Source organism: Pelmatolapia mariae, linkage group LG14, assembly GCF_036321145.2.
Source record: "Pelmatolapia mariae isolate MD_Pm_ZW linkage group LG14, Pm_UMD_F_2, whole genome shotgun sequence".
Classification (NCBI taxonomy): domain Eukaryota; kingdom Metazoa; phylum Chordata; class Actinopteri; order Cichliformes; family Cichlidae; genus Pelmatolapia; species Pelmatolapia mariae.
The window spans coordinates 22,189,735-22,308,447 of record NC_086239.1 but is presented as its reverse complement, the minus strand read 5'-3'; the positions used below and the strand labels follow the sequence as shown (position 1 = coordinate 22,308,447).

The 118,713-nt window shown below is 41.7% G+C and overlaps 5 protein-coding genes across 8 annotated transcripts; 4 read left to right on the top strand and 1 right to left on the bottom strand.

Annotated features, from left to right (window-relative positions):
* Positions 1-3,481: 3,481 nt before the first annotated feature.
* On the top strand, positions 3,482-16,903 carry egln2 (egl-9 family hypoxia-inducible factor 2). The gene is made up of 6 exons (XM_063493677.1): positions 3,482-3,752; positions 4,459-5,921; positions 13,625-13,744; positions 13,945-14,081; positions 14,913-14,980; positions 15,111-16,903. The coding sequence occupies exons 2-6, from the start codon at positions 4,695-4,697 to the stop codon at positions 15,161-15,163; spliced, it is 1,605 nt and encodes a 534-aa protein (XP_063349747.1). The 5' UTR covers positions 3,482-3,752; positions 4,459-4,694; the 3' UTR covers positions 15,164-16,903.
* Positions 16,904-53,418: 36,515 nt separating this feature from the next.
* slc1a5 (solute carrier family 1 member 5) lies at positions 53,419-61,058 on the top strand. Of its 3 annotated transcripts, none has more exons than XM_063493343.1 (8): positions 53,419-54,239; positions 57,813-57,855; positions 58,008-58,076; positions 58,216-58,382; positions 58,854-59,087; positions 59,208-59,402; positions 59,587-59,721; positions 59,847-61,058. In XM_063493343.1, exons 1-8 carry the CDS (start codon positions 53,704-53,706, stop codon positions 60,049-60,051), a joined length of 1,584 nt encoding a protein of 527 aa, XP_063349413.1. In that variant the 5' UTR covers positions 53,419-53,703; the 3' UTR covers positions 60,052-61,058. The 3 variants fall into 3 exon arrangements, with proteins under 3 accessions (XP_063349413.1, XP_063349415.1, XP_063349414.1); XM_063493345.1 differs by lacking the exon at positions 53,419-54,239 and adding an exon at positions 57,155-57,235; XM_063493344.1 differs by lacking the exon at positions 53,419-54,239 and adding an exon at positions 57,239-57,335.
* A 1,455-nt stretch (positions 61,059-62,513) lies between these two features.
* fkrp (fukutin related protein) lies at positions 62,514-66,164 on the bottom strand. Its single transcript, XM_063493216.1, has 2 exons — positions 65,772-66,164; positions 62,514-65,512 (listed from the first exon to the last, which is right to left on the bottom strand). The coding sequence occupies exon 2, from the start codon at positions 65,397-65,399 to the stop codon at positions 63,810-63,812; it is 1,590 nt and encodes a 529-aa protein (XP_063349286.1). The 5' UTR covers positions 65,400-65,512; positions 65,772-66,164; the 3' UTR covers positions 62,514-63,809.
* Positions 66,165-66,875: 711 nt separating this feature from the next.
* On the top strand, positions 66,876-83,419 carry strn4 (striatin, calmodulin binding protein 4). The gene is made up of 18 exons (XM_063492761.1): positions 66,876-67,441; positions 73,806-73,909; positions 74,083-74,159; positions 74,332-74,410; positions 74,550-74,735; positions 76,192-76,369; positions 76,461-76,617; positions 77,151-77,246; positions 77,581-77,699; positions 77,806-77,981; positions 78,106-78,153; positions 78,361-78,482; positions 78,572-78,739; positions 78,874-79,014; positions 79,134-79,232; positions 79,317-79,403; positions 79,819-80,007; positions 80,273-83,419. Exons 1-17 carry the CDS (start codon positions 67,127-67,129, stop codon positions 79,986-79,988), a joined length of 2,322 nt encoding a protein of 773 aa, XP_063348831.1. The 5' UTR covers positions 66,876-67,126; the 3' UTR covers positions 79,989-80,007; positions 80,273-83,419.
* Positions 83,420-86,236: 2,817 nt separating this feature from the next.
* prkd2 (protein kinase D2) lies at positions 86,237-118,403 on the top strand. 2 transcript variants are annotated; one of them, XM_063493400.1, is made up of 19 exons: positions 86,237-87,227; positions 107,065-107,203; positions 107,513-107,644; positions 107,775-107,974; positions 109,405-109,588; positions 109,694-109,765; positions 109,938-109,955; positions 110,094-110,253; positions 110,365-110,476; positions 111,178-111,255; positions 111,346-111,664; positions 111,793-111,845; positions 111,936-112,008; positions 112,698-112,804; positions 114,299-114,460; positions 114,705-114,803; positions 115,348-115,615; positions 116,073-116,158; positions 116,817-118,403. In XM_063493400.1, exons 1-19 carry the CDS (start codon positions 86,895-86,897, stop codon positions 117,039-117,041), a joined length of 2,820 nt encoding a protein of 939 aa, XP_063349470.1. In that variant the 5' UTR covers positions 86,237-86,894; the 3' UTR covers positions 117,042-118,403. The 2 variants fall into 2 exon arrangements, with proteins under 2 accessions (XP_063349470.1, XP_063349471.1); XM_063493401.1 differs by lacking the exon at positions 109,938-109,955.
* Positions 118,404-118,713: the final 310 nt, after the last annotated feature.

Genomic DNA, 118,713 nt, shown 5'->3' with positions numbered 1-118,713 from the left:
CACGTCTTTGTATGTGCATTTACATAAAATGCATAGCTGCTGATATCATCACGAGCATTTCACATGGCTGCTCTCCAAATCCATAGGGTAATATAGGGCTGCACTTGAAACACAGGACGCATGCGGCATGCCAATGCTGTGTCAATATGCCCTGCCCCTAATCCCTCAGGGTGAGGCGTTAATCCAGTGCCCTTACCCTTGACCTGACCTCATAACAGAACATTACCTAATTTCCTTTTGCTCTGCGATTAAATGAACTATAAAAAGTCAAATTAAATGCAAATTAGATTTTTCAGGCAAAAAAAAGTGTCTAACGAAACCCATGATGACTACAGATTGAGAACACTTTGTTCAGACTTTGCACTTCTGACTTTTGCACATCAGCCTCTGTGTCGTGTGTACAAATGTGTGCCTGAACGTATGCAGACTTACAGTGCTGTGAAAAAGTATTTGCACCGTTCCTGATTTCTTCGTTTTTTGGGCATATTTGTCACACTTACATGTTTCACATCATCAAACCATGTTAATGATAGACCAAAATAACCTGAGTAAATACAAAATTTGTTTTTTGAATAATAACTTCATTATTTAAGGGAAAACCGCTATCCAAACCTACCTCTCCCTGTTTGAATAGGGATCCTAACAATTGGTTTTGAGTGTGTTTGACTGTGGAATTGATTGATTGATTGATTGATTGATTGATTGATTGATTATACTTCATTCATCCCGAGGGAAATTGGGTTAAGGCTGCCAGCCGTGCCAGCGCCGTCTTACCCATCCGACCATACATACATTACACAAACATCACATGGGGAAGACAGGTCAGAGGGGTATAACATGGAAAAGCACAATATGAGGAAAGATAAGGAGAAAAAAATAACTCCCCCCAGACTGAGCTCCAACAGGGAGATCAGTTTGAGAACAGAAAAAAACACCTCTGCACATAGCACATGAAAAAAACTCTTAATCCACCAAAGAAACACATGACAAGCAACAGGGGTGGGTAAAGGGTAAGAGACAGCCAATGTAGACAGTACATCCGGGCTCCATGATCCACCGTCAGCATCGGAAGGGAACAAGTGTCGAAGGCGTTTGGAGGGGGGAGGGGGGATGAGTGTATATCTGCATGTGTATATATGTCTGTGTGCGTGTGTGTGTATGTGTCCAGAGTTCAGCTGAGACAGTGTCCTTCGCCCTGCCAGGCTAAGTAAACAGTCTTCCAGCCAACCCAGGTGGCCTTGCATAGAATGGGAAGAACAGTCTAAACACAGTCGTTATCTGGGTGTTGTTGTTCGGCTCCAGCCTTGAGCCCGCAGCTGGCGCCGAAGGGGTCTCCGCATAAAATGATGATGATTTTTACTTTAGTGCGAACAACTCATAAGAATTTCAAAGCTGTTCTAACAGTCCAACACTGGTCTCTCAATCTCCCGTTGGAGAGCCGTGAGCTTTCTATGATGTTATCAAACTTACGTTCCGTGGTGTTGTCATTCTTGTGGTCAAAGAGCAGGTTCTGAGAACTCACGACCGCAGTGCACTTCCCAAGATGTGATCAATTTGTGCCCAGAGGTGTTATTCCGAGCGAGCCCCTCCAGATGTAATCAGTTTGCACTCAGAGGTCTTGTTCTGAGTATTCACGGCAGCCGTGCGGTTCTCTAAGATCTCATCCGTGCTGCGCTCAATGACCCATTTCGAGAAACTCACGCCTCGTCCCATCGTTTCAATCCCAGCGGGCAGCCTTGTGGGGGTTTGAACAGCCGGTTCCGCTTCCTTAATTCTTCGATAAGCCAGGGCCAAGCCAGCTCCGATCAGCAAGAACCCTGTTATCATGGTTCCGAATAGGTAGATGTCTTCAGCACTCAGGCTCACCCGAGCCCAGACTTCTCGTTGAGAAGGGGGTGTCAATTGCATTCAGAGACCAGTTGATCAAATCCATAATTCCTCTTTTAGGTTTTAGAGAACAGACTGTAAGAGAGTGTTCCAGGGAAAAGTAATACAAAAAACACGAGACTAGACAAGGACACAAGAGGCTAAGCAGGGAAGCTAAGGGAGAGGAGAGGAGGAGGAAAAAAAAGTGTGACCGCCTTCGCCAAGAGCAAGAGAGAAAGGAATGGTATGATGTTCGTGAAATATTGTGTTCATTTTATGCCACACAAGACAAGACTCAAACCTTCCAAAAAGTTCTACCTTTGTCTCATCAGCCCACAGAAGATTTTCCCCAAAGCCCTTGGGGATCGAGAAAGCATTGGCAAATGTAAGATGAGCCTTTTGTGTTCATTTTGGTCTGCAGTGGTTTTCTCCTTAGAACTTTCCCTTAACATCTTAAATTTCATAAATTATTATAAACTCTATAGCAGGGATGTCAAATCATTTGACTTCTATCTTAGGAGGGCTGAACCAATGAAACTTCTCTTTCTCTCAGTGTAAAGAAGTTTAACCACACGTTTAGCAATATGATATCTAAACATAAGCAAAAGAAGTGCAGTTTCAACATGCGGTCTCTGTTTTTGTACATGATAATGCTGCTGTAATAAATAAATGAAATCTGGCAGCATAACTCTTCAGTCTCTTCAATGATCTGGGCTTAGATTGTAAGAAATAAATGTTATTTATGTTATTGCCCAGACTTCCAGTTGTTATTTATTTATTTTACCAACTGTAAAACAATAATAATAATTATATTGTTATATTAATGTTTAACTATTAAGTGTGTTAGTGTACTATGAATAGCCACGGAGGAGGTCTTTATCTGTAGAATAAGTTTTGAAACTTTCCCAAAGCTGTCCAGAGGACTGGATTCAAATCTGTGCCGGCCTTGGCATTATGTTGACACCCCTGCTCTATAGATGCTGAGCTGCTGTGGCATCAGCTGAGCTTATATTGATGTTTTTATGATGTTTTATATCAGTATATAAGAAGTGGGCATTTGCAGAAAACTATAAAGCGAGCATCTCTGTAATATCATGCATATTATCTAGCTGAGTACTTGATTTACAAATTGCATGCATTTTGATTCTTCTGCTTCAAAAGCATGCAGGTTATGATTTTACTAATTATGTAAACTAGAAAAATCACGTATTGATATATGGATATTCATTTTTACAGATTAAATATTCCAGCGTTATTTTGTGAATATTTGCCCCCGACCAGTACAGTGTAAAGACAATAAGTCTGACATTTATCCTACGTTTTTATACTTTGGTGAACTTTTCTACATTCTGGTATTGTTTAAATAAATATTAAAATCTTTGAATAACATAAACGCATTATTTTCTATAGTATTTTTCTTTTCTTTTCTTTTCTCTCATGATATGGGCGGTTTGTGTTATTGCTGCTGTAGGTCGGCTATAGTAGCAAGTAGTCACATGGCCGGCCTGCATACACGTAAACGGCAGGCGGGAGTGGAGCGAGGCACAGAGAGAGAGAGAGAGAGAGAGCTGTGGGAGGAGGCGAAAGAGAGTAGGGGTGGGGGGAGGCAGACACAAACTGGGGGCGCTCACCGACACAACGGGGAGCGCTTTTTTTGGGTGTTTTGAGGGCGCCTGGCGGATCTCCGGGCTCCTCTTTTCGCCCCTCCGCCCGGTTTAATGTGTCAGGCCGCCGTTGGCTGCCCTCGCCACCTGGATATTATTTATAACCGGCAAGAAAATTGGATGGGACGGACGCACGAGCTAGACAATCCCGGAAATAACATGCGTACTCTCAGCCTGTCACGTACGCTCGCCGAGGATTTGCATTGCTGTAGGCTGCCGTAGGTAAGCAGTGGATTGTGCTTTCCCGGCGAGAAATTTCAACGCTTTTAGACCCCATAACCTGCATATTTAACTTATTTAATACTCTGTGGGACGTTTTTCTTTTTTAATGGCGTTCAATAAACCAGTTTAGTCTTTCACTCTTTTTTTCAAGGGGCACTTAACAATAGTGGTGCTGCTAAGTTGGTAATGAATGACAGACAAAGACGAAATATAAATAATTTAATTGGTGTTTCGTCAAAATTTAATACACTTAACGATGTCGAAGCTTATATTGAAAGCTCCTTTTATAGTGCTCATTTTATTCTATATTATTTTTTTTATTATTATTTTCGTGTCCATTGTCAAGGTGGTATAGCCCAACTGTGTGTAAAAGTGACTTGTTTTGACCTTCCTTCTTTGTAATGACTAAAATCTGGGTATAAAGCTGCAGTAAATATTAGCCTGCACATTTGTTTTTCATTTTCTTTACACTGATAGCATATGCTTAGGATTGTGATTATAAATGTATAGGCTGCTTCTCTGGCACTGTTTTCTTGCTCCCACTTAAAAATACTACGAGTAGGCCTATAGAAATACCGCATATAGCCCAAACTAGGAGTTTGTTGCGCCACATAAATATTAGGAATTATTTACCTCAGCTCGCTGTGACAGGTGGTCTGCACTGTGCTATTAATAGGTCTAAAGTGTATCGTTTTGCTCTTCACAGAAATGCCCAACACACTCCCAGAATGTATATAAGACACGGAGACAAACAAACACGCTGCTTCAGAGTATTTAAACCGGAGAAATGGGAGGAATCAAAGGCAGCAGAGGAGGACTTAGTCATGAAACTTCCATCGGTTGCGCCAGGGATCTTCTCCCCCAGAGAGAGCAGCAGCGGCTCAGCTAGAAAATGAGTCGAGGACGTGAAGTACGTGCGCATCCAGCAGATGACGAGATGAAATGGAGAGTTTGGAACAGACGGACCTTGTAAACCCAGCCCGCGGATCCGTCGCTGTTTCAGACTCGCAGGACAGAGGAGCGAACAGCAGGCAGTTTGTCAGCGGACCGACAGAGATTCATCACACGCACCGGACGGACATGGGGCTTAATGGCTTATGTGCGGCGCCGGTCGGCAGTCCAACCGCGGCGGAGTTGCTCGCGGATCTAGCCTCTCAGACTGACTCCCCGGGAATCACCACCCCGACGAAGCAATGCAAAACCGGCGTGCCGCTCTACAGCGGCGGGGTGGTGTCGCCTTCTGCAACTGTAGAGGGCAACCACTCAGGCGTTTTGGCTCAGACGCCAAATGGTTACCCTGCCCAAGTAACGGGGGTGGAGGGGCAAACGGAGGGCCCCGGGTACCCCCTCACCAGCAGAGCCTGCCTGATGGAGAACGGGGACTGGACTGCTCATGAGAAGCACCCGTCAGTAACGCGGAGACTCAATGGTGACTTAAAAACCAGACAGGCACAACAGCAGAAAAAGAGATGTGGGGAGAATCGGGAGATTGGGCCAGAGACTGTTAACAGCCAGAGCGTGGGGTCACCCGGACCAGGAGGTTCTGTGGACCCAGTATTCGCTTCAGGGGACTCGGACTGTAAGCGGAGAAGGTTGGTAGATGGAGGTGTTGCAAGCAAATCCACAGAAACCAGCAGAGTGGCTCGAGCAGTCGCCCCTCTCTCAGTTGCTGTCAACTGTGGCAACAGTTCCCATTCCAACCAGTTGGCTTCCTTAACCCACGCTGCCCCTAATAATCAGCACAGTGGGCACAGTAAGGTGGCTTCTTCAGGCCTTTCAGCTGCACCCGGGGTACATGCTGCCCGTAACCCACCACTTCCTGCAGGGACTGGCTGGTCAGCAGAGCGCATAGCCAAGCAGTACATCGTCCCTTGCATGAGGTATTATGGGATTTGTGTAAAGGACAACTTCCTGGGCTCCCAGCTGGGCGACAGAGTCCTAGAAGAGGTGGAGACTCTAAATCAGAGTGGGAAGTTTCGCGGTGGGCAGCTGGTGAGCCAGAAGACCATTCCCTCCCTTAACATCAGGGGCGACCAGATCGCCTGGGTGGAGGGGAAAGAGCCCGGGTGCGAGAACATTGGAGTGCTGATGGCTCACATAGATGAGGCCGTCATGTACAGCTCTGCCAATGGACAGCTGGGGAACTGTGTCATCAACGGACGCACTAAGGTGAGAGGAGTGGGGGAGGGGGGTGCGGGTGAGAGGTTTTAAAAGAAACGTGCCAGGGAAAACGGAGGACAATAAAGGATGTCAGAGTAGAGCGTCAGTCTGACCTCATTGAAGTTGTGCTAGGCTGTGTCTTGTCTGCCCTGCTTTACCTTCTATAATGCCGACATGTGGGTAGGCAAACACACACCATCGCACCACAGGGGGAGAGTGCGCAGGGCTCCTGCTGATAGGATGTCAAGATGAGCCCTGTGTTTGTGGCACATGCGAGAGGGAGGGGCTGCAGTCCTACTCGCACTAGGTTTAGGCCTGCTGAAGTTTATCTCCCCGTCCTAGTCTCTGCCTTCATACCTCTGGTACCCTAAAGAAGAAGAAAACAAACTCTCGGGGGCTGTATCTCCTCTGCCATCGCTTTATCTCTGCCAGAATTTTCTATCATCACTTTGACCCACACAAACATGGCACTGGCATGGCAGAGGAGTGTTTGTTTTCATTTCCCTTATCTTATATCTCATGCCACGTGAGCAGCATATTTTTTTCCCCTTATTTTACTTTAGCATCACTACGTGCCCCAGTTTTTCCATTGATATTTTTCAGACACAGTGCACAATTATCAGAGTGCGGCCCTTAGGAATGAGCCCCAAAATTACAAAATAGTTCTCCAATAGTTTGGAAAAACATTGTAGAAGAGCAAAGGAAAAAAAGAAAAGAAATGAACTTTGTTAGTCTTTTTCCATGTGTTTATCTCTGTGTATATCTGTTAGGGGCACTGTATGCTCTCCCCCCTGTCTGCGTTTTACACGCCAGTCTAGGCTGGGTTTTTTTTCCCTTTGGTTTTTTTTTTTTTTTTAACTCCTGTTGAAATGCGTAACCCGTTTTGTGGAAAAGACATCCAGGATGGCTCTTGATGTTGACCAAATGTGATCTGATCTGAAAAAATAGACACTTTAGTGCTCCGCATTGGAAAGCTGTTGCCTGCAAGCTGGCAACCACACGCCTCAGTCTTTGCAGCGGTGTAGCAAAGTAGCCAGCATTTATCTTTATGTCTATACAAAATATAACACACAGATGTAAAAAGTTGCTTGAAACCATATCAAACAACTGTTTTGTTGTTTGACATAATAAAACATGGATGGATGGATATTCTTTTTTCCCCTCTATTTCCATAGTGCTTCCTCCACAACCTTGCTAACTCTGTTCAACCGTACATAGCACCCTGCCCTAAATGCACGTCTTACCATTTACGTCAGTTTGAGACGGTGTTTAAACAAGGTCTGCTGTGCTTATCTCACTGCAGCCGCCTTTGCTCCCTTAGACTTGGGCCGACAGTGGTGCTTCAGTAAAGTGAAGCCACTTTAACATAATGCCTGAGCAGAGCTGTGTAAGGGTAACACATGCCCAGTTTTCCACAATTACCCCCATCCCTGCACTTCAGAGTGCAAAAACGGTAACAGTAAGTTCTTGTGCATTACTGTTGAATGGCATTCTGCCGTGTAGCCTGTCTCACATTAGAAAACACTCTTTATCTTTTGACACTTTAAGCTGCAGCTTACTTGCATGACAGAAGTGGATTTATCTTTGAAGTCAATAACACATCGAAGGTGTTACTTCGATCTTGAAAACAACAACAACAACAACAACAAAAGAACAAACACTTAACCCTGGAAACAGTATGCAAATCTTCAATACAGAACTTTAATGCTGTAAATGTAAAATGTGCTGATTCCAGTTTCCCGCGGCCATGAAATTAGGAGGACAGTGAGTCCATTTTGGTTGATCATTAGATCCCACTGTTTTATTGTGAAGGATGTATTGTTGTGTTAACTTTTACCTGCTTGGTCATTTATTCTCTCTTAGATGGGATAACCAACCGAGTGACCCCTTGGTGAAAATGTTCGAGACCTAAACGGCAGTTGTTCCCAGGCCAAAATCACATCGTGTGCTCTTGGTGCATAAAAATAAAAGGAAAAGGTCCGTGCCGCATAGTACAAAATGTCCTGACGGGGTGTTTGTGTGGATTAGTGCGAGAGACAGCATTGCAATAGGTGCAATTGTGGAGTGAGCATGGAAGAAAGAGGAAGTGATAAGGAAAGGAAAAGAGGCAGTACAGATACATGGAAGGGGCACTGTGTGGGCACTGTGTGGGTACTGTGGGGTACGTCCTCTCGTCTCATTGTCCAGAGTGCACTTGTATTTTTTTTTCTTCTTCTTGGTGTTCTGCTCTTCTTCTCGTCTTTTCATTTTCTCCACATTTTCATTTCCCATGTCCTTTACTTTACTCCCTTTCTCCTTTCCCGTCTTATCAAGCCCCTTATTTGCTACTTGGGCAAAATATTTCCCTGCCGTTACCTTGGTAACAGGCCCATACAGAGTAGAGCTGCGCATTGTGTATGAAAGAGATGAGGAGAGGAAAAAGAGGGCCTGGCAATGCCCAAAATAATGCCGCACCAGCAGTAAGTAGCACTTTTTTTTCCCCAAGCCTGTCTACTGTTAGTCAGCAGAAGGCCGGGTTCGCTGCCTGTGAGAACGTATGGGGGGGAGGGCAAGGATTATAGTGTTAATAAAAGGAATGGTAATGTAGTTTACATGACCCAAGGTGATACTGGGAAAGTCTCAAAGATAAGGGATGGGTTAGAGGAGATGTGAACGTGCAGTGGATCAGGGGGTAAAGGGAAGATTGTGATGAGTAAGTGAGAAAGGGCGATGCAGCAGAAGCTTGGCATATTAGGACTGTCTGTCTTCTGCAGTAAAGTGTCCTTAGATGCCCCTCCTAGAGCTCAGCAGTGCCACCGTGCAGGCAGCAGCCAGAAGTCATATCCTAACACGCAGGCTAGTCACTGAGTTCCTAGCATGGATGGATGAATGGTTGGATTTTCAGTTTTTAAATCAATTTAATTTCCTTTCAGACAATCTAGATGGTAAATAGAACCAGATTTTAGTTTTAACAGTTAACATTTGGTTTGTTTATAAGGACGCTCACCTATTATTTTGAATGCATCTTAATGTGATGTTATGCAAGGTCTACTACTCTAAAGGACCCAGGCTTGGTGCATAATATGTGGACACTGCAAGTGGAGCTGCCAGGCACCGCTGCGCTAATTTTATATTTAAAAAAGAGAAATAGTGTATCGTGTACATGCAAATGCTAACACCTACAGAAATAGTCATTTGACTGTGTTGCTTAGGCTAATATTCAGGGATGACTCATACATAATGAGTGCAACTGTGGCTATAGTGTGACTGACTCATAAGGGCACAGCCTATGATCTCACCATTTTTTTTTTTTTTTTTTTTTTTTTTTTGTTTCGTTTGTGTTATGTTCACACAACCCCCAGTAATATACTGTAAACACTAGAGGCTGTTTATTATATTTGAATTTGATTGTGTTTCTAACTATTTATATCTTGTCATGCGAGATAGAGTTATTGTTTGAACTCACCTAGTCCAGGTCACGCCGCTTCTCACACACTCTAAAACCATCCTTCAGCTTATATGAGCAGCAAACTAGAGGTGAATCTGGCTAAGCAGCGGGGCGTGACATCAAACTGGAAGGACGGCAGAGATATGAGCTGGGAGTGGCAGAGCAGTTCAGCCTTATTCAGTTTTATTCACCCAGGCTCTTATCTCATTCTCAATTTGGAAGAAATTAATAATCTCTTTTTCTGCCTTATATGAAATCTCCTGCTCTCCTGGCTGCTTGTGAGTAATCAGTTTTGAAAATGGAGCAAAAATACTCTGCTGCTTGACAGTTAGTGACTCAGCAGGTCTCAACTGTAGAATTGAAAAACATTTGTTTTACCGAAGAGTCCTTGAGCAGCTCCAAACATTCACCATCAAGGACTTGTTGACTTTGATTCATGATTCAAAGGGCTCAGGGCTGCCACACGGCAAAATGTGGTGGAGCTTGAGGACTTCTTTTGGCCTGCTAACACACTTCTCTTATGTTTTCATAGCATAGAGTTTGGGAGACATGCACAAGGCTTGTGGGATCCGCAAGGGACTTTAAAATAGTAATGTTTGCAATCATAACGAGTAACTGATCTGTGCAGTCTATATCTGTTGCAGCAGATGAGTAATATGACTCAAAGAGGATTTCAAAACAGTTTACTTGAAGGTTAACGAATCCTGAAATGTTTATAGAAACATGACTACCACCAAAACCCAGACTGAAAACTTTTTGTTCCTGAAATTCTCCTTAGCGTTTGGAGTCATCACAGACAACTTGCAACATTTTCGCTGCTGTGCGTCACACGCATTAAAAATGCCTTCCCTCTCTTTTACTCGATCACCTTGGCAAACGGCAATGCCTGTATTTGTTCAGCCATCCCCTCACCCAGCCCCACCCCCACCTCCACCATCATTCCCCTTATCTGAATATGCATGTGGCATTGGAGTTTATTTTTGTTCTCCTCCAGAACAGCTTGTTCTGCTTGCCTGCCCGTCACCTGGGTATCTACCCAGAGCTGCCATTACAGCATTAATGCTGGTCCTGGGCAGGCATGTGGTTGGTGCCAGTTAGACTTGAACTTACTGAGGGCAGAGATGAAGAGGTGAGGAGGGCCAGAAATGACAGATAGGATCGATTTGTGCTGTTTAGCTGACCGAGTATTGTGTGTCTGTGGGTGTCTATGCAACTGACAGGTGTAGACTGATGCAATGTGGATGTATATGAAACTTATTTGAATACTGTCGTTGTGTTAGAAAACTCATTTTTTTTTCACCTCAGGTGGGTTTAAAGTAAAAAAAAAATAAAATAAAACAATAACTCATCTTCTAAATTATATACCCTTCTTGTGTACGCTTTGATAGCCACAGTGTATCTGTGTGTGTTTAATGTGATTATGCTTCAGGGCTAGGGCTGAGATGCCTGGTGTGGCATATCACATGTTAATTGTGGTTAATTACAGCTGTTAAGACAGTTTGTGGGCATTTTGGGGGGTAAAGAGGGTTATTTGCTGGGAAACCATACTTCCTCGAATACATGCACACCCAAAATATTTACACTCATTGTTAAAAAAATCAAATTTGTCATTGAGTATCAAAATGTCTGGTATGCCATTTTCCCATTCTCAATAGCCGCGATTCAGATGATCACAAACTGCCTACCAGAATCCACTCTGCTTCAAAGATAGCTGCCATTAAAATAAAACTACTTATAAAAATTATACTCATAAGTATTCTAAACCTGAATAGTTTCCTTTTTGAATTAAGTCAAAACCAAACTATACCTTTATACAGTTTGCTGTCTGTTTAATGACAGAGTGGATATTTATCCTTTGCACAACAGAGCAGCTTCTTGTCTGCACAAAAGGGCACGTACCCCCACAAGACCGTATCAGCTGTTATCACTGTGGTACAAGGTCAGCAGCAGAAGGTAATATGTGAACTTGACAGTGACAGCAGGGTGCTAAAAGTAGACTCCTGTCTGGTATTTTCTTCTTCTTGTCACTGTTTGGCATGAAGATGTTGCCAAGTCAACAAGTAGAGGTCCTAAGGGTTAGCACATCAAAACAAACGATCAGTTGTTCAAAAAAAAAGCTGAAAATGACCAATTATAAGGCAAATTTTTTATTTATTTATTTATTTTTTTTAACTCCTCAGCCGTAAAAGGCTGACGGGCTATTGTCACTTCACTGGATGGGTGGCTTGGACAACTTAGTTTATGACTGCGATAGAATTTACAGAATTAGAGGCGTCATAGGAGCTTCAAATGATGCCATAAGTATATCTACTGCACGTCATGGATAAGTTTGAATTTCAGTGACCTCAACCTCAGAGTCAGAGTCAGAGGTCATATTTTTCTGAAAATCTTGTAAATGCAATAACTAAAAAAGGAAGTCACCTAGAATTTTCAAATAGATACTGTAGGTCTATCTACTAAAAATCTCGGACAAGTTTGAATCTCACTGATCTCGACCTCAAGGTCAGAGGTCAGGTTTTCTTAAAAAAAAAAAAAAAAAAATCTTGTGAATGCAATAACTCACGAACAAGGCGACGTATGGTTTTGAAAACAATGCCACTGGTACATCTAATAGAAATCTCAAGACGAGTTCTAATCCTGGTGACCTTGACATCAAAGTCAAAATAACCCAAGAGAGTGCCTGGTTCTCCTGGAAATTTGTTCCTGGTAAAAGGGTGTTGTTGTTGTTGTTGTTGTTGTTGTTGTTGTTGTTGTTGTTTTTTTTTCTCTCTTCCTACTGTCATCGAGTACTTGCTCATAGGGGGTCATCTGATTGTTGGGAGCTTTTTCTGTATTATTGTAGGGACTTTGTTGAAATAAATTCTATGTAAAGCGATACTTCTGATGATCATAAGCAACAGACACAAATATCAGCTTTTCATTTTGTACAATTAGTCTGCTCATTTTGACACGGACACCGTTTGGCAGTTGGAGTCGGGAAGAAGAGGTCTAGAGGTTAATGAGCGCTAACTCTGAGCACTGGTCAGTAATGAGAGCAGACAATTGTTGCCAAGCCGAGTCACACAATCAAGCTCACTTTTCTATGAAGCCCAGCAAGAGGAGCAGGAAAGCATGCATCAAAGCTCTCCTCCACAAAGTGTTACAGTCACTTTTATTTGAGTTTCACAAACAACACTAGGGCAGGTGTGTTTGTCTTAGAAATCTATGTGAGCAGGCTTTCATTTCCTAAGGGTACAAGTTGCACACTGTAGTACAAGAACTTAAACGATAGCGTCAGCTGAGTTAAATCGATACTGCGGCATTGCAGAAGCTGTTAGCAACGAATAATAGTATTGCTCAGCTGAGCTGAAGTGATGCGCTGACTCGTATTGTAAGCTTTGCTTCCCATGCAGAACAGTATAAGTCAAGACAATGACAGTATCTTCTTCTGTTGTCAACCTGGAGAGATAATAATGAAATCGTTACTTTACACGCTGCCAAATGCATCACCCACAATCTCCGCTAGCAAAAGCTGATGTCAGTGAGTAAGTGAATCAGCTATAGATTTTTCATATATTGAGGAGACTTGAAGCCAGAGGAGACAGTTTGAAAAGTTACTGAAGCACAAATATGCCCCTGTTAATCTGAAGGATATGTCACACAGCCTTATATGTATCATATTTTGGCACAGCTCTATTTTTTAGCTTACAGCCACGTGACCCTGTAGTGGCCCTTGTCTGGAATGTGCATTGAACGAAGGACTTTTTACGCAGGTCTCAGTTCCCTCTGTCTCCCCAGAGAAAGCAGTGCTCTCCTGCTTCACAGCCTCCAACTCTCAGACGTCAAGCAGGGGAAATACCAGCGTGAAACCATTGTTTGAAAATGGATACCGTTTCTGCAGATCGTTTCTTTGCTGAACTCTGACATATTTTTTGCTTTACTGCTCTGCCCACTTAATAACACTATGGAAAATATTAAATATTCAAATAGTATATATATATATATATATATATATATATATATATATATATATATATATATATATATATATATATATATATATATATATATATATATATATATATATATATATATATATATATATATATATATATATATATATATATATATATATATATATATATATATATGAGAGAGAGAGAGAGAGAGCTGGAATGGCCGAACATTCAAACAGTCCTGCCTGTCGCAAATATGGCTGAAGAATAAAAATCAAAAGTTAACTCTGTTTTTTGTTATAATGGTGTATCAAGTTATAACTAATGATCCCATTTTTTTCTGTTTTTAGGCCATGGTTGCCTGTTACCCAGGTAACGGGGCAGGGTACGTGCGCCACATTGACAACCCTAACGGTGATGGACGGTGCATCACCTGTATCTACTATCTTAACAAGAACTGGGATGCCAAGGTACATTTTTTCCACTATTTGTTTCACTCAGTTGAAATGAGAAAAAAAGTTAATCATCATTAGTTCATATGTGCATCTAATGTTATTGCATTATTATTGAAATTTTGTATTTGGTAACCCGGGTAAACCCTCAGGGATTCACATTATGTACTTTGGAAATAAGTACTTCTGTTTCTGTTATGCATTTGTCTTGTTTGTAGAAACAAGGCGGGTTGCTGCAGATCTATCCTGAAGGCAAAAATGTGGTAGCCAAAGTTGAACCTCTCTTCGACCGGCTGCTCATCTTCTGGTCTGACCGCAGGAACCCACATGAAGTTAGGCCAGCCTACTCAACTCGGTTAGTAACACGTGCATATTAATTCATGTAAAATCATGCAATGGGTTATTGGCAGCTAACTGTCTTCTGTTGCTCAGTTCTATAAGTACATCATAATTAACATACAGTTTAGGCTTTTTGTGCAGAAACCAATATATGTTTTTATCAAAACTGTTCCAGCAGGTTAAAAAAAGATTAAATTCATATTTTCCCTTCTCTCTCCCCTCTCTATTCTCGTTTTACTTGAGCGTGGTCATTGTCGCTGTCTTTCTACAGTTGATTACGTGTGTATAGAAAACTGGGTTTCACATGGGTTGAAGTTTCTTTGATGCTCACACGAGATAATTCGGACCCACTTTACAGACCGACGTAAGCGTTTGCATGTTTACAAGGTCACGTGACACGTAGCCTTTTACTCTCCCATCTCCTCTCCTCTGCGTCTTGACTGGTGGGGGGCGAGGTGGGGCCGGAGGCAGGAAATATGTGTTTCCTGAGGAGGTCTGTGGGAGGGAGTGGGGAGGAAGGTTCGATTGCAGGACTCGTGCTGGAAAGGCAAAGACATGAGAGACAGGAATAAACAATACAGCCCCACAGGAGAGATGAGAAACAGCAGGAATTAACCCTATGCTGCCTGTGACGTCTGCGGCCTGGTCGACTTTAGTTTTTATTTGTTTCTTTTGTTACATTGTGACAGTTACGACCATTGTGTTCCTGCTTTATCAATTTATAAAATTCACCGACATTGTCTCTTTTTTTTTCCTTTTTTTTCCCCCCTTTTTGAGTCATAGTTCTTTGTCCATAAAAAGATGAGCTTTTATTCTTATTTCAGCCTTTACCTCTTGACTCTTGCAGCTATGCCATCACAGTCTGGTACTTTGATGCCAAAGAGAGAGCAGAGGCTAAAGAGAAATACCGATTGGGTGAGTTTCTTTTTAGTTAAATGCCTGTTTTTACTCTTCTTGGTTGTAAGCAGCGTTACTTCTTGTTTCATTTGGTGTAATTTGTTGCTGCATAACGATTAATATGCCTTTTCTGTTCTTGCATCCATAGCAACAGGACAGAAAGGTGTTCAAGTGCCTGTCACTCAAAACAGCAGGACATAAATCTCATCTAGTGACTGGAGAGCACTCTCAGAGCATTACGTGCCTTCCTTAACTGTTAATGGACGTTGTGATCATTAAGGGAGATGCCGTTAAGCTATTCATCACCGCAGCTCTTCAAGTGTCGGCTGTCAGAGTCACATCACAGCCCGTGATGTAATATTTTTGCTGCCCTATGACCAGGCTGCTGAAATGTAGAGCGCAGTGAGCAGGATTGTATGGCAAAGGTCATACTTGCGCGTCGTGGCAGAAGAAGAAGGAAAATTACTCGAGCTTCTCACTGAATCGCCTATGAACACAGCAAGCTGAAAAACTTTATTGCAGTTTTTGCCTGCTCAGTTATCAGCGGTGTATTGAGATATCAACGTTTTTACTCGGCTCTCGTGTAATTTTTTCCCAAGCGAAACACAAAGAGCAAAAGTGGTAAATCAATGGAAGCACAGTAGAAATCAATGCCATGAGATTCTTTGCTCCCTCTCGACTGTAAGACAGTGCCCTTGTCTCATGATGTGGGCAAGACAAAAGAAATGGGCCATGACACGCAAAGAGTGGCTGTCAGCCACGATGCAGTGGACAGTCGCACCGTGGCACTCATTCGGTCCTGGCTGAAGGACTAGTTCTTGCATGAGGACAGCTCTACGCCGTAGTTTCTTTAGTAGATACAATGTGTGTGTAACAGATTTTCAAGAAGTAAAGCTGTTCTACATACTTGATGGAGAGTCCTCTGTAAATGACTGAAATTCACGGCTCACATATGAGACAAGAGGCAAGATGTTCACTGACAGTGGACAATACGGGGTTTGAAGAAACAGACTGTGGTGTGTGTGTGTGTGTGTGTGTGTGTGTGTGTGTGTGTGTGTGTGTGTGTGTGTGTGTGTGTGTGTGTGTGTGTGTGTGTGTGTGTGTGTGTGTGTGTGTGTGTGTGTGTGTGCAGATCCAGCTTGATTCTTAACAAAATGGAAACAACAAGTTACCGTCAGTGTGGATGCTGTTGAACAAATCTACCCACCTCCTCAAAAAAAAAAGAGGCACACAAAAACAAAAGATGGATAGCAAAAAGAATCAGATGACTAAGTTAAACTTAGCAGTAATTAACAGAACGATTAATCTCAGTCTGTGTGCTCGAGACCTTTTCATATACAAAGCACAGAGTAAACATACACTGTATAAATGAACAAACAGCCAGGTGAAAATATTGCCTACTCGTGTGTGGGATTGAGTATTTGTGTGTAAATGTGCACGTGTCCGTCAGATTCCACTGTCTTGAAGAGGGCCGCTGGTATTGTCTCAGTGTATCTTAGATTGATTGAAGAGAAGGTTGTTTTTTTTTATTTAAAAAAAAAGCACTTTATTGTTTAAAATTGCCATGTGTGAATGATAGAGGGGGAAAAACATGATTACAAATGTAGATTAATGAGTTTATGCTGTGTATAATAAGATTCATTCAAATGCAATAGAAACTAAAATGATGAGAAAGAATGGAAGCCGTCTTTTTTTTTTAAAAAATGTATTTAATTAAAATGTTTCTGTTTTGTACACGAAAATTGTAATTGATTTACTGGGCGGGGGCGAAAAAAATTCTAACCTGAATTGTAGTTTAACTTGCTTTCTCTTCATCTTAGATGAGAGAGCAACTTCCAGTACATTTTTAAATAAACATGTTTTCCAATGCAGTAATCTCATGTGAACTTTGTAAAGCATTGTGACTATAACAAGTGATTTGTTCTCCAAGTATCATATAAATGTGTGCTTATATTAAAATAAAATGTCAAGCTTTTTTTTTAATGTTACACACAATGTTCCAGGGCCAGTTCACCAAAGTGAGTATCTGTCTTTACACAGAGAGCACTTAATCAGGAAACCGATAACATGTCGGTCCTTATGATTCATAATAAAAAAATCCTAACTAGCAGGCTCAGTGTTGCAGATTTAAATGTTCATAGGCAAGTTGTTATGGGTACGCCTGATCCAACAAACGTCTCTAATTAAAGTTTATTATAAAGCGTCTTTTACAAAGTGCCTGACACCAAAAGAACCTTAAGTAAAAGAAAAATGGCTAAACTGATGCTTAAATGGTACAAGGCCAGAGATCTGATTACCCAAAGTGTCTTTAGCTAGAGTTTTTGTTTTTGTTTGTTTGTATTTAAAACCTTCTGAAGCAAAATTAAGGGAACAATTAGTCAAAAAGTTTCGGAGCCTCCACCCCAAAAACCCAACCTCCATGTGTTTTAAGTGACTATATGGGACCAGCAGTAAGCAACAAAGGCCTAAGGGACCAGATGGAAGAGTAGGTCGATAAAAGCTGTGCGATGTACTGGGGTGTGTTACAATTCAAAGCTTTAATAGTTGAAACAAGAATTTTGAAACTGACAGGAAGCCAGTGAATAGATTTTAGAATTTGGGAGATATGAGGCCTTCCCCTTGAATCAGTTAAAAGATGTGCAGCTGCATTTTGGGCAGTTGGCAGTATAAAGATGATTTGTTGAGACGGTTAAATTGGGAGTTTAAGTAATTCGAGTAAGAAAAGATAAAAGCATGAACAATTTGATCCAACTCTACCTTGGAAATAACACACATTAACTTATCAGTGTTCCTTGGATGAAAAAGTGACAGATGAATTATCTTCCTGGCATAACAGTTTGAAGACAGTCCAAGATAACCCCAAAGTTACGTGCAGCACTGTGCGCTCACTTATTACCTTATTTATAGTTTGGACTTGAGCAATACAGCTCTCCAGTATTTCTGAGGATCTTTCAGGTTTTTTTCTTCAAACCTAAGGACATTTTTTTCTAAAAGTCTGTCACAAAACATATTTGTTCCCAATTCCTCAGTTGAATCTAATGATAAAACAGTTTAAGTTAACAGAAAAGGAGTAATTCCTTGTATAATTCCAAACAACTTTTAGCCAAAACCTAGAGATATCTCGGTATGGTGTGCAGTATCTGGCACAGGACATGAGAGATGCATCTGGCACATCAGGTAATCCTCGTACTGCTCATTGAGGCAGTTATAAAGGGAATCAGAATAAAAAATCTGAGGTCTGCCAAATTACACAGGAAAATCAGTGGCAACAGGTCTAATGGAGAGATGAATCCAAATTTGAAGATTCTGGTTCAAATCCTTGTCAATATACGTATATATATGGAGGAGGTCAGTAGAAAACATGGTGCATTTTCCCCATGGTGTTAGGGATCTTATCACAACTGATGACATTGATTGGCATTTTAATGCCAAATACTGTACTGCCAATATAGTAAAAACGTACCATGATAGAAAAACACTATCAGCCATGGACTGACCTCCTCAGAGCCTGATCTCAACTTTACTGAAGGAGTTCAGCATCAAGAATTTTTTTTTTCCAAATCCTTGAAATTTGAGAACAAAGAAGTGTCTCTATGATGTAGTGGCTAAGACATTCACCGAAATCCCCAGTTTAAGGTTGGGAGGAAACAAATTTAACCTCAGGGGGGTCACAAGCTAAGGTACTCCTATTTCCAGTCCAAGCCTGGATAAATGGAAGGATGGATGAGGAACTGTGCTGTATGAAATGTGTGGATCCATTAGCTGTGGTGAACCCTTTGGGAAATAAGGGAGCAGCGATGAGGTTGGTATCACAATGTTGTTATAAATTAGAACTTTCATGTGCCATAATATGTTCAGACCAGATATCTAGCCCACATGGGGATATGACCTATGAAAACTTACCCCATCCACTTTTTAAAGTTTCTCAGAAAAACATCAGAAAACAGATGTAAGAAAATCCAAGCCTCCAGTGCTTGTTTTTGTTACTCGGATTCAAAGCCGTTAAATTGCTGCGTCATTTCTAATGAAACTATTGATATTGATGCTCAAAGTTGATTACAGGGGAAAAAATAATTATACAGCTTTAAATGTTCTTGAGCTATTGTGCATAATAATCTTTACATCTTATACCGACTATCTCTACATTCACACTAGTGAAACTGTGCATTCAGGGTCACAGTCATTTATACATTACTAGATAAATAAATGGTTTTTTTTTACAAGAATTAAGTAAATTCTTGTAAAAGCTTACGTGTAAAAACCAAAGAAGTGACATTTCCTAAAATATTTTGTTAAAAAAATACTCATATGAATGTTCAAGCTCATCTTGATCTCAAGCTGTTTTTTAAATCAGACAGAACCTTTGTCAGCCTGTACTTTCAAGTACAGTGATGACTGATAACTACCTTAACCTTTTTTATTTTCTCATAGTTATGAGATTCATTATTGTTGTTCAATGCAATAGCTTCTGTTAACGACCCGAGTACCCTTCACAGAGCTGGAACACACTGTTGCCTGAACATTAGGGGATGCTAATCCCTTTAGATTTTGATATCCTTTGATGTTTTAGTGAGTTTTCATGTAAAAAGCCCAAAAATGTGAGAATATCATTTTGAATTTAATACCCTTAGAATCTAAGCTGTGTCAAACAGACCAAACGACAGCAAGTTGTCAGATTCTGTTGCACGTATTGTGGTGTATGATTAAAAGAGTTGGATTTTATTTGGTGACATTTCAGCTCCATTAGCTCATCATAGTCACGTGTAAAACACATGACAGGTTTTAGGGCTTCACTATTGTCATTGTAGAAAAGCCTGTGTTAGGGTGAACTACATTACCCAGCAGCCTCTGGGCAGTGATGGGATTCATGGGATTTCGGAGCTGGATGGTGTTCGTTCGTTCCTGGGCTGGCGATTGAGGAGAGAGCTGCTGGGAAGGGAAGCAAATAGCCCATCCTGTATTTGTTGGGGATGGTGTGCGTCAATTAAAAGTGAGTTAATGTTCCATGCTCAAGAAGTTTACCCTGCTACTTGTGTGTATTGGGTTTAGTGGCCGTTAGCATATGTGCTAGTTAGCGATAGCTATGACAGCCCAGTTATTTGATTGTTTTGGGCTTGTTCCTGCTTTGTCTGGTCCACCTGCCAATTGATGTGAATTTGTACACTGTAACAGCGCTGCATTACGTAGTGGCTAAGTAGGGGGCTGACTGTTTACTAGGTGCATCATCATAAGTGGGTCGTCTCTTGTGTTGGAGTGCCCTCTTGTGGCGCCTTTTGGGTAGTGCCTCGGTAAATGTGAAACCGTAAGTGATATCAGACTGATTTGTGGTGGAGGGATTTGTTACCAGTTTTCTTAATCTTTGATCCGTATTCATGCCTGTTCTATTATTGTTCTGTTTCCTATGCCCTGTTCTTAATCATAGAAACCACACCATATCACCCCTCCACATCCTCCTACTGTATGCCATACCTCCCTGTACCATCCATCTGACCGCCAATAAACTCCACCTGTGGCAATCTAATCCCTGGATGTCAGCCTCTCCTTCTGACTGAGTATAGTTACTATTGCAGCACTCCCCAGCATTAAACTGACGTACACCATTCTGTACAAAGTGGTCCTTCGAGCCGGATCCGCTGCACTTGCATGACGTGGCTGCCTCCAGAGATCAGGATGATGCACGAAGTCCCCGTCCTAGCAGGATCCATCGAATCCCTGGACATCTGGAGGACTATGAGTTGTCCTACCATACCCGTGGGCCAAGGCTGTCACCCAATCCAACAGAGGAGGTTATGATGGCACCGTCAGACTCCCACTACACAAGGAGGCCGGATGTGGAGGAGATAAGATGGCGAAGAATGGAGGATTGTCTGATTAATATCCAGCATCAGATGCGATCTCTGCAAGTGACTGTAGCAGAGTCCCGCGACCAGTGTGTGAATGTGTGTGAATGGGTGGATGACTGGATGTGTAAAGCGCTTTGGGGTCCTTAGGGACTAGTAAAGCGCTATACAAATACAGGCCATTTACCATTTACCATTTAACAAACGGGTGCAGCGACTTGAGCAGCTCACCTCTCCGATACCAAAGGGGACATTAATGGAGGTGGAACCAATGGCTTCAGCTGTCCCCACACCAAATCCTACAGAGAGGGAGCCCAAATCTATTCAGGAAGGGGAGAGAATTACAGAGCCCGTCCGTGTGATGTCAGCTCCTTTAGGCCCAGTCCCTGGCACTTCCACCGCACACGTTGGGCCACCCACAGTGCTCTCGATGGATAGATCAGTGTCTGCCCCGAGATTGACTTCACCATACCCTGACTATCTTCTCAGACCGGTGCATCCAGCGACTCCTGCTTCACCTGCTGTAGCCAGCGCTGTAGCTACACAGGCAGTACAGATGTCTGGGCCTCCCAGGCCATCGCAGACACCTCAACCAGACCCTCCCTTATTGGCTCGGCCGGCCACTATGCAACCTTCTATTGCAAAGGAGGACTTCACTCTGGGGTTCCAGCCATGGATCCCACCACTTCGCCCTCAGCCTCAACAGCCTCGACATGCTTCATTCCAACCTGTGCCACCTGCACAGGAGCTTAGACCTCAGCCAGGTATGCCCCCAGCAGCAAACCACGCGGGTTCAGAACCCAGTATGTTGGAAATGGTGATTGCATCTTCCTATGGCCTCCCTAAGCCCAAGCTCACTGTTTTCAGTTCTGGGAAGGAGAGTGACTTTGCCTTACTGAAGAAAGGACTGGATAGTGTTCTTGGGCCTCACAAGCACTTGTCCGAGGATTACAAGTATCAGATCTTGCTAGATCACTTGAAGTTCCCAAGTGCATTCCAAGTGGCTAAACGCTACATCCATGACCCAACTCCATATACTAGTGCAATGAGGGCTCTTGAGCAGAAGTACGGCCAGCCAAGACAACTGGTACAGAGTGAACTCAGCGCCATCCTGTGCACACCACACATAAAACCAGGTGACTCACAAGCCTTTGAAGCTTTCTCCCTGTCAGTTGCCAGTCTAGTGGGGATGCTTACCACGATGGACGGGGTGGCAGAGAGTGAACTCCACTGTGGATCCCACGTAGACCGATTACTCACCAAACTCCCTCTGAGTTATCGGGATAACTTTGCAGAGTACTGCCTTAACCGAGGGATCTTGCGGCCTGGATCAAATCGCACTTATACCCTCTACGATCTAGCCGAGTGGTTGGAGCGCAAGACCCAAGCAATGCAGGTCTCCCGACGGGCCACGGAGCTGTATGCCTCAGAGAAGCCCTGGTTGGAGGGGAAAGTCAGTAGGCACTTGGAAACAAAACCCAAACCCAAGTTGGCCTCTGTGTATTATGGACCTGAAACCACGGCCACCAAACCACCTGCTGTGGCCCATCCAGGTCCCAAGAATGTGGCAATGCAGAAGAAAAGAGAACGTTTCAAACCTTACTGCCCTTTCTGTGAAGGGACAGAGCATTACTTGAGTGGATGTAATGAGTTCTCCCAGCTGGATGTGGCTGCGGTTGTGGACTGGATCAGAGACAAGAATAAATGTTGGAGGTGTGGCAGGAACCATTCTGCTGACAACTGCACGCTCAAGAAACCCTGCAGCACCTGTGGTGAGCAACACCTCCTTGTATTACATGGCCTCGCTAAGGCTAAAGAGCAGAACCCCAGTATCCTGACCATGTGCACAGCATCCAGTGTCATCTATGTTGACCATTCCAGTCACTCTGGGAGAGTGATGTTGAAGGTGGTAAAAGTTCAACTCCACAATGGGAAAAAAACCATGGACACCTATGCTGTGCTGGATGATGGTTCAGAGAGAACCATAATATTGCCTGCTGCTGTGAAGTTCCTCGGCCTAGCCCCAACAGACGAGGTTCTGGCCCTCCGAACCATCAGGCAGGATGTCCTGCAGCTGCATGGGGGAAGCATATCATTGGAGGTGTCCACTAAAGCTAAGCCGAAGGTGAGGCATCAAATACTAAATGCATTCACAGCAGAACAACTGGCTCTGGCAGAGCAATCTTGCCCGGTGGAAACACTCAAAAGGAAGTACAGTCACCTGCAACGACTTCCCCTCACAGGTTTCAGCAAGGTGAAACCTATGATCCTGATTGGATCAGATCACCCGCACCTTATCACTCCGGTATGCCCAGTGATTCGTGGACCACCTGGAGGGCCAGTAGCAGTCTGCACAGAGCTGGGGTGGGCGCTGCAGGGACCCGCCAAGAGTCTTCCACATCCAGCGGCTGGACAGGCATGCTTGCACTCATCATTCATCCCACAGACATCAGAGCTCTCCAAAGATGTTGAGAGGCTATGGCAGCTTGACGTCCTCCCTTTTAGGAATGAAAAGGAGGTTACCAGGTCCAAGGAGGACCAGCAGGCAATCGACATTCTTGAATCCAGGACAGTCCGAGTACAGGTAGAGGGAGTCCACCGATATGCTACTCCCTTGCTGCGCCGCACAGGGTTTCCTCAGGTGAAGGCACCTGAAGGGGCTGTCATGGCTCTTCTGAGAGCCAATGAGCGTCGGCTACGCAAGGACCCCAGCAGAGCACAGACATACAACGAAGAGATCAAAAAGCTGGAGAAGGCAGGCTATGTGGTAAAGCTGACTCCGGAGGAGGTGCATGGTTCCACTGAATCCTGGTACATTCCACACCATCTTGTGCATCACAACAACAAAGCCCGCCTAGTCTTCAACTGCTCCTTCCTGTACCAGCAAACTGCCCTTAATGACCTCCTGCTGCCAGGCCCCACGCTTAGCCCCTCACTCCTTGGTGTGTTAATCCGATTCCGCCAGCATGCTGTGGCCATAAGCGGTGACATAAAGGCCATGTTTCATCAGGTGCGCCTGCTTCCCGAAGATCAGCCTCTGCTTCGCTTTCTGTGGAGGGATGGACAGCCGGAGCGCCCACCTGATGTGTATGAATGGCGAGTGTTACCATTTGGTACAACCTGCAGCCCCTGCTGTGCCACTTACGCTTTACAGCGGCATGTGCGAGACCACCGTGAGGGGAATGAGGATGTGTATGAGTCCGTCCATACAGCTTTTTATGTCGACAATTGTCTGCAGTCTCTTCCGACTCCCTGCCAGGCTAAACAGCTACTGGACCAAATGAGACAGCTACTGGCCAGGGGAGGATTTGAGATACGGCAGTGGGCTAGTAATGTGCCAGAGGTGGTGTCCCACCTGCCTACTGCTGCCCGTTCTGACAGCTGTGAGCTCTGGCTGACCTTTAACCAAGCTGATCCACCAGAGTCGATGCTTGGGTTACGTTGGCACTGCCCCACCGATACCTTGGGGTACAAGCATCGCCCAGTCTCCTACGCAACACCAACTCTTCGCAATGTGTACAAGGTGCTTGCCAGCCAGTATGACCCTCTAGGGTTTATCATTCCCTATACCACTAGAGGGAAGATTCTTGTACAATCGATGTGGCAGAAGGAGATGGGCTGGGATGAACCTATCACCGGTGTCCTTCGTGCCACCTGGGCAGAATGGGAAAAGGAGCTGCCGTACCTGCAGAACATTACCTTACCGAGGTGTTATGTGCCACCTGCTACAGACTCTCCGAGTTGCACCTTTGAGCTGCACGTGTTCTGTGATGCCTCCGAGAAAGCGTATGGATCTGTAGCTTATCTGAGGACCACAGATTGCCACGGACATGCCAGCACTTCATTCCTGTTGGCCAGATCCCGAGTCGCTCCTCGGAAGAGATTGTCCATGCCTCGGCTCGAGCTCAGTGCTGCTCTCACTGGAGCGCAGCTTGCCAAGACTCTCCAAACTGAGCTTACCATACCCCTGCGGAATACCATCTTGTGGACTGACTCTACTACCGTGCTGAGTTGGTTGCAGTCAGATTCCTGCCGGTACAAGGTCTTTGTCGGGACTCGAATTGCTGAAATCCAGGAGCTCACCAGTTCTCATCAGTGGAGGTATGTCACGTCAGCAGAAAACCCGGCTGATGACATCACCAGGGGGAAGGAACTCTGTAGTCTTTCGGCAGACAGCCGTTGGGCGCAGGGCCCCGAGTTCTTGCAACAAAGTTCGGCACACTGGCCCTCCCAACCTACTGGTAGGGCTGAGACTACAGATGAGCTGCGCAAGGGGATGTTATGTGGGCTTGTCACAGTGGCCCAGACTCCTACTCCAGACCCTGGAAACTTCACATCTTGGGAGGAGCTTGTGGAAGCTACTTACTATGCGCGCCATGGGGCGGCTTCTCCTCCAATGACCGTCCCTGATCGTGTGGAGGCCGAGATAGCCATTTTGAAGTCAGCTCAGTATGACAGTTTTCCGGAGGAGGTGGTAGCTCTGATGAAGGGACGGACTCTGGCCCTGAATAGTCGACTTTGTTCGCTCTGCCCTGAGTACGATCAGGTTACTGGCCTGATAAGAGTTGGAGGACGCCTGAGACGTGCCGAAGGTCTGGACTCAGACACCATACACCCTATTGTGCTACCTCCCGAACACCCGGTAACTAAGCTCCTTGTCCAACACTTTGACACGATTCTGTTGCACCCTGGTCCAGAGCGCGTCTTTGCAGAGATACGGCGCGCTTATTGGATCATTAGAGGGCGACAAGTAATCCGGAGACATCAAAGACAATGTGCAGAGTGCCAGAAATGGCGGGGGAGGCCTGCTCCCACCAAAATGACTGATTTGCCGGCAGCGAGACTCCGGATGCACAAACCTGCTTTCTGGTCAACGGGAGTTGATTGCTTCGGTCCCTACACCATCAAGATAGGCCGGAGGCATGAGAAGCGCTGGGGCATAATCTTTAAGTGCTTAACCACCCGATGTGTACACCTGGATTTGCTGCCAAGCCTGGACTCAGACGCTTTCCTCATGGCTGTGCGAAGATTCGTCTCACGACGGGGTACCCCATTCGAGATATGGTCAGATCAGGGCACTAATTTCCGAGGGGGTGCTCGAGAGTTACAGGAAGCTTTCTCTAGGATGACGCCCATTCTTCAGGCACAGCTGGCAAAGCAGAGGATAACCTTTCATTGTAATCCACCGCATGCCCCCCATTTTGGGGGAGCATGGGAACGGGAGATAAGGTCGGTTAAGGGGGCACTCCAGGTCATCCTGAAGAATCAGATTGTGACGGAAGAAGTCCTCTGCACGGCTCTCCTTGAAGTAGAAGGGATCCTTAATGCGAAACCTCTTGGTTACGCATCCTCAGATATTGCTGATCCTGACCCCATTACGCCAAATCTCCTGCTTATGGGGCGGCGGGACGCTTCACTGCCGCAGGTGATTTACGGACCAGGGCATTTTATCACCAGTCGAAGATGGAAACAAAGCCAGGTAATTGCTGACCACTTCTGGAGCCAGTTCATTCGGAGGTACCTCCCAGGTCTTCAGCTCAGACAGAAATGGCGTGATCTGACACCCGACCTCGCTGTAGGTCAGGTTGTCATGATCGTGGACTCGCAACTGCCCCGGGCCATGTGGCCAGTTGGGAAGATTTCAAAGGTGTTTCCCGGAGCAGATGGTGTAGTGCGTTCGGCGGAGGTGCAAGTAAAGGATCATACTTACATACGACCAGTTGTTAAGTTGGTCACCCTGCCTCAGATGCCAGAGGAAGAGACCTCCGCATAGTACAACACAGACTTTTTGTAATGATGTGTATTTGTTGCACAAATACAGGGGCGGCTGTAGAAAAGCCTGTGTTAGGGTGAACTACATTACCCAGCAGCCTCTGGGCAGTGATGGGATTCATGGGATTTCGGAGCTGGATGGTGTTCGTTCGTTCCTGGGCTGGCGATTGAGGAGAGAGCTGCTGGGAAGGGAAGCAAATAGCCCATCCTGTATTTGTTAGGGATGGTGTGCGTCAATTAAAAGTGAGTTAATGTTCCATGCTCAAGAAGTTTACCCTGCTACTTGTGTGTATTGGGTTTAGTGGCCGTTAGCATATGTGCTAGTTAGCGATAGCTATGACAGCCCAGTTATTTGATTGTTTTGGGCTTGTTCCTGCTTTGTCTGGTCCACCTGCCAATTGATGTGAATTTGTACACTGTAACAGCGCTGCATTACGTAGTGGCTAAGTAGGGGGCTGACTGTTTACTAGGTGCATCATCATAAGTGGGTCGTCTCTTGTGTTGGAGTGCCCTCTTGTGGCGCCTTTTGGGTAGTGCCTCGGTAAATGTGAAACCGTAAGTGATATCAGACTGATTTGTGGTGGAGGGATTTGTTACCAGTTTTCTTAATCTTTGATCCGTATTCATGCCTGTTCTATTATTGTTCTGTTTCCTATGCCCTGTTCTTAATCATAGAAACCACACCATATCACCCCTCCACATCCTCCTACTGTATGCCATACCTCCCTGTACCATCCATCTGACCGCCAATAAACTCCACCTGTGGCAATCTAATCCCTGGATGTCAGCCTCTCCTTCTGACCGAGGATAGTTACTATTGCAGCACTCCCCAGCATTAAACTGACGTACACCATTCTGTACAGACATGATACCTGATAGGATCACGGATAACTCAATTTGTTTAATGTAGAAACACAATGAAGGTAAGGAAACAATAGCAACATTTTACACAGGTCATCTCGCCCTCACGACAGTGTAACCACATGATCTGAATAGACTGCCGGCATAACTACCTCCTGCTGTTGGCAGAGAAACCCTCCTCGGTGCTTATCAGTGTTTTTACATAAAAATATTTTATGAATGTAGTACAATCTCACAATCTCTGCTATTATGATCCTAGTTTCTTCCAAATTATCTTGAGCAAATGTCAAAAATGAATAGTAAAATTTAACCAAACACTTGCTCAGACAATGCACTTTTATAGCTCTTGTTTCTGTTTGGAAGCACTGTTACAGTTTCCTCTTTCCTCCTGCACAGTCCTGGAGGTTCACCTAAACTATGATTTGTACTTTTGTCGTTTTTAATTTTTAAATTCACTGTTGTACAGTGTCCCTTCTGAATGTGTGTGATACTGGATAAGGAAAGATTTAAACCCTACCCCTAATTTTCTGATTAATTGCAACAAAATTTGCTTTTATACTATATAACCACATGTCCACACTGTCCTTGCCAGCACCTTATTGTTGGATGTAGATGATTGGTTGCTTTTAATATTCTTACTCATTGCGCATTTAGAGAGTGGAGGTTGCAGAGATTTCAAGGATTTCAAGGGGTTTGTGCACCGGTCTTCAGCTCTGTGGGACTGGGGCTTAAGATTTTACATTTGATAATGTGTGTCAGAGGGAAAACTAACCAATAATGCACATATAAGTATATGAAAAAGTTTCTGCAGCACTGAACATTCCCAAAGTGGGGATGCTGCCAAATAAACTAAGTTGCTTTTATGGTAAACTGACCAGATGGACATTCAGTCACTTAATGACTCACTGACCATGAAATTGTAAAAGGTTTGAACTGTTTGTTTCACAACAAAGACTGTGGAGAAACCCAGGAACAGAGTGCCATCTCATTAATACCATCCATATATTTAAATTCAAATTTGTAACAGGCACTGGGACACAAGTGAAGATAGAGAGCAAGTAATGTAAAGATTTATAGCAGTCCTGAGTCAAAACCTTTCTTGTAGTGTCTAGAATCTCAGGTTACAAAGCATACCATTGAAAAAATCTCTGAAGTGACTGAACTCTGTTAAAATCCTGCAGCATATCCAAGTCCTGAAGCCAGATAAGCGCCTCCTCATGCAGCGATTGAGCTTAGATATCTATGTCAAGAAGAATAAGAAATAAGCAAATTTCAAGAGAAAATTTGACCAACTTTAAAAAGTCATTCCAAAGAACACTTGCTGGTGCTTTAATCAGATACCAGGTAAGAGGCTCAGGGTAAGGCTCATCTATATGCACCCAATTACTTCTGGGGGGGGAAAGAAAGCAACACCTATGAACTAAGATCTATGAACTAATGGAACATTTTGCTTGCTCACAGAATTTTGTATTTTCTGTTGTTTATTTGCTAAATCTTCAAATTAGCACAGACAGTTTTCCTTGCAGCACTGCCACAGTATTTGTATCTGCTGGTGGGGTTGCTCATGGGTTAAAACAAAACAAAAATAAACCAGAGTAACTTTTTAAGCGTATATTTTACAGTGTGACAGCATGTGTTTCAACAGCTTTGTGGCAAACACGTTTATTGCTGTCACATTGTGCCACCTTGTGGTTTATTTCCCTTCACAGACGAACCATCTACTTGGTTGTAATGTCATGTGTAACCACTAGGTGTCGGCACTTCAAAGTTTTCATGATGCCGACCTCTCCCTGGCAAACTGTGCAGTTTGGCCTGATGTAATCTTCACTCACAATTTCGCCTTTCCTCTGCCACCTTTATTTGGTGGAGTGTATTGGCTGTGATGAAACACACCCAGATATATGTAGTGCTGATTAAAACAAAACTGGGCCTTTGTGATGACACTGTACAAGTGTGTAAAAGTGAATTTATAGTAACGATCTGTGCCATGGGTGAGGGATAATTCATAGTAGTACCTTGTAACTGATCACTTTATAGTAAAAACATTGCACATGTGCTACATTATTTGACAGATTTGACAAATTTAAGCGTTTTCTGTCGGGTTTACCAACACTTCACATGTTCAGTCTAGTAACAGATGTACAATCTGCACAGGCAGGACAGCATATGATATTAAATATGCACATTTTTTGGGTTCTTGCACTTTATTTTTGTGCTTTGGTTGATGACGTGATTCTCCCAAGCTCTTCGTCCTCAACTGTTTGAAAGTTACTGCTGACTCAAAGTGGTCCCTCTCACTGCTTTTGTCAGCTGGGATCTCCAGTACAGGTTTTAGGTAATGACAGCAGTGTTTTGCACTTTGACCCGTTCAAAAGCATGTGTTTTTCTTTCACTTTTGCAAGCTTCAGAATCACTTCATTTGACCCATTACTGTTGTTGTTGTAATGTGATGTTCCACTACTCTGAGAAACTACTTTCCCTTTAATTATTTTGCTGTACTTTTGCTCGGTTTCACGGTGTCACATTGCACGTCCATGCAAATGTTTTATTAGTGTCCAGCTGTGTCTTAGCAACCATATCCCCTGATCTCACAAAAATGACTCTTACTTTGAAGTGAATACAGTTCCTGTCAGATATCTTGTATTTTGTTCTTTATCCTTTGAAATACTATAAGTATCAAGAAAACTTGCCACATGATTAGAGATCAGACTTCTTATAGTGAGTACACAGTTAACATTTCTGTAGTCTTATGTTCAGTAAAAGCACATGGCTGTGACAAAGCTGTTGGTGGTATCATAAACAGGAAGGTGGCAATTTCCACGCCATGTAAACTGTTCAAATCGTGCTATTTTAAGTGCATGGTGTATTGCCTGCTTTATCTTAATGCTAAGATGTTCCTTTGTGCCTCAGTTTCAAATTAATATATTGTGAATATTCCAATCTGATATTTAAAAAAGGGAATTCGCAAGACACAGCAAGGGGAAAATGGGGCGCGACAAAAGCTGGCACTTCACTTGATAAGAAGGGCGAGTACCATTATGGTGATGATTTACTATACAGTGAATCATTTTTTATGAGAAGGAGAAAGAAGGAAGTTCAGTTCTGAAATGGTTTGTGAGCAGGCATGCCAAACATAAAAATACTTTGCTCTAAATAGCTTTTCTACTGACGTGCTTCTTCTTCTTCTTCTTCTATGTATTTGTGTCTGTGTATGTGGTTGATTTTAAATGATCATTGAACACTATTGTCTTTATTGAGGAAGTCAGGACCATATTAAATTATCAAAGCAAAAGCACCAGGAATGCTGTTATCAAGTATATAACGACATGCTTTTTCACCCCTGCAGTCTCTTTCCCGCCTCTCATTTGACCTTGGAATGTAGGCGCAGGTGGAAAATAATAAATGGAAAATTTTATGGGATATTGCAGAGCGTCCAGTAGATCGAGCCAAGATGGCCTTTCTGTGATAAACAAACAAACAGCAAAGGTTTTCCCATAAGTTGTGTTAAAGAATGAGAAAAGTTGGAAGCCTGATTTTCTTTTTTAAATAACAAATATCAATCCATTAAAATAGAATATAGTTAGTAAAGGGAAGCAAGCTGGTCATGGTGGTCCACTTATGCCTCTTAAATTAACGTAGGAGTCCACTGAGATAGTTTTCACTATTAAGAGTTGGATCTGACTTTTAAACTTTAGCCTGATTTTTGATTTGTAATGTCACCCAGTGAAACTTTCTTGTACAGCGATTAAAGCTACTTGCAAAATTGCAAACGTGAAATTATGTGATTATGCACCAAAAAAAGAAAGCAAAGCTCAGTGGAGATTAAATGTTGAATTATTGCTGGCACATCGGTGTGGCTCAGGGATGGGGAGCACGAGGCCATACTGACAGATAAAGTGAGCAAAGAACTGCACTTTGAGCACTAATTTATGATGCACTAGCATTAATTATTCTAAACCACATACAGTTTAGTAATAACATGTAAGGACAGGGTCAGGTTCTTGTTTCAAAAGCTAAGAACTTTATTTGTTACACTATTTTATTGTGACTGCAGCAGATGACTGTAAAATCTTTCAAAGTGGATACAAAGTACCAAAATTCATGTGTTTGTCCCTGTGGAGTCTTTAATTTGAACAATCCCATTATAGCCACTTTCCTTTTCAAATTGGTCACCATTTTGACCAATTTCAGCCACAAGATTGATTTTAGACTTTTTACTCTTGATTTATATTTTTTGAAAATGGGGAAACCAAATTGAAAACTTAAAACTGTTACAACTTGAAACACATAAAAATGTAATTAGAAGAAAACTTTTATTACGACAATCTAGGAATACGTATCAAACTTTAAAACTGTTTCCATATTTTATAAATACACAGTTGATAAACACGTGGTTTATCATGTCATCCTTAGACTATGATGACCTGGATGACTGAGAACCTTCACAGACACATGCTTTATCTGTATTCATTTTGCCACATGCAAAAACAGCACTGGAAACTTGTCAAATTCAGTGAATCATATGTGACTCATATTACAATTATGAGAGAGCACTGAAGCAGTATTTCTTCAAATGCGCCCAGTCCGACATATTGCAGCTGCACAGTCATGTGCAGGTCAAACCAAAGATTTAGATTTGCATTCATACTTCAGTGACTGCTCACAGCTCCCTTTAGTAGGTAAAAGCATGGTTCTACACATATTCTTTGGTCCAGCACCACTTCACAGGACTCAGTATTCCAGGCTGATGCACTTTTGATTGACTCACAGTCGAAAGTCTTTGATACACTCCATATCAACTAAGATTTGTTATCAGCTTTATAGTATGTTCATCCATTGCTACGAGCTGCATCTATCATGAAAAGTTCCATTATTTCAGTTTAATTCAATTTTATTTATGTAACGTCAAATCGCGAGAACAGTTGCCTCAAGACGCTTTGTATGTTGTAAGCTGAAGACCCTACAATAATACAAAGAAAACAGAATCATATGACCCCCTGTGAGCAAGCACTTTGGCAACAGTGGGAAGGAAAAACTCCCTTTTAACAGGAAGAAACCTCTGGCAGACTCCCATTCTACTTTTAAATACTCTAGGAACCACAAATAAGCTCGCAGTCTAAGACCAAAGTTCTCAAATGGGAGCATCAGATGTTACCTTGTGCTTCAGCAGGCCTAACTGCTTAAGTTGAAAGCAATTTGACTTTTTTTTAGGTTTTAAAACACAGTTTCACCTCATCCAAAAGGCATTTTAAGTTATAACAACTGGTATGTAACCCCTAGAGCGCCTGTCACTTTGAGAGGTAGTTCTAAGGGTCACTGACCTATCTGACTTGTCATAATGTGACTTGTTAAAGTCTCTTCAAACGAAGTGTGAATTCTTGGTATGATGTTCCCCTTTCACATTTTCCTCTGTTCGAACATCCCCACCCAGTTTTGCATCTGGACCAATGTGTAAGTAATAAAGGGTGTGAAACATTGCAACATTGCAATCATGGTGTAGCCATCATTAGATAATGTCTGGGTAAAGGTTTGAATAAGTTTGCTAGAAAAAAGATATTCAGAAATGAATCAATGCTGAAAACTACTATAAGATTAGAATCATATTTTCAACAGTATCTATAATGAAAATGTCATCTTTGCCTCCTCCAACTGCCACACAAATTCACACAGCACTGCTGCAGATAGACTGGCACACAGGCCCTCCCCTCACTAGCAGCTAAACACATCAACAGTTCATGGCGCTCACAGCATTGAAAAACACTTTCTGAGGAATAATATGTGTTCAGCAAAGCTTCTGTTTCAACAACTTTGAAAGTAAATGTTAGTCTGGGCAGCACACAAGTCAACATCAACCAATTTACTGTTAACAATTATCTAGCGGAACATTAGCCATCTGTCATCATTAACATTAATGTGGGTGATAGGAAACAAATGTTATCAGTCCTGCCCATCTCTAACGTTAATAGATGCAGTAAATTTAAAATGATAAAAAAATTATTGGTCTAAAAAGTGTTACATTCTTCTGAAAGTCCCAAATGAAAGCTGAAAAAGTGCCAGGAACTACACAGAAACAGCGGCAGCATACCTTATCAACTCAATATGATAGGGGTTGCCACAGTGGATCATATCTCTAGGATCCTTTTCTGACACACCAATCCTCTGCATATGCTTCTTCATTTCATCCATGAACCTCGTCTCAGATCTGCCTCCTTTCTCCTGCCTCAAAACTCCATCTTTAACATCCTTTGTCCAATATTCACTATCTCTCCTCTGCACATGTCCAAACCATCTCCGTCTTGCCTGCCTAATTTTGTCTCCAAACCATTCAGCCTGAGTTGTCCCTTTGGTGTGCTCATGTCTAATCCAGGCCATCCTGATCACATCTTAACATCATCAACTCTTCACACTGGCTTGTGTTCCCCTGAACCCATAAGAAGAACACAAGTCAGTGTACCGTTGAGCCGGGCAAATAGGAAGGGTTGTATCAGGAAGTGCATCTGGTGTAAAATCTTGGCCAAATCAAACATGAGGATCATAGTAATCGAGACCTGTATTGTACTCTTGCCCTAGTTTAGCTTGTGAGCCAGTGTCCCAGGTGTGGCCACTGCTGTGGACAAGCAGCTTTAAAAGCCATAGGCAAGAGTTTATTAAGAATTGGAAACTAGAGCCAGACATCCCTGCAGTCATTGTGGCTGAAACACAAGCAGCACTGAAATTTCAAATGGCTAATGGCTAATAGGCTTTATCGAAAAGATTAGTTGTAAATGAGATTTTACTCCATATTGACATGACAACATCACACAGATTTGTTGACTGCACAGTTGTAATGCAAATCTTCCATTCTACCACATTCCAAAGTTTCTATTTCAGTAAGATCTGTGGACTCATTTTAAGGTTAAGAAACCAAGTTTAAGGCCCACAAAACGGTGCCCCACAGTGTGCCTCTAAGTCATAATATTTCAACTCACCTACCAAACTCATGAATATTTTGACAACTACTAGCTACTCTACACCTCCTTACCTCAACATGAATCAGGGAAAATAGTTGTTGACAGCTCGTTCACCATAAACCCTGAAACACAAGAGTGTTTGGAATGCATTATCTTATTTTAGTCTTATGGCCCTTGGTCAAACCCTAAACACTTTGTGTTATACTGAGTGATGAAGGACACACACAAACAGACACGCACACATGAAAGCAAGTCCTTGCTCAGGAAATTTGATGTCTGGCTCCTATTTTACTTTGATAATCTTGGTGTATGAGTGCGTGCCATTGCTGAGATCCCCACTCCGTCTGTATCTGGTCTGGCCTCACTCACCTCGTCACCATTCTGCTTTGTTTCTTTCAGTCATTTTCCTCTTTAACTTTATCATTGTCTGAAGGTTGCACGTTAAGGTTTATTAAGTGAGTTTTCACTTATATATTTAATAATTGAAACACATTTTATTGAAAGTAAAAATGGCAAGATAATTTAAGAAAATGGGATTGATTATATAACCATGAAAAACTACTGCAAGTGTTAAACACTGTCCTCATTTTTGTATCACGAGAAGAATATTATCAAATATTGTAAGGTAAAAATATTGTATGATAAAGACCCTACAATAACACGGGGAATGCATTTTCCACACTCACTGAAATGGGTGCTCAGGATACTTTATGGCCTTTTCTGCCTTTATAACTTTTGATTAATCCTTGTTTTTCTTTGCTGAGCCTTGGTGAACAAGCCAAAAAGAAACCTCTCCTTTTAACAAAACCTGCTCCTTAAGCTGACTTTTTTCTGATTCGCTGCCCCTCATATACATGGGTTTAAACAACCGGTGAGTGGGGCTTCTGTGTTTGTGTAGACTCAAGTTTTAACTCACAGGAATTACTTGCCACTGACCACATAATGTGAATATTTGGTTATGTTTAGTATGAGCAACCACCACTCTTAACAGTGTGTACATACTATCAGATCCTCCCCAACACTGGATACTTTTAAAAGTCGTCTAAAGACCCATTTTTATTCTCTGGCTTTTGATTCATCATGAGTTTGTTACTGTTATTCTTTTTTATGATTTTATTCCCTTTTTTATGTTTTTATTCTCTTCTAAAACACTATTGTGTTTTTTTATGTTTATTGCCTTGTCCATTTTATTGTACAGTACTTTGGTCCACACCTGTTGTTTTAAAAGTGCTATATAAATAAATTTGAACTTGAACTTGAACTACATACACCAGAAAATTTGGAAAAACATAGGCTGACTTTAAAATTATAGATTAATTTACTTGTACTTGCAAAACAAAGACTCCTTCTTAAAATACAAGAACTACATCAGACACAATGCTGAGTTTCAGTGCGAGGAGCTGCAGGATGTAATGTGACATGTAAGACAGAGACTCACCATTTCAGTGCACAATTTAAGCAGCCAAATCATGCATAGACCATCAATTCCAAGAGTCTTGCAGGGTTAGAGTAGGTGGCATAATGAGCTGCTATTGATGTGACTTTCTTATGTTCAGTCACCTTCTTTCGTAACAATGGCACAAGAATTCCCACAGTTACCAAAGTATTTTTACATAACTAACTGAGTATGTGTTCTCTACTCTGTCTAAAAACAACTTTCTTCCACTCATGGAGGTCATGTTTAATGTAAATTAAATATAAATTATACCATATTAACATATTATAAAGCATACTCTGACCAGTATGGCCAATATAACTCAATTTTGGATCATTAATAAATCATTGATAATTAAGCAAGCAGAACATCTGCATCATTGTTTTGAACCTAGTTCCAAGTTAAACTGCCATTAATCTGATTGGTCTTTGCCTTGTGCCTTGCCTTTATTTTTTTAATGCCACTTTTAGACTGGTTACCCAAGTATTTAGTATTTCCACTCTTCTTCTGTGAAATGTATTGAGCAGTTACTGACACACTGTTGACAGTAAATGTGAAACAGTTGTGGTTCCTTCCTTATATTTGCATGTGACCTAAGAGTCTGTCACTTTGTTCTTTAGGAAACAAAAAAGGTAAAGGCTCGTTCAAGGTTCTTCTTATCAAAACCTATTTGTTTTTAAGGCAGGAACACAGTCACATCCTCTGGTGAAGGACTGTATTAGAATTGGTAGATTAATATAATCCAGCACTAGCACTGTAGTATTGGATTATTATAGCATAGAGTACTATGCATTTCTTTATATCTTGCTTCCAATGAGCTAGAAATTTCCTTTTTCATTTTGTGTGTGTGTGTGTGTGTGTGTGTGTGTGTGTGTGTGTGTGTGTGTGTGTGTGTGTGTGTGTGTGCGCGCGTGTACGGGTTCGTACTATCCTGGTGGGGACCAAAATCTGACTTTTACTATCCTGGTGGGGACTTTCTGCACCGTGGGGACCAAAATCCAGGTCCCCTCGGGGTTGAAAGCAATTTTCACACTCAAAATGCGGTTTTACTGTCAGGGTTACAATTAGGTTATGGTTAGGTTTAGGGTTAGGGTTAGGCATTCATTTTTAATGGTTAGGGTTAGGGTAAGGGGCTAGGGAAAGCATTATGTCAATGGGATGTCCCCACGAGGATAGCAAACCAGACATGTGTGTGTGTGTGTGTGTGTGCATTTTATCAAAACACTGCACACCTTGGCAAGGTGTAGATTGTTGTGCAGTGTGTTTTTTTTGTTGTTGTTCTTTTTTTAAAAGAGGAAATTGGACAAATGTGAAGTGCAAAAGAAGCAGTGATCATAAAGCAGATGAATAGCATGTGAAATTCATGTCCTTAAGAAATAGTAAGAAATCCAGCAAAGACCTGACAAAGGACCTGAGAGCTGCATTTAGGCTTTTAGTTTACTGAAACCTCATCAGAAATGGTCTCGGTGTAAGGGTGATTCTACAATAGATACAACAGTGAATGCCTCTGGAGAATGGCTCTCAAGTAGTTTGGCTACAGACTTCAGCCAGTGGTTTTGAGGATCTCATGAACACTGATGGAATTATAAATACAGAAGAGTATCATTAAATTTTGATCCATTATGCCATACCATCTGAGCTACCACAGAGAGATATTCACTCTCTATGGCCAATTTTGAATCATTAGTTAACATTGGAGGGAGCAGGCTGGAGTGCCTTGACAGAAGAGAACAGAGGAGAGACTCCGTACAGAAAGGTCCCGGCCAACTGGTGGATATGAACCCAGGACCCTGTTTCTGTGAGGCAACAGAGCTAGACAGTGACAGGCAAACAAAACAACAATAAAATGCAATTATTCAGGTCAGTCTGTATGCTGATTTTCTTCTTATTTACTATAACCTAACTAATTTCAGCTCTCCATTATGTGCACATTAGAACTTTAATAATAATACAAGGTCAGAGTAAGTTTCACGATGCTGTGTTGTAAAGAGACCTAGCCCAAACCTTCCTAAAAAAGGAAATAGATCATATCTGTTAGTGGTGTAAACTCAGTGTTTCTAGGTGCAACTGAAGCAAATTCTTTCAAATCATTCCTGCATCAAAGAAAAATCTTGTTGGGATCACAATATTTGTCACAAAGGAAAAACTACAAATATAATCAGCATTCTCTCTTCACTTTCCAAAAATAATGTTGTTGTTTTTGCATTTTGGCTTCATTCTGAGACGTGACAGATTATTGACAGAAGCTTGTTTTTTGGGGGTTTTTTCTTTTGGACTTTTATGCCAAGGGAACACAGTGTCCCTCTGTTCACAGAGCAATAACATATCATTATGGCTTGGAGGAAAACCCATTACTGTGATCTACTGGGACACACAACCAGAGTTGACAAACAATGAAGGTTCAAAAGAAAAGAAAATATCCAGTGCGTGGCAGCAGTTTGCCCATAGAACGAGATAAAAGAAAGGGCCAAAACAGTCAAATAACCTCTTGTTAAAAGTTAATGTTAAATGTTAAAGCTTGAAGCAGATGGGCTACAGCAGTAGAAGAATGCACCTGGTGCCCCTCCTGTCAGCTAAGAACAGGAAACTGAGGTTATATCAACGGTTCAGGCTGCTGGTGGTGTAATGGTGTGGGGTATTTTCTCGGCACACTCTAGGCCCCTTAGTAACAGTTGAGGATTGCTTAAACACCACACCCTCCCGGAGTATTGTTGCTGACCATGCCCATCCCTTTGACCATAGTGTACCCATCTGCTAAGAAAAGGGAAACTGAGCCTTATAATTAGCATGGGCTCATGAAAAATGGACAATAGAAGATTGGAAAAATGTTGCCTGGCCGGAGAGTCTCATTTTCTGCCCTCGACATTTAGTTGGTAGTCATAAACAACATGAAAGCATAGATCCATCCTACCATATGTCAACGGTTTAGACTGCTGGTAGTGATGTAATGTGAGGGATAGTTTCTCAGCACACCATGGGCCTCATTGTACCAACTTAATAATATCATTTAAACGCCAGAGCCTTCTTGATTATCAATGCTGATCATGCCCATCCCTTTATGACCACAGTGTACCCATCTTCTGATGGCTGCTTCCAGAACGATAACACAACAACCTGAAATCATCTTAAATCAGTTTCTTGGACATTACAATGAGTTCATTGTACTCAAATGGCCTCCACAGTAATGATATTTTAATTTAATAGAGCACCTTTGGGATGTAGTGAAGCAGGAGATTCACAGGGATGTGCAACAACTGTGTGATGCAGTCATGTCAACTGGAGCAAAATCTCTGACGATTCAACATCTCGTTGAACTGACATAAACGAAACAAAGAATAACGGCTGTTCTGAAGGCAAAATCAGAACTGTCTGTAGTGTGGCTGTAGCTCAGGAGGTATGAAGTATGTGAATGTCAGATAGAAAGCAGTTACATAGAAAGTGGTTGCCTAAATGGGTGTGAATGAGGCAATTGTATAAAGCCCTTTTTGTGATCAGGTAAACTAGAAAAGTGCTATATAGGAACCAGTCCAATGTGGGATGAAACGCTAGAGTACTAGAAGGGTATACCTAATAAAGTTCCAGTAGCGATGGATATTACCATCCAACTAAAAATGAATAAGGGATTTCTTATGGTTGTTAGTATCGTTTCCAGGCTGTGTACCAAAAACGTCTTTAAGTTTGAAGAAAAATTGTTGTTGGTATTAAAGTAAGTTTATAACACTAAAAGACTGATTGTTCATTGGGCGTAACATTTTCTAATTATGTTTGCACAGCCGAAAACTGCTGTGTTGTTAGATTTGGCTAATTGAGTAACAGTGCATCAGCCATCTTGGTTGTCTGTAGTCTCAAAATAGTTGGAAAACAAGACCTTTTATCTGACATTTGTCAGTGTAATCATGTTCTTCGGAAGAAAGGCTAATCCATACAGGAAATTGGCAAAGAAACGCTAAAGATTTCATGCAGTTTGCAACAGTACAAACTGATCTAACAAGAATGGAAACACACGTGGGAGGATTGGTGGACAATTGAGCAAGAGGACAGATGTATCAGAATGTGGTTTGAGATGCCTGACAGTTTCCTCATCTGTCAGCTTCAGTATCTGGGATACACAGAAACAACTCTCAACAACAGTGAAGAGCCACGTTGTGAATAATGATCTTCTAACCAGATGAAAGAACAAGTAAATTAGCCTATTAAACACATGGTTTCTAAGACTTCTCTTTATTCTTGGATCTGTATGATGTCAGAGAGGGCAGATATCCTTAATTTGGTCGTGTTACCTTCTATTCAAACCTACTATTTCTAAAGTGCAGCCAGTCAAAAGAAAGCCATCTTAAAGGGAAAAATGGATTATGAGGGAGAGAAGCTGAAACAATTTGTTTCAGACAGCTCGATAAACTGTCGGGGCTGCACCAAAGCCCAGTATAAGATTAAAAAAAGGGGGGGAATAGTGTGTGCATACAAAAATGTATGTCTATAGAATGACAGATATAGTTAAGAATGGTTGGCTAACCAAGGCAATATACTCTGATGTGTTTGCATGTCCCAAGGGATCCATGCCGTGTGATTGTTCACACGGGATGGGGTGTGCCCAAGCACCTATCTCAGGGACATCTCCAACACTGAGGGAGATTTAGCCTGTCTGACCCCTCTGTCTGACCTCTGAATGGTCTTCCACCGGGCCCCACAAACCTCCTGTCTGCTGTCGTCTGAATATAAGCCCCTGAGCAAGATTCTTTCAGGTCTGGTTTATAAAAAAGCTGTGGGAGATAGTTATATCACATGTACACAAACCTCTGTAAGATTGCAATATTAGTCAAACAATACACTAAAGCTATCCGAATAGTCCAAGCTAAATCCAAATGGGTGTAGTCTAAGACAGATGTAAAACACGGCTCTGCACGTCATGACCTGTAAACTCACAATAACTCTGGGTGTGCCACATAACTGATGTTCTACCTATGAAACAAAAAGACAAACTAAACATGGTAAACATGTCTAGCTTGGCATCCTCATGTTAGGATTGCTAACATTAGCATGTAGCTCAAAGCTTGGTGGTGGATTACTAAAGTCTTGCTATCATGCCCTTAGACCTTTTCTTGTTTTTGAATGTTTCGACTACTCATTTACCAATTTTTTCTTTTTTGGGGTGGGGGGGGGGGGGGGGGGGGCAGCTTTTCAAATCAGGCAAAAATACATTTTGTGAGGCAAGACAAGCAAATCATGTTAGTGGGAGCAGGAGCAGTTTTATTAACCCTCATGGCAGTGATTTTCATCCAGTCTACTACTGCAGCTAATAGCTCAGGCCAAGAGGCATTATCGGCTACAGTGAGGGGATTAGGCCGCCATGTTGGTTCACACACACTGAGAGGGGAGAAGGGGTAAGGAAAAGCACGAAGGGGTGGGTGAATTGCGTGGGGGAGGAATGCTGGTGGATCTGGAGATTGGGATTGTAGAGATTAAGAGATTTTCTTTTTCATTCATGTTTTTACATTTTACGTGCTCACACCACACAGTGAACTGCCAGCGAAAACAAGCATGAAGTGACCTCCAGCTGTGTTTTAATTTAGAGCACAATCTTTTTAATAGTGCTGACTACTGAATTTATATTAAACTGTCTCAACACTTGCCATCACGAATTTACAGCCCCCCCTTTTCAATTTTGTAGGATTAAGATAGCGTTGCTCTTTATGAGAAATGTATCTCTGTGGATATACTGAAGGGTTATGAAAGAAACAGTCAAGGATAAGAAAATATTAAATTTATTAGCGTTCAGGAGGAGAGGAGCTGACGAGCCTTTACCATACCTTACCCATAGACTGTGCATAAAAGACGGCGCTAGCTTCTGGGTCTAAAAAATGAGGCCAGTGCTGAAGTCCCTTGAAACTTTTATAGTCAGCAGGGGGCGACTCATCTGGTTGCAAAAAGAGGTCCATTTGTATAGAAGTTTTATTAGAACATTAACATCTTGACCTGTAACCTTAGCCCTTCCCTGATGAAATTATGCCTTAATCGTCAGTTTCAGTTGTCAGTGATTAGAACATGATGTTCATTTTGTATATAATGGCCCCCATTAGCGTCAGAAATAATAATAAGGCAGGCCCATCCCACAGATAATGATTTGGGATGGGCCTACTTTGTGACTCACCTAATGTGTTAGTCTCTTTGTCTCCGTCAGATTAACCTCTCACTGGTCACATTAGGTTTCAGAACACGAGTTACAATGAGACTTCACTAATCAGTGAGAGATGTCACCATGGCTATGCCCATCTTTTATTGCCTATGTGTTTACCAGATGCAATCTAGTAAAAAAGTACAAAACAGATTTCCAGGCTAATGTAATCAACACACCTAGCAGCCTTAGTCTTTCTGGCTGTATTGAACATCTTCCTTGCCACTAGCATTTTCCCATGAGTAGATGGCATCATTATCACTGTGGAAGCACTGCTGCTATTGCCCTGGGGTTAGGCAGGTCTCCAAGCAAAGGTCTTCTTTTTACTTTGTTCGTGCATTGTTAATTACGTTGATTAAATCTACTGGGCTTGCACTGTCGTCAGTGTTTTTGTCTGCGAAATGTTTGAACAGTCTGTTTTTCAAGGCCGTGTGAAGGACACATACCTAGCCAAACAAGGCAGCAATCAAACCCTTGAGAAGGGAACAATAAACAAGGTGGTCACACCTCCAACTTCCTTTCATATCTAGTGTAAACTTACTTACAGGTCTGAGTGACCTCTGCTCTGGTGCAGAGCAGTTAGAGCCAGCATGTAAACAGGACTATTAATATACACATCTTGCTTACATAATGCACTTATATATAGATAGAGAGCTTTCATACAGCACACATACATACATGTATGTCCAACAGCTGTACATTTAGCATTGTGTTGTCTAGTTTTATGTTCCCATGTTTTCTGAGTAAACTATGTGGCAACAACCTCGACAAAACTGTGATTAGATAATCACTTATTATCTTCAGATTGATTTCAGTATTTGAACTGATAATCTGTATTACTACTAGTGAACAGTCATTGTCACTTAAAGACTTAAATGACTAAACTGCATTAAGGAAATCAGTTTAATATGCGACATGAATCTAAATTGCAGCCGGTTTGACCCCTTTGGTTTCTTTTTCCCAGACAGAGTGTTTTATATATATATATATATATAAAACACCCATCTCGCCCCTGCGGGCGGTTTATCCTTCAAGCTCGGGTCCTCTACCAGAGGCCTGGGAGCTTGAGGGTCCTGCGCAGTATCTTAGCTGTTCCCAGGACTGCGCTCTTCTGGACAGAGATCTCCGATGTTGTTCCCGGGATCTGCTGGAGCCACTCGCCTAGCTTGGGAGTCACTGCACCTAGTGCTCCGATTACCACGGGGACCACCGTTACCTTCACCCTCCACATCCTCTCGAGCTCTTCTCTGAGCCCTTGGTATTTCTCCAGCTTCTCGTGTTCCTTCTTCCTGATATTGCTGTCATTCGGAACCGCTACATCGATCACTACAGCCGTCTTCTTCTGTTTGTCTACCACCACTATGTCCGGTTGGTTAGCCACCACCATTTTGTCCGTCTGTATCTGGAAGTCCCACAGGATCTTAGCTCGGTCATTCTCCATCAGCCTTGGGGGCATCTCCCATTTTGACCTCGGGACTTCCAGGTTATACTCGGCACAGATGTTCCTGTACACTTTGCCGGCCACTTGGTTATGGCGTTCCATGTATGCCTTGCCTGCTAGCATCTTGCACCCTGCTGTTATGTGCTGGATTGTCTCTGGGGCATCTTTACACAGCCTGCACCTGGGGTCTTGCCTGGTGTGATAGACCCCAGCCTCTATGGATCTTGTACTCAGAGCTTGTTCTTGTGCTGCCATGATTAGTGCCTCTGTGCTGTCTTTCAGTCCAGCTTTGTCCAGCCACTGGTAGGATTTCTGGATATCAGCCACCTCCTCTATCTGCCGGTGGTACATACCGTGCAGGGGCCTGTCCTTCCATGATGGTTCCTCGCCTTCCTCCTCTTTCTTGGGTTTCTGCTGCCTGAGGTATTCACTGAGCACGCTGTCAGTTGGGGCCATCTTCGTGATGTATTCGTGGATGTTTCTTGTCTCATCCTGGACTGTGGTGCTGACACTCACCAGTCCCCGGCCTCCTTCCTTCCGCTTAGCGTACAGCCTCAGGGTGCTGGACTTGGGGTGAAACCCTCCATGCATGGTCAGGAGCTTTCTTGTCTTTATGTCAGTGGCTTCTATCTCCTCCTTTGGCCAGCCTATTACCCCAGCAGGGTACCTGATCACGGGCAAGGCGTAGGTGTTGATGGCCCGGATCTTGTTCTTACCGTTCAGCTGACTCCTCAGGACTTGCCTGACCCTCTGCAGGTACTTGGTGGTTGCAGCTGTTCTAGCGACCTCTTCATGGTTCCCATTTGCCTGCGGGATCCCCAGGTACTTGTAACTGTCCTCTATGTCTGCAATGTTGCCTTCTGGTAGTTCAATCCCCTCAGTTCTGACTACCTTCCCTCTCTTTGTTACCATCCGACTACACTTCTCCAGTCCGAACGACATTCCAATGTCATTGCTGTATAGCCTGGTAGTGTGGATCAGTGAATCGATGTCTCGTTCACTCTTGGCATACAGCATGATGTCATCCATGTACAGGAGGTGGCTGACAACCGCTCCGTTTCGTAGTCGGTATCCATAGCCAGTCTTGTTAATGATCTCACTGAGGGGGTTCAGGCCTATGCAGAACAGCAGTGGGGACAGAGCATCTCCTTGGTAGATCCCGCACTTGATGGTGACTTGTGCTATGGGCTTGGAGTTGGCCTCTAGTGTTGTACGCCACATTCCCATTGAGTTCCTGATGAAGGCTCTTAGGGTCCTGTATATATATATATATATATATGTATATATATATATATATATATATATATATATATATATATATATATATATATATATATATATATATATATATATATATATACACATATATATATATACTGTATATATACATACACATATATATATATATATATACATATATATATGACATCAGGAAATTACATTTGGTAAATACAGAACTGAATAGCTGAGTCCTTTGATTATGGGACAAGGTTAGCAAGTTTTTTAGGCATGTGTGAGATTTAGTGCCTTTCTATAAGCAGTTCTCTTTGTATTAGCGACATTTAAAATTAAAGTTCACCAATGATACTAAATAACAACCCAAATAAATGTGTAGTGGTGAGATTTTCTTCTGGAAGTGCAATGCATTTGCCATTCTTTATTCTTTTGTCAGATTATAAAAGTATTTTTACCATTATACCAATATAAAAACACTCCACTTAAAATACTCCACATGGTCAGTGGAGGTGGTCTCGGGTTTCCAGAGTGTATATGCTGCACATAGCGAGTGCAGAGAGCAGATATATGTGTAATAATGACTCAGCAATATGTAGTGACATTGCATGTTTCAAAAACATAAAATGCATCAGTGGTAAAGGCACAACCTACCCACAGCAATAAAACTTACTTTATGAGACCCTTTTGTCATTTCCTACTGAAAAGAAGATGGAGAAAGCGGGATTAGAAAACAGATCAGTCACACAGTTGTTTATTCTTTAGGCCCATGTCATTATTTACACAAAAGAGCTAGTGAACAAGCACGGAGTAGGAGGTAGAAAATGAGACATGGAGAGAGGGTGGGCTGGTGAAAGAGAAAATTCTGAATGCTGTGCCATACAGTATCGTATGACTTCTAAAGCAAGACTGTGCAAAGGAGCTGGGAAAGGGAGGCGTTACAAGAAGGGAGTGTTGATCTCAGCAAATCAGACCTCTCACTTGTTCAGTCTGGTTTGTACTGCCCAGACCTGGATGTTCCCTGCAGATGTCCTGTGGGAAGATTGGATTCTGCCTATGTTTTTAGTCTACAGGTTGGCTGCCCTTCTAGGACCTCGTATCTCATCTAGCTCTCTAACTTGAACCCCAGTGTGACATTCTGACCAATGGTTAGAGAGACTCTGTCCCCTAAATGGAGTGCTGCAGAGGAAAATCATCTATTTATACTTTTTCTTTTTCAAAATATAGGACACAACAGACCTATTAAAGCCCTGATTTTTTTTAAATGTACATAAGAAAGAAATTTGCTTATAATGGTTACATTTTAATAAGCTGTACGAGGTCAGAAATATTCTATGACATCAACCTCCAATCAGGACATTCTAACTGGCTGATCTAAATGACTTTGTATAACCTTATGTGTCTGTAAATGAATTAACTTGACTTATTCATTTACAGACATAGCCTTGTTTATGTATGAGAAGAATGTTCCTTCAGAGCTTTCCTGCTCATGATGTCTGGCACAGGAAAAATGATACGGGAGCTCGACTTGATCTGCTGTTTTCTGTGCCTTATTCTGATACGTGTGAGGTATGATCCCTGGGGGTGACCTTCAGTGCAGCCATCTGTAAGGGTAAGCATTGTGTAAATAGTCTTAATGTGTCTTCATTTCTCTTTTTTCCTGTTTGAAAACATCAGAATTGCCTGTAATGAGTTCTCAGAATGATTAAAGAATGAAAAGACTACAAGTTGCATTGCCTTTGTTGCAGTAGAGCAGTGGTTCTCAAACTTTTCACAGTGAGTACCACCTCATAAAATATATGGCTCTTGAAGTAACACCCTTATGAGTAGTACAGTAGTATAAGCCTATTTAACACCACATACAGTTTACACAGACAATTTTATTTCTTATTTGAATTTTATTTATTTTAACTGTCATAAACAGGATGTAACGAGTGATAATAATAACAACTGTACTGGCATCCAGGCAACAGTTCCCGACTCACCGACAGCATCTCCCACACCTCCACCGATTCTCCCGGGGGCCTTCGACTCATCGATGGTGGCTGGGATCATGGCACAGCGGCACCGCGGAAAAGGGCTATGTTTTTACCATCAGTGTGACAGTGCCGTGCCACCTTTGCAGTTTTAAGGCCCAAGGAAACGAGCCCGCCAGCGCTCTGTAGCGGCGATAAGGAAAGGCTGCTCTTCATAGAGGACTCACGGTCGGGGAGGCGTTTTCTGGTTGACTCCAGTTCCCAGAAGAGCCTCGGGAGCTTTCGTGTCATCTTTGCATACTTCCATGATAGTATATAGTATAGTAGTATATTATTTAATCTTAAAAAAATTGGAGATTTCCCGCGTACCACCAGAGAGAGCCCAAGTACTAGTAGTGGTATGCATACCACAGTTTGAGAACCACTGCAGTAGAGGAGCACTGCTGCAGTGGCAAAAACAGCTGCACTGTCCTCTGTGCAATATTGATTGATCTCAGCTCAATGTGGGTCATTTATTTAAATACTCATCGTGAAACAAACTTAAATGGGCACAATGTGGTTATACTATGTACGCACATGACCTATGTAGTATAATTTGTTCTTGAACATTGGCTAAAAGGAATGCTTGTGACTGTGGATGTGAACAAACAACTATGACCTTCCTCAGGTAACTCAGTGCACCTAAAACCAACTGACAGATGCAGGGAGAGAGACAGGGCATGCAGATAGATTAGATTACCAAGCTGTGAAGAGAGACAGTGCCAGAAAGCGTGCTACTGTATTCTTATCAGACGATAAAAAAGCATGCAAGTTTGAAGAAGCACAGGTTGTCCAAAGGTATTTATGTAAGCAATGGTTAACAAGAACTTGCACTAGCACAGTCTTGAAATCTCCTTGTTGGCTGCCACAGTCTACAGTTTAAAAAAATATTAACTCAGCAAAACCTGTCAGACTCAGCTAAAATACCTCACTTGCTAACAGCAATTCAAAGTACGCTTATTCTTTAAAACAAGTCTTAGTTTATCCTAAGACTAAGGCAGGCAAAAGGGAAAAAGAGCCAAGGGAAGAGGAGTACGTGGGTAAACACTTAAAGCTAAAACACATGGAGTAAGACAACAGCTTTCCAACACATGGTGCATTTAAGTACAGCCCATGTGTGGATGCACACACTGTGTGGGTAATTAACTCAGAATGTAGCTTTATCTTATATAGAGGAACAACAAAATACAAGCACGGCTATGTAATGAAATGCAGATGTGATGAAAGAGCACCTTGGCCATTCAGCTTTGTAAAAAAAAAAAGAAACGTTAAAAGGAAAATCTGGTGCAACGTATTTTTTTCACAGGTGACAGAAAGTCAAACATAGTTTACTCACTGAGGACAAACTTGACCTCTGAAACTACTAATGTTAAAACAAAGTGATTGGACTTCTAGTGTTAGAAATATTTGTTGTCCCTTTAACAGCAAAGATAAGCAACTTTTCATCAATGCATCTGTGAGGACCAAAGACCTTTTAAATCATAAAAATCCCTCAGAAATTCTCGTTGGACTGTTCTCACATTCATTTTGCAGCAGCGACAACAAATGTCTTCAGTGACCAGGTGTCCACAGAACCCCGATCACGGTGAAAGTAGAAAAGCAGCAGATTTTAATCAAACACCAAACTCCACACATGAACCTAAACCTAATTCTTTATTGGTAAACCAAGTAATGTTAAAAGGTTAAATTATTTAACAGCACAATATTTCCAAAATTACATCAAGATAATAATATTTTTATGAAAGATTATTTTTGTCCCTCAGGAAATGTCATAGACTAACTGTTGGTCTGGAGAGTGAAACCACAAAAGGCTTAAAAAAGGAAAAAGACGAGTTCTTTATCTGATGTTAAAGAGCTGACGAGCTCTTTGAGTTCTCTTTTCATTTGTAATGACTATGCTAACTGGCTCCCTTTGTCTATGTTTTGTCCTGCTACCTTTTCTTTTCTTTTTTCTTTCCCCTCACTCCCCTACTGTTCACAGCAGATGGCTGCCCCCCTCGAGCCTGGTTCTGCCGTAGGCTTCTTCCTGTAAAAGCAAGCACTTTCCCACTGTTGCAACGTGTTTGCTCACAGGGGTCGCTTGATTGCTGAGGTTTTCTCCAAAATACAATATGGTCTTTACCTTACAGTTTAAAGTTGAGGCACTTTAATGACTGTCATTGTGATTTGGCAATATCGAAATAAATCCTCTCTTATGCTGAATCCATTCAACCATTCATTCATTTTCTTCAACTTATCCAACCTATCCAACCATCCAAAGCCGAGAGGTAGGATACACCCTGAACCGTTCACCGATCTACCACAAGGCTTTTGTCCTGAATGCTTTTCAATTATAACATTTAGGATTAAATGTTAAGTAGTACACTCTTGTTGAATAATTGAAAGTATTTCACATTCAAATGGAAGTCCATTTGTCATACATGGAGGATGGCTCTAGGCACGGCATGTGAGTCTGACTGCACAGCGCAAATCTGTAAATAAGTTCCGGAGGCCCCTTCTGATCACAGAAGGCTTTAAGAGATCAGACAGGGTTTAGGGGGCCCTCTCATCACTTTTGGGCTGCAGGGACAGTAGTGACAGCGAATCTACACATGGCACATGCATAAGGAGATTTTTTGTAATGAAGTTTGCTTTGCAGTATTGTGAGGCTGGGCTTTGTCAAAGCAGTGCTTTGAGTCAAAATCGAATGTAGAACATGCACGCTAACACTTTTACTATGTTAAAAGTGTACAATCCTGAGGGTGACAGTCGAGATCATGTTTCACTAAAAACCACAACTTCAGTTTTCTTTGACGTTTGGTTCTCTAATGAACACTGGTGTATAAAATGCACACTTCACTTTTTGTTCTCACATAATACTGAACGTAGAGCTTTTCAGGAGTCAGGATCAAAGTGCCATTTCAAGAGTGTTTTGTATCACTGCGCACACACAGTGTATGATTGAATAGCACACCTCACTTATCGCAAAGCAAGAAGCGTAAATGTTTGCCTCATAAACATTATGTTCTAGCCAAATAGAGTTCAAGCCTAATGGCCTAATGGCATGGCTTTCCCCATCTCACTCTCTTTGTGGTTCCTTTTTTCAAGTTTACCATAGTTTGCATGTGTATCATTCCCTTTGAATATTCAGTCATGAAATTTCCCCTCAAGGGTCTTAGTGGGGAAAAAAAAGATATTATTTCCAGACTTTTCCTCTGTCCAACATTCCTTCTAGATAAACATCCTGGAATATATTTTCATCATGACTCTGCACCTTATCATAACTCAGTACCTTTCACCATGAGTCAGCACTTTGTCGATTATTTAGTTTGTGGACAACTACTCTTAATTTTGTATTTATTTATTTATCTTGCTTGAAAAACAGCGTGGAATGAGTGGAAGTGTTTTCATACTTCACCCTGATCCTGCTCGATGACCGCAGCAGACCAGGATAAAAGATAGGGCATTGCTGCACGGACACATTCAGGTGGTGGGGTATCAAGTTTCCTTTCAGCCTTTCTCATTTCTTTTCTCCCAGTCTCTCACTTGCTCTTCTCACGATACTTGAGACAGCAACGTTTTGTTGTTCACGTCCCCATTTCATAGGTCACATGAATTGCCCCTGTTTGTGCGCCGTGTCCTTATTCATGCTTGATTATCAAGCATCAAACTGTAGAAAAAGAGGGAACTAAACCTCGGGCCAGATGCCACATGATGATAAATGCTAATGTTTACAGCTGAAGTGGTGCTGAATTTGCCATGTTCACAGCCTTGGTTTAACCTGTCAGTGTTAAAGTCATTTAGATTCAGCTGAGGTTTTCTGGACATATCATAAAATATTTATTACAATTTCTTTAAAAAAATAAATAAAACCACATCTCCAAGTTAAGTCAGTTACAACTGCAAAAACGTAAGGGCAAAGTAAACACTCTTGGGCTCAATGAATATTAAAAAAAACACTTAGTGCAATTTTAAAATGCCAAAGGAAGCCTTATCCTTATCACAAGGCTGACTGAGATGTATAAAAAAAACCTCTCCAACAAATATTTACTAACTTAACTGCTGCCTAATAAAAGTCTTATATAAGACTTATAACAACGAGCCAAGGACATTGGTGTTATTGAACCTGTTCAAAGAACTCTCAAGTACAACTTTACTGACACACAGATGTACGACAAAATGCTGCATCCACCCACCAAATTTCGGTCTTCTTTGAAGACTTTCTCTACTTTCTTTATGTGGTCGGAGGGTAGTGAGTCAGTTAAAAACTCCAACCTTCACATTTAACTAAAGTTGAACTAATAACTCTCACCCATACATGTGTTATCATAGCATTGCTGTTGTTCTTGCTCTGAAATATGTGCATTTAGAAGTCAGCCACTTAAGTTTTAATATATTAAATAACAGCAGAAACTCATCTTCACAGCGTGTGCATTGTGTGTTATCATAGATGGGGCCTTCTCAGCTCTTGTGCGCTAGCTGGCTTAGCCATTGAAGTTGTTCTTTCTCACAGGGTAATGCACTTTTCACAGAATCAGGTGATTCCTTCAATCATTCACACAGTCAGGGGGAACAAAGCCTAAGCTTTAGATAACAAACTTGGCTTGTAGAGGACAGCTTCCTGCCAGTCTGAGATCTGGTCCTGTGGGCATTATTTGGTGTTAAAGGTGTTTTTCCCACAAGTTTCAGCCAGTGGGAGTCTTTAAAAAAAAAGCACTCGAATTGTTGTTTGACTGTAAGCTATCCTCAGTATGTCCTGAACACTGACACATAAATTATAAGCAATCAGACTGTAGGCCTCTGTGGCCCAGACAATGAGTCTGTCTCTTATTACATCTTGGTGCACACCTAGCCAATGATTGGACGCCAGGATACTAACATTTCATGGAGGTTTTAAGCCTTTATTTTCATCTCAAAGTTGCTTTCTTACTCAACACTTTCTTACTCACTTTCATTCTTAACTGCTGTCAACACATTTCCAAGAAAAACACACGGCCCGTTGCTTCACAGTCATTCTCTCATCACTACAACTGGGTGAGAAACAGTTATCAAAGAACATACTGCTCCTCAGTGGCCATTCTTTGCCACCCAGACACGCCAGATGTCAGATTAATGTTATTACTGCACTTGTCGTTCCACGTGCGTTACCCTTTCATGATCTAAGAGGTTTCTTCTTCGTTGATTTTTGACTTGGGGAGAAAGCAAATAAACCCGCAGAGGAGGGAGGTCACATCAAAGCCCCAGTGGCTTCCTCCACAGCTGTAGAGATGAACCCTGTACCTCTCCTCCGCTAATGTGCCCTAGTTTAACTGCTGCTCTACTGAAAAGAGGTAATCTGGGAAGGGATTAAAGCTGACAGATATTCCAGTGGATCTGCATCATTTTTAAATGTGTCACACCCTTATTTAAGAGCCCCAATACAAAGTAAATATAAACAGTTGTATTCACTCAAAGTTGGAGACTTGAAACTGTATCGTCACACATGGTTGTCACTTTCAGCCATGCCCTCAATGGAAGTGTTGTGATGTCACCACATGATGCAATATATGTTGCTTGTTTCAATCTAGTGAACACCACACATCATAAAAGCATCTCATTATATAATATGAAAGTGTTGTTAATATCTACAGACTTTCTCTGTGCTGTAACTGATGTTAAATTAACAAACTTTCCCTTTTTTAAAAGGTAAAAGGTCTAAAAGGTCTCCTTACAGAAGCACTGCTTTTTTGCAATTATCCAGCCAGAGGCCCTTAAATATGAAGGAAATTTGAGTAAAACAAAAAAGGTGTAGGTTGAAGGTTTATATACATATAGATGTCATGCACCATGACAACAATCAGCATTGCATGTTGACTTTGGGGTGGGGTGGGGGGCGCCCTAAGCATATTCTTTATTCTTTCTTTCTTTTATTAATGTCATGGAACATGTCCCTGTTAAAACATGCCAAAATCTACGTCAATATAAAAAAGCGAGAACATTTTCTTTGTTGATGTCTGACTTGATAAATGCAGTAGCAGGCTCCACACCCTGTACCTCTCGTCAGCTCATGTGATCTAGTTGTTTAACTGATGAAAGGTAGTAATCTAGAAAGGGATTAGAGCTGGCAAATATCCCTGTAGCACTGCATCATTTTGAGTGTACCACACCTTTAATTAAGAAACCCATTATAAAGTTAATTTAGACCTTTTTTATTTATTTGATAAAAGTTGGAGACTTTTCAAAGACTTTTCAAAGTCTTTTGCACGTGGTTGTAATTTTCAGTTCAGGTGGTTAGGGGAAATTTTTATGCTGTCTTGCTTTTAACAATGCGTGACGCAATGATCGCCTCTTGTTTCAGGGTAGTGAAGACATCAAGCATAAAAGGCATTGCTGCTAAATCAGTGACGGGTTTTGTTTTTTGTTTTTTTTAATTTTTTTTATTGTTTCCATCCAAAAACCGTTCTCAACCGTTCAACAAGAAGTCGTCACAGTGAAGAAAGATTTGCCCTTACATCTTTATAACTGTTGGCAAACACATGTTTCATTTTGGTCATTATTAACAGTATTTTAAAAATAACAATCAAAAATTTCCAATAATTACATGAAAGAAAGGTAAATTAAATTAAAGCTGTACAGTGAAGCTCTATATGGATATAGATTTGAGAAGTCTACACACTCCACGTGGTAGTAGAGGTCTTTGAGGCAGCAAATGTAGTATAAATTAATCTCATATAATATCTGCACTCTGTGACCTAAAGGCTTAAAAGAAAAGCATTTTGATGTGAATAAAATGCGAGAGAAAATACGAAAATTCGGTATTTCGTTTTTATAATGCTGTCGCCGAATGTTGCAGCCTTGGTTAGACACGCCCAGATCGCTAGAGGTGGGCGTGGAATACTTTCTCGGTAGATAAGAACCCACGCGGACTTCAAGCGACATTCACTAATCGCAGGAGGAAATTTGTATGTTGTTGCCTTAATTTTAGAAAGGTCTCCTGCCACGTTGCTGCTAGTTTTCAGACACATTTTCCTTCGTTAAGTTTAGGGGAAGTTTAAACGCGCGTCATGGCCTCGACGGTAGACATGATAGAGAGCAGGAAGGAATCCAACGGTGAGGCTCACCTCGACGAGCCCATGCCCAACGGGCTGGACATCCCCAAGAAGAGCACCCCGGAGACGTTGTCTCAGCGCGTGCTGAGGATCGTCAGGGCCAACCTGCTGGTGATTCTCACCGTGGCCGGGGTTATCGTTGGTGTTTTTATTGGACTTGGTGTGCGTAATGTAACACTAACGAGAACCCAGGTGATTTACATCGGCTTCCCAGGTGAGATTCTCATCCGCTTGCTGAAGATGATCATCATTCCTCTGGTGGTCTGCAGCCTGGTGTCCGGAGCGGCCAGCATCGACCCCAAAGCCCTGGGCAAACTCGGCGGCTTGGCTATGCTCTTTTTCCTGATCACCACCTTGATTGCGTCCTCGATTGGGGTCGTGATGGCTTTCATTATATCGCCGGGGTCTGTGTCCGTCAACAAGCCGGCCTACTTGGAAGAAGAAGTGCCTGCGCATAAAGAAGTTATAGACTCCTTCTTAGATTTGATAAGGTAAGCGAAACCCTAACTCTTGCTCACACACAGTCAGTGTACATACTCTCAAAAAAAGTCGTTAAACCTTCACATGCTATTAGGCCTGTATCTAATGACACGCGTAGGACGCTCCAAAGATCTAATAATAGTAGCCAAGTTACAGTGAGTGACCTGTTGTACGTGTAGCAGTACTTGTAAGAACCAGATCGGGCACATGTCTTAGTTTGTCACTACAGCCGGACAATGCAGTGCTGTAATGCCAACAAACGGTTGCATCAGCTGTGTCCTGGCTGAGGGTTAACTCCCCGGCACAGAGTGCCGGTTGTCCCTTTTCGGGCGCTTTATAAAAAAAATGAAAAGATTTTATTTTGTGTTAGTTTTTTATTCTTCAGGACAACTGAACCCATATTTGGTAATATTCCACATCTTGTCCAGTTTGACGTTTACACGTGGAATCAGAAGACGTGCGTGAAACTTGTTCGTAATCGCAACTGTGGTTCAAACACTTCCTGCTGGGGGCTCGGCGTTTGTACTGCTGCTACACGTGTTTTATCTTTAGTCTGACTCGCTTTACGCTTACGCTCACAGGTTTTCTGTTCGCAACTTTTGTCAAAGTTTACTTTGAAACACATAACGTGGCACAGCGCCACCGAACATGGCACAATGCCGTTTAAACTTGTTGAACTTGTTAAGTAAAAATTACTTCAGTCTGTAGGTGCCCATGCGCCCCCACCCGCCCGACATTTTTCTTTTTTCTTTTTTGAAATCAATGCGTCATGTTCACAGGGCAATCATGAAGCATGTATCACCTCTATGGTGTGGGTGAGGGGACACCCGGAAGCATCTGTCATCATTGTACACAAACAACTGCGTCAGAAGGAAATGTTCCACGTCATCTAAAGAACTATTACATGTTCCTATTAATGTAGGTCCACTGTGCACATGTTTCCCCTGTGCCTGCTATGTTTTTGTCTGACACAAATTGGGAGTGAGGGCTTTTCTTACATGTCAACAGCAATTCAGTAGAAGCTTAAGTTTTTTCTATTTTTGGATTATTTCTTTTTATTCTAAAGACATTACTACACAGCATGATGCAACATCATAATCTGAAACAGTGTCAGTGTTTCCCATCACAGAGGTTAAAAACATGTTTAGAGTGTAAACAAGAAGACTTTGGGTTTACTGTTTGGATCTGTAATCTGAACCACGAATCATGTTAAGCTTATTTGGTTTGCCTCAAGTAGACGAGATGGAACACAGACAGTATTAACACACCTGTAAGTCTGTTTACATCCGGTCTTAATAAGGCTTGCTACTATTGCATCATTATTCCCAGTTAGTTTGACTGGTCTGTTCATGGTTTGCTCAGTCTGGCGCTCGGTGAATCATGGAATTGTGCGCTATGAAAACCAGAATATTCCACTCGCCACCCACCCCTTGCATCCTGACTTAGCCTTGGCAACACATCCATAAAACAGTCCTTGTGCCCTGATGGAGATTAACATTTTTACCTGACGCTAATTAGGACGTTACATAACCACGATTTGATGGCTCGGATGGGGGTGGGAGGTAAAGACAAGAGATGATAAATATGAAACAAGGGTAATGTTTGTCTTGTTTTGGACACATGCCACCGTTCCACATGCACGCACATTATCCCAATAGAAGACCCGTGCCTCTCATTAGCGCGAGCCTGGTCAGCCGGTGTCCTGGTTACTTTTGACAACAAAGGCAGCGTGGAACTTACTGGGTGGAACTGACTGAAGAGCTGTTCATTAAAGCGCAATAATGGCCTGGTCATTGTTTGCAGACGCACACTCATACAAAACAGAGCAGGGGGAAAAAAAGACAACACACCAGCCTGAGGACAAATATGGTTGCAGCCACTCCTTCACATTCTTGTTGACATATCTTATCAGATGCATTTTTTTCCTCTTGACCTACAAAACCTGCAGGTGATGGCTATTATTCTGCGAAGCTAGAACATGTTTTTTTTTGTTTTGTTTTTTTTCTTAGAAGATCTTCATATGACTAAGTATGCTACAGTCCCTAGCTGTCCCGCATTCAACAGGCCTTTGAGATGCTGGGTTTCATTCCCATTCTTTAGAACCATAATCTATTTTTCAGCTTCTGTTGTCGGGTTTGATACTAAACGTGTACCATTTTCCCAAAGCAGCTGAGGGATGGTGTAACAGGATGGTGTCAAGACGTCAGAAGATCTGAGCACAAACAATTGTCAGTTTGACATAAAAGAGACCCACCCGCCTAATAGGCATGTGATGACCCATTGTTTTCATACCAGCATTGCAGTTAAACAATAAAATCAAGTTTATTTACATTCAAGTCGCAAGTTCACCTCAGAGTGAACAGTTTCGAATGAGCATGGCATCCACAAGTAGACTTGATTAGGATAAGGCGGAAAAAAGGAAACATTGTGTTCTTTTCGTTTTAAATTTCATTAGCACTGCGGTTTGTACCTGTGCCAAGAATAAGTAACCACAGCATTAGAACAAGGAAGTGGAAGTGTACTAGTGAGTCACGCTTGTACTCGGGATTGCCATCTCTGTCGGCAAATTTGGAGTACGTGTACATATAGTCAGGAGTCCTGCCTCCCATTGATACTATACAAGGAAGTGATGGCATGTGAATTATAACAATGCTTGAAGTCTAGATTCTCTTTAGATTCTACACACAGATTATTATGCTGATCACTTTTGTTCTAGGAATGCTGATGAAACATTAAATACTTAAGCCTCTTTCCTCTCGTCATCTTACTACACTCAGACTATGCCAATCCATTTGAATATCCAAATGGTGTGAAAGCTTAGCTGCCGTTTAGTCCCTTTTCACGGCTGTTTGTGATGCAGCCGGTTTTCTAGTTCTGCCACGTCATGCAGTCACATGATCCTTAAGCTTGAAGCACTGCAGCGCCAGTGGAAGGGACTGAATGACCGGAAAGCGGTTGAGGAGTTAATGCCTTATTACTCTAAATCTGCAGACAGCTGAGCACAGGGGTAACGGGAGCACTTTGGGTTTTTTGTGTGTTCTTGGGAGATTTAATATGCAGCTGTACCTACTCTGTGGAAGCCAATGTATGCATGCATTCGTTAGCAGGTGATGGATAAGGTCACAGTAACACGGGCTTAGAGGGGGAAAAAAACGAGATTAGCTGGTTAAATTCTCGGAGCTGTTTTCACATGGCGAGCCTCGGGCTTCTCTCTGTTTGAGCTGTCACTGATAATTTGAAGAGATAGCATTTGTGCTTTCTATGTCACAGGATCAGTAGCAGTATTGCTCTATAGTTAGCTGAAACTCAGTAATAGAGTAGAGTCAAAGCAGGTCAGCCTGTGGTTTGTAAATTAAATTTCCAAGCAGCACATGTGACATTACTCAGTGTTACTATTCTGTGCTTTTTTTTTTTTTTTTTTTTTTTTTTTTTAAATGTGATTTTGAGAACAAACCCAAACAACCAAACCTGTTTTCTGCACTTTAGTTCCCAAACCTGTCATTTCTCTGCTCTCGATTACAGCCAGTAATCCACTTCACACTGAGCACAAGGATTTGAATGTATTGTATTTTTTTTATCCACAGAAACATCTTTCCCTCCAACCTCGTGTCTGCTGCTTTTCAGTCTGTAAGTATTGGATTTGAATTTTTTGGGTTTTTTTTTTTTTTTTTTTTTTTTTTACATAGTCGTTCCACTGAATTGTGTAACAGAACTATGAAGATAAGCTGATTATGCGCTAATTAGTCTACTAAACTAGCAATTTCTTGCCTCCTGTACAGTATGCAACCTCCTATAAGCTGATGAAAAAGAATGGCACAGATGGAATCACCAATATCACGGTGGAGAAGGTGAGCAGAGTGACTGGCTGGAAAATGAACTATAAATACACTCCAAAACTATCTGACTGTATTCTTAAACTGAGGGCTGAATAAATGTGTTTTCTTACTCAGTTTTTTGTTTTGTTTTTTTTTAACGTGTGCTTTTCAGGTGCCTTTTGGAACAGACCAGGATGGCATGAATATTCTTGGTCTCGTAGTGTTTGCCATCGTGTTTGGGGTGGCTTTGCGGAAGCTGGGAGAGGAAGGAGAGATCCTGATCAAGTTCTTTAACGCCTTCAACGAGGCCACCATGGTGCTGGTGTCCTGGATCATGTGGTAAGGACACTTGGATGCTTTTTGGGTTGGGGAAGGAATAAAAAAACAGAAAATGTTCACATGTGAAGAGCAAAATATTCAACTACAGCAAAGTGCTTTTTAAAGAGGACAATGCTGCTGTTTTGAACCTGCTATTTGAATGAATAGAAGCGTCTGCATCCTGCAACTACTGTGCATGTGCAGTTGCATAACATTATGGCTTTATTAAAGGCTTGATTCCCAGTGTCGACAAGATCCCCGTCTCTCCTAACATTAGAGCACTCAACAATATCCTTGCTAATTCTTATTATGGATGCAGTACGAGACAAAATATTAAAAAACGTTGTGCTACATTTCTGGCTGGAGTTGTGTATTTAAAGGACAGATATGAGAGGAATATTGATCTTTTAATCTTTAAGTGTGCTTTTTTTCCCAGAAGTGCTCTGTATCAGAAACTTAAACTACATCACTGTCTCGTCTCTTCCCTTGCAGGTATGCCCCAATCGGTATCATGTTCCTTGTAGCTGGGAAGATTGTGGAAATGGAAGATGTTGCAAGCCTGTTTGCCAGTTTGGGGAAATATATAGCCTGCTGCCTCATTGGACATGCTATCCATGGAATACTTGTGTTGCCAGGCATCTACTTTATCATTACAAGGAAGAACCCTTACACCTTCCTCTGGGGGATATTCACGGCTCTAGCCACAGCCTTTGGAACAAGCTCCAGGTAATAAACGTGACTCTCAGGTTGTTAAATACTGAATGACTGAGATTTCTCTCTTCTAAAGCAACAGTGTATCTATATATCCTTTCTGCACACTCACGGCCATTGTTTCTTGCTTCTTAGCTCTGCCGCGCTGCCTCTCATGATGAAGTGTGTGGAGGAAAAGAACGGCATATCCAAGCACATCAGCCGCTTCATCCTGCCCATTGGAGCGACGGTCAACATGGACGGTGCAGCTCTCTTTCAGTGCGTGGCCGCAGTTTTCATTGCACAGCTGAACAACGTTTCCCTTAACTTCATCCAAGTCATTACCATCCTGTAAGTCCCAAAGCCACCAAAACACACCTTCAGTTAGACAGTGACATGTAATACTAAATCAATTGTACCACTGGCTTACTTATCAAACAGTTACCTAATAATAGAGGTGATATCACAGTGTCTTTTATAGTCATGACAATAGATTTGTGTCTAACTGCTACTGTCCATGCTTTTTGTACATTAGTGTTACAGCTACAGCATCCAGCGTTGGAGCAGCGGGAATTCCTGCAGGCGGTGTTCTGACTTTAGCTATTATCCTGGAGGCAATAGGACTCCCCACCAGCGACATCTCTCTTATCCTGGCTGTTGACTGGCTTGTGTGAGTATACAAACTTTGGACGATGTTTACCGTGATGCCCTAGATTCACAATAATGTAGGGCACACAGCTGGCTGTAAATACCCTGACATTAAAATGGCGTGCCATCTGTTTTGTTTTCCTTCAGTGATCGTACCTGCACGGTGCTCAATGTGGAGGGTGACGCTTTCGGCGCGGGGATCTTGCAGTTCTTTGTGGACAGAGATGCCAAACGAAAGGGAGCAGAGCTGAGCGAGGTCCGGCTGGAGGCCGCCCCCGAGAGCTCGCCGCTCATTAGTAAACGAAGCGATGCTCAGAAATCAGGGTCTGGTGAAAAAGAGTCAAGTATGTAATACGATTGCTGACATTTTCAAGAACTCCTGGCTCAGTTCTGATACTTGTTTGATATTGTGGGGGGAAAAAAAGAAAACTGAGCATCAAGCCCCTCATTTCCGTTGTCTGCTCTGAAGAAAAGAGTATAGAGAGAAACTGGACAATGCCAAGAAAAGCTCTCTGACTTCAACACTTTTCTAGAGGGGTAGCTGAAAATTCACATGGGGCGCATTTAGTGACCTTTTCAAGATTTTTTTTGTTTTGTTTTTTTTGTGGGTGAGACAGTATTGTACACTAGACTGGCTGCTTTCACTCCAGTTTGATGTTGCACTCAATTGGTCCTCATCAGCTGTCATGTCAGAAATTGTTATCATGTGACCATATTTTTGTGTGTGTGTGTGTGTGTGTGTGTGTGTGTGTGTGTGTGTGTGTGTGTGTGTGTTCAGATTCTTTACTAGCGAGTAAAAAATCTGATTGGTGAGTAAGTTTGTCATGTGACCAGTGCATCCACCCACAAAAGCTGGACCAATGAACTTCAAGACGTAATAGGCATGTTAAATATATAATATAATGGGGAAGCTTAAGTTACGTGAATGCACTGGTCTGTCACTAAAGTTTTGCCCCATTTCATTTCTATTATTGAACCTGCGTCTTAGCAAATTACCGGCAAACACTCCACGAGACATCAGAAAAAGCCTCTGACTGTATAAGTAGAGGACCTCCATACTGTTTGGCTACTTTCATGCACAATTCTTCCAGTGATGTTTTAAACTGCAAGTACTTTGTATTTGAGTTTAAGTGCATTCTTTATACTCTGCATGAAAGTAGCTGTGACAAAATGCAGGGGTTTTTTGTTTTGTTTTATTTATTTTTTTTTTTTTAAATTGTTTTGGTGGAAGCATCCGTTAGTCTTTTAGTGTGTTTACGGTTATTATGTGAAATGACCTTCTCACCGTGAGAGGATGAAACGGCAATAAATCTGTCCTAGAGCCTCAGTTCGTCTTCTGAAACACACCAAATGAAAACACGTCCTGAGTAATCACCCAAAGTTGAATGAAGGCCTCTTTGCTCATGGACCTGCAATATGTAATAAACCATGGACGCATGTGGAGAAAAATGCTGCGATCACCAACACATCCTCAGGTTTTGACTTTGGCTACAAGACTTTCCTCTGCGTGCGCCTTAAAATACTCCAGGACCAAAAGTTAAATAGACTCAGCAGCAGAGTTCTAGTCACACTCTTGCTTTGGTCTGCTTTGCTCTTGTGCAGGTACAAGTGGTTTAACACACACTATGCAACAGTGACTGTTTGATGTTATATGTTATATATGAGCAACTTAACTTCCTTACACTACAAGGATGTCTCTATTTTATGAGAATGAGAGGTGGACACACCTAAATAACTTGGGTAAAGGGAGAATCTCATAATCTGTCTTGGCTATCATGGGCGTAAATATGAAGTAATCATTGGGTGGCCTCCACCCAACCAAGAATTTCTGGCAGGCATTTGTAAATTTATTTCTTTAAGCTCCAAAGACATTTGTAGTATTTAAATTTGTAAATGCTAGTAATTCCAAACTTTCTTTTTCCAGATTCAACTCTTCTCTTAGTAACTTGTTGGATTTGGATATTTTTATTTATCACAGTCTCTTCTATTTAGTGTGAGCCAGTTTTAAATATATTTTTATGAGATGCTTCTTTAAAAAAAAAAATCTTTATATCAGTGGGGAAGACTTAAGGCTCTGGAGACAAGTTGTTAGATCATAGACGCTAAAGAGATACTGTCTGGAGTTGGGGTATGGCGATGTATCAGAGAACAATGCAAGTCCGGCTGGCCGGGAACTGACCCCCTTCCCTAATAAACGCTGGCTATTGAAGTACCCAGACAGTTTTTAAATGGATGAAAGTAATATAGCACAATATTATATATTTCAATCCATATCAATTGTTAATCAATATCTTATATAGATATGAGTAAGGCAAATACTGTTAAATCCAAAACCAGATATTTTTTAAGCCCGCTTTCTTAGCCTTCTCATTACATTAGCTTTACAGAATTTCACATGACAATCATTTAACTGCAAGCTTGAGGTCTTAGCATTTCTTATGTCATGAGAAAATTCTTTTTTTTTTTTTTTTTTTTTTTTCTGTTCCTTTTGTGGTGCAAGATTACTTCCTGAACTCTTCCATTATGTGGCTGTCTGGCTTGATCGTGGTTTTGTTTGTTTGTTTAAAGTGGGCTATGGTTGTAAAATAACTTATTGTCTGAATGTACTGTCAGCAACCTTTCAGCAATAAATGTTTTTTTTATATATAAATAAGAGGATGTGGCTTTTTGTTGACAATAAACCCTGTTTTTAACTCTTACGGCAGAGACTAATCAGAAGCACACAGTAATACAAATCAGGAAAGACAAAATACTTTGTCTTTATGTTTAGAGACTGTAAAATAATGCAGCCTCTCACTGATACATAAGTCTGCGCACATTAACCAGGCCATATGTGAATACTAGAAGCAAAAAAATAATATAAACACACCTCTAGGGATACAATATGAAGAGCAACAACATGGGAGAGGCTTGATTGTAATGGTAGTTTGCATCACACGTTGGGTTTGTGATGAACATGTGAGCCGTGTTCCTGTAGAGTTGCATTCCTGCCTCTTGTGAAACACTCCCTTTGGTCAACACAACAACAGCACTTGGCGTTAATTTGGTGTGTTGCGCCATCTAGTGGCAACTGCTATTTACAAAATACATGAAACCATTATTCTTTTATTGTAGAAGTACATGAAATGATTTGACACCCTAGTACATTCGATACAGGAAAAACTACAGAAATCATGTGGCAACTAGGGGAACTGAGTAGTATACTGAATTAAATTTCCTTTTCATAATATTTATAAATATGTAATTATTTATTTGAATTCTAAGGCCTGGTAGGGCAATTGTCCTTAACAGCATGAATAACACAGGTGTGCTTCTCATTTCATTAGATGGAAGTCTGCTCAGCTGCAGTTACCAGCTGGCTCTACCACAAACTAACATTCACTCATAAACTGAGACGTGCAAAACAAGGCAACAGAGTTCAAAAATCATAAAATACCTGTTAGGCTAAAGCCACTTATTTAACACACATAAGTCTGTATAATACCTTAAATCCTGCTTAAGATAAAATACATTTTAGTTTTAAAAAATCGTTTGTTTTTTTTTCAATTATCTACCTTTTTTTTTTTTTTAATTACAGCAGTAGTAGTTCAATGTTTCTGTACAACACATACACACCACAGCCTTATGTCAGTACACTAGTGTATGGATTTAAACTTTTCAAGTGTGTCTTTCAAACAAAACGCTACCGCTCAGGCAAATAAATAACGTGTGTTCAACATTAGACTTTACATCCGAACCACAGGAAGAACAATCTAAGCATGCAATACACAGTCTTCTGATACACATGTGGTGAAGGTAACAGTAAATGCAGTCATTTTGGCACCATATTAATCTTTTTTCACACATAAACTCCAGAAAATGTTGAGATGATTAGATGTGGATGTCACACAGACACGAGGTGCTCGACCATTTACGGTCAGATAAGACTGTGTCGGACATTTGTGCTCTCATGTGAATCTCGGTTTGGTAATGTCTCAAAGCATTCAGGGCTGCAGTGCATGTGTGAAAAAGGCTTTACTTTCCAGGTAAATTATCTTTCACAATTATTTGAGGCAAGATTTTCTTTGTATGTAGGTAAACCTAAATGGGTCTGTAGCCCTCCGGTATGACTCATAATTTGCTTCTGTCCAGTCTCTTTTTTGCAGGGTTGGGATACTGGGGGTTCTCAATCGCCCCCTCTCCAAATTTAAGTTCCAAAAAGGCTCTGTGGTTGTTAGGGCCATAGGCAGTGATGCCAGCAAAAGGCATGGGTACCAGTGGCTGCAGGAAGTGTTCTGGGAACTCTACATCTTGTTTATGTTCAGTCCACGTATCTTTGGTCATGACGCCATTACGTGGATAGAACGGCCACAGGTCAACGTGCAGGTGGTTAGCCTCACTGTACTGGACCCTGTAAAAGTCTCCTTCCACCGCACGCTCCCACACGTAGCCATTAGCATCCACCAGAGAGCCTGAGTCCAGGTTCTTTAAATGATCGCAGTTGGGTACATCCTCCAGATAGATACCAAGGTCTACATCATAGTCCCATGGGATGATATCTTGATGGCGAACGGCGCCCAACAGAGTACCTCCCTCTAGCCAGTAGCGCACACCTGAGCTCTCCAAGATATTGACGACATACTTGGTGGTTTCCCTGAGTGCTCGCAGACAGCAGGGAGGTGTCCAGCGGTCCAGATAAAGATAGTCTGGAGTGTCATCCTGCACAGTGCCAAAGCAGCGTGGTGTCTCTTTGCTGCAGCCGTACCACTGTTCCCTCCCATCAGGCAGCAGAAGACGCTTCAGACCAAAGCTCCTCATTAGCTTCCCCGTGGCCTCCTTCAGTCGAGTGTCAGCCTTCCACTGGTTGTGAGCAGAGCTGAAGAGAGGCCGATGGTTTGCAGAGAAACAGGGGCCTTCCAGGAGTTTGACCTTCCAGCCTCTCAAAGAAGTCTGGATGAAGAGTGAAGAGAAGAGAGGCCGTCCAAGAGGGACAGAGAGGTTAAAAAGATCCTCAGTCCGAATGAGTACGACTGCATCTCCCTGTAAAGCTGTACATACACTCCCACTGCTCCCTGATGCAGCTGTTGAATAGATAGCTGTCCACTCTCTGAGGTTCACCCGCAAGTGGAGACACTGCACAGCAGATCGAGCCAATATGGGTGCAGCTACTAACCTCACAGGCCCTCCACCCTCTCCTTCCAACTCTCTAATTAACCTCTCAATAGCCCTTGGTTGCTCCAGCTCCACTCCATCAGGCACTAGCAGCACAAACTCTGTTTGCACATGAAACTCAGGCCTGTGAGCTTGTGGTGGTTGGTCTGGGCTGGGGGAGAGGATAAGAAGCCGAGCACCCTCCGGAAGCACCAGTGGAGGGTACGGTGATGTGTCAGCTACAGCCAGGAAGGGAAGCTCTGGCCTCTGGTGAAGGAAGGAATTAGCCACATCCCCAACATAGTTTTCAAAATGTTCAAATTCCCGAAGAAGAACAGTTACACGTGGGCCTCGACTGTGTCCCTCCACGCCAACCACTCCAGGCTCACCTCCAGCTCCTGCAAGTAACCCTCCGAGACCAGAGGCTGGTAGGGCAGCCCTTCTTGTGCCCCTGCCAAGTTCTTTCCTCTTCTCCATCATTTGCTGCTGGGCTCGGGACACATAATAGAGAATGAGGAGGTTGAGGATGATGGCGATAGTTAACAAGCCCTGACAGAAACTGATCCGCATGGCAACTAATATTTCCTTTGCAGTTTATTTCAGGAGAATAACTTAAGTTTGAATTAAGAAATCCAGTGGCTGGTCTCGGACCCCCATCAGTGTAACAGAGAGTCGCATACAACCTGTAAATGACAGAAAAATGTTGTGTTTTGGTTCCAATACCACAGGCTTACGTATAAATATAATGTATTGATCTGCATATGTACATCACAATTTGCACACAGGATATTTAATTTAAACAAAGTAGTCAGTGAATGACCCAAGCCATAATCACATTCTTGTGGAACTAGGACATGATTGCTCCATGACAGGTTTTCTTTTATAAATAAAATGTTGCTAGTTGCATTAGAAATTAATGAAAATAGGATAGTAGCAACTCACCTTCATCTGAATGTATCTGTTTTATTTCATATAAGACAATCGTTTGCAGGGCCATCATATCATTCAGAAGTTAAAAGAGGCTTTACCAACGTTAAGCCAATTATGCCCGTTATGCTCGATATATGTGGATTTCGTGATGATCTTTTTGAGCTGGTAGCGTAGTAGCTACCGAGGTTGAATCGGCAGCAACAAACACAGATATTAACTTGAGTTTAGCTCATATTTGTACGGCTGTGGAAGAAATAGTCTCCAATATTTTTTGGAAGAAACTCACACTTAATGATCAAAAGAATATATCAAAAGCGCAAGGCTTAACACAATCCCAAACAAGAAACCCAGCTGCACGAATTTAGCATTAAGCTATCACGTTGTTGCCCGCAGCAACAGGACAACTTCCGGTTGAAATCCTTCAGAATAAAGCTATTGTAGGGGGTGTCCAAATCTGGACCAATCTATGAATCTATTTAATGAAAGGCACATATTGCGTCTATACCTAATCTCTTACGTTTTAAAAGAAGAAAAACATATTGCTATAATATAAAATATGAGATATAACTGCAAATGTTATTGCAGAAGTTATAAGGATATAAGCAATACAAAAAATATAAATATAAAGATGATATGGAGAAAAAATATAATTCACGTTAACATGTTATATATTACAAATGTGTCCTAAAGGCTTTTTTATTGCTGTTTTTGGCTATGGCTGTCTTCGTTTCACAATTTATTTTCCAAAAATAAAAAATAAAAATCAAAGATAAAATCTCGACCGGAAATAGCATTGTTGATCACTGCAGCTAACTTTATCGTTCCCGAAACCATTCCTGCTCACAAAATGGCAGGAAATTCATTCCCCTAGCGACATGTTCATTGTCTATTATAGAAAACATGGCCCTTTATTTGTCACCCGCACTGGGCATTTCACGAGGAGGAAACTGATCTGGGATCCGGGATATACAAAATAAGAGCAGCAAAAAAAACCCAAAAAGTTAACGTTTATTTTCAGGTGCATTACATTTAATAAACGCTGTCTGGTGTTACTTTATTTTGATGTTAGTTTTAAGACTGCACGTAAGACGTTTTGTGAAAAGGGATTTGTTACGAAATCAATGGGGCCACGATGTTACACTGCGGTTAGATTGTGTTTTGCGCTGAAGGCTTGGAAGCGGAAGTGTATTATTTTACCAACAGAATAGTAATTTTTCTCTGTGCGTGTGAGAAAGGAAGAAAGGAGGGTAGCTTATAGTGAAGTGGAGCTGGGTTTGGAAAAGGGCACGGGGTACTTTTTTATATTTATATTCGTCCATTCTGCCCGTTCCCATCTCATTATCCTGGCGAAAGGTTGAACAGTTAAAATGGAGGCGGACAGAACCGGCGGAGGATCTAACCCGAACTCCGGAGGCGGCGGCGGCAGCAGTGGAGCGGGGCGCAACCCAAACGGGCCTAAAGCAGGACCGGGCCAGGCGACATCAGCTGGTGGGACCGGGGCAATGGCAGCGGCCGCAGCAGCAGCCGCCGGGGCCGTCCCCGGACCGTTGCAGCAGTCACGGGAGCCGCAGGACGGGGAGTCGGGGATGACGCTTCCTGGGATCCTGCACTTCATCCAGTACGAGTGGGGACGCTTCCAGGCCGAGAAATACCGCTGGGAGGCTGAGAGAGACGAACTCAGGGTAAACGTATTCATCACTAACTTCGCGTTTATGTAGCTGTAACGCCAAGGAAAGGCCTGGAAAGATGTCACCGGAGCTCCTCCGGTGTTGCTTCGCGGATGTACACATGCCCTGCTATCGGTCAGTTAGAGGATGACAAAATGCTAATAGGCTAGCATTACAGTTGACCAGGATGCGTTATTACTAGACAGTAGATGACAATGTGGGAGCTGTTTGACCTCCAGTTGGAAGAAGAAACAGCCACCAGTACTCTTTTAAACATAAAATATTTTTTGTGTAAAAAACAAAACAAAACACACACACACACACACACACACACACACACACACACATACATACATACACATATATATATATATATATATATATATGCATATGCCTTTTGGGCTTCTAAAGCCGATACAGTCAATACAGATACACACCACAAGATTAGATAATAGACTTTTATGTCTGCCCGGAATAGCAAGCAGGCTGTGGTGCAAATAAAAAGGTAGGCAAACAGTTTAGGTGTGGCTACCTTGTCTTTCCATATTATTTCATGCAGGTACACATGGAACTCACGCTTGGGTCACACGTTATTTTAAGATTTCTGGCATTTTACTAGGATGTGCAAATACACGTTAGTTTGTAAGGAGACACTTATCTGATTTTTTGTACCCCACAGAGACAACTCAAGTGATCTGTGAGTCTGTTGTTGTGGTTAAAAAATGATAACAGTGTTAACCAGCTTTGATTTCCCTTTGCAGTTGCTGCATTCAAAATAATAAATGAGTAAGCATTCCTAAACTGCCCTTACTTACAAGTCTCCCTAAAAACAGTAATTTGATGGCTGTGATATGTATTCATAAAATAATTTGCACAATGAGACACAATGATCAGTTTGACCTTTGAACTTAGGCGCACAACACAGAGATGAAGTTCATGAAGGGATAATGCGTTGTGATCTGTAGTACCAATGCCTCCGTCCGTACCCATGGCACACACACAAATCAGCATTTTGAGCTAGGACCAGTTACACACACACCCACACACAGTCAGTCAGTTGTGTGGTGTATCTGTGTCTATGTATGGAGTAAAGTTGTATTTTCATTAGCAATGAGTAATACATGAGTATTGATGAATAACAAGTGTTAGGATGAAAATTTGTAGTAGTCTATCTGCAGCCAAACTTGTGTTTGTACTTGTGTTTGTATATATTATCTTTACTATGAATAGTGTGTGATTAGTGTAGATTGACCTTAAAAACAATGCATCTGCCTATAGGCTAGAGAAGTTGACTTTCATTCTTAAAGGTAAATGGTTTAAAGCTGTAAAATACCCGCCCTCCAAAAAAAAGGAATGTGAGCTTGTGACTCGGTGCCATAGGAAACCCCATGAGCAATACCTGAGTTCCCTGAAGGTCACAGTTATTCAGATGCCAATAGCAAAAGACAGACGTTGTACTATTCACCTCATCTGTATGCATAAAATTAAAAGGCAGAGAGCATTACTGGACAAGATTGTGCATACTCATCAGATTTTTCCAGGATTAAGAAAGGTTAGGAAAACATACAAACATATTTTACCTCTGCATTTGGACAGTTCATCTTTTGTGGTTATCCCTCAAGTAACTACAGTTTTTGTTTTTTTTTTGTAATAAGAATGAACTCTCCTCTGGAGTTCATGAGTTCGACAAAACCACAGAAACCCCCCCCCCCAAAAAAACCATATCATTTCCCTCTCCTCTGTCACTGCGCTTCTCACATTGCCCCTAACTCAAACATACATAGTTATAAATAGTGGCTTGATAAAATATGAATGAACAATAACAAACGGGCAGTGCTTGCTGCTTTTATAAAAATGAGGGAAGAGCAGGGAATGGTAAGCAGAAACAGCCGATTGCTGTGTCCGACATGCCATTAAGTGCTTGTTATGGAACTTTGTTTGTATGTGCACATTGGCTGCACATGGTCTGGCTTCACGGGTACAATTAGCACCACGCTTGTGCTGAGAGAAAGAGAAGATAACTGGAGTGCCACGCTGAAAAACTGACCTAGCTTACAGTTTAACACCCACGGGCCAAAGGCCTCTGGCTTTTGTTGCCAACATGCTTGCAGCTCTCCTCTCACTGAGCCAGTTAGTGTGCCCCCTGGTCATAACCTGCACAGTTAACATGCTGTAAATGTTTCCATAGTGTAGTTTGCTCACATGTTGTCTGCACATGGTATTTTGCACACTTTATTTTCAAAGGCTCTACTGAGTCACATGCAAAATTAACTCACAATCATTTGAGATCTGTGTGACTTTGTGTGCAACAGAGTAGATCTCTTCATGTAGCTTAGCATGTCTCTGCGAGATCACGACACGTGCGCCGCTAATGTGACCGTGTTGGTGTGTAAAGCCACCTGTGGCGCTGTGTCTTCACTGACAGGTGGCTGTGGCTTTTGCCTGTCTATAATTCAATTACTTAAGAAGCTGCTCTGTGAAAACACACACGGCAGCAGTCTTGTTTCTAACTAGGCATTGTTTTTGCATGAGAACAATCCTAATTTAATCTACAGGGTATTCCTCAGATAGTCATTTATTCTACAGGGAAAAGGGATGACCTCAACCTGTTCCTCTTTAAAGTGTTCTCATTTTCAGCCATTTCATTTTATTAAGGATGTTAGTAGACATGTAGAATAGATTACTGGTGACCCAAATTACATCACGTCCTGTTTGGTGTGAGTCTTGCAGTCCCTGGGTACGTATCTCTAATTAATAGCTCTGTGTACTCAGCCGTGACACACATATGATGTCCATGTGTATTGTGTTGTTTCACAGCACTGCTCTTGCAATTGCAGTCTTCAGCATGCAGCGTTCATCCTTTATTTTCCTTATTTAAAAATTTCCATTCCCTTTCTCTTTAAAAAAAAAATATATATATATTTATATACTGTTTGTCAGTCAAGCATGTTGTAACCTTAGTCATAAAATCCAACTAATTGGGATGTCATTATCTATCTAGCTACCACTCTTGGACTGCACACACAGTGTCACTAGCACACTCCAAGCACACTGTCCCAGAAAAGTTTATTGCTCTACTTGTTTGCTCATGGATTCTCTCACGGGGGGCGAAGGGATAAAAAGATGGAGAATAGCCAGTGGAGGAGGAAAGCTGCCCTTGACCCTATTCTGCAGCTAGTAGAGAAGGACTGACAGAATAGGCTAAATGTGGATGCGCTCCATGCAACAGCAAACTGTGGAAAGGTCAGCGGCAGTGGGCCTCATGAAGGAAAACCCACCCACAGGAAGGCTAGATCAGGTGGCGCGACAGGTTTGCTTGCCCCGTAGGCCCTTTGTACTTTAGCCTTTGTTAGTTTACCAACATATTATGAAGAAAGTAACCACAGTGTCATTGTTAGCTGGGCTATGATAAATGACACCCTAGTGGTTTTATTACTCTTTGACCTGTTTATCAGATGGAAGCAGATAGTTCTTTTGCTTTTGATATTAAAAGCAGTGATAGGTTTCTATCTGCTGCTCCACATCTGTTGTGATTGTCTCAGCAGCTTCTGTTCTGACGTTAAGTGACAGTCTTGCAATAAGAGCACCTTGACTAGTGGATGAATGGACGGCCTTGTCTTAAAGCTCCTGGCCTGGATCCCTCACATGAGTGAGTGAAAGTGAAAAACAGTGCAGTTATTACATCCCCTTGTGTAATTACACAGTCTGCTGTAGCAGTCCTATGGTACAGCTTTTTTTTTTTCTTGTCCGTGTAGAAGTTTTTAGTTTTAGGACCCTATTTTACTCACAAAGTCAGACATAGAAAGCAGCATTTGTTCTATTTTTAAAGTGAAACTGTAGAAAGGAAGAGCTGTTGGTAAGTCCTGCATAAACACTTCCATATAACAATAAACCCTTTGAACCTATGTTTTGGTTACCTTTATGTATCAGAGAACGGTTGCTCTTGCATTGTGTGTGTGCACAAATGCAGCCTTGTCTCCAACTTCGCCAACAAGACAGTGTCAAGGCTTTGAGGCATGAACCTGTCCTTCTAGGAGCACAGGGCGAGACTGGTACACAGGGGTGTGATGGTTATCTGTGTCCAAAGGCAAGCTGTAGCTTGTCTGTGTGTGAGTAAGAGTAGAAACGTGTGTCTTTGCCCCGCGAGGGTGAAGTAAACACATTGATTTGATGCCTTATTCTTTTACACAGCTGATCAAATTTACGCCATTAAAAGAGTTAAGTCATTATTCAAGAAGAGATTTACTGTTACTGTGTCTGTCTACAGGAGGCTGCTGCTGATTTAAGCACTTTTGTTCACTGAAGTACAAGTCTGGCTTATAATTAAGTTCACAAAAATCACCTTTCTGCATCTGGTGGTGTCTACATAACTTTAAGTCGCAGTCTATTAGTAAGCTTTTAAGCAGGACTTGTGTCAAGGCTGTCAGTACACAAAAAAATCTGTCTGAACAACTTGTTTGCATACACAAAACCTTCCTCAAAATTCCTCAAATACTGACCTCTACTTAAATCATAGTACACAGAACTGCTGATGTAAAACAATTATAGCATTTAGATTTGAAGTTGTTTTTTTTTCCAAGCTCGGACTGCATTCCATCTGTGTTCAGCCATTTATAGTACACAGTATACAGTGTACATGCTGTGCCCACACCATGACATCGCCCAGCTTTGCCTATCTGGTAGTTTAGTACATTTATGCACATTTACATCTGATTATGTCGCTCTAAAACAAGTGTTTTTGCTTGCATGTAATGTGCAAAATACATCTTCTGCATCTTCTATTACAGAACCCAACTGCACAATTACTGCATGCATGTGTGGGAATGCAAGCCACAGAAATAGAGCAAATGCGTGAGACTGTGTCTTATGGATGGCTAAGCTGAACTGGTTTTCATTTCATCTCAGTTAATGGCTTAGATGTTATTTCAGTTAATTCATTAGTTATTCTACTTGTGAAAAAAGACTTTAGATAATGTGCATGTACTGACCTGCTCCTCTTAGTTTAGGCCAAGAATAACCCCACAAAGTCTCTGTATTTCATGCCCCTATTAGCCCATGTCTACAGTGTTAATGTACTAGCTTTGAGAGTTATCTCCAAAACTCTCAGATAAGCATATAAATTCACATTGCATTAATCAGGATTACTCAGCAGCAGTAGCAGCAGTAGGAAGGTTTGCTTGGCAGATTATCCTGTGTTCCACTAGCCCTCCTAGCTGGTTACATGACTCTGTGTGTATGTGTGTCTGTGTGTGTGTGTCTGGATATATATGTGCGCTTTTTCTCAGAGATTGACTACCCTTCCAAGCAGACCAAGTGTCTGCCCCATGAGACGGCGTTTTTAGATTGTTCTAGTTTTATAGAATTGCGTATGTGTGTGGGAGCAGACTCGTGGACACAGACAGGAGCGTGCAGAGGAGAAATGGGCTGTAAAACAAGCTGCATTAATGCTTCAGCACCACTTGGCACAGAGAGAGAAAATGCCTGTTGTGCTTGCAGTCACCATCCTGGGAGTAGAGATGGTTAGGGCTTTTTAACCTACTTCTGACAGGGATCACTGTTTAGTTAGTTAGTTTGTTAGTTGTTTGTTTGTATTGTTTCTCCTCACTTGGGCATTTTTTTCTCCTTCTAAAAGCAGGCAGGATGTTTGTTGCCTGATGTTAAATGGGTTTTGCACAAAAGTTGCATACTGTGAGCAGGCACAGCCGGGTTGAAACTTGCATTAGCAATCTTTGTCATTAAGTCTGGCAAATATTTCACATTTTTGTCAATTCTTGCATTATGATGGCTTACTCAAGGGAAACCCTGTCTCGGTATAGTGCTTGGAAGCCGTGTCATCACTCTGTAGTCTCTTATTGCCTTTCTATCTCTCAGAACTCACTGGGGAAAAGTCAGAACAGGCAGAACATTTCTTTCCTCAAGGTAAGAATTTTATCAGCAGTGAGGAAGGAAATGGACAGGAAATGAGAGAGGAAACACAGCAAAGGATGGGTCTTGAAAGAGGGTGTTTGAATTTGGCTGCTCCATGTCTTGTTTTTCCTCCTTTGCAGATGCGCAGTGAGGCCTCGGTTAGGAAAGTTAAAATAAGAGCCCTATTCCACAACCCTCTACTTATTGCTCTTGGCTTTCAGAAGTCTTTTTTTCTTTTCTTTTTTTTGCACAGCTAGTCACATCAAACCTTTTTGTTCAGTCTCTCATTGCGATGTTTTGTTGATGTTGAATGATTTACTTTTCACCCCAAACCGAGACGGTGCATGCATTTTGTAACTAATTCTTTTCCAGGTCCCAATTTATCTTACTTTTGTTTATGCTTATGTGGACAGATGTGGTGTGCGTGTGTGTGTGTGTGTTCCTCACCATGCTGTGTATATGTGTGTTTCAGGCTCAGGTTGCGTTTCTTCAGGGTGAGAGGAAAGGGCAGGAGAATATGAAACAGGACCTGGTGAGGCGAATCAAAATGCTGGAGTACGCCCTCAAACAAGAGAGGTAAAACGAATGCCTGGAAAGCCCCCCCTTTCTGTCCTAGTCTCCTTATGTCTGTTACTCTTTCAGTCTGTCCTGGGAGTTTGCATGCTCCAGGCATAATGATTCTTTTAGTGAAAGATGTATTTGTGGAAGCTCAAAATGTTGCCCTCAAGTGTTCCTTTGTTGCGTTACAGGGCTAAGCACCAAAAGCTGAAGACAGGAAATGACCAGAGTCCTGGGGACAAGAAACCAGAGACAGAGGCAGATCAACGTATGTTTGACCAAGTCCTTATGTGCTCTGTAATTTGGACCCATTATGTTGTCTGCTTCTGTTACATTTAGATTCCTGTTGAGCGCAGTTCGAAGTTTCTGCTTCTCTCTTTTTCTTCTTTTCTTCTCATGCCTTGCTGTTGCATCACTATTGAACAATCTATTTTCTGTAGTTCCCAATGGGCCGGCTGAGTCAGATTCAGAGCCAGCCAATCAGATGTCCTGGAAGGAGGGACGTCAGCTACTACGCAAGTAAGGCTTCATCGTCATCTGTTCCTTTTTATCTCAGTGCCATATTAATGTGTTCCATCACAACTTCATCGTTAACATTAAAATTCTGATCTAGGCTTAAATGATTCATTTATATGACCATGTGTGTATGTGGATGTAGATATCTTGAGGAAGTGGGTTATTCAGACACCATTCTGGACATGCGTTCTAAGCGCGTGCGCTCCCTTCTTGGGCGGAGCAGCCCTGAAGCTAACGGGCCCCCACCCAGTGAAAGCTGTCCTGAGCCTGAGCCACGAGCAGGTGGAGAGTCCTTGTTGGTCAGACAAATAGAGGAACAGATAAAAAGGTGAGACAGTGGAAACATACGCCCCTCTTTGATCTTACACCACAGAAGAGCTCCAATGTGAACATTGATGACAGAGTAAACATTTGGTTTTTGCAGCACAAAAGCCTTTTTCTTTTCTTCTTCTTCTCCTTTTTTTAAATAGATGTACTTGATGTAAAGCTACTCCTTAAAAGCTGAACTTTTCACTGCTGCTTGTGAAAGGCTGCAACTTGTAAAAATTTGTGTCTTTCACAGAAAGCATTTACTTGCAGTCTCGTGACAAACTTTACAGACAAAGTGCGATTTTTACATCACTCCATAATCAAACTAGTTCACTAACGTGGCAGACTTACATATGAAGCCATCCCTTAACCTTCCGACAAACACTTCTTACATAAAGTGTATCTGCGTTTGACCTCATATATCAGGATTTGACCTGTCTGACTATTTTCCAGTATGGTAGTAGTTCATGGTATCCTTTTATAAACAGTGGACAATATCCAAATTATAAATCCATTTGCCTCTTAAAAATTAATTAAGCAATGGGTTGGTGTATGAGATAACTGTCACTGTATCATGAGACTGCTTAGTGAACAAGATTCATGTGGAATCTTTCTGCACAAGCAGAAATGGGAAGACGGTGAAACAAAAGCACAGCTTAAACTCCCAAACTGGCAAAATAACACATGACAGAAGAGGTCTAAAAGTGAGGGGATTCTTCATCATGCAAGTCAGGATTTTTAATGAGCACTGGAGGTAAAATTAAGATAGATGTCACTGAAGTGTGCAGAGAGGCTCAAAAGTAAATTTTATAGCTAAATGTGGCATGTTTCATTTTTAATTCATGATAAATAGGGAGTTAAAAGGTCTGGAGTTGATTCTAAGTATTAAATTTGCATTTGATAGCTATTCATGGCACTCTCAACCTCTACTTTGAGTTAAGGAGGCCACCAATCAGCTGAAAATAAACCATACCAAATAGCAGAGATTTTAGCACTAACCAAATCAACAAACTGGTACATTCTTAAGAAAGAATGCAGCATAAAATAGCCCACTGAAAACAACTAAAGTGGGTGATTGCAGAAATATTTCCAGCCAAGTCTGTGGAGAAGGTAGTTTTCAAATCTAGAAACACCACAAAAGGGTTTACCACAAGATGCAAACTAGTGGGAACACACAAGTACAAAAGAGCAGGCTTTGAACAGAGAAAACCAACATGAACTTACACCAGAAGGATTGGAAGAGAAGGAAACAAAAGATCAAACGGTCTTCCGTTGAAATACTCTGATGGTGTTGTCCAGAGGCTACTGTGCTACCCATAATTCACAGGTAGCTCACAGCTGTTGCAACTATGGGTTTTGAAATAATTTAAAAACAGTAAAACAATGTAAACATTAAATATATAAATAAGGAGTCCTTCTGTTGATCTTTGAGTGAAACATGTGGTCAAGATACTCAGCTGTGCATCTCTTTGTAGGAATGCGGGCAAAGAAAGCTCTAAGGAACGTGTGGGGGGTTCAGTGCTGGATAAGATCCCCTTCCTGCATGGCTGTGAGGACGATGACGAAGATGACAGTGACGAGGAAGATGAATTCCAAGGCATGGCCACCGATTGCATCGATGGCCCGCGCAAGAGCAAAAAGTCTCGCGTGAAGGTACGGCAGGCTAAATAAAGAATGACCAAGAAATGTTTTCACAAAAAAATGAATAAATAAACAACAACCTTGCTTTCTGCTGTGTTCTCAGATGGGTTCGGAACCTATGACCACAGATCTGGACCCTGAAGACGAAGAGGACGAGGACGACTCGGAAGACGCCCTCAATGAGTTTGACTTCCTGGGCTCAGGGGAGGATGGGGAGGGGGCGGGAGAGGCCCGGATCTCAGGGGATGGACGGGAGTTAGGTACGCTGTTGCCTTAGCAACATCATGAGCACAAGCACTGCCAGGATCACTGCCATAAATGTATCTGTCTTTATTGCCCCTATCCTTGCTCACCTTTTTTTTTCCTTTACTTCTCATTGTGTCTTGACATCTCTTCTTGTCAATAAAACCAACCTCTTTTCCCAACCACCTGTCTCTGTCCTGTTTCACAAGCTGTCGGTCTGTGACTCCTCAGAGCTGTGTAGCTGTCATCTTTGTCTCTAGATGTACTTTCTGTGGTCCAGGGCCATTTCAGAGGTTACCACGCATGCTGCCTTCTTCTTTTTTTTTTATGTGTTCACATTTCATACTTAGAATCATATTTGCACTGTTGATGTGCTTTTGTAAATAAAATTGTACAAGTGTATGTTGTCATTATACGTAAAGAATGAAGTTTGCCTTTTAGCTTCTTTCTGCCTTTGTTTGTCTCTTATCTGTCCAACTGCTGACCTCCCCGGCCTTCCTCGACCTCTCCGCATGACGGTATTGTGTCTCTCTCCTCTTGCTGGGTTCAGAAAACCGCAGGAACAAGTTACAAGGAATGATGTCAGATTTCCCCCCTAAACCTACCCCGCCCCCTTCTGTATCCGGACAGGCTCGCTCCGGGGAAGGTAAGACTTCCCTACAAAATATGCCAATAAAAACATAGATTATTCTCTGCTGAGCATTCCCTTTTTAGTCTTCCCCCGTGCAGTTGTAGCTTAGTTGCTGAATCTCAAATTTAGATGTTTGCGTAGGGGTATGCTTGCAAGGTTTCTCCTGCAACTATAAATATTTCCTGTGGTACACAGTGTGGGAGTAGGGAAGTGGAATAAATGACACTGTTCTACAACTATCTAGGACTTATCACGATATTTTAAAGTGATCTCACCATCCTTTTCTAGATCCCTGACATTTGTCAAGATGAAATCATATCTCTTGTGCTTTTCCATTTACAACCTCCAGGTGGTGCCCTGGGTTTCTCCTCTGATGTCTTCATCATGGATGCTGTTGGCGGAGGTGACATGAACCTGGGAGAGCTGGCTGATCTCACTGTTGCCAATGACAATGATCTTTCCATGGATGTAATTGCATATTTTGTTCTGATCAATACAAACTATGCAATACAAGCTACATACGTACAATGAAAACACTTGAATGTTCCCTCTTTTCAAACGTGTGTCCCATCAGTTGCAGGATAACAGAGAGGAGTTTAAAAAGACATGGAACCCCCGATTCACACTACGCAGCCACTTTGACGCCATCCGCGCTTTGACCTTTCACCCGAGCCAAGCAGTGCTGCTCACAGCCTCTGAGGATGGCACACTTAAACTCTGGAACCTCAACAAGGCAATGCACTCTAAAAAGTAAGAACCCTACTGGTGGCGAAGTTTTTAAATGAAGACGTGTTATTCTCTGCCACGCAAATAAAAACTGAAATGCAGCAGAGGAAAAAAATCCAGATCTCATTTTAAGGGTGTCTCTCCACAGGAATGCCGCTTTGGACGTTGAGCCCATCTATACATTTAGAGCACACTGGTGAGTTCAGCCTGAGAACAATAAAAATGCTGCAATTTTTTTCTAAAAATGAATGATTAATGCAATCATTTTCAAATTAAATGCTGTGTTTAAAAAAAAAAAAGAAAAAAAAAAAGGTATGAACACAAGGTTTTTTTTTGTTTTTTGTTTTCTTGGGGGGAAACGGTGATGTCATTTATGCCTGCTTCTCTCTTGGTCTTGCTCTAGTGGAGCTGTTCTTTCACTGACGATGGGTGAAGATGGAGAGTCCTGCTACAGTGGAGGTCTAGATGGATCCATCAGGTGTTGGAAGATGCCGGACCTGAATGTGGATCCCTATGATAACTATGGTGAGTCATTCTTAACTGCTAATTATATAGCAGAATCACAAAGTTTAGCTTTTCTTTTTTTTTTTTTAATAATGTGATTCTTTATCCAGATCCTGGTGTTGAAAGCAGTGTACTAGCAGGCCACGAGGACAGCGTGTGGGGTCTGACTTACTCCGCAGTTCACCATCGTCTTGCCTCATGCTCAGCAGATGGCACCATTCGTATCTGGGATCCTCAGGACTCATCCCCCTGCATGTCTGTCTTCAATAAGGAGAGAGGTAGACATTTGTCTTGATTTTGTGGGTTTGCTTTGGCGCTTTGTCTATTCAGAACCCACATCCTCATCACGTTCCATTGTTTGTTTGGTTTTTTTTGTGTGTGTGTGTTTTATTTATTTATTTATTTTTCTTAGAGCACGGAACACCCACCTCAGTGGCGTTTGTGGCCACTGATCCCAACCAGGTGGTGGTGTCATTTGATGGCGGTGAGACCCTCCTGTATGACCTCAACACAGAGCAGAGCGTCACTATGCTAGATACACAGACCAAAGATGGTATGTTCTGGACACAGTCTCCAACACAATGTGCAACACTTTTTTTTGCCACAAGTAATAATTTGGTGAGAAATCATTAAATTCTTCTGTTAGACTGAATGTGATGTCTTCCTTTGCAGGCAGTGAGCTGATCAACCGTGTCGTCAGTCACCCATCTGAGCCCATCTCCATCACTGCACACGAGAACCGCACCATCCGCTTCCTAGACAACAAGACAGGTATGTGCAGGAGGTGTACTGATGATCTGATGATTACTGAAATGTGTTTTCTCGCATGCATCTGAATAAACTTTGTTTGTGCAGGTAAAGTTGTCCACTCGATGGTTGCCCACTTGGATGCGGTCACCTGTCTTACTACAGACCCTAAAGGCACTTACCTCATCTCTGGCAGTGAGTACTCGGCTTTACTGTGTGCTTAATTAGCTAAGTATCCTAGGCTTCATTTTTAAAATGCTCCTCTGTACACTGAGAAACGTCTGTTTAATATCACCTGCAATCTGTATACAAGTAGCTTTTTAAATCACAAATTAATTGATAGTAATAGCTAATTTTAAACAGGGGAATTAAATGAGGTTTTTTTTTAGTTTTTTTGAAGAAGTAGGAGATTATTTATGACTTATGAGCAAAAAGTACCTTAAGAAATCCTGTAAATCTGTAGTAACTGCAAAAAATAACATATCACACTGTAGAAGAGGCGTGTGTTAAATCTAGGTTGTAAAAGGATTCCTTTACATTGTTCTCCACAATCATCTCTGCCCTTGTAACACTGCTGTCTTTGCTTCCTCCCACTCCTCACCTCCTACAGGCCACGACTGCTCGGTGCGCTTATGGATGCTGGACAACAGGACGTGCGTGCAGGAGATCACTGCCCACAGGAAGAAGCATGATGAGGCCATTCATGACGTGGCCTTCCACTCTTCCCAGCCCTTCATTGCCAGCGCCGGCGCAGATGCACTTGCCAAAATCTTTGTCTGACATCACTGTCGTCGTTCTGGTGAGATGGAGGGTGCCAGGAAAGAAGCAGTGTGGGGCGAACAGGGAGCGGGTTTTTTAGGAGTTTTTTGTGAGGAGCCATAAATAACGAAAAACAGATGGCAATGTCCTCTTGTTATTTACTAACAAGAAAACATCCCTTTATATATTGTTGGATTTTTAAAATCCCTTTAAATACCAAATTGTGCTTCTGTTGTCCCCTTTTTTTATTGGTGTTTCGAGTAGTTCTGAAAAGCTGCTTTCTTTCCCCCCCTTTCTACTTTTAGAGTCCTACATCAATAACTGGGCCAAAAGAGACTGAAGACTACAGTGGATACATTTCACCTGCTCTTACATACACACACACACACACACACAATTAGTCCTGCACCCCACTGGCTGGGTCATCGCCACAGGACGTCAACCAACAACTTCCTCCCCCTCCGCTCCGAAAACTCCTCACAGTTCTCTAATGCCTCAGTGACTTCTTGTAATACTAATCACATCTTGTAATGCTTTTTTATAACTTTCAAACTTTGGCTGCTCTGTTTTCAAGTAATCATATTTGGAGTAACACTTTTCTACACTACAATATTCTGTTCTTTTTTTTCCCTTTCCTTTTCACAAAGTACTATGTGTGTACGCTTGTGCGCTTCAAGTGCTCACACAATGCTTGCATTTCACTGAGAGCCGAGGGGGAAACACTTGATTTTAAATCTTTTTTTTTTTTTTTTAACAGTTGAAACATTGCTTGTGGCTAACACACATACGTAGGCTTGACTTAAAGGAATAACAGTTCTCGGCATTGACGGAAAACACCTGACCTAACCTCTGCATTGGGAATCAATGTGTTGCATTCCAAAGACTCGGTGAGGAGGATGTGTGTGTGGCGTTGGAGGATGTTTGACTTAGTCGTGTGTGCTGTGAGGAGGCACTAGAAAGCTGAATAGTGTTGATTGAACAACCTAGTTTCATTGTCTGTCTGATTGCTATAGTGTCCCAATGATTCTGCCTCTACGTGTGTGTGTGTGCGTGAGATTAGATGTCACTTAGATAACTCTCACAAACGTTTTTCTACAGATGTACAGTGCATATAGAGTCTCTCACACCGCATGAACCAGCTTAGGATGGATATCACTGAGCATAGTTAAAGTCTGTAGACTAGAGAGGTGCAAGGCTGGTCTGGTGCTTTTTACTGTACAGAGGAGTTTATGTGAGTGTGTGTGTGTGTATGTTTGAATATGCACTAGTTCAACCACGGTGCTATGAAAGACTTCATCAGTCTTGAGTCAGAATCAGGGACATGTTTTGTGAGTGTTTCTCTCTCACTGGTCCGCACGTGTACGTTCAGTAAAATCATCATTCGCGTGACATTTCACTGTTGGATCATTTCATTAACTGTGGTCAAATTTCAGAATTGACAGTCCATCCTAGTTATGTTTTTCATTAGAGGGATGTGCATATGGTCGGCTTTGATTGTCTCCGGCTCGAGCAGTGCATCGAGCTGGTAATTATTTTACAGTGGAGGAGCTCAGATGAGAGATTGTCTCTTTGAAGTCGGTGCCAGTTTTTTTGCAGGCTGCTCGCGTCTCGTGATTGTTTTATTTATTCGGGCTTTCACAAAAGCCTGACATCACCTTTACTCGAGTGATGAGGTGAGGATTTCTTCTTCTTGAATGATGAACACAGGTAGCACATTAGCCGCAGAACTAATATAGTGAAGCGTGTGTCCTCTTCCTGAAGAGGGATGCTGGACGGGTTTAAAAAAAAAAAATTAAAAATACTCCATTTTAAATTCAGCCATACAAAAAAAGCGTTGATTTAAGACGTGTGACTCAGTTTAGGAGGTAAACTGTCCTGCTAATATGTTATAGTTCTGCTATTTTGAACAACTTTTGGCTCAGCTGGAAGCATCGTTATTTTGAGACCCATGTTTGTTGATGTCCTGCATTTCTGCTGTTGACTACAGGACGGTTTGTTTGCTTTAAGTTGCCTCTTCACAGCTGACCTCGTCCCAGATTATTTTCTCATTACCTTTAGAAAACCTCTAAAATCTGCACTTGGTTAGGTGTCAGCTCTTCAAGATTACACACTGTGTGTCACACTGTTGGTCAGATGACAGCTTAACTCTTTGCCCCTTGAAAGCCTACTAGAGGTAACCCTTGAAGCGCTTTCTTGACTGAGCAGTCTGCTTATAGAACAGAATGACTGAGTTTGCATCAGAAGTTTATGAGGGTGGTCTCTGCCTATTCAGCTACCCTTGGAAAAACCCAGAACTATTCTAAAGATCGTCAAACCACACCTGCATCGATATGTACTGAGGCAGCAAAGCTTCTTATTAAGAATACTGGGGAGGTCGTCAGATGTTTTCTCTATGGGGGAAAGAGTTAAAGTTGGCTGGAGCTAAACACTTTTAATCACTGGTGACACTAGCATTCATAGTTCATTTATATATATATATATATATGTAGTGAGAGATTTATTTTCTCTCCAAACAGAGTGGTGGACTGTTGTGTGAAATTAGACAAGATGTCACACTGCTGTTCCTTTGACACAAGTCTGTCAAAGACAACAACACGGGGCAACTACATTATTATACTGCTGCTGGGCATGACGTCCTATTATCACGTATTAACTATTTGACCCCTTGTTGCACTATATCTAAAAGTGAATGCTTTACATTACAAGAGGATAGACAGGGTGCAGAAATGATGTATTCGATCTGAAGCGAATACTACAAACGTGGAACTTCACGGTTATATGACAGCGGGCGTTACTGACGCTTTCTTTTCGCTCTATGTCCCCTGTCTGAGAATGACGACAAATCAGTGTGACACATCAATAAGAGGAAAACAAGAAGAAGAAGAACTCGAAGCAGAGGTTGTAAATGATGGTTAGAGTTGCCATTATGTGCTGTAAATGTCCATCATTTCTTTGTTTTCTTTCATTTCTTTTCTCTCTCCTTTGGTTATGAATATGATTATTAAGATGTAAGAATACTGTAGTATCATAAGTGAATCATTCTTCCTTGCTAGGCATAGAACTTGCTTGTGATTGATAATGGCAATGTAAAACTTGTAAAAAAGCAAAACAATTAAAAAACACGAAAAACAGACGAAAAGAAGATTTAAAAAAAACAAAATCTGTTACCAGTCGGAGGCCAAGGTAAAGAACTCTCATTTCTTTGTGTTTTTATTTTTTTATTAGCAATTTATCACTGTGTGATATTTTGTACATCATATTAAGCTGTATTCAAACAATTTCCTCCAACTACAAGGGATCAGAGACCTGCTTTTTATTAATTTTGTTTTATTATATATTTTTGAACTGCATTTTAGCTTGTATCAAATGACTTTTCTCTTTTTGTTTACGGGTCCCCTGTTGTATGTCATTAAGGAAGAAAAGACAAAAAAATGAAAATTTTGTACAGTGAATTGAGAGTTGAGTTTTTTCTTGTCTGTCTGTCTGTCTTTCTTTCTACTAAAGGATGCCGTACTTGGAAAGATATGAAGATACATGAAGGTGTGATCACTTACACTGTAATACTTACTTATGATGATCCGGTATAGAAGTAGGGTGATGAATTACTACTTTAAGGCTATTCACTTAAAGCTTTCACACAGTAAAGTTAAAGATTGATCTGAAGATTTACATCAGAGACTTTCCTGACTTTCAGTCCTTATGTATACAAACTCCACATGTCCTATAACATGGCTTGATGTCGTCTTTCATGGACTCTCCGTGTCTGGTAAATTTCATGACAGTCTTTTGGTGTCAAACTCTGCATACATTGTTCATACAGTGTAACCTCATAATGAGTTAACTATTCTTGAAACTAGTGTATAAAAGAAGTTAGGGTTAGTTTTTAGTTGTCAAATCTTGCAGTTACAAATGCGCTAATTTTCACTGAGTGAGTGTGTTCATTATTACTTGTTCAACTGCATAGTAACACAAATATCTAAGCAGCCGATCACGTGGCAGCAATTTACAGCATTTAGGCATACAAACATGGTGAAGATGGCCTCGTGTCAGCAGAAGGGGGAATAAAAGGGGTTTAAGTGACTTTGAACATTTAGTATTTCACAGATCACTGATCTGCTGGGACTTTCCAACATAACCACATAACAGGATATACACACTCACCACTTCATTAGATGCACCTCGCTAGTGCTGGGTTGGACCCCAGAACGGCCTTAATTCATCATGGCACAGATTCAACAAGGTGCTCGTATTGACATGATAGCATAACACAGTTGCTGCACATCCATGATGTGGCTAGCAACAATACTCAGCTAGACTGTGGTATTTAAAAGAATAATCATTTGATACTAAGGGGCCCAAAGTGTGTCAAGAAAATGTCCTCCACACGAGGCAGGATGGACCCAAGCTTTCATATTGTTCTCACTAAATCCTGACCCTACCATTTGAATGTCATCGTAGAAATTGAGACTCCTCGGACCAAGAAACATGTTTCCGATTTTCTTTTGTCCAGTTTTGGTGAACCCCTGCACGTTGTAGGCTCAGTTGTCAGCTGACAGGAGCGATCCCCAATGTGCTGCTCTGCTGCTGTAGCCCATCTTCTTCAAGTTATGATCGTGTTTAGCATTCAGAGATGCTCTTCTGGTTGTAACAAGTGATTATTTGTGTTACTGCCTTCCTATCAGCTTGAAGCAGCCTGGCCATTGTCCTTTGACCTCTGGCAAAAGCTTTTTAACATAGGGAACTGCCACTCTCTGGATATTTCTCGTTTTCTCTTTGGACCATTATCTGTAAACCATAGAGATGGTTGTGTGGGAAGATCCCAGCAATGATGCCACTTCAAAGTTACTTAAATCACTTTTCTTCCCCAATCTGATACTTAGATTGAACTTGTCTTGATGGTAACCATAACCCAAAGTGTACTGAGTTGTTGTCTTGTGATTTTGCTGGTTATTTGCATAAACAAGTATTTGAACAGGTGTGCATGTATGTAATGAAGTGGATGGTGTGTATAAAAATAAATAGAAAGTATTTATTGTTTGGCTAACATGCAAACACACAAACATGCACATATGTATTTAATGCATACTCATTGTGGGCTATAGCATGTCCTGGTACATGGTGGTTTAGTTTCATGCCTTTATTCAGTGGTTCTAAAACTTGTTCTCGCAGTTCACACTTCCTGTCCCATATGTTTAAAATAATCCTTTTAAAGAGTGAAAAAAGAGGATTTAAACAACATCACAGTTCCCCCTCATCAGAGAGGAGGCGGCAACTCACTGGGGAGCAATTGCCTTTTAAGGAACATGCTTTAACATAATCACACACCTAATTATCAATTTCCCCTCATGTCCCCATGTCATTTGTAACCTAAGATGTAACCTGCAGCTTAACTAATGCTTGGGAATCAAACATTTTATATCCAAATCACACAGGGTCTGTAAGATCCGAATTTATCCAACACTGCCCCCTTGTGGTGGCAAATCGAATCAATTCAAGCGTTTTGTTTTCTATCTTGTTTCATCCAAGTCTAACTCGCCTTATTTAATTTGTATGAAATGAACATCGGGAGATGCCTACACAGATATAAGCGCGACAGTGGCGCTGAGATATTAAATAAACTGCACACACTTATTTTGCATAACCAATCAGAGCGGTTTATTATAACTTCAAGTGGGAAACCACAAATTTCACAAGCATTCTTACTGTGTTAAATGATTAGATTACCAGTGAGGAGTCACAGTCACGCTGATGACTTCATTAACCAAACTTTTTTTTTTCTTTTAATGTGCTGCATACAGAGTGTCATTGTCCAAACCCACCCAAGTCACCACTCTCAGGCCATGAAACCTCAATTTTCATGACACCTGGAGCATGGAAAGAACCTTTCATAGGTGCGGTCCTTTTTTCTGCAGTTTATGAGAGGCGTGTCTCACTCAAAAAAAAATGCAGAGGAAAAATAAGGCAATTTTAGGAGAGACAGAAGGTGGCTTGTGAACTTAAAGGAAGGACGAGGAAGAGGTGGGAGGGGTTTTATGCGTGAAGCAGCGCCTTGGGCCACGTATCTATGCTGTCTCCGGCTACAGGAGGGACCAAACAAGACAAATGTCCCTAAACTAAGGAAGGGAGCCAGAAGAGGAAAGGGAGGAGGGGGAAGTTTGGAGTCAGGACTTTCTGAATGCCTATTGGCTTCAAGATGTGTCCGTCATTTCACTTCCTCCTTGTTTAGCGTAAGATGCGAAGGCAGGAGGGAGGGTAGAGGGAGGTACCCTCAGACAGCGCTTTTCGCTCTCTCGCTGTCTTCTTTTTCACAAAAAAGACCGAACAGGGGTTGAAACTGAAACAGGGCAAGGTCTCGTAAAAAGGAGTGCGGTCTCTAGCTCCCCTTCATTCTCACTGTTTCCTGTTTAAAGGAGGCCATTTTGTAAGTGAGCCTGGAGAAGAGCACAACAAAGTTTGGGCATTGTTGTTGTTTTCTTTCTCTCTCTCTCTCTGCCCGCGGCGGAGAGTTTCAGTTTCACAACCAAGTTTGGACTTTCTTCTCTGCAGAGCAGCGCCTTTTGGATGCGAGAAGTGAAGGAGGGTGGAGGAGAGAAGGCTGGAGGTGTCGTGTTCTCAGTCTCTTTACTTTGTGAGTGTTTCTCTCTCTCTTACACACACACAGGCACACAGCGCTCACGCCTGCCATGCCTGAACAATAAGAGAAGCCTGAAGAAAAGAAGTGCTCCTTCCTGGATAAGGATTTTCTTCCTTGAGCCGCTGGAAGGAAGCGGGTTTGACGCGGGACTCGGAGGAAAGCGGAGCCGTCCACTCAGCGTGCGTGTGTGTGTATCCATGTTTCAGCGTGTGTAGCCCTCCGCTTGAATGAGTGTTGCTTTTCCGAAAACTTCAGACTGCACCTGTGTGTTTGTGAGAGCCAGCGGACTCTGAATGGCTAATGCTAGCCCTTGTATGCCCTCGGGGGCGGCGATGGCTCAGGTCTTCTTCCCCCCAGGTGGCACCTTACCACCAAGCTCAGCTTTGATCCAGCAGGGGACCCCCATCGCCATGCACTCTTTGCCCACACCGGGTGGCTTTCCTGTGATGGAGCTGACTCCAGGGCATGGTGGTGGTGCTGGGGCTGTGATGCCCGTGATGCCCCAAACTCCAGCAGGGGTGTCCTTCATCATCCAGATTGGTCTGACCAGAGAATCTGTCCTCATGCCCCAGGCTGCTGACCTGGCCTATGTGAAACAAATGGCCTGCTCCATTGTTGACACCAAGGTAAGAAGCGGGTGGGTGGGTGTATGTGGTTTGTGTTTTCTCCAGATGTTTTAGGTGCAAGCCCTTCGTGGCATGTGTAGTTTTCATACCTGTCAGGTGAACAGTTTTTGTTACACCTTTCACTTTCAGCCTGTGTGTGTGCTGGTCTTGCAACAAACTCTTTGCGCGCACTCCATTGTTGTCAAAGCGTAATGAAAGTGACAGAAGTTGCTAGAATAAACAGCTCCGAGGACAGCGATTAGCATTTTCCCCCCCACACTGGTTAGACTTTAATGCCACATCTAGCAGCACACGTATGAGGCTGCTGGAGTGTCTAAGACGAGGACACTCCAGAGGAAATTTACCTGTTAAGTCTTCCCTTATTCAGCGTGTATGCGAATACAAAGAGGTTGATATTTGTCACTTTTATCAATTAGTTTCTTTTCCATTGCGTAAAAAGGCTGATTTAGTGCAGGTTAGTGGCATCTACATTCATACACATATAATTAGACGAGCTTCGCCCATTTATTGTGACCTAGGGTTGTAATGGTCAACGTTGCTTTCACTTCTCCTCGGCGCAGCATCGCAAGTTTTGCATGTCATGGCATACGAACACATTTGGCCAATTTTAGTTCTGTGCCGTACGCTTCAGTGATCTTTTTTTCTCTTCTGCTGTCAGTGATCATTAACACTTGTTTTTGTCTTACTTTGCACGCACTGTTTTCACCTTAATGACCTTAATGTGATTTTTTTAAAGCACATCTTTTAAAGGACTTGTAGCCTTATCATGTTTTATATGTTCAGTGGGAAAAGTGTAGATTTCTTGCACAAAACCCCCAAAACACCCTTTTAACTGAAAGAGAAAACCTCAAGAAACACACGTGCAGAGAAATGACTTTTGGGGGGGCGGGCAGTGACATCCTCTTTATAACAGGAAGCAACAAGTGTTATGGGAGATATTACTTTTTAAAAAAAAAAAAAAAATTGAGAACTGTGCTGATTTATTCAACCGTATAGTGTAGTTCCAGAAAACTGTTTACATTTTAGTGTGCGTCCACACGCATACAAGAAATAACATTATCCATTCACTTAAGGTGGCAGTTTGAGCAGTTTATGTGTTTTTTATTTGCCAGCTAGGCTGTTGGGTGATTAGCAGATTTCCACAGCCTGCTCAGAGCCGTTCTGTAAAACTCTCCATTACTGAAAATGTTCCAGGAAGCAGTGGTAACTCTCTCCAGCCAGTTTACCCTCTTTGCTAATCTGTTCCTGTGCACAACAGTCTTTGTTCTCCCTGGTCATATGAGTGGCTCACCGCCATGCTCTTGGTATAATTTGGAGACACAGATAATTCAGCAGTGCATCTGCATCTGATGCTTTATTTGTATCAGACACAGTGTTAGTCCAACTGAAGAGCCATTTGATGGCAAAAGATGTGTTGAGTAATGTAAAGAGAGGCTGTTTCCTTTACTCTGATATTTGCTGTTTTCACACTCAGTTTAGCCCTCAGGTATTTCTTATTCTTTGTCATGCTTTTTCCAATTTCCAAACTGTTTCCAGGTTACGTGATTTTAAAAAAACCCTGCGGCTGTTTCACGGTACATCTTTCCTTGGAGTCATTAACAGTTTTCTGTTGTTAAACCTGTTTAGTTGTTCCTCTAGCTAAGTAGTCAGTTGCACAGGTTATCTTGGTGTAGGACAGTTAAAATGAGTTCGGTACAGAATACCAGTAAAAGAACGTACTGCAAGCTGAGAGTTTGTCATTTCAAGCGTGCTTGTAGCAAGGCTGAAACATCATTTATTTTTCTGTGTGAACTAGGTGGCACCTGTGTCCATTTCTATGGAATTCTTCATGCGTGTTTCCCCTCGCATGTACTTTTTCTTTAACTCCACAGTGACAAGCCGGGGAAGCAGCCAGATGTGAGACAGGAAGTAGTGAGGTGGGAGTCACGAGCATAATTTGCTTATATGGTATATTTGGTTGATTAGGTTAATTGCCCTTAACTGAGCCTGGTTCTGCTGGAGGTTTCTTCCTGTTTAAAAGGGAGTTTTTCCATCCCACTGTCACCCAGTTCTCGCTCCAAGGGGGTTTGATTGTTGGGCTTTTCTCTGTATTATTGTAGGGCCTTGAACTTACAATGTAAAGTGCTTTGAGGTGACTGCTGTTGTGATTTGCTGCTACATAAATAAAATTGAATTACTGAAGAGGCTAACAAGGCAGAGGAGCTGCAAATGAGGTGTTCTGCAGGGCCTGTGTGAAATAAATAAATTATGAAAATAATTTATCAGAGCTACATTTCCAGAGAGCTTTTCTAAAATGGCGACTGGCAACAAGGAATCGTGTCTGCTTTTTCTGACAGAGAGAGGAATGTTGTTTCCACAGCAGAATGATAAATACACATTTCGGGTACCACTTAGTGGTTCTTGCTCCACAGCATAAACTTTAGAAAAAAAAAGAAACAAGAAACAACTTGGCTTTATATTTTGCTTTGCTGTCGTCTTGTTGTTTTCAACATCTTTGGTCAGGCTGTCTTGGCTGAAAGATGCCAAATGTTGAGAAGATGCATAAGCTTCAAAGCATCCTCCAAATGATTTGGTAAAAAGGTGCAGCCCTAGAAGGTGTTATACTTTAAATATTTTCCCTGCTGTAAATGGGACATATAATTCTGTCAACAGGGCATTGGTTGATTTCGAGCTTATAACCCGAGCTTGATAAGCATGGTTTGCTTTATTTACATATGGTAGTGATGTGTCATGTCAATTGTAATATAACTGCACCTCTGCTTAGATTGTTGTCCTGCATGGGGCTTTCCTGCGTTTCCGCTGGATTGTCCATTTCTTCCTCAGTTTACTCCTTAAAAAGATAAAAGGTAATGCATGAGGATGTTCCTGCCTTTCTTTTTGACCAAGGCTCCAACCTTCAGCAAGCTGCTCCTTTCTTGGAAAAGTTGTAAAGATGTATTAGCCGTGAAAGAAACTCTGCTGTTCAAATGTCAGCATAAGGGACAGCGTGTTGTACAGTAACTGCTGGTGTTTCAGCCTCAAGTTTATATGAAAATCAATTGAATCTCTGATTGAGGGGGTTTAGATGGTGTGTGCATTGTAATGTGTTCTTTCTCATTTGTGCCTGATGTTTACTGTTTATTTTTATATAAAAGAGAGGAAAAAATGTGAAATTGTAACCGAAACAAAAAGGGTCATGCAGCCTGATCTTTGTCAGACCTTATTAGTTGAGTCTTTCTCTCTCTCGCACATGCACACGCACACGCACGCGCATACGCTTAGAAATCCCTGAAATCCCCTAAGCACAAAATTCCTGTCCTGTTTGGAGCTGCAGCTTTAGGTGGGAAAGTTGGACAATGGGTGGTTTGTCTTGGCTTGGCCAACACCACCAGTGCAACACATGAGGTGGACTGCATGAATGCCTACAGTGGTGTGATTTTGGGGGGTAGTGAAAGTAGTTTGGTATCCACACCGCCACCCCCACCTACGGTCATCTCTCCCATCCCAGAAAGGGTGAGTCATAGACTCTGTTTATTCACAGGATCCCTCCTTGTGTTCCATTGACACATTTTTCCATTCACTTCTGACTGGAGAAGCACGCTGCGCTTCCAACACAACACCCCATCTTAATTACAATGCTATTGCTTTTTCTAGTCTCCAGATCTGAGCATTAACCTCAGCAGCAACACAATTCTGCCTTTAGTCACAAGCACTATGTTGTTTCTAAACTTTTCCAAACAGTGCTATGAATCTAAAATCCTATGTAGTGCAACCCCTCTACTCCTGATGTAGCAAGACCTGATAATGTGGCCTGGGAATCAGAAGTCTGTCTTCATTCAGCCATACGCTGTGGCGGCACTCATGCATTTGGTCTTGCTGGACAGGCCTCAACCCCTTTCCTTTCTGATCTTTCATGATTTACTTTCCCTTTTCCCTGCATGTTTCTGCCATCTTTTTAAAATTATAGACAGAACTCCTTTCCTTTCGTAACAACAGCTGTTTCAGCTAACTGTCTTCAGAGTACCAACCTCCTGGACTTCTTCCCTCTTTGCCTTTTGATCTTGTATTTCCTCTCTTATCCGCTCATCTTCACTCCCTGCCTTATCTTCAGCTTCCTGTCATGTTCAGCCTTCTCTTTCCCACTGCATCCCATCCACCATTCATTCACTGCAATCTCTTCGGGTCTACCTTCTGCCACTGCCTCTACCTGCAGGCTGATCTTTTTATTAGGGTTTTTGTTTTGTCATGTTTTTTGTTATGTTTTTGTCTGCAATTCTCCTATTGCAGACAAAACAGAATGTTTTGTCTGCAATAGGAGAATAGTGGTTTGAACATTAATACTTTCTAGGAAATAATAAGTCAAATGTCCTACACTTAATCTTCAAAAAAATGTAATCACAGAAACTGCATATAGTAGGGTAAGGTCTTGTTACACCCCCCCCCCCCCCCCCCCCCCCAAATGCCTCCCTCATTCAGCTAGTTTGACAAAAGGCGTGCCGCAGTAGTTAAACGTGTCTTTTCTTCCAACGAAAACAATTTGTTGAATTTCGTCATTAAGTAGATGCAGTACAATCTGGCTTGACGTCACTGGGTGTGTAACAGTGTGTGAGAGTATGTCAGCATGCGAACACAAGCGAGAACCTGTTGAGCCCCGTCAGTGTCGACTGTGTCACATTACCGGATTGTTAAACACGTCTGTGATCTAATCCGCAGTGACACACTTAACACGCACTGAACAGTGTGGGATCCAGCAGTGTTTGCAAGGAATCGCGCTGCTGTGAAATGAGCAGAGCTGTTGCTTTTATTTAGTTGGCGAGCGGGTCACCTACCAATCGGCAGATCGATGGATTGATTCCCAGCTCCCATCTGTGCGTTGAATCATCGTTAAAATGCTATATATAAAAGCAGTGCATGAATGTGTTTGAGATTGGTTGAGCGAGACTTGTAGTAGAAATGGCTTTGAGTGCTTAAACTGAGTAGAAAACTGCCATTGAAGTACCAGTCCATTCCTTAAAAACAGAAGTATATGGAGCCACACACATGCACGCTTTGTGTGTCACACACAAAAAAATATACACACATACAGCTGCGACTGAGAGCCCCAGCCCTGGCCATTGTTTCCATCTCCGTTTTGGAAGGGGCTGCTACTTTATCTCCCTCCCTGGAGAAGTTTGGCCCTGGGAATGGGATCATACACACCACCTCCTGTTTACCTCACTTACTTATACAAGTATAACACAGAGACAGAGACACACACACACACACACACACACACACACACACACACACACAAACCTACACCAGTGTAAAGTAACTCAACAGCTGGCCCTGATTTTCAAGATAAAGGCCCAGTGTGACAAACAAGGCCATAATGCTCATATGAAATGGCACAGTTCCTTGTTGAGCGTTGCTGAAGGTGAGTGCAGTGACCACCCTACAGTTACACTTTCATTCAGTGTAGTGATCTAATGTTGTGTGGGTTTTAGCTTGCTGCTTAGATTATTAAAAAGCCTCCCGTATGTGTCTGAGCTCCTGGGCAAATACACTCTGCTTATCAGAACAAACCTTTGTTGGTCTGTGAATAAATGCCTGTCAATTAGCAAGACACTGGCAGGTGGACGTGCAGGTGAAAGGACAAACCCTGCCTTACGACATTTAATGATTGAGTGAAAATAATGCAGCAGCTCACCAGTTTAAGCAGCCTTAGCCAAATGCTCTGATCTCACTGTGACAAACATCAGCTAAACCTTTATTACTATAAAGGAGCTAGTGTTTTCAAAGGGGTTTACCTGCACATACACGTGTGTGTGTGTGTGTGTCTATATATATATATATGTATTAGGGCTGGGCGATATGGCCTAAAATTCATATCGCGATATAATTTGAAGCATGTGCGATAACGATATATATCACGATATATTCTTTTCTTCTGTATAACGTATTTTCCACACTATAAGGCACACTTAAAATCCTTTAATTTTCTCAAAAATCTAGAGTGTGCCTTATGTATGAATTCTGGTTGTGCTTACTGACCTTGAACCGATTTTGGCGTGTAGAAATCTGTTAAAAAATGTTTTAGTACAACTTTGGTAAGCCTGCTGATGGACTGCTTGATGGATTGTCAGAGCATTACGGCTGCCGTAGTGAGGAGTAATCTGGGTCCAAAGCTCCGTCCCCTTCAGGTCCCAAAGTCAAACGAACACTGAGAGTTAAAAACAGTCTAAATTCTTTCATCTTTAATTAAATCATCAGCGTCGCTGCTTTATCGGGTGTAACAATTAAGTTTAACATCCATGCATCCGTGAAAACAGAATTTATTAAATTTAACGGAGTTAGAAGTTAACAGGAAGTTAGCTCGCTAGTTTATACCTAAACATTTCATGCCATGTTCTGACTGAGAGATTTTTGAAACTAATTAAAACGTACAGCTCTGCTACCACTTCCAACATAAATGAAGACAGAAAACTAAACAGCAGTGGCGTTTGCAGGGTTACCGAAGTTAGACTACCTGGTATATAATGTTGTGCTACGCGATTGCTAGCGACACAGCTATGTTAGCATAACATTAGCACAGTGAAGCTGGAGGATGAATGGCAACTTTTTTTCCACTCAATAAAAGTTAACATGAGGGATTCTGGTGGTTAGGGACACATGCAATCGCATAGCAGGATGCTATACACGGGCCAAACTACAGTCAGCACATAATTTACTGATGATAATGGTTGTAGCCGCTGTGATACTTTCTACCAAAACAGGCGCAGCTTGATGACATCATCAACATGCGCTATCGCGATAGAGCGATATAGTCAAAATCTCTATCGTTGGCCAAATCTATATCGTTTCTATCGTATATCGTTTATATCGCCCACCCCTAATATGTATGTATGTGTGTGTGTGTGTGTGTATATATGTATATGTGTGTGTGTGTGTGTATGTATATATGTGTGTGTGTGTGTGTGTGTGTGAATTCACCTTACCTAAACCCATCGCTCTCACCCCCCTTGATTTGCGTAGTAGCGGAACAGCTTTGCATGACTGACTGTGCCTGGTGTCTCCTAGCTGTTGCTGGTGTAGGGGAAGCTTAGCCTGCACAGGAGCATTTGATTATTCAAAGCACACGCTTCTGCCTGCAGTGCAGTGAGGAGGATAGTTATCAGAGAGAGAAGATGAGAGGTGGGATGAAAGATGGAGATTTTTTTTTTCTTTCGTGTGTTTGAAACCTGATTTGCTGCTGAGATTGTTCACATGAAAGAATAGATAATGGCCAAATCAAATCCCTTGAATCTCTTGGCGTGTGAGACAACAATTTCAGATGTGTTGGTGTGATTGTGAGTGCAAATGGTTTTCTGTCTCTCTAATGTTAGCCCTCGGTCAGATTGGGGACCTGTCCAGGGTGATGGACACCAGCACCCCTACAACCCTCTTAAGAATAAGGGAAACAATTTTCTGATTATTAGGATTATAGTTTCTTTTTGTTCTCAGTAATGAGCCCTGTCTCTAAAAGTAAATAAAATGCATTTGTATAACGATCACAAAGTGCTTCACAATAAAACATAAGAAGATATATAAAAGGTTAACATATCATGTCATTGTAAAGCAATAAAACACAACAAAGTTCTACTGCCAGTAGTTTCCCAGTGCTGTTTCAAAAGAAAACTTCCTGTCTACTGGAACATGTATTTGTGAAGTTTCACAAACACATGTTCTTCCTTTTCTGTTGTAATTCAGTTTCAGGTAACAAATCATATATTAAATGGCCTTCTGGTAACCCTGAAAATGAAAGAGAAGCCTTTAACATGGTTTACTTTATGGAAGAGTCTAATTTAACCCAACCATGATGTTTGGGTTAAGTCCTACCTCAGTAGGTAAACACATGACATCAGTACTGACGGGAATTTGGGGTTAGTGTCAGTGTAAGAAGCACACAGTTCTCAACATGAGATATATAGAGAATATATACACCAAATGCTTTATCTGTGCCTTGTATAATGATCACACCTCAATCATTAAATGGATATTTTACCGACCGTAGCAAACTTTAATGATCAGTTACAGACCTTTGTCCTTTTCACGCACACACATGAATACAATAGTGGTATAAGAACTGTTTGAAATAATAATAATAATCAGGATAATCATAGATTTATGAATTTGAGTAACATAGATGTCATGTAGGATACAGAATAGCTGATTGACCCATTGCACGTGTCATGTGACAAGAGTGTGCATACAGGCATGTGGGCAGAGCAAATAAGGTTTAGTATGTTTAAGTGGATTCTTGATTTGTTTTATTCATTTTTATCAAAACATTTTAACAAAAACAGGCTTTGTAAGAGCAGAAGCAACACCAACTCATCTCTATAAATGTGTGGCCACACTTTTATCATATGACTGGAGTTCAGTGTTTAGCCTCTGGCTTTTTCTTTCTTCTGCTCTTTCACTTCAGTGCTAAAGCCAGGCAACACATGGGGAGAGGAAAATGGGAAAAGAAGAGAGGAGAGGGGACAGACAAAAAAAGAGGAGGGGGATGACTCAGAGCGCAGTAATGTGGCCCATTGTGGCCCTCAGCATGCAGCTTTGTGTGTTTGTGTCCCCATGGCACTCTTGGCACATGGGGAATGTACAAACAGTCCTCACACGGGCCATTGCATGTGTGCTTTTTCTCTGGAGAACTTCTTAAGGTGTATTCAGAGCAAGTTGAGTAATGATGATTAGGGAAACTGATTGTAAAGAGGAAAGAAAAGGAGAATAGAGACTCGCTGGTGTATCAAGGACAGGCACAAGGTGGTGTTCTGCATCAGTTCTGTGATGCACCCTGATTTTACATAATACTGGCTTGGGTCTCATTCCCGACATAGGGACGGTTGTAAAGGACCCCTAGCATACAGGGTTAGTGATGCAAAGGGGCTGGTTAAACCCAAACCACGATCTTTTTCTAAACCTAACCAAGTAGTTTTTGGTGCTTAAACCTAACGAGAAATGGAAGTAAAAAGAGTGACAGAAAAAAAACAAGTCAGTGAGTGTAAAATAAATTAAACGCAGGTCCAAGCGTTGGTTATGAAACTTATGACTTATTGTACCGCTATGCCTCTAACCTCCAAATGCGGACTTTGACCCACATTGAATATGAACTGTTACGTCTCGCTGTCCAGCACTGCTACAGCCATTGTGACAAAGCAAAAAGCAAAAAAAAACCCAACCCACCTTGTGCGTGTCTCAGTGACGATTCTGTTTGACACACTGGAGTGAGAATGCATCGTTTCTGTCAATTATGATTCACACGTTTGCTGTTGGTGTTATGTTAGAGTTGGATTTAAAGGAGTTATCTTTTCCAGAACTTTGGGGGATTGTAGCACGCAGGGAGATTCTGGAACGTCACACTGTAATTCAGAAGCAGTCATGCAGAGAAATTCCCAGCTTTCCTCCTATTCCGATATGATTATCACTGTGAATGAGTCATTTCTGTCAGTTATGTGGAGACAATGTGTGACTTAAGGTATATACAAGAGCTAGCTAAGCTAGTTTTTCACGATGCAATCAGAAAGGAATCTTCAGCTCTGTCCACTTTCAGTCCAGTGATCTTCATCAGCATGTAGTTAAAATACAAACAAACATTTGTTTGTATTTTCAGTTTTATTTATTTATCTATTTTGAAACATATTTTTTGGGGCTCTTCCTTAATGAGTTACAATTGGCTATTTGAGTCAGACGAAGCCCTGTCCCCCCCGCCGGCTTCTTGTCATGAATCAGTAAGTTGCACGCAGAGTGGATTGGGTCCGGTGTTTCAGTCGGCTTACCTTCCCAGACCTGTGCCAAGGAAAGGGAGAGGAGGAGGAGAAGGGTTGTGGTTGATGCAGACAGGAGCTGCTACCAACAAAAGACTGGTTCAGAAAGAGTAGTGTGCGCCTCCTTTATCCCCAGACCCCTCTCTCATGCCTGGTTACGGCTCTCATATTACCTCTCCATCCTCCGTGATGCTTGGAGCAGAATGAGATGCTTTGTCCCTGCGCTCCTGCTCGGGACTAGGCTTCTTCCATTTACTTACTAAGTACACACACACATTACACATAACCTTTTACCATTTTCATTTATTTTAGCTTGATTTATGTGCTGCTTGCACTTTTAATATCATGCACAAGAGTGCCTAACAACAGTTTTTTGTGCGTCATTAGCTTAATGATTTTTCTGTGATGAATCTTTACGATTAAGTGTTTTCTAACTTTACTTTGTATGTCATAATCTATGTGCTTGATGTGTGAATGTGATGATTCGGACTCCCTCCCCTTCCAGTTTCTCTGGTTTACACAGAAATCTGTGGTATTTAGAAACCAGCACGCCGGGAATGTAAACTTGATGGCTTTGCTCTCCAGGACTACACGGGTACACAACAACACTTTACCAGAAAAGCATGAGTCAGGCAGTACCACCGAAGCTATACTAATTTAGAGGCTTACATTAAGTTTTTGTTGAAAATCCATGCTGGGAATCAGCATCTAACCAATCATCAGTAATTTTACAATTAATCAGCAGTAAGTCATAGCTGACCAAAAAGACTGCGTGAAGACTACTACTGACTACTTAAAAATCCAATACTGTAGAAATCTCACAGATGACTTAGTTTTCTTAGTTTTTAAAAGTTAATCCAGTAAAAGTAAGAAAAGTATATGGGCATCTGTGCAGAGCATGTTACTTGGAAGAGATTTCTTCAATCATTTGTTGGCAAATCTCGCCCTACTTGTTTAAGCAGCCACTCAGACTGGCACAGATTCACTGCATTTTCCCTGTCTTGAATGTTCAGGTTCATGCAATAAATAAAGCAACCTTTGTTTGCCAGTAGATGTTTATTCATATTAGGTTACTCGATGCTCAAAAGGCTTTCCTAGTATCACGTTTCAAACAGGAAGCTCATCAAATCCAGGAAGAAAGAAGCTTTTGCATCTGACCTTCAGTGTGCCTTTTGCAGAGATCATGATAGTAAAACGATTTCCATTATTTCCACTGATAATCTTGATGCAAAATCTCTCGACTTGCTTTGAATCTTTTACGACGTGTGTGTATACAGTCACATTCACACTTTAACAGTTAAACAGACGAGACTTTCTAGAAGAAGCCGGAAATTTCAGATAATTCCCCACTGTTCACAAGTGATTTACTTGGACGTAATTCTAGTGACGGCATGAGGGCATAGTTTACTTTACTGCGTTATTTACATTTCATTTGTGCTTCTTTCACTCATCCTCGTTTTGCTTTCTTTCTTTATGTCTGCCAAGCCCAGCGGTTAGCTGACGTCATGGGTTTTGCTTAATTCCTTGTAGTCCTGGCACAGAGCTGTCAGTCACTCCTGCAATTTATTACGTGACGTTTGTGTTTCAGAGACAACAGCTTTCTTTTCTTTAAATCCAGCATGGTGCACAGTATAGTCTTTGCAGGTGACTAAGGACACTGTAAGAGCAGGGATGATTATCATATTTATTTATTTTTTATGTGGACTCCATCTTTTCACCAGCATGTGACCTCACTGGGGTTAAAAATAGAACAACCAGCACAGTAACGCGTTTGTTCCATCACGAACGCTGTCAGCACAAAAGGAAAAATTCCTGCGCTACACCAACTTGTTGTTAGGATCTAATGAGGGCAGAAACGTTGACGTCTTTACGTGCCCGTTACCATGGCAGCCCCTCATTAAACACCTCATCATTTTCAAAAAGGTGGGGTCCTTACGGAGTCCCGTGCCTGACATGTTAATAAGGATGGTGGGATTTATGGTGCAGCCTCAGGGGTGTGTCTGACTGAGATAAAAAGCAGAAAGTGAAGTACAGGTGTACCTCCACCCATTATCGTCCTCATTCTCAAGAGTGTGGCGTCCATGCACACATGCACTTTTTTTGCGGGGGGGGGGTTACACAGCAAGATGTGGATGCTCAAACAATATGTGTTGTTTGAAGGGATACAACATGTTTCCTGTCTGCTATAAAACGCCTGGATCGGGTTCCTGTTGTGATAGCCAGCTTCTGTTGCAGAAACACATCACTGTGGAGGACCATGTAAGGCTATGGAGGTCACACTGTTTACAGAGCTCAGCGTGCGGTGTACACTGCGACGCTGACGTCCAAGTTCTTGTCACTGGAGATTGGCCCAGCTGATTCTGAAGAGCTGCGGTGTTTTTTTTAATGTTGTGTGTGTTGCTCTTAATGCTGTTTTGAAAATTATTCAGCCGTGTTGCCAAAAGGTCACCACTGGTGTTCTTTGTATACGCAGCTAGGGAAATTCAGTGGCTGTTATGAACTGGATGTCTATACATGGTTAGTTTTTTTAAATAAAATTGGAAACTTTTTGTTTTGTCTTTGACTTAATACTTTCATTCGGGTGTGTGTGTGTGTGTGTGTGTGTGTGTGTGTGTGTGTATTCAGTGACAATTCTAAGTGCCTTATTTGAACATGTCTTACTCTCCTTCCTCAGGCCCATATTTTATGTTTATACATATGTTCCTTTACACCTTCAAAAAGCTATAAACCATATGCTCATGCCAAGTTTGCAATTTCCTGTTGTGGCGATAACAACAAATTGAAATAGAAGGATAATATTTCTATTATTAATCCTAAAACATGGCCGCCTCTAATTCGTTTAATCCACCAAGTTAAGCTTAGTTAATAAAAGTCTGCAATACTAATGTAAAATGATTGATGCAGAGCTCCCTGCCGTAAGGTAGTCAGAATAGGGTTTTTGTTTCTTTCTTTGTTTGTCTGAGGTTTTGCAGTTTCCCTGTATTGTCTGAAACAAAATTAACAATCATCATTTCTTGCCAAGCAGCCGACAGAGTGCAAGTTACATCCCAAGCATCATGCGCACTCAGTAAATTCACAACATCTAAGCTTTGTCAAATGCAGTAAAAGTGAGGAGGATAAAGATCGAAATTTGCTGTTTGTAAGCTGCATAGCTATGGCTAGCTGGCACCGAAGAAGCGGCTGCATTCATTGTGCATGCCCGAGCATACATTCTTGCGTGGCTTGGTGGTCGATGATGGCTTGTGCAGAGCTTCAGGAGGGGAAGTGATGGGGAAGATGAAAAGCAGAAGCAACTAGTGAACTCAGCAGGACATAAAAGTCTCTGTTCTTCACACATGCAGTGCCTTTTATATAAAGAGGGACTATATTTAGAAGCACTGTTCTGTAGCTGTTTGACATAACCTCAACCTTGAAATGGCGCTGACTGAACTGGACATCAGTGGTAATGCTTTACACGTATGCAGTGATGCTTTGGTTAGATTGTAATGACCTGCAGCCGATGTGCTTACTCAAATAAAACATGAAATAAAATCTACATGCTGCTGCTCCTGCTGCTGTTTTAGCGTTCCTTTAATTTCATCTTCAATTCTCTCTGAATAAATTTTGGCTCGTCTTTCATTCATTCCTCAGAACAACTCATCATCACAAGAGGCTAAAGTAGCCGATGTGTACGTGGGGTATCAGCTAAAGCAAAATAAAGTTTTTCGTCCCTTCTAGAGTTTGAAAAACTTGTAGAATATTTAAAAAATGATCTAAACTGCCTGCACTTGTTTGATGTCAGATAAAAATCTCTCTCTTTACCACTGTGCATGTGACCTGCTTTATATGACCAAAGACTGAGGTGATTGACAAGGAAATAAAGTAAGAGAGGAAATGGCAAGCATCGATGTGACCTCAAGTGTGCATGTGTCTGGGTTTTGTTTTTTGTTTGTTTTTTTTCTCCCCAAGCTAAAATTTCCCAATAGCCAATACTTTGATGGTATCTGTGTGAGGGCACAAACTGAGATGATGTTTTGTGTATAAGGAGCACATCACTTGTTGTGTTTGAATCCTTTTGTGTGAGTCTGTGTTCCTGTGTAATCTGGTTTAAAAAAATATATCTTGCTCTCATTAAAGTTGAAAGTTGCAACAGCACACAAAGGCCCACATCAACAAAAAAGTGGCACTTGTCATTGTTTCGGGTGGCAATGGTGATGTTTGCTTGGGTTATGAATTTAGATACATGGCTGTTCACGATTGCCTTCTGAAACTTTAAAGTACTTGAACAGCTTCCTGTCAACCACATCTGTTCATATATTGCCACCGCTTACACGAGAGCAGCAATTGATCCATGTGAGGTTGCCTGCTGTGAGTTAGTTTTTGATTAAAAAAATGAAAACATTTTTTTTTCTTAAGACACTATTTGTTATTACAGGTTGTTATAGCAATCTACAGATGTGTATCAGTAGCATGTTTTAGATGTTTTCAGTCAGTGACAGTGTTGGACTGCAAGGCAGCTTAGCACCAGACTTACCACGAAGCCATGTTTTGTGTTTTTTTTTTTTTTTTTAAACATGCAGAATTTGATTTGGCATTTTTTTGCAGAAAGAAACCGCTGTCGTGACACCGTTTATTACTCAGTAGTCCTTGTTGCTCATTATTAACGGTGCCTCCGTAGAGTTGAGTTATGCATGTGTGCTGAAGGCTTGAACATCGCTTGAACAACAAGGCTTGATGTTCGTTATTTGTTTTTTGTCATCATTACGCATGTTCTTTGGATATTGTAATAATATCATGCACTCTTTCTCTGAAGCCTGTATTGAGAAACTTTAAATTGTTATTTGTGCATTTAATTGTTACCATTGTGTAATGGAACAAGGGTTTTGCCTTTAGGGTAAAAAAGAAAGTACACCCTTATTCAGTTGTAAGTAAACCTATATTTGTTTCATTAAGGGAATAAGTAGTCGCCAGGTCCTGCTAATCAAATGCTCTTGATTGACCGACCATCCATTAATGTGAGCAGCTCTATAAAAGCAGATGGGGAAAGACGTCAGCGACGAAGCATTTGTTGTTGCACATCAGTCTGGGAAGGGTTATAACTCCATCGCTTTATAGTGAGAACGAATGCCGTTAAGAGTGGAGATGATTCAGAATGGTTGCCAATCTTTCCAGTGGACTGCTACTCCGTATTTCTGCTGCTCTACGAATAGTATAAGATGGAGGCAGTTGAGCCACTGTAGCGAACTCTTCCCAGGAGTGGACATCGCAGGAAATTCATTTCAAGGTTAGACCATGCATTTCTCAGAGGAATTGGCAAAAATCCTCAGATTCTACAGGGCTCATGAAAGTACAATTATAACAACACTGACCAGATTTGGTTTGTTTGGAAAGGTTTCCAAGAGAATATGGCAGCATAGTTTCAGTTTGCAAAATTGCATTTGAAAAAACCACAAGACTTCTGGAACAATGGAGTCTTTGAGCTGAGGAAGCCAAATTGGAGATATTTGGCCATAGCCATGTTTGGAAAAACCTAAACACAGCACATCAGGACAAACATCCAATACCAACTGTCAAGCACAGCGCGGAAAGGATGATGATTTGGACTTGTTTGGCAGCCACAGGACCTGGAGACCTTGCAGTCATGGATTTGATCATGAACTTCTTTGTATACCAAAGTATTCTACGGTCAGATGTGAGGCAATCTGTCTGACAGGTAAAGCTTGGCCTAGATTGGGTGACACAACAAGACAATGAAGCCAAGTATGACATCAAATCTACAAGAGAATGGCTGAAACAGAAAGAAATAAAGGTGTTATAATCGCCCAGTCAAGGTCCAGACCTCAACCTGATCAAAGTCCTCTGGTGGGACATTAAGAGAGCTGTGAATCAACAAATGCCTGAATTGAAATGATGGCATAAAGAAGAGTGGGTCAAAATCCCTCCACAGTGATGTGAGAAACTGATTAAAATAAACAGAAAATTTATTATTTCTAGTTACTTCTGCTAAAAGTCTTCTACAAGCTATTGAACTGTAGGGTGTAGTTAGATTTTCACACACTGCTTCTGCATTTTTGGCAAATAAATAAAGATATGATCTAATATGTGATTTTATTTCTTTTTTTGTAGTTTATTTCAGGTTGTTTTTACTAACTTTTAAGACCTGTTAAGGTCCAGATTATTTTTATTGTGTCCATAAAATCTTAGTATTGAGAAGTTATTTATTTTTTACCATGACTGTGTGCTATCATATAGTCTGTTATTTAATAATGTCCCGATTAGATCGCAAATCAAGCCTTCTGAACAAAGTGTGTTAGTCAAGTCAGTGATGAAGTGAGAGATCTAGCTTCCAACTTTACCATGACATCACCTTGTGTGAGAGAGTGTGAACCACACTAAAGACAATGTTGGTCTTTATTAGTTTACTTTATAAAGCAGTTGCTGTCCTGTTTCTCATCAGTGTGGAGGCAGAAAAAAAGGAGGAAGGAAGACTAATCAATAAAAGAGGCATTTAAAGGACAGTTAGTATTGAAGAGGAAATTAAAGGTGACGGGAAAACAAAGGCAGGGGACATAAAGAAATCCTAGTTCATAATTCATTTCACTCATAATGGCTTCATTGACCTGAATAGTAGAGGGAACACTGGGCAACCTGATCCCTGGTACCTCAGAGAAAGCAGCTACAGATCCACCCCTTCTGCAGGCAAACCTCATCACACTATACTACACCTAACTATATACTACAATGCCATCAGGTCTTTGTGCACACAATGTACACAAACAGATATATTCAGACTCCACGTCTTAGCTTTTAACCTCACAGCAATATATACAGTGTATGATTATAAGGCAAATGATTAAATTTCTCAGCATGCTGACATAGATGAAAATTATTTGTGGTACTTTATTCTTATTCCACCATTACAAAAAAAGAAAATTAGTATTTTTTTTTTTTTTATGAGGTTGCAGTGGTTTTACGGAGCTTGGATTTTGTGCTTTTCAGCCTAGCTGTAAAGACTTGTGGTGTGCAGAGACGTGGCAGCTGCAGTTATGATTATTGCAGTGTGTATGTTTTGGACGGTACAATGTGCAGAATAATATGACTAGCTGCCTTGAATTGCCTGCTAAGAGGCGAGCTGTGAGATCAACAGCGTGAGGTTAATCGCAGAGAGGCTGGCATCAAATAGCGTCACGGGGCTCATAGAAGACGGCTGTCTGTGGATTTGGAAAGAGCTTGGAGTCTCCTCTGATCTGGGCTCTGTGGGTGTTTTGTAATTACTAATGGCTGCAGTTGGTCTTAGTTGTGGCAATCCCTGGTACCGATGCATGTAGCTATTACATGATTCACTCTCATCAGACATCAGTCTGTGTGTGATTGCGGGTTTTTAAGTCTGTACTTGGGGAAAGGTTGGAGCCTCTGCTCATTTGTATCTGCAACGTCTGATTGACTTGAAGCCAAAAACTGCTGTGCCAGAGTGTTGGGATTAAAGGGTCATTTAACTCAAATTAGAAAACTGAACAAACAAAAACAGAACCATAAAAGAAATTCTCACTTGCAGAAACATTAAGATGGCTTTAATTTTATCTGGATATATTCTGAAATTTAATTTTTTTTTTCACAGAACTTAAAAATTGCAACATTACATTTGTAATCTGCACGATTAATAGAAGCGTTTTCACAGCAACTAATATTAAAGACTTTGTCTCCACTGTTTTTCTTTGTCATAGTAACTGAACAGACATGAGATGTACTAGTAGTAGTGATATTAGTAGTAATGAAGATGATATGGCTATGCTTCACTCTTTTTACTGAACCTCACATAAAGTTATGCAGAAAGCTTCCTGCTTTCACCATTGTTGTTGTATAAGTAGGGTCCCACCACTTCAGTGTATACATCAACACTGAAACTTTAGAAAAGGATGCCCCATAAAAACCAAAACGACAGCAATGTGAAAAAGATCTTTTACCTGCACATTTCTGTGAAAACGAATTAAATCCCATGATTTAGTCACTTGCAGAAAGACCTTTAACAGCAATAACTTGAAGTAATAATTTTCTATGTGGCTTTATCAGTCTCTCACATTATTGAGGAATTTTGGACCACTTTTCTTTCCAACGTTGCTTCAGTTCATTGAAATGCTTTGGCAGGACCTAAAGAAAGCATAAATGTGCATAAATGCCTGCATTCCTCAGTGGGGTTGAGGTGTGGGCTTTGACTGAGCCATTGCAACACCTTAATTATTTTTTTTATTTTTCTGCAGCCGCTCCATTGTTTCAAGCTTTATAATACTTTGGTATCAGAGAAGTTCACGGTCTGCAAGCTGTCCAGATCCTTTGGCTGTAAAACAAGCCAAAATCATCACTCCCCCACCTCCGTGCTCAACAGTTGTTTGTGCGGATATGCTGTGTTTGGTGGCACATGTGCATCACGGCAACACAACTCCACTTTGGTCTCATCTATCCAGGGGACATTGCTCTGGAAGGTTCAGATGCACCTTTGCAAAACTAAGCTGTGCTGCCTTGTTCTTAATAGAGAGAAGATGTTTTCTGATTGGTAACCCTTCAAAAAAAGCCATACTTGTTCAGTCTTGTTCTAATTGTACTATCTTGAACTTTATTCTGATTTTAAGGCTTGTGGCTTTTTTGTTTTAGTTCACTCTCACCACTCTTATCACAAACAAAATCTTAAAAGCTCCTTGCCTAACATGAAAAGCCAGACAGAATTACCAACTACTTTTTTTTTTTTTTTTTTTTTTTTTTAAATCAAGGGTGTGTGTTCATTTCTAATGTTCAAGCCCTTATACCTGTGACTTTTCTGGTTGCAGTGGATGCTGGAGACCTTTAAATAAATGCCACTATATGTGCTTTTTGTGACTTTTTGTTGACTGTGTGGTCAGTAGCAGCAGGCCAATGTCGGGGCGTGGTGAACTCACTGTGTAGCTTGGCAGCAGTACAAGCCAGGCCTGGATTTCAGATGTGGTGATGTGGAGTGGCTGTTGGGGAAACAGAGGCAGACTGTCTATGTGCAGACGAGGGGAAAAAAGGGAAATGAGGGGGAGAAGAGAGGGTGTGTCTGGTGGTGGTGGTGTGTGTCATTGTGTTGTTTCAAGTTGAAGACCTGGGTTCCCTTTTCATTTGTGCTTACTTAAAAACAAATTATTATAAAAGCACAGAAAGGTCCTGCTCCCTCTCTTTCTCTGTGGTGTCCTGTGTGGTGTGGCCACTGAAGTGAGCCAGACTGTATTAACTATTCAAGAGAGCAGGGTTTCCCTATGACAGCCTCCCTCGCTCTGCTGACTTCTGATTGACACGCTCATCTCTCATATCTCTGAAAGAACTTCATGGAAACACCTGTGCACGCTTGTGTGTGCCATTGTGCGACTGACAGGAAAAGAGGATAAAGTTTCTCCTTTGTCTTGCCTTCCCCGTCGACCGACTTGCTTGATTTGTGGAAATCAGCTTGTGTTTCTTGTTTAACAGCGATAGCATCAGCATGTGTTTGCGTGTCAGCGGTTATATATCCCTGCAGCGTTACATAGCAGAGCATGCGAGAATTAGTTGGAGACCTACAGTAGAAGTTATGCTTGAGAACATGCATAGACATGTTCACACTTTATAATAGCGGGAGATTCTTATAACAGATCTTGTTACTGTTAATGGCAACTGGAATGAGGTGACTTAAGTTGTAGTTTTAAGTACATAATGGACTAAATTTGCATTGCTTGCAGAAACTCTAACAGCCAACCCTTAGATACTTTCTTTAGTAGCATTAAAAATAGGCTGGTGTGTTGAGTGGTCTGTGCTGGCAACAATGAGGCCTTGCTTGAAATTCAGTCGTCTGTCTTTAGAGGGGATCAAACTGGACAAAATGTTCAAGATTTGGTTTTTTTGAAGGGTCATAAAAATGCTGACCTTGTATATCATATTTAAAATTAATAGAATGGAATTAATGAGTAAAGTTAATGTCCATTCATCATCTATCTTTCGAGAGCTGAGTCATTTATTAGTCATTCATTATTTTGAATGAAATATGACTTAATCAGAGTTCTGCCTTGGCTGCAGTTGATTCTCCTAACCTCTGTTTTTGTATTTTCTAGTTCCCAGAGTGCGGATTTTATGGCATTTACGACAAGATATTGCTGTTCAAGCATGACACATCTACCAACAACATACTACAACTAGTTAAAGCTGCCAGCGACATCCAGGAGGGAGATCTGGTGGAGGTAGTGCTCTCTGGTAAGTTCTTCTCTTCTCTTCATAAGATAACCATATCAAAAATGAAATCATCTTTCCATTTGTCTTATCTATCTTTAATTACTTCATTGCTTTCATCCTTATCTGCTTATTTTACTACAGGTCCTACTTTACACTATCCTAATCTGTTCTTTCATTGTTTCAAACTGTAATTTCCCTCGTGTTCACAGTCAGAAACTTGATCTATTTTTCCATCCCGTTTGTATCTCATTCATCTAATCGTTTTCCATTTTGCTCCCTTACAATACCGTGATTGTATCTTGTCCTAATGCGACGTGTTATCTATTTTAGCGGCAGCTACGTTTGAAGATTTCCAGATTCGGCCCCACGCGCTCAATGTGCACTCGTACCGGGCCCCGGCTTTCTGCGATCACTGTGGAGAAATGCTGTTTGGGCTGGTTAGACAAGGACTGAAATGTGATGGTGAGGAAAAAACAGTGAGAAAAAGTGTGGATAACACTAGACGCTCATATGGTGAAACAAATTTGAACACTCAGTAAATATGGTCCATCTCTCTGCTCCCTCGTTCTTGGATGCATGCTGCCCCCTGCAGGTTGCGGGCTAAACTACCACAAGCGCTGTGCATTCAGCATCCCGAACAACTGTAGTGGGGCTCGCAAACGGCGTCTGTCCACCACGTCGCTGAGCAGCAGCCAGTCCCTGCGCCTTTCCACCACTGAGTCGGTGTACAGCGTTGGGACAGCCTCCACCTGTGCAGAAGAAGCGAGTCTTATTCGCTCACACACTCAAATGGTACTGCTGCATTTATCCACATAATACTGAAGTCACTTTTAGAATTCTTTTGACTGCCACATTTTCTGAAACACTGAGCAGATTCCTCAGACATTCCTAATTCCCAAACAGTTTTCATTAAACTTCATTGAGCGATATTTTTTTCCTTCTCTGTGTACGCAAGTAGTCTTGTCGCTTTTGAGATATTCATCTGAAACTCTTCCTGTCTGACTGCATTCCGCTAAAGGGGCATTGCACTGCAATTTCAGTGAACTTTAAGTAAACAGATTAGGTCCGTTGAGGCTACAATACTTACTGCTGCTGATTTCCCCAGTTCATCAACTCTATTTGCAAAGAAGATGTAGAAAAAACATTTAATTAGATGGGTGGTAACACTGACTGATTTCCCCTGGTTATTGGCTCCCAATTTAAAAAGAAGTAGGAAAGCCATCTAATTGGAGAGACCTCACATGCACACACGCACATGCTGGCACGGACACGCATATATATGATGTACCAGATAAAATCATAAACATATGACAAGTTAATTATCACCCAAAACTACAGCTTCCTGTGTTTTTTAAGCCATTTTCAGCTGGAAATTTAGTTACAATAGGAAGATGTTTTCAGAGAAGGAACTATAAAACAATGTAAACACTCCGTCCAACAACAAAGGACAGACAGATACACAGCGACTCAAGGGTGAACAAAGTTTCGCATTTAACAGCTAAGGAGTCACATATTTCCCTTGGGTGTTGTTTGAAAACAAAAACGGAGCAAAAAGAAACTCATTATAAGGGACTTTTGTGAATAGGGAGATCTAAAAAAAACATAACAGTGTGGCTCTGTAATTTCTAAATGTGAGTAGCTGGGTCATTCCATATACACCTGCACCATCTGCTGATTTCTTTTCTTTTTGGGGTTGTTTTTTTTTTTCTTTTTTCTTTTTTCTTAAATTAGTGATTACAGGTCCTCAAAGTAATTAGTGGTGGCCTGACATTTGGCACTTGTTAAGTTGCCTTTTTTTTCTCACCAGTTTTTTTTTTTCCCCTAGCTATCTATATGAAATGACTGAAAACTCATTTAGGACCTCTTAAAACTGCAAACAAATCCGTTTTACAGCACAGCTTCAAGTGTCCAAATCTAGTAACCCTAACACACATTTTACTTCATGGCCACTTTAATACTGCTTCTACTGTTTACATAAATAATGTTGACTGTAGGAGGGTAGATGGGAAGCACTTGCTGATATTCCATAGAGTCACTCAGCTGTTTGCTGACAAGTTCACTGATCAAATCAACAGTTATTAATTAAGGTTAGGAGGCTATAAAGCAAAAATGAAGTAATTAATTACTTTGGCTACAGGGTGAATAGCTTCCAAAGGTTTTGATTTAAGCACCTCAACAATTGTTACTGTCACTAAAAATTTGTTTCCTCTTTATTCTGCCAGCCACGGACAGCTAGCGACGCCCGGCGTTTTTACACGGGGCGACCAGTTCATCTCGACAAGATGCTGATGAGCAAGGTAAAGGTGCCCCACACGTTCGCCGTTCACTCATACACTCGACCGACGGTGTGCCAGTACTGCAAGAGGCTTCTTAGAGGACTTTTCCGACAGGGTCTGCAGTGCAAAGGTGAGCGGAGCTGAAGAGAGTGTCTTCTTTGTATGACCTTAAGTGGGATGCAGAATGCTCACTGGTCTTTCTGGTTTACCTGAACTGTTTCTGCAACCTTCTCAGATTGTAAGTTCAACTGCCACAAACGATGTGCATACAAAGTTCCTAATGACTGCCTTGGGGAGACCATTGGAGGTGAGTAAAGATGAATGTATTAGCTTTTGTGGTGTGTGTGTGTGTATAACTCTGTTAACCCTGCATGGATTTGATAACACGTGTTTTCAGTGTCAGAATTAGATTACTTGAGAGTATAACACTTTATCTAACAGCTCTGAAACTCACTATACTAATCTTTTTATCTTCTCAGAAAACAGAAGTAACTCTGGTAAGTATTCTTGGTGTTGGTTTGCAACGAAGTGAACTAGATTCTATAGCATTTTAGAATTAGATGAATGGTAATAGCATTTGTTTCATAGTATATTTAAGGCTAAGCTGCGCTTCTCTTGTTTGTTTTTGGGCTCAGACATGTTGAGTCCCACTGCGGACCCCGAGGTTCCGATGGACTTTAGCAGTGAGTATGACGGCTCTGACAAGTCTTCAATAGATGACTCGGACGAGGCCTGCAGCATCCCTGGTTCCTTTTCACCTGACAACAATCAGGATGGAGCTAGTGGAGATCAAAGGTGTGAGACGTTTTGGTGTCCTGTTAAGAATATTATAGACAGACTGATAAAAATGTAATTAAACTCATATTTTACCTGCTGACTACCTTAATGCTCTCCTTTTCCTTATAGTGTTTACATCCCTTTAATGAGGGTGGTACAGTCTGTGAGACAAACAACCCGTCGATCCAGCACAGCTATAAAGGAAGGGTGGATGGTTCACTACAGCAATAAAGACACACTGGTAAAAACACTACCCATGATTCCTGTACTGCCTTCTTTCTAAAAACTATACATGAACCACTCTGCAATTCTGCTGAAAAGTAGTGGAACACTTGGAGACTTGAGGAAATTTATTGTAGATGCAAAAACTCACTTTCTTCACTTTCTCTTCTATGATTTATGGCAGTAAATTCCTTCTAGACATCTATTTTCTCTGTCTAGCAGCTTGTTTTGCAGCCATTTCCACCTTGATGAGGTCCCCGCTTTCATGCACTTTATTGCTTTCTTTTCCGTAATATTTCTGTGTATGAGGCTGAAGCTCCTTGAAAACATTACAGCACTCAGCAGATATAATAATTTCAACCTAAAATCCATTTCCTGCCTTCTTTCTCTTAAGATCTAAAATCTATATTTGACTTTCTAGGGCAATTTATTTACCTTTTCATTACTTGTTTTGTTTTATTCCTCTTGTGTTTTTTTTCCCCTTCACTGGCTGAACTAACACTCTTCGTTCACTTTTTCTTTCTCTCGATTCCCACCTGTTCATCTGGTAGCTTAAATTCCTTTTCATCCTTCTTCTCCTTTGGCATTTGGTGACATCCCCTTTAATTCCTGAAATTTACCCCCCGGTCCATGCCCCATCCTTTACACTCTGCCCTCACCACACCACGCTCATTTTTGTTGTCCCATCCCAACATCTCACCCTACTCCAACCCCCAACAGAGAAAGAGGCACTACTGGCGTCTGGACTGTAAGTGCATCATCCTTTTCCAGAATAACACCTCCAACAAATACTACAAGGTAACGACAGCTTTTGTCTTAACAAGCTAAGATTTATTTAAAGTGTGCAGCCCTTTTCTTTTGCTAACCCGTTCATTCATCCACCTGCAGGAGATCCCTCTTTCTGAGATCCTGGAGTTGCGTCCTGCTTCTAACTTCAGTCTCGTCTCCCAAGGCACCAATCCCCACTGCTTTGAGCTTATCACAGCCACTATGTGCTACTTTGTAGGGGAGGATCCCAACATCCTCCCCTCTGTGACCCAAAGCCACCCCCAGACTGTCCCACAGACACCTCCCTCCCCAAGCCAGGTGGCGCCCAACAGTGGCATTGGACGTGAGGTGGCAAAAGCATGGGAAAGCGCCATTCGACACGCCCTTATGCCAGTCATCTTTCAGGACGCACCGCCAGCTGAGGGGAATACGCCTCACAGTAAGTTGAGAAACAGGTTGATGAAATTGTTTTGTGCAAGATTGTATTACCAAGATGAAAAGACATAATTTAGAACTATTACACTGCATAACCTATGCTTTATTCCTATCACTGTTTTTCTTTTCCAGGACAAGCTTCTATCAGCATATCTGTGTCCAACAGTCAAATCCAAGAGAATGTGGTATGACTTGTGGTCAAATTAAGTAATTTCTGTCAATATTGACATCAATTATACATTAAGCATTATGCATGAAATATTGCATCCCTACAGGATATTGGCACAGTGTACCAGATTTTTGCTGATGAAGTGCTTGGATCTGGGCAATTTGGAGTAGTGTATGGAGGTATGGAGACCTACATCCGACAATGGAATTGATCAGTCCATTGATTTGATGGTTAAAGTGCTTTGCTGGAAGCAGTGGTGTCTAAAGTTTGAAGCTAACAAGAAGCAAGATTGTATTTCACAACCTCTGCAAATCATGCACTGTGCTAAAATGTGTTTTTAAAGTTGACCTGATTTGACACATAATAGGCTGTTTACAGGTCTTAAGGAGGACTGTTTTAGTCAGTTTTCAAAAGTGATGTTTCTCATGCCAGCATTAGTCCAGAGTAAGTGTTAGAAAATGGAATAAAAATCTGGGTGTGTAGAGATAGACATATATGTATCACAAGTTAGCATTTTAAATGTTAAAGTTCATGTCAACACAGTTAGAAAAAACTGAACAAGTATGATGTGTAAGGAAGGCATGCCAGGGGAAAACTGTATAAAAAAAGAACAAAGCACCGCCGCTTAGGTTTGCAAAGTTGCATCTAAGCAAACCACAAGAAATCTGCAACAATGTCCATTAGACAGACAAAGCCAAAGTGAAGATGTTTGGCCATAATGCGCAGCACCATGTTTGGTGAAAACCAAACACGTAAACAAATTGCCACAATGATGTACATGGAGTCCTTAAAAAAAATTGTACATGTGTGTATATTCAGTTTACTGTCACAATGTAAACAATCTGTTACCTGCACAAACTTCCTTCAGGAAAGCACAGGAAGACGGGGAGAGACGTGGCTGTCAAAGTCATCGACAAGCTTCGTTTTCCAACCAAGCAAGAGAGCCAGCTGAGGAATGAGGTGGCCATCCTGCAGGTAAACGCACGCATTTCACTGGACTTTCTCTCAGAAGAAATCATGTTAATGATTACATCTAAAAGTGTCTGTGTAGGTTGTCAATCATTCAGATCATGGTCGTCTAAGAAGCTTGGAAAGAAAGCGACTGCACTTCTCATCCAAGAAGCATTTTGTGCTAAAACCACTATTAATCATGTGAGTCATTAAATGAGCCAAGGTGTGGAAAAAAAGGCAGAGGTCATTGCTAGCAGAGGTTTCGGGCAAACCCACTGTGAGACCTTGCCAAGAGGTCATATGTCCTATTGAGGTCACATTATTGCACCAACAGTCAGCCACCTAAAATACAGTCTTGACATTCTTTCCCAGGCACCTCAGCCCGCACTCACAACCTGCGTTAGGTGATCTCAACAGGTCACATGATACGGTGGTTTTACCCGAAACCTCTGGTGGCAATGACCCATGCCTTTTTTACTTTATCTTTTTTTTTTTTACACCTCGGCTCATGTGATGACTGACACGATTAAAAGTGGGTCAAAGACTCTCTTAAGAGACGACCCCCACTAGGGTTTAAATACCTGGGACTCTCCACTGAAGAAGCATTTTGGATGAGAGGTGAAATATCTCCACAAAACTAAATCTAAATGCTTTCTTTCCAAGCTCATTATGTCTGAAAGAAAGTAAAAAACCATTTGTAATATTAAAAACTACCATTAAACACATTGAGACAGTAATAATGTAATAGTAATCTGTGCTTTGTAGTATCACAATAACCAGATTTTAATCTACACTATTAAAAAAGGTCAGTTTTGCTTATTTAAATGATTAATTTCTAATTATTTTACCTCGCAGTCATTGACAGTATTTAAATAAGTAGTAGTTTTTCCTTTCCTTATGTGATCGCAACTTCTGAAACAAGAGCAAAAATGAAAGTTTGCATATAGAATTCAACTAAATTACACGACTGTATAAAACCATTTAACATTTTCATTCATGCCAAATATGTGACAGGGAAAGACTACACATTAACAACGTCTGTTTAAAATATATCTTTTTTGAAAAATAACAAAGTATGTTTGATTTCACCTTCTTGGGTGGCAAATTTGGATTTTTTCCCCAGCAGATGGAGGTAGTGGTGCACTAGTCAGTCTGAACTTCCCCCTTCAGCTCGGCATTTTACACAAATGCAGTTATGCAGTCATTATTATTTATGGAACATATGTCATATGTGTGACTTCTGCGGAATATCTATATTGTTTGCCAAAACCGAGTTTATAACTTTTCTATTCTCTGCTTCCTTCTCCTGTGGTTTATTGTCTGGTTGTCATGGTCTGGTCCCTTCTGTTTATCCCCTCCTGTGACGTTCTTCCTGTTTTGCCCAATTTATATTTGCTACTTAGATTCACAATCTATCACAGTTTATGTCTGGTATTTCATTGTTTTACACGCAACACATTTTTTCTTATCGTCTGCCTTGTCCCCACACTCCCCTCACCCTTCTGTTGTATCTCTCAGAGTTTACGTCACCTGGGCATTGTGAACCTGGAGTGTATGTTTGAAACCCCAGAGAAAGTGTTTGTGGTCATGGAGAAACTACACGGTGACATGCTGGAGATGATTCTCTCCAGCGAAAAAGGCAGATTGCCCGAGAGGCTCACAAAGTTCCTCATCACGCAGGTGTGTATGCGTTTTCAAATAAGTCCCATAGCGGTAGAGAGTGGGTAGTAGAGGCCCACAAGCCTAAAATGGCATTCTGATGCTGCAGTGTTTCGCTGCATGCTTCCTCTGCTGTCATGATGAACATTTACTGAACCATACATTTCTGCATATTCTAAAATGAAGCTTTGCTGTGTTTGATTTTGTTTTGGATCATCTTGCTCCCGTGGTTTTGGGTATGCACATGACGTTGGTGTGCATGCAGATTCTTGCAGCTCTGAGGCACCTGCACTTTAAGAACATTGTTCACTGTGACCTAAAACCTGAAAATGTGCTACTTGCCTCTGCCGATCCCTTCCCACAGGTAAACACACACACACGCGCACACACGCACGCGCGTGCGCGCGCACACACACACACACACACACACACACACACACACACACACACACACACACACACACACACAAGCCCGTTCAGCTATCTTAGTGAGGACCTTCATTGACATAATGGTTTCCCTAGCCCCTTACCCTAACCCTAACCATTAAAAATGAATGCCTAACCCTTACTTTATACCTAACCATAACCTAATTGTAACCCTGACACTAAAACCACATTTTGAGCCTCAAAAGGCCTTCAAACTTTTGAGGACCGGTTTGTGTGTCCTCACAAGTGACTGTTGGTTCTCACAGGTATAGTAGAACGCAGATTTTGGTCCTCACAAAGATAGCTAGACAGGAACACACACACACACACACACACACACACACAAAAAATTCTTGCCCAACCAGTTCGTTTGCAGCACATGTGGTTTCTGCACTTGCTCATATACATTTCCTGCCATTTTGTTATTTTATCAGATGCCTCGCAGTCATGTGTCTCTGTTCTTGACTGTTTTCTTCTCTCAGGTGAAGTTGTGTGATTTTGGCTTTGCCCGTATCATTGGAGAGAAGTCATTCCGTCGTTCAGTGGTTGGCACACCTGCCTATCTGGCTCCAGAAGTTCTGTTAAACCAGGGCTATAACCGCTCACTAGACATGTGGTCAGTCGGCGTCATTATGTACGTCAGCCTCAGCGGGACATTCCCATTCAATGAAGACGAAGATATCAATGACCAGATCCACAACGCAGCCTTTATGTATCCTCCTAATCCCTGGAAGCAGATCTCCAGTGATGGTAATCTCAGAGTGGGAATCAGCTAGAGGAGATTTCTCCTATTAAAAACAACCTTGAGATGGACGTTGATGTACACTTACAATACCTGCAAAAGCTTTTGGATTGGTTTTTGTAATCAATATATAAAATTGTTATTAAACATCACCTTTGCCTAGTAGTGGAGAAAAAAATAAAACGTATGAGTGCATATGAGAAAGGGCAGCAAAGAGTGACTAGTCCTGAATGTTGTTTTCAGAATGCAGCCAATCTGATCTGTGATAAGTTGTACTGCAGTTTTACCACAACTAAAGTCGGGTTTAGTGTCTAGACAAAAAAGGTATGATAAAGAGATAACAACTCTGATGGTTTCTGTGTGCGTGTGTGTGTGTCTGTGTGTGTGTGTGTGTGTGTCTGTGTGTCTGTGTGTGAGTGAGGGGTCGTTTGTTTTTTATTGAAAAGCATGTGTTTGTGTTTCCAGCTATTGACCTGATCAACAACCTGCTGCAAGTTAAGATGAGGAAACGCTACAGTGTAGATAAAAGTCTCAGCCACGCATACTTACAGGTACTATATTAATGAACTGCTCACAGGCACACATTTGAATGAATGACTGACTGTTCCACTCTATCGTTCCTACAATTTTTTATCCGTTATTATTGGCTATTAAATGTACAAGAAAAGGCCCCCTTTTCTGTGGTAAATGCTAGTAACTGTAGTTTCTGAGCAGCAATTTAAGTCCTTGAAATTGCTTCAATAAAATTTGTTGCTTTTAAAGAAAATTGCAACAATAAAGCCGAGGTCTATGCACACAAATCCCAGCGTTGAAAGGTCAGCTCAAGGCCGGAGGTTTTTAACTTTATTGAAAACATAACAGAAAGGGGATTAATTAAAAAAAATTGTTTTCTTTGACTGCACAGCTCTTAAATGCCTGCTTCAAAACAAAATGTTTAGTGGTGGATAAACAGGCTGCTATTGCTGTTGTTTTTTTAGTTGCCAGAATGTCATTAATTAATATTCAGTGTCACGGTAGCCACGAGTGGGTTGAAAGCATAATTTATCATTTCAGGGTCATTCTAGTTCTTATGTACACACATGCACATGTGCCCGCGCAAACAAATGCATTTGTGTGTGATTAAACAACACCTTCAACATCGATCAAATCTTTGCAATTCCCGACACTCAGATTTCATCACCGTGTTTATTCCTGTTTGTCATTTCCCAGGACTATCAGACGTGGCTTGACCTGCGGGAACTGGAGACTAAGCTCGGGGGACGTTACATTACCCACGAGAGCGATGACAGCCGCTGGCAAATGTACGCCCGTGAACACACTCTGCCATACCCTGCTCACTTTGTGCCGCCTCCTCCGGCGCAGGCTTCCGATGACGAGGACGGCGGGGAGGATGCAGATATGCAAGGTCTCACAGAGAGGGTCAGCATACTCTGACCACAGAGAGGCAGAGGACTCACGCTCATTTAGGAAGGATGAAAGAAGCGGGGAGAAGGAGAAGGGGATGGTGGCCTTGTACTCTAAAAAGACACACTTGCGAAGAATCATGCGGTTTTTATAAAATAAAGTGTCTGACTGATTAGAGCTGTGTGAGAGCACTCAGTGTCACAGCTATAAATCCAATTTCTCTCCTCCAGCCCGAAGAAAACCTTTAAAGCATTTACTCTGCTCGTCTTGGTCCTCTTTCATCTTTTGAATGGTTGAATTTCTTTTATGATAAAGACTGCTCAACTCTATTTCACGTTCCCTGTTCATCTGTTCAGGGTGCCTTTACAGATAAAAGTTGCGGAGTGAACCGTAAATCCGAATTTGTCAGAGGAATGAAAAACAGCATGTTCTTTCCCCCTGTCAGTGTAGCGTGCATCAGAGCAAACAAGGAAATGGCATTTTATCACAGGTGCAGAAAAGAATCAAAGAATCAAACATTTTGCTATACAAACAGTAGTAAAATCCAGCCAAAACGTTACGAAATTAAAAGCAACGTGATGCTTCTTTTTTTTCTTTAATATATTATTTTAATGGGACTGACTGGAATTACAGAAAATTCAGTTCAATCTCTTTTCAGTGATGGAGCTCTTTACAGCAACAAAAGACTTCCTCTGTGCTGGTAATTACTGAAGTGACTCCACTGAGAAAAGCCATCTATATTCACAAATGCATTCCCATAAATTCGTGTTCTATAGTGAAAACCAAAGGTATCGATCTGGCGACAGCAAATCCTCCAGTAATTACCACAGGTTTGTGGCCACAATGGCCTTTTAGAAAATTATATGTAATTAAAGATGCCATTATGAGTTTAAATGAACTAGCGTGGGGGCAGTTTAATACTTGCACTCACCGGACAATTTTCCGTCGTGAGATTTCGTATATCGGTGACAACTCTCTGTAGCTACTGCTGAAAATTGCTCTTTATTGTGTTATCACTCGTTGTCACCCGTCTGAGGTCAAGCAGGTCACTGAAATGATTTGTACCGTTAATAATGAGCAGATAAATGAACGCATCTTTCAGCAAAAGCAAACGTTCCCCTGTGATGTAAGTGTATGGGTGGACAGTGTGGGTCACTAAACTAGTTTGGACAACTTATCTTGTACAAGTATTGACTACCTTTCATGTCGATGTGTTACATGTTTCTGTGAAGTAGCATTATCTAGATTCATCATTGAACATACTGTAGTTACTTTGGCCTGTTTTATGAATGTATAACCTGAAGTTTATATAGCTGTCAAATATGTGTAGACTGTGTATAACATGTTTGAAGGATGATCCTGGCTTTTAGATAATACAAACCTCCTACAGCATTGTATTTGTCTTGGAAGTTTTATTTAATGTGACGTCCGTGCATACATAACTGGAACCTGCTCATTTTCACCTGCTTCCTGAGAAATTGCACACAGACCTGAGCAGATACGGATTTAGTCCTAAAATATTTGTCAGCCATATACAGATTATTTGCTTTTTCCCTATAAATATATTTATGAAACAAGGGCCATTACTGTGCCTTAGATTCTCTATGGAAAAAGACGTGCTTCATTTAAAGCATAACAAAAGAATAAGGACGACTTGTTCTGCACCACTAGTTTTCTACTCACAGCCTGACAGGCTGTTATT

Excerpts from the sequence above, each read along its gene's own strand:
- egln2 (XM_063493677.1), top strand. The coding sequence starts at position 4,695 with ATGGAGAGTTTGGAACAGACGGACCTTGTAAACCCAGCCCGCGGATCC. Across the intron at positions 5,922-13,624 it reads TCATCAACGGACGCACTAAG|GCCATGGTTGCCTGTTACCC; the intron begins GTGAGAGGAGTG and ends TTCTGTTTTTAG. Across the intron at positions 14,082-14,912 it reads AGGCCAGCCTACTCAACTCG|CTATGCCATCACAGTCTGGT; the intron begins GTTAGTAACACG and ends TGACTCTTGCAG.
- slc1a5 (XM_063493343.1), top strand. The coding sequence starts at position 53,704 with ATGGCCTCGACGGTAGACATGATAGAGAGCAGGAAGGAATCCAACGGT. Across the intron at positions 54,240-57,812 it reads TCCTTCTTAGATTTGATAAG|AAACATCTTTCCCTCCAACC; the intron begins GTAAGCGAAACC and ends TTTTATCCACAG. Across the intron at positions 59,088-59,207 it reads GCCTTTGGAACAAGCTCCAG|CTCTGCCGCGCTGCCTCTCA; the intron begins GTAATAAACGTG and ends CTTGCTTCTTAG.
- fkrp (XM_063493216.1), bottom strand. The coding sequence starts at position 65,399 with ATGCGGATCAGTTTCTGTCAGGGCTTGTTAACTATCGCCATCATCCTC.
- strn4 (XM_063492761.1), top strand. The coding sequence starts at position 67,127 with ATGGAGGCGGACAGAACCGGCGGAGGATCTAACCCGAACTCCGGAGGC. Across the intron at positions 77,700-77,805 it reads ACAATGATCTTTCCATGGAT|TTGCAGGATAACAGAGAGGA; the intron begins GTAATTGCATAT and ends GTGTCCCATCAG. Across the intron at positions 78,740-78,873 it reads TGTCTTCAATAAGGAGAGAG|AGCACGGAACACCCACCTCA; the intron begins GTAGACATTTGT and ends TATTTTTCTTAG.
- prkd2 (XM_063493400.1), top strand. The coding sequence starts at position 86,895 with ATGGCTAATGCTAGCCCTTGTATGCCCTCGGGGGCGGCGATGGCTCAG. Across the intron at positions 107,204-107,512 it reads GGTGGAGGTAGTGCTCTCTG|CGGCAGCTACGTTTGAAGAT; the intron begins GTAAGTTCTTCT and ends TATCTATTTTAG. Across the intron at positions 114,804-115,347 it reads CTGCCGATCCCTTCCCACAG|GTGAAGTTGTGTGATTTTGG; the intron begins GTAAACACACAC and ends TTCTTCTCTCAG.